At 49.2% G+C, this 119,693-nt stretch overlaps 5 protein-coding genes and 1 long non-coding RNA gene across 16 annotated transcripts; 3 read left to right on the top strand and 3 right to left on the bottom strand.

The window, feature by feature from the left end:
• Nucleotides 1–44,405: 44,405 nt before the first annotated feature.
• Nucleotides 44,406–59,346, bottom strand: LOC122366874 (nuclear matrix constituent protein 1-like). Of its 4 annotated transcripts, XM_043339515.1 has the most exons (13): nucleotides 59,046–59,302; nucleotides 55,509–55,569; nucleotides 54,116–54,286; nucleotides 53,675–53,767; nucleotides 53,041–53,076; nucleotides 48,665–48,893; nucleotides 47,967–48,223; nucleotides 47,580–47,666; nucleotides 47,120–47,315; nucleotides 46,514–46,650; nucleotides 46,117–46,230; nucleotides 45,614–45,814; nucleotides 44,406–45,247 (listed from the first exon to the last, which is right to left on the bottom strand). In XM_043339515.1, exons 3-13 carry the CDS (start codon nucleotides 54,233–54,235, stop codon nucleotides 45,113–45,115), a joined length of 1,605 nt encoding a protein of 534 aa, XP_043195450.1. In that variant the 5' UTR covers nucleotides 54,236–54,286; nucleotides 55,509–55,569; nucleotides 59,046–59,302; the 3' UTR covers nucleotides 44,406–45,112. The 4 variants fall into 4 exon arrangements, with proteins under 4 accessions (XP_043195450.1, XP_043195451.1, XP_043195448.1 ...); XM_043339516.1 differs by lacking the exon at nucleotides 53,041–53,076 and having other exon boundaries at nucleotides 59,046–59,346; XM_043339513.1 differs by lacking the exon at nucleotides 55,509–55,569 and having other exon boundaries at nucleotides 59,046–59,342.
• Nucleotides 59,347–60,458: 1,112 nt separating this feature from the next.
• Nucleotides 60,459–70,760, bottom strand: LOC122366862 (nucleosome assembly protein 1-like 1). 2 transcript variants are annotated; one of them, XM_043339496.1, is made up of 9 exons: nucleotides 70,682–70,760; nucleotides 68,471–68,648; nucleotides 66,937–67,080; nucleotides 65,372–65,518; nucleotides 62,703–62,834; nucleotides 61,799–61,936; nucleotides 61,444–61,591; nucleotides 60,981–61,163; nucleotides 60,459–60,730 (listed from the first exon to the last, which is right to left on the bottom strand). In XM_043339496.1, exons 2-9 carry the CDS (start codon nucleotides 68,627–68,629, stop codon nucleotides 60,621–60,623), a joined length of 1,161 nt encoding a protein of 386 aa, XP_043195431.1. In that variant the 5' UTR covers nucleotides 68,630–68,648; nucleotides 70,682–70,760; the 3' UTR covers nucleotides 60,459–60,620. The 2 variants fall into 2 exon arrangements, with proteins under 2 accessions (XP_043195431.1, XP_043195432.1); XM_043339497.1 differs by having other exon boundaries at nucleotides 70,447–70,733.
• A 368-nt stretch (nucleotides 70,761–71,128) lies between these two features.
• LOC122366859 (rho GTPase-activating protein 26-like) lies at nucleotides 71,129–97,385 on the top strand. The gene is made up of 21 exons (XM_043339489.1): nucleotides 71,129–71,719; nucleotides 72,199–72,356; nucleotides 75,593–75,664; nucleotides 76,283–76,387; nucleotides 86,996–87,103; nucleotides 87,522–87,626; nucleotides 88,516–88,590; nucleotides 89,048–89,117; nucleotides 89,427–89,524; nucleotides 89,903–90,079; nucleotides 90,605–90,757; nucleotides 91,228–91,402; nucleotides 91,677–91,782; nucleotides 92,066–92,225; nucleotides 92,608–92,727; nucleotides 93,220–93,538; nucleotides 94,025–94,159; nucleotides 95,818–95,869; nucleotides 96,183–96,251; nucleotides 96,521–96,600; nucleotides 96,808–97,385. The coding sequence occupies exons 1-21, from the start codon at nucleotides 71,557–71,559 to the stop codon at nucleotides 96,897–96,899; spliced, it is 2,592 nt and encodes an 863-aa protein (XP_043195424.1). The 5' UTR covers nucleotides 71,129–71,556; the 3' UTR covers nucleotides 96,900–97,385.
• Nucleotides 97,386–97,595: 210 nt separating this feature from the next.
• On the bottom strand, nucleotides 97,596–99,650 carry LOC122366864. Its single transcript, XR_006253960.1, has 4 exons — nucleotides 99,526–99,650; nucleotides 98,741–98,814; nucleotides 98,221–98,514; nucleotides 97,596–97,971 (listed from the first exon to the last, which is right to left on the bottom strand). It is a non-coding gene; the product is annotated as an uncharacterized LOC122366864 (long non-coding RNA).
• A 225-nt stretch (nucleotides 99,651–99,875) lies between these two features.
• Nucleotides 99,876–107,515, top strand: LOC122366860 (nuclear pore complex protein Nup50-like). Of its 6 annotated transcripts, XM_043339492.1 has the most exons (7): nucleotides 103,019–103,107; nucleotides 103,417–103,464; nucleotides 104,428–104,610; nucleotides 104,777–105,621; nucleotides 105,853–105,975; nucleotides 106,245–106,394; nucleotides 106,902–107,515. In XM_043339492.1, the coding sequence occupies exons 3-7, from the start codon at nucleotides 104,446–104,448 to the stop codon at nucleotides 107,077–107,079; spliced, it is 1,461 nt and encodes a 486-aa protein (XP_043195427.1). In that variant the 5' UTR covers nucleotides 103,019–103,107; nucleotides 103,417–103,464; nucleotides 104,428–104,445; the 3' UTR covers nucleotides 107,080–107,515. The 6 variants fall into 6 exon arrangements, with proteins under 6 accessions (XP_043195428.1, XP_043195425.1, XP_043195427.1 ...); XM_043339493.1 differs by lacking the exons at nucleotides 103,019–103,107; nucleotides 103,417–103,464 and adding an exon at nucleotides 99,876–99,931; XM_043339490.1 differs by lacking the exons at nucleotides 103,019–103,107; nucleotides 103,417–103,464 and adding an exon at nucleotides 102,536–102,610.
• A 135-nt stretch (nucleotides 107,516–107,650) lies between these two features.
• On the top strand, nucleotides 107,651–112,957 carry LOC122366863 (protein lin-7 homolog C-like). 2 transcript variants are annotated; one of them, XM_043339499.1, is made up of 6 exons: nucleotides 107,651–108,003; nucleotides 109,419–109,489; nucleotides 109,906–109,947; nucleotides 110,248–110,396; nucleotides 110,942–111,315; nucleotides 111,879–112,957. In XM_043339499.1, the coding sequence occupies exons 2-5, from the start codon at nucleotides 109,453–109,455 to the stop codon at nucleotides 111,305–111,307; spliced, it is 594 nt and encodes a 197-aa protein (XP_043195434.1). In that variant the 5' UTR covers nucleotides 107,651–108,003; nucleotides 109,419–109,452; the 3' UTR covers nucleotides 111,308–111,315; nucleotides 111,879–112,957. The 2 variants fall into 2 exon arrangements, with proteins under 2 accessions (XP_043195434.1, XP_043195435.1); XM_043339500.1 differs by lacking the exon at nucleotides 107,651–108,003 and adding an exon at nucleotides 108,216–108,237.
• The last annotated feature ends 6,736 nt before the right edge of the window (nucleotides 112,958–119,693 follow it).

The following is a 119,693-nucleotide window of genomic DNA, read 5'->3' as shown; positions in this document are numbered from 1 at the left end:
CGAGTGGCGCGGCGGCACACACAGGGGCGCTCGCCACCCCCCTCCCTCGTCACTCGCAGGGGGGGGGGTAGGCGCGAACGGCTCGGCCATCTGCGGGCAGTGTGCGACGGTTCGCACGTGTCGCGGCGGTGCGGGGACCGGCACTGGATCGACGAGGAGGGCGTAACGCGCTGCCTTTTTCGGCGGGCTGCGTGCCAGCAATTCTTTCGTTTCACAACCGGGCCGCGGGCCGCGGCGGGTGTGAGCTCCGGATGTGTGGACGCGCCAGAGCGACCCGTCCGACTATCTGTATCTGCCGGCGACCTATACGGTCATCTGACCGGTGCGGGCGTTGGGGCTGTGCAAGCTCTGGAGAGCTTATTGCCCTTGGGGGCAGACCGCGTGGGTGCTACTGTCGGGAGCCTGGGGGAGAATGACGGGGGCTTTCGAGCTCTTGGAAGATCATAGTTGACGGTGCGAGGGCAGGCTGCATGTGCGCTACTGTCCAGAGCTCTTGGGAGCATGACGGGTGGCCGTGCGAGCTCTTGGGAGATCATAGTTGGCGGTGCGAGCTCTTGGGAGCTTATAGCCCTTGGGGGCACACCGTTAGTGACTCTACTGTCGAGAGCTCTGGGGGCATGTCAGGTGGCTGTGCGAGCTTTGGGTGCTCTTGCCCTGGGACATACCGTTTTGGGCGCTGAAGTTGAGAGCTCCTGGGAGCCTGACGAAGGGAGCTGCGCGAGCTATTGGGTACTACTGCCCTTGGTGCAGACCGCCAAGGCCACTGTTGTCGAGAGTTCTTGGGAGCCTGACCGGTGGCCGGGCGAGCTATTTGGAGCTTCTTGCCCTGGGGGCTAGCAGCTACGATAGTTTTCTGTCGCGACCTCCAGGAAGCATGACGGGTTACTGTGCGAGCTCTCGGGAGCTCATTGCCCTTGGGGGCAGACCGCTATGGGTGCTACTGTAGAGAGCTATTGGGAGCCCGAAGGATGGCTGCGCGAGCTCGCGAGAGCTTCTTGCCCTTGGGGGCAGACCGCTATGGGTGCCAATGTCTAGAGCTCGTTGGAGCCGGACGGGTGGCTGCGCAAACTCTTCAGAGCTATTGCTCTTGGGGGCAGACCGCATAGGCGCTACTGTTGGAAGCTTTAGGAGCACAAGCGACTGCTCGAGCCGGCGGGAGCCTATTGTCCTTGGGAGCAGACGGATACGGGTGTTACTGTCGCGAGCTCTTGGGAGCCGACGGATGGCCGTGCGAGCTCTTGGGAGCTTATTGCCCTCGGGGGAAGCCTCTATGGGGTTCGTGTCGAGAGCTCCTGGGAGCTTACAGTTGGCTGTGCGAGCTCTTAGGAGCCTCTTGCCGTTGGGGGCAGACCGCTAAGAGTGTTCACAGCGGGAGCTCTATTGAGCATGACGGGTAACCGTGCGAGCTCTCGGGAGCTTATTGCTCTAAGGTTGCTGACGAGAGCTCTTGGGAGCTTACAGTTGGCTATGCGAGCTCCGAGCTCTTGAGAGCATCTTGCCCTGGGGGCAGACCGCTACGTATGTTTCATGCCACGAGCTCTAGGGAGCGCAAGAGAGCATCACGGATGGCTGCGATTTGCGAGAGCTCTTAGGAGCTTAAAGTTGGCTAAACAAGCTCTCGGGAGCTTTCTGCCTTTAAGGACAGGCCGCGTCGGGTGTTTTCCCCTGCGCGAGCTCTAGGGAACATGACGGGTGGCCGTGGCAGCTCTCGGGAGCTCTCCACTTGACTGCGCGAGCTCTTGGGAGCTTAATGCCCTCGGGGCAGACCGCTACGGGCGTTTCCTGGCGCAGCTCAAGGGAGTATGATAGGTGGCCGTGGGGGCTCAATTGGGAACTTGCAGTTGGCTGGTTAAGCTTTTGGGAGTTCCTTGCCCCGGGGGCAGACTGCTACGGGGGTTTTCCCGTCGCGAGCTCAAGGGAGCATGGCGAGTGGCTGTGCGCTCTTGGGAGCTTACAGTGGGCTGGACCAGCTCTCGGGTTCCTGCCCTTGGGGGCAGACCGCTCCGGATGGTTCCGGTCCCGATCTCTAGGGAACACTACGAGTGGCTGTGGAAGCTCTTAGGAGCTTACAATTAGCTACGTGGCCTATTGCGTGGTCGCTCCGTTTGGCGGGGTTTGGCGGGTCGTTCCAGGAGCAGGAACTGCCACCAGTGGGCGATCGGCCTTTACTCAGCCAACAGAGTGTCTAGATCACGGAGGCGTCAGGCATGAGCCCAATGGCAACTTAGCGGCCCCCCGGCTAAGAGGCGTTGGGCGAGGGCAGACAGATGCCGGAGAGAGCGAGGGAGAGGGAGGGAGGGTGGGAGGGAGAGAGATAAGCGGAGCGGGCGGGCTGGGGCGGGAGGCACGAGGGGAGCGCGGGATATAGGACAGTCAGAGACGAGCCAGCGAAGGGGACGGACCATCGGTCATGGTCTCAACATTTTTTTTTGTTCTTCTTTGTTTTTTTTTTCCCTGTCGTGACCCCACTGTGGCGGGTGGTTCCAGGAGCAGGAACTGCCACCAGTGGGCGATCGGCCTTTACTCAGCCAACAGAGTGTCTAGATCACGGAGGCGTCAGGCATGAGCCCAATATTTAATTGTTATCCAGTGAAGCAGTTGACATATCAATGAATCTTCCCTAAAGGCGACGTAAACGATTCCACTATTCGAAACTTGTGGCTGACAAATGTTCCCTTTTAAACTATTTACGACATCATCCATCTGCAGACTGTCCAAACATCAAGAACTCAAAGACCATCAACATCTTGTAACTTGCCGCGTATTTATAGCGTCACCCTGGCTAGCATGTGCAGAAGGACGGCGACCATGTGGGCTTCATCTTCAACCAGCGTGTTCAGCACGTGCGGCAGCGGTGCAGCCACGCATCACTTCCCGGTGGTCTCGGGCCGACGACGAACTCTCATAGAAATATGCTAGGCAAATAAATGAAACCGGCGCGGAGCCGGTGAGTGATATATGCTGATGACGTACAGGGACCCGCAGTTGCTACTGTACACATATATTACCAATTTAGAATTGCGCTATTATTTGCTAAGTGCTGGCCATTGGAGAAAGGAAATGTAGCGCAAAGTATGGAGGAATAACACATGTTTGCTCCTAGGACGTATGTTTTGTATAATTCCTCTTACCGCAACAGATATTCTTCCAAAACTACAATCGTGCTATTTTTCCGCGCCGGTTGCCTCCCCAGAGCCCGTCCTTGGTATCGCCTATAGCTTCCGTTCCCGCTACGTGAATGAAAGTCACGTGACTACTACAGGTTTGCGCTCAGTACTAACACACCTAGCCCGAGGGCCGGTCCGTAGCGGGGAGGGGTAGAACGCCAGAGCTCCAGCGCAGTGGAGGTGGTGGTGGCCCGTATCATAAAGAGGCAACCGTAAGCAGAACTACAATTGCCGCAGTATAAGATTGTGATCAAGTTTTCTTTAAATGTATTGATTGACAAGAAAGTGCAATGCTTATCCGATATAATAAAACGGTGTCCAAGGCATTGGAAGAACTATAAAACATATTCAGCAACGTATAAATTTCTGATACAGGCCATGACCTTTCACCTTGCCTCCGGGGAGCACCGCTCAGGAAGCCACATACCGAACGAATCGAGGCCTCGCAGCGCGGCGGCAGAGGATGTGGATAAACCATCGCCAGATCTTTCGGTTACTTATGTTTCCAGAAGAAGGGTGGGGGGTGAGGGCTGTTTTCAACCCACTCACCAATCCTTTCCTTATTAACTTAGAGCTTACCGAAAAAATACGACACAATGGTGGCCGTCACGAGATGTAGCGAAGAGTGCCTCAGCCACACCGGTTTTGAGTAAACTTTAAGCATTGGAATTCAGGCCAGTGATCCTGAAGCATTATTTTATTTTTGTCGTGCATAAGCTGGGATGACGTGGTCCAAGTTAATTGCGAAGAAACAGTTTTAGTTTCAGAACATTTATGAGGCTAGTCGCGCCAAATAGTTAGTATACGTTTGTTGCAAAATGTCAAATGGAATGTTGACGTGCTATACAGATGATGGAATTTATTTGACACAAGAAGCCAAAAAGTGGCATCGTTAGTCATCCTGCATACCTATAAATCGATTCGTCATGGTTCGAGCTCAATAATTCTTTTCGCGGATGATCGGTTTCGTTTTTTTTTTTTGGGGGGGGGACAGTTTATGAGCCAGTAACCACCCTCCCCAGTCCCCCAAACAACAATTGTTGACAAATACTGTGATGGCCTAAAAAATTCCCTCAATTGTGTTACGTAGGGAAGAATGAGGTAAGTTGAGCCGCTTTTTGTTTTTCGTAAGCTACAGGCTAACTTACTGATCATTTTTCTGCGTTTACGGGTTGGACGGACAAAGTGGTCATTTGCGCATGTAATGGTGGCCAGAAATGTTTCATGCCGCTTATTTTTGTACTGAAAGGCTACGTCAAAAATCATCTTGCACGTTGCTCATCTTACCCCATGGGCGGGGTAAGTTGAGACACATCGTGGGGAAAGTTGAGCATGGATAGAAAAAGCGAACCTCTTCTTTTCCCGGGCGCGGCGAAGAGTGGGCTCTTTTATTTACTCCATGGCCTACATACTTATGGCAAAGTTTTTTTCCTCCATCAAAAAGTGACTGTTTTAAGCCTTCCAATAACTCAAGTTTTCTATCACGGAAGAAATCATTTTATCCTTCAGATAATCTGCAAATCACTTACAACTTGTGTAATCAACAAAGAAAAACAATTTCCTACCATTTTTATTCAGCAGAAACAAGCGCAGCTCAGTTTGGTTTTCGACAGCGGAGACAACAATGGCTTATCCGGCTCATCCTCCCCCAGGTGAAAATGGCTCATCTTGCCCCACCCGTGGCCATTTTCGATTAATGACACCCGCTAAGGAAAATAACCATGCACCGCAGATAACAACCATCTCATTTTAAAGGCAAAACATGTCTTAGTTATCAGGGGCGATACCACATGTTACCGGGTGCTAAGCGTGAGAACGTTGCCGCCTCACGTGAAAGACTGCAGCATCGTAAGCGAACGGCACGTGGAAGCTCAAGTCAATTAGCGCCAAAGGAGCTGAGAAACATGGGGTGGCTAAACTTGCCCCTTGGCTCATCTTACCTCACTCTCCCCTATTTGGGGCTCTCAACCTTGATTTGTTAGTTATTTGTCTGTTCATTATAAAAGCTGTCAAATTTGCCGTATCATTAAACTTTTATGGAGTTTGTATTTCACACTTATCTAAAATGAGCAATTTTGTCACTGGCTTCTTTTATGAATGGAATGGGATGGTCGCATGAATGAACGAATGAATAGCTCCATTTGAGCATCAGCTGAAATCAATCCTAAAATTTAATCTACCAGTCTGCAACGAAAAGGTTTAAAAACCGGTGCAAGTTAGGTGCAGTTTCTAATCTATGCCGTTTTTTTTATTAAGTGTCTCATAGCTCCTTAATCTTGAGCCGCTTCTCTCACGATTCATTTTATGTGGTGCTTACATTGTTCAAGAAGTTATAGTATTCGAGCTCGTTGGTCTTAAAAACTGCTTTCGAAGTAAATTAAAGTGCTTCGGGCTTCGGCACTTAAAAACCAATCAATATTTAACCCTTGCACCCATTTAGGTATTCCTTTTCAGCGTGTTACATGTAGCGGAGGGGCGTAGAAACCCTCAGCCATTCGGCCCTTGATAGAAAGAGCCAGAGCTTCGCTGAAAAGGTTAATAACCCAAAAGCACGGAAAATTGGGTCCTGCTAGAATTTCTACCAGTGAAGTTTGCTGGGACTTGGCTTGCTTCTGACTCCGAATTTGCACTTGCTTTGATCAAAGATGATGTATCAAAGCATTTGGGGTAGGACGGGTCACGCCAGATCATCCATTAGGCGTTCTGCCGGCTATCCATAGAATGTTAACCAGCACTCACAGCCTTGCAACATATTGCATAGGCACTATAACTGATACCTAAGTATGCCTAGTTTTCAAATGCTAAAATGGGTGCTAAATTTCAAACCAACACTTCCTAAAAACCACAGTAAAAAGGTGTAAATTTAAGGAAGTTAACCGAGATCATTTCAAGTAAATGACCTTAAACTGAGTTTCACGTGACCTTGGCGCCCACAACAATTAATGAGACAAACATTAGATAGTATATTTCACATGTTGTCACGTTGCTAATCACGAAACGACTATGGAAACACACAGAAGATGTGCGCTTGCTTTCAATTGCTCTTCTGGCCTGACATGATCTTGAGAAAAATAATCACAGGTTAAAGGTAATTTGGTTCAGGGATTTAAAATTCTCAGACAATATTCAAAAATTATAAGGGCTATTTAATTTTCCGGGAAGTTGTAAAATTGATTAACTCCAGGGCACCAAAGAATCGTCGCAATCCTTCGCTTTGCCGCGATTTCTTGCGAGACGCATGCACATTCGGAACCCCACGGCGCCCCCGGTGTCCGAGGCCACTAAGGACCTGATGGCGCGGCGGCGTGCGGCGCTCCGTGCCTCCGACCGGGACCGGTACAAGGAGCTGAACCGGCAGGTCAGGTCGGCTGTCCGCAGTGACACGCGCGAGGAGATCGGCCGGCGCATACGGGAGGGCGGGCCGAGCTCTATGTGGCGCAGTGTCAGGCCTGTTATATCGGGCAAACGGCCGACCAGACCGTCACCCGACGCAGACGCAGATACCATCAACCAATACTTCGTCAGTATTGGTGAAACCACCGCTCGACAGGTGAACTCTGCGGGCCCGGAGCTGGCGGTACGCTTGCCGCGTGTGGCCACCGGCCGCTTCCAGGTGACACCTGTCACACCGGAGCATCTACGGCGAGTTGTCGGCCGGATGGCTAACAGTACATCGTGTGGTGCCGACGGATTGTGTGTGCGTTTTATAAAGCAGTGTATAGACTCGATTTGTCCCGTCATCACCCATATTGTCAACACCAGCCTCACCAGTCATACTGTTCCGGACTCCTGGAAACTAGCACTGGTTCACCCCATTCAGAAAACCCCTAAATCCACCGACGTTTCAAACTTCCGACCCATCTCCATCCTTCCGACCATCGCCAAAATCACGGAACGTGTTGTTTACGAGCAGCTTTTTAACTACTTCACAAGTCACCATTTATTTTCAACTAGTCAACATGGATTTAGAGCAAATCACGCAACCGACACTGCACTTGTTACTGTAACCGACAGAGTGTTTGAAGCAATGGATCGCAAAGATATAACTCTACTGTGCCTTTTAGATTTGTCCAAATGTTTTGACGTTGTACCGCACTCCGGGCTGCTCAAGAAACTCGAACTATATAACGTGGACACGCGCTGGTTTGTTAGCTACCTGGCCGGTCACTATCAGCAGGTTGTTACACGGGACACCCGTGGCGCTGACGCCTTGTCTGCGCCGCTACCGAACCCTATCGGTACGTACCAGGGGTCAGCGCTCGGCCCGCTGTTGTACAGCATTTACGCGAATGATATGCCGCTGTACGCTGATGAGGACGCGGCTATAGTACAGTATGCGGACGACACTCAGGTTCTTGTTAGCGGGAGACCCGGAGACATTGACGCCCTGACCGGATCCATGGAACGTAATTTGGCACAGCTGTCAAACTGGTTTGGCAAGAATGGGATGAAAATCAATGCTAAAAAAACACAACTCATAGCTCTCGGCACCCGTCAAAATCTTCGGCAGCTCTCAACAGTTAGCATCAAATTTATGGGCGCCACTGTCTCCGGCTCTCCCGAGGTGCGGAACCTGGGTGTCATATTTGATCCATGCATGACGTTCTCTGCCCACATTGATGATGTTGTCCGTCGATGTACTGGCATTTTAACGGGTCTGAGTCACAGCAAACATAGTTTACCTCATTCGACACTCATCACTCTAGTCCAGGGTCTAGTCATTTCACTCATTCGTTACTGTATTAGTGTTTACGGAACGTGCAATGTCACCCAAACCTCACGGCTACAGAAAGTGTTGAATTTTGCTGCACGTGTTATATCGGGGCGACGGAAGTTTGACCATGTGAGTGACGTGTTGCGTGACTTAGAGTGGCTATCGGCGCACAACATGTATACGTACCATGTGCTGACGCTCTTAACCCTCGCATGTGTGCGGCGTTTGCCAGCTTCTAATGTGTAGGGGGGGGGGTCGGTTGGACCCCCCCCCTTGCCGTTTGGCCCCTGATCGAGCTAGAGCTTCGCGGAAAAAACGAGCGTGTTGCCCGTGACGAGAGGAAGCCGATGATACCCAATTTTAAGGTCCTAGGTCATTGGTTGACCTTCCAGGTCAGGTCAATGACCCAAAGTCGGGAAAATCGGGACCTGAGGCCTCTTGCACCAAAATACCTAGCTAGGTAGAATCGGCAAAATACCTACCTAGTAAAACTACCTACGGCGGTAGCTTCTCTTGCACCATCCTACCTACCTACCTAGGTAAATTTGACAGCTCGCGTTTTTAGGATTTGTTTTGATTGGCTGTTTGGCGACGAATTATTTGTGGGCGCAAACAAATAGTAACTAAAGAAAACAATTAAATGGATATTGTTTTTATTAATATACATTTTGGTATTATGAAATCATTTTTCATTTACGTAAATACCGATAGAAGTTATTTTAATATTAAATTACTTGAACAAATAAGCTTCGTTTCCATGGCAACGAGTGAGTCTTCAACCTGGCTGTTCTGCTACGGAGGTTTATCGCCTTGGTACGGAGAAGCACCTCTGTGAACCCATGGAGCATTTGGTCAATTATATTATTATTCACTCATAAAACATTGATTTATCATTGTCTAAACATTTTGTAATGCCTAATTTACATAAAAGTACCCGTGGAATATCATGTATTGTGCCTATTGTTACTAATTGAATCATTTTACTTAAGCTTTTGCTAGTTATTTTCGAGGCCCGAATTTACCTTCAAAACGTCAAAATTTCCTCCGCGAGTACTACTTTCCGGCTTTCGGTGCAAGAGGAAAACAGCCGGTCGCAGTTTAACAACTGGTAAGTTCCGATGCCGCTCGGTAGAATTTCTAGGTAGATTTTCACGGTAGCGTTTTTTGGTAGGTAGTTTGGTGCAAGAGAATTTAGGTAAAATCGGAATTAACCTGGGTAGGTAGTTTGGTGCAAGAGGCCTCTGTTAGAAAGTCGTAAAGTGTGGCTGCTAAGGGGTTTTTCGGGGTGCTGATCCCGAATATCGTGTTAGTTTTGATCACAGATGATGTCTTGAAGCATCTAGACCAGGTCGGGTCAGGTCAGGTCAGGTCAACCAGTAGGCGTCGTGACTGGTATTCGTAGTACGTGTCAACCGCCTCTGACAGCTTCGTAACATGTTACGAAGTCACCAAAACTACTTCGTAAATGTTCAAATGGTTGCTAAATTCGAATTCAGCTCCAAAAACTAGCCTAGAAACATGTAAAACTCGAAAAAGTGACCCGAGGTCACCCGAGGTCACCAAAGGTCAATGACCTGACCTGACCTTCAGATGACCTTGACACACACGGGAGTAACATCAAATCACATTTTTGAACGTTTGAAACCACGAAAAGCTTGCAAACACGCGACTAGTGCGAGCCGACATACGCGAAATCGCGATTCCGGCCAAACATGGTCTCGGAAAAGAGGTCACAGGTCAAAGGTCATTTGAGTCAGGGTCATGAAATTTTCAGGGTAGGTCTAAAATTGATCAATGCGAGGGTACTGAAAGTTTCGTCGCGATCGGCCGCTTTTTACGCGAGTTATTCGCGAAAAACCATGGGGGGGGGTCCATCCGACCCCCCCCCCTACACATGCGAGGGTTAAAACGCACGCTGGTTACGGCTCAGCCCGAGTTGCTCTCGGAGAATCTTGTGCGAAGACGGCATGTACACCAAAGAGCTACGAGGCAGGACGACATGTTACATGTTCCCATGATAAAGTCTGAGTCCGGGAGGAGACGATTCTTTTTCGCTGCAGCAACGGCTTTTAATCGACTGCCTCCAAGCATGCGTGATCTGGACATGAGAGCTTTTAAAAGAGAACTTCGTCGGCATTTGCTGCAGCAACAAAGGAACGATCGTTAGCGGCGCCTAGTGACGACACTTATGTGATAGTGTGGTTGTGAGATTGGTGGGGGAACGAGGGCGTATGTATGTATGTATGTATGAATGTTATGTATGTGTGTCATCCCAACAACCACTATTTTATTATTTGACTCTGGCACTAGAATAGCCACACAAGTGTGGAGTGAGCCAATGACGTGAAATAAATAAATAATAAATAAATAAATCTTGGTGAAAAACAGGGGGCGCGGTCTACTTACCTCTACTTATATTGTGGTGAGGGCTAATATTCATTTTATCTGTGTTGATGAATGTGCAACAATTTCTACATGAACTGAGACCAGTCCATATGAGTAGGTATGTTTTTCTCACGGACAATGACAATATAAAAACAATGCGAATAAAACCAAACGTTTCGGACAAGATGCCTTCGTCAGTGGAGACAAATAAGTGTATAGGTTAAACATCGATGAGAACTAAATGCGGCACCGTCTCGGTCTGGCCAGCCGGATTGCCGATAAAATACACAGATGTTTATAAGCTTCCATGATGTGCTTAAAAAAACTGCTGAAAATATATCTTTAAAAAATAAAGATAACTACTTCATCGATTTTATCGAAAGAAAACATGTATGCCTAATTACTTATTTCTTGCCACTGACGGAGGCACTTGTTTGTGCGAAACGTCTGGTTTTATTCGTATTGTTATTGTATTGTCATTCCCTCTGAGAAAAAAAGATAACTCTTCAGTTAGTAACCCATAACCATAACAGCGAAATGGTTTAATGTAACACAATTCACTGTGTATACGAAACCTATAAGTCCCTAAAAATAATCCTATTGACAACTTTTAAAAAGATACAGCTTATACAGCTTGGGCATACATTTGTTTCTGCATTAAGATAATATTCATTTATCTCCACAGAATATGGTAAATTAGTGCTGCTGAAGTTCGCTTTCGAAGCGTCTCCTCCAGGCATTCCACAGCTCTCGTGCCATTTTGGATCACGGAACATGGCTGGGCGCGGGACAGGTCGTCTGCGAGCTTGGACGGACCACGTGACCACCTCCTCCCCTCCCCCTCACTCCCGTCCCCTACCCCAGCAGGGCGTCCGATCTAACCGCGCCTCAGGCAGTCGGTTCGGTCCGACCCTCACTGGTCGAGCCACGGCCCGGTGCCGCCTGAGTTTGTGCCGGGTGCAAAACTGGAGCAGTAACTAGCGCCGGAACTAGTAGTCAGCACGACCATCGTCAGATGGCAGAAGTAAATGGAATAAGCGGTTCCAGGTTTCAGAAGGAATGGGGCAGGAAAAAGCGCTGAAAACAATGTTTTGCTGATATAGCCATAAAAAGTTCACTGAATTAGGAGAGCAGCACATCAGTTTAAAGCCCTTCAGATGGCGGTTTTAATAAGCACACAATCATTTCCCAATTCGCCTCCAACGGTGTTACAGGCAAAGAATACGCTGAAATACTAGTGTGTACAGAAGCAACTGCGGGTCCCTGTACAATAGTGAACAGATGACAGGATGGCGCGGTCCTGGCAGGGCCCCGACCGAGACAACATGATGAAAACCAGACGCTCGGCGCTCCACAGACTGACAGGTCTCGCCACCCAGACGTCCAGGTTCGAGGGATGGACTCGCACCCTCAGCGAGGCCAGTTTCAGTATTGTTCAGATAGCGTCACCAGTGTATCGATTAGGGCCATTGCCGATGCAAGTTTGCGGCACCGATGTGTGTAGACAGATAGTGATTATGTTCCGCACCGGGTTAGACCATGTCAGCTGACGCAACTTCTGGTGGGTACTCCCAGGAGCAAACTCTGTAACGTCTTTGTATCCTAACACATCGTTAGCATGTACCCATCATAAATAGAGCCCTATATATCTAGCACGCTGCAGTGTGCAATGTGCATGGATGTCTGACGGCTACAGCTACATACATAATTACCACATCATGGAGCAACAGGACGGCAAAAAAATCAGATAACCCGATGGCTACACAAATACTTATGTGCTATAAGAATATCAGCAATACTTGTGTGTTCAAAGATTTCAGAGGTCACTACGGCATCGATGACTTCAAGCAATTACCAAACTAACTTCAGCCCGTTTGGGGTGTTCGTTACCAAATCATCTACAGCCACAGCTGAACAGATCTTACCGGAGTCAGAGTTAGAGCTAGAGTCGCTAGATAACTTAGAGTCCAACAGCTGCTTACCCTCGTCAAAGACGTAGGTGGTGACGGAATGTGAGCGCGCGAAGCCGGTGCGCGAGCGGGGCCGGTACTTCTCCCTCTGAGGGGCAACGCCGTCACCGCCCTCGCTGTGTCCCGGCGAAGGAGAGCGCCGCTCCTCTCCGTCATCTGTGACAGACAAACAGATGTCAGATGACAGGTGTGGCGACTGGTGACCATGTCATTAATGACTGCCAGTCACCTATAGGTGGTTGGGAGGTGTTGGGTGACAGGTGATGGCAGAATGTGAAATGATAAGTGATGGTAAGTGATCGGCAGTCATTCGATAATTGGAAAATGACACATGACAGTAGCAGACAAAAGGCTGTGATGAAAGCTAACAGAAGTTGCTGGACATCTGACAAAACATTGGATAATAAATCTATAAACATGAATAATTATAGACTAATGTCGGTCACTTATATGGTGTAAGGTAAGTCAGTCAGTAAGTCAGTGAGTCAGGCATACAGATAGACAAACACGATAACTTATTTGAGCCGTCAAACAGACACTTTCCCAGCCTTCAAATGGATGGAGTTAACAGGCTAGCTCGAGCAGCTGTCAGACAATTGTCAACTGTCAGCCAAAAACAGGTCGACTGTCACCATGTAATGCTGTCAAAGCCAGTAGGACTAGGACAGACCGGCGTCAGGGGAGGACACGTTTGACTGTCAACGCCAATTGTTCGCTCGTCATAAGTGAGAGGCATGCACTTTTTTCTATTTTTCTAGACAGTAGCTGGAGTAGTAAAAAAGACAAATTGGATAGAGAAGACGTGACCGACATTTGTAAAAAAAAAACTGAAATGTAGGTCCGACAGCGATCAAGCAGCTTGCCCTTTCGTCCTGAGAGATAATGACCACCATGATTTTGATGTCAGTCCACGCCCACATGTATCTGATGCTGAAATTGGGGCAGACATTTCCATTAGCCAAGCTTGGAATTACCGACTTCAGCCTCTGAGCGTCTCAGAAATCGGTGCGCGATATTGGCAGCAATTGTAACTCCATTCAGCCTGCAGGATTTCTAACTCCACTAAATTGAATCATTTCAAGTGAGCAGTTCAGAAGAAAACGAGCATCTCTCCGACGGGGTTAATAGTCGCTGTCGAATTTCGATGCCGTGGCCGATATCTGGCAAATTATGCCTAGTCATAAACGATGGGGTAAAAGCTGATGATGTGCGCCTGTAACAACACAGTCGACGGCCTGTAAAAACTCCGCTATCTCATGCCTGGTCGCAAAAAGCGCTTCAAAGGAGATACCGACTATACTGTGGGCATCCACAGCAGTGGCTCGCCTCGCCCTAAACATATAAGCCTTGGTGGGCCACACCCTTGTATAAGAGATCAGCCCCTTGAGTAAGCAGGAGAGCTGCATACTGGAAGACAGCCCAGCATTGAGCTTCCCCCGGCTAAAGCCAAGATGGTCCAAAAGATCGTTTATAGGAAGCTTGTGTTTATTAGCAGATATTTTATCTCACGAAATGTTGTAACGCTTGCGATTGTTTATGCCCGATACCTCGAACGTTTGCGAAAGTGACAGACGGTGATCCAGAGAGTCCGCAGTTCCGAAGACCGAACCACCAGCCCCTTCATTGATTACAACTTCGACACAAAATGTGGAGCTTCCTCTCTGGAAGATGTGATGTGCACGTAACTCCACACAGCTTGCAATATGCCGCATCTCCGAGCAGTGAATGTTCATCACCGCTCCGGCAGCAATTAATCACGCCGACAATTACCATTTATCTTCATCCCCCAGGGCGATTAACGGGCCGCGGTGGGGGCTCCAAATTACCCGGCAGGTGCTTACCAGTGCCAGGCATCACACGAAGTCGAGTCACACCGGTCCCGACAAGAGATTCGATCATGTTCAGAATCTGACGACTGGCGAGACATGCGCTGCAGGTTTTGTCCATGTTATTTAGGCATCTGCCATGAACTGTGTCTAACATTCGGGAAGACGGTTAATTCTATGAAAATGATTCGATCCCGTAAACAAGAGTGACACAGTTTCCGATCTTCCTGAACAGGTTCAGATCATGTCAAAGGTTGTAGTTACAAGCCAAACCCATGTGCCGATGGTTGTAACTACGATCTGTGATCATACCAAGAACTCCAGCGGCACCCACTTCCGTCTCAATGGTGAATGGAGCAACTGAAGCCTTCGACCTAGTTGGGTATCATCTCACACTAGTGACGGTCTCAGAGTGTCGGAAGTCCAGGCCGACTACAGCTGATGCCGTCCGGCTGATGACACACGTCCAGTCCCATCGAACCGAGCCCAACCCCACCCTGAAACTTCAGCCGGGTGGGGTTCTATGTATGTAATGCAGGTCGGACACGGTCCCATTCAGAGGGATCGTCTTGACTGCTAGGAGCGGCGGGCTGCCCTGCAGTCACGCCCACTAGCAGTCTGTCGAGACTTATACACAAATCACAGATCAGCGCGACACGCCATCTGATATATGGGTGTGTTTATATGAACAGCTAATTGTGTCACGCTCGTGAGGACTTGGAGCACATCTGGTTAATTTTCGGTTCATTATAATGCAATACATGCGTGTTACGTCCGTTGTAACTGTCATTAACTTACGTTGAATTTTATGCTGTTTGAAACTAGCGCACAAAAGATAAGTATTAGGTACCGAAAAATACATTGAAAATCGTTGTGAGCAGTTTGGTCAATTTCAGAGTCTCCCACCATCCATCGAATTCCCTCATTGGAGAAACTCAGCCACACCCTACCCACAGTCCCATACAGTAAGCCCTGTGTGCAAAATGTTGCAGCACCGGCGTCCGTTAGTTCGGCGATTCGCCGGCGGAGCGATCCCCACTCGCTCATCCCGCCGACGCGGCGTTATTTATGCTGGTGGCTTGGCAGTCGGGCCGGCAGCCGTCAGCAGAATGTCGCACCGTCGAGGCCGACGGGACCTAGCGTCGAGGCCGACGGGGCCCGAGCAGAGGTTGGCATGGCACAGCGGCCGGCGCTGACTTGGGCAAGGTGGAACGGCTAGGGCGCGAGGCAATCGGGACGGATTCAGGGTGAGCGAACACGCGAAATACCGGCGCAGATATGCTGTAATGCACTGAGAACGACAGATGTGACCCCAGTGCCGGAAGTGGAGGACGCAGAAATAGTCGTGAGTTATCGTCGTCACCGACAGGGCCGTGACCGCGTCGGCAGCGACGGAGACGTCGGCAGCGAGCCAGGTATTCCGCTGGAATGACAGGATTACCAGCTCACTTCCGCTTGGCGCGGGAGATCACACAGCAAGAGCGGCTGAGTGGAGGCTGCACGGAGATTACAGGAAGGCAGGGAAAGGGCTTCCAGAAACCGGCGTTGTTTATGCTTACTTTATTTAGACAATTTACCACGGTCGATGAAGCGGTGTATTAGCCCGCGCCCCGTTAGGGGGGGGGCCGAAACGGCCCCCCCTGTCCTTTTCGGTCGATATCTCCTAAACGGCTGGAGATATCGCCACCAAACTTTCAGGACCCCTCCGGGCATCAATTTTACACATTGTGACCAAAAAATTTTCCAGAGGCTGTGATAGGTTGGCCACAAATGACGTCAGAGTGACGTCATGTTCTGTCATTTTCGACCGAAAAAGACCTTCGCGAGAAGACCTGTCAGGCCTACAGCTTTGAAGATACAGAAAAATGATCAAAACATAAAAGGTGTAGAATTGACAGGGCTACAAAACTGCTATCTCAGATTTTTGAAATTTTTGAGTTTTTATCCCCCAAAATCAAAAAAGCATTTTTTTAGATATATTAGCCAAAAAATCCAAAAAGTTTTTTGAGTTTCGAAAAAACCGGAATATATGTGATAGTACCTACCGTCTTCTATCTACAGACCAAATTTCAGATCGATACCTCGTTTTTTGGCCAAGTTATAGCGAAAAAACTGTTCAAAAATGACGACGTCAAATTTTCAAACTCAATTTTTGGCAATTCTAGAACTCGTAGAGCAAAACAAAGACCACCATTAGACTCCCCGTGACGAGCTGCATCGAATGGATACCCATTCTATGCAAAAATATCAATTTTGAAATTTGACCTAATTTGACCTGACCTTGACCTGACCTTCACCAAAACGTGACCTAGGCTGGCCCCAAAGGCTGCCTAACCCACATAATCGCATTTGTCATGTAAAATGGACCATAAAACATGTATCACACGACACATTCATATTGTGACCCCCGGTGACCTGACCTCGCTGTGACCTGACCTGGTATCAGTGACCTCAGATAGCAAAGTATGTGTTTGACGAACAATATACCATCGATGGTTTTCAATAAATTACCAATTTACTCGATTTCACAGCACATTTCTTGAATTGCCTGTGAACGGTGAAAATCTGACCTTTGACCTGACCTGTGACGTCATCGGTTTGACCTAGGTCAATGAAATTTGGTCACAAGGTAGTTCCCGGGTAGGGCTATCAAACGCCGTTTGAATTTTGAAAATCGGCCGGTCACTTTCCGAGATCTTAGGGGGGGCCGAAACGGCCCCCCCCCCCCTACGGGTGGTAGGGTCCGCCGGTAGCCCTACGGGGCGCGTGGGTTAGGCAGAAGATCTAAGCAGGCGTCGCAAGATCTTTATTTGTGGATTTGATTTGCTAGAGTGCCCTATCACGTAAATCTTGTCGCCAGTTATTTGCTAATAGTAGCAGCCATAGTGCGACAAAAATGAAGTGTGAGGTCGCTTCTGAAGCAGTTTGAACCGACTCCGGTTGACACTGATGGCTTCCGCGTGGCTGCCCCCAAACAGACCAGAGTAATTCGCTCGAAATGATAGCCGCTAAATGCCAATAAAAAGGGAAATATGTTCGCAGTGTTTATTTTAATCTGAAAGGAATGCCTCCATTGAAGCATATTGCATGCAGTCAGTCTGCAAAGTAAAGGATTCCAGCTGATAGCTACACCACGGGTCGATCTACTGCTGCCAACTTCGACCGTCAGCTGGCAACCATCCAGCTGGATGGTTTGACAAGCGTCCTACTCAGTCGGTGATTCTGACAGCTCTGCGACCAGTACAGCGCCACTTCATTATTCCACCGCCCTTGACCCGAGACAAATTGGCCGCTACCCGCCACCAGTCCGAGCATCGTGTAAAACACGCCTTTTTACCACAACCCACTGAAACATTACGGATCTACAAACACAAACAGCAACGTGCAGAGCCAACGGCCAGCTGCCCAGCTAACACAAAACACGGTGCAGTCTTTCCGGGGCTCGACCAGCATCTTTTGTAGTGTCTCCAAACGGGCTTCCACCGCCAACGAATTTTACAATCTGCTCGAGGAGCGCGCCTCTCTCTCTCTCTCTCTCTCTCTCTCTCTCTCTCTCTCTCTCTCTCTCTCTCTCTCTCTCTCTCTCTCTCTCTCTCTCTCTCTCTCTCTCTCTCTCTCTCTCTCTCTCTCTCGGCAATGTTCCTCTCCTCTCGCTGCACTTGCGGGCCGTTTTACACCGGTGAAGCGCCGGGAGCTGTGCCCGATAACCGGTCGTCACACCGCTCTCCTCCCGCCCCGGCCGTCTCTGAGGGTTCATCGGCCGCACCTATCTATCTGCCGGCGGCTAGACCCTCAGCTACCAGCTGACCGGGCCGCCGCGCGCCGCGCCGGGCCCGCTCATATGTCTGGAGAAGTCCAGGCGGCGGTCGACCGAGGGCTCAGGGCATCCAGCCAGGCGGCGGCCCGACGCGACGGCCCCGCTCGCTCCCCGCCGCCAGGAAGGGCCGGTTGCTAGGCGACTGGTCACCGGGCGCCCATCAGCTGATTTCGGGCATGTCATCCTCGTCGACCGTGATGTACTGCCCCATCGCCTCGTCCCTCCCTCCTTCCCCTCCCCTGGTCGTCGAGAGTCCCGTGGTTTCCGTCCCAGTTAGTGGAGCGGACAGGACGGCGACTCGCTGAGGGCTTTTCTCATCAGGCACGCACTGAATCAGGGTCCAATCAGGGGCGCGGCCGACGCCACAGGCGAATCTGCATGAAGCTACGTCAGCCGGAACGAGGGCCCGTCTCTCTCGAGGTAACGAGCCCGTTCGACCGGCGCTGAGTCGGAGATGGAGGGGCCCGGGCCGGGTGGTGTTCAGAAATTGGCGACGGAAAAATATCGAACTGGAAGAGGCATGTCGTAAGGGAAGAAAACCGGCTGTCAGCAGCTGAGGACCACTTCAAAAAGAGTCTCGACTCTCGATGTCGGTCAGGTGAACGAAGGGGAGGAGCGGACGCGCTGGTAAGGAGGACTGCTTCCTGTCGTGCATGTTGACCGGTACATCACCGTGCCGGTTTCCATGCAGGCCCACGTGGCATGTCGTGGACACATGTGACGTTCTGGTCAGACAACGAATACCGGTACTAACCAGGTTGCGTGCTGAGGCTGTCCTGGTGTACCGGTGCTAGGTTTCGGTGACATTCTTTCATGTCTGGTGAATATTTCATGTGGTAGGATGGTGCAGTACATACCAAACACTAATTTGAGCCCAAAAGTGTGGCGGTAAGTATATGTGCGGTCCCTGGCAGAAAATCAATTGAGATTATTTCGCAGCAAGCGGTTACCTAATACCCTGTGTTGTAAGTGAACGACAATTCGTGAAACAGCTGCACATCATTTAGTAAGGCCTCTAACTTCACCACCATTTGCTTATTCATTTGTCAGTAAAAAGAGTGTCCAAAATAAGGCTTGGTGGCCCAGGTACGGTTCAATTTTGTGTCCAAAAAGCAAAAATGCGTTTAAAATTCAGCGTTAAACCTTATACTGGTATTTCAACGTATATGTAACCCTTCCCATTTTCAGCGACATAAACAGACTTACGAAACAGTCAGAACTCAGAAGCAGCAGAAGGAACAAACATCCAGAGTGAGCCATGACACAGCAGATTGCTGGCCTGGCGGTGGGTTTTCATGACCACATACGATTATGTCAGGGTTCCTTCATGGTTCTAAGAAGACCTGCGACGCTGGTTCAGATTACTCCCTGCAAATCTTTGGTTTGTCGATTGCGAAACTGTTTCTCTTCCAAGCATACCGATGAGCTGCATATCCATACGCGGCGCAAATTATTGCGCTACGAAAGTTGATGCATAAATACGAACTAAAGACATGAGATCAGCTTATCATCGTAAGACATCATCCAAAACCGTCGCAAATAGAAAATCATACATACCTATGCACACCACCCGCTCTTTAGGAACACATCGCATCGCCTGCCAGCAAAACATCATAAACCGAAAACAAAATAATCCAACGCTGTCAGCTTCCTCTTTTCAGGTGAAGCCATTGCAGTATTTCGCATGTCGCCCTGACCTACGTTGACCTCTGTCGCTCAGGAAATTCAACGGAAGTTTACACCGTTCTGGATTTCAACACCAGTAAATGTGACATGCCAGTGACGTCGTATTATGTCCGTACAAGTTCGCGAAGTGGCATTCGGGAAGCGCCTTGCTGGCATATCGGATCAGTTGCACAAATACCCACTTTGGTAATGAAAACCGCGTCATAATACGCGAGGGCGCATGGATATTATTTATGTACAGTGCTTTCGACCGAACTTCTATACGGTAGCGCGACAGATACGCGTTTGCTACACAGTAGAAGTAAAAAGTGGTCTTTGTGCACCTGAAGGAAAACATATAGGCATTGCACAGTAGCGAAGAAAATTCGTCTAAACTCTCCACGTAGTGAGACTTCACATCGGGCAGGATCGATGCTTACCAGCTATGAAAACAAATCTCATTACGTCAACATGACCAGCGGCCTCTTTGCAATGTTGGGATTTTCCATTTGGCAACGGCTGGGGAAGCACCAGCTTCCTATAGCACCGCCTGCGGCAGCCTATCAGCGCCTCCCTGCGAGAGATAGCGTCACCGGTTCCTGCGACACTGCGCTGTGTATGTACACTGTATGTACAGGCGACCTGCTGACCTACCCCGCCCCCTGCGGCCAGCTGTTCCCCCCACCAGCTGCCTTTCGTTCCTGGAACTGGGGGTGGGGTAGGTATAGGTACTGGGTACAGCTGTAACCCCAGAGGCACCAGGCGCAGGGCGAGCGATAGGAGAGGAACGGGGATGTTTCCGACAAGCTGCAAATAAAGGACGGAAGTGGAACCGTGCATTGTGGAAACATTTAATTCCGGATTATTTTAGGGAATTCATTCACGCAAGACTTTTTAATTTACTTTCGATTGGCTTCCCCTGAGGTTGTCTCTAGCCATTATGAGGCACTAGCCTTGAGAACCGATTTAATATGACGTTGTAAATTCTAGATTATGACGAAATATAAGTTATGGTTTCTGACGACTGCAAACTAAAATAACCAGACAGAAGAAAACTTAGAAGTATATTTAATATTCACTGGATTTTGAATATCCTTTTAAGCGGTAGGAGATAGCAGAGGTACTCGGATGGCTATGCTAATGCAGTTTTAAAAGTGCTTCATTATTAATCGAATGGGTCAATGACAATTGATTGAACCTTGCTCCATCCAAAACCACGGAGAAGGACCCGTCGTTCTTACTGGAATGGGCACATTTGAAATGGTCAACACTGATGTGATGGGCCCAGGGCTAATGCTCGGAGCGCACTGAAATTGGATTTAATTTAAATCGTAAAACGTTTTAAAAGATACATTCCAGAAACAGGGTTCACTGCTTATTTGTATTTAACTCCTGACGCTAGTTTGATATCTAGTGCAAGATAATGGTCTTATGTAATGGCCTTTTATTTGTATTCATTATTCAACCTCGAGAACACACAGCTGTTTCGTTTGTTTCGCCATCATAAATCACTCGGCATGGAGCCAACATGCCTCAAGTTCGCTCCAAACCACTGACTCCAGCAAAACACGGCTGGAACAGCGCCCCCGCGCCAAGTGCGTACTACCGTTCAGTCTACGAGCCCAGCAGTCGGCAAACAGCTGGCACGGTGCAACACCTCCGCGCAGGGCCTGTGGTGTTGTATAACACTCCCATTGTGCAGCGTGTACGCGGAATTCTTGGCAAGGTCAAGGACAGGTCACGTGCTGGTCACGTGAGTGAGTCATGTATGAGTCACGTGAGGTCACGTGTGAGTCACGTGGTGTCAGGTGCGGTGACACAACGGTCACGGTTAGGTCACGTGTGTATATTAGCACCGCTCGTCGGGTTAGGTCGCGTCGATCACGGCGGGGCGACACCAACACCTGGCAGAGACTGTTTCCGGCGATCCGGCCGCCGAATTCCGACGATCACGGGACCTGCGCCGAAAATATCCCGCCCTCTCGGCCCCGGTGACCCCCTCGGACGCGCCGGCTGCGTTCGTTGGCGCCACCGTTGGCGCCGACGGTGGGGGAAGGGGTAACCGCTCGTACACACCCACGGCGATCGACTGAACCTGGCCTCGCTCCGGGATAACGTGGATATCGACCAGCAACGATCACTAGTGCAGAGAGGGGAGGTGGAGAGAGGGAGAGGGGAGGAGGACAGAACACGGGAGGTGGACAGAGCGCGGGAGAGGGAGGAGAGAGGGAGCTGTCTGGCATTAGCACCTGCGGTCTGCATTTGGAACCCAGGCTGCCCCCTCTCTCCCTCATACATATAATCGACCGGTTTGCTTCCAGCTGACCGGAAACATAACCGGGACGCAGGAATTTGGGCCCGGAGCCGTCTGGCCGAACCTCATTAAATCATATAACCGACCTGCAGCCTGCAACAACGGGTGGGCTTTGATGGAGGGGCAGAACGAAAGGGTAAACGGGAGGAGAGAGAGAGAGAGAGAGAGAGAGAGAGAGAGAGAGAGAGAGAGAGAGAGAGAGAGAGAGAGAGAGAGAGAGAGAGAGAGAGAGAGAGAGAGAGAGAGAGAGAGAGAGAGAGAGAGAGAGAGAGAGAGAGAGAGAACACAAATGAGAGGGAAAAATTATTTGATCTATGGAGACCATGATCTATGGAGAACTAGCCCATAGATCATAAAAGTTATCGCGATAATGTAGGATCACAACTCACGTTCTCATCTTAAGCGAAAAACAACTATGAATTTTTACTGATCAGTTTTGATGTATGCTCTCTGAATTGGTTCTCGTATTTGCAGAGCCTATGAGAAAAGCGAATGAAATATCTCAACGAACTGCTGACTTATTTCAGTAACATTTAACATAGGTACCGTCTTGTAGAACTGCAGACTGTCGTTTCAACCCTTCGCCAAGCCGTGTTGATAACCGTCATATACCACCGCGTTGTGACATTTTTCGGACACTGTAATCCCAGAGAATGAGCGAACGCCAGCTGACGTATACGATAACGAACCAATAAGGGCTCTCAAATATTGACCAAGCGATTGAGACCAGACTCGTTTTTCGTGTCACACGGGACGGTAATTCGCGCGCTGCACGGGACGGTAATTCTGCGACTGTGTAGCTGAACATTGGGCTTACATGTATGTAATGATAGGGGACTGCACGGGTAGGATAGGGTGGCATGATATAGGCAGGGATAGGGTGATATGAAATGGGACGGGAGGAGGGGGCGTGAAAGAACATCACTACGGAAAGAGCAGGTTGGGAAAGGGACGGAACAAGGCTGGATGATACGGGAGAGGGCATGACAAAACGGGACAAAGTGGAAGAGGAAAGGAAAGGACGGGACATGACCGGACAGATCAGGTGAGACACCATACTAGACGGACCGGCAAAGCTTATCTCACCAGCAAATACATTCAGACCGGTAAGGTATGTGGCAACGGCATCGCCGTAGTGTGATAGTCCGAGTGCCCGTCTTATCCTTATCTTCTGGTTTGTCCACTAAGTATATCAAGAGGAGTCGAGCCACGCCGAGACGAGAGTCCCCGGACGAGTTCCACGGAGCAAAGTGCATATGTTCGTCCGCCAGCGCAGCGTCCAACGGAGCTATGTGAGTGAGCGCATTACCTAACCGTTACATGCACGATAGCTCGACAAGTGGTTGGATCATTGTGGACATAGACCGGCAGTTGGCTTCAATATTGACTCAGGACATTGCGCAATCAAATGACCATGCAGCTCGCCAGTCGCCAGTCGTGATCTGGCATAACGTTATGGAATCCTGGCAACAGGCTGCAGCTCTGGCAGCCATCAGGGTTCAGCGGGGTCTCTGTCAGATCCCTGCGTCACTGCCAGGAAGGCTCCAGCAGATGACTTACATTCATTATGACTATATGTTATTGGAAGTCTTAGATAGAGCTCTCAACAGAGCGAGTACGGCAAAGAGTTAGCCTCGGTTACCAGCCAAAAAGTCATGAAATCTGACTCTCGTTTTACTGGCTTCTCCGAACAATCATCCGTATTATTTTCAGTTTGGTGACTACAACCGTAATTATTGAAATTTGCATTCGCCAATGAGGGGATATCTTGCCTGACGCAAGAAAGCATAAAACGGCGGTTATCTGCCTCTGGGATATCCCTGAACCCTGCAGCGGGACCGGTTTTCATCTGCGCAGTCCGAGGGGCAATTTACTAAGGCAAGAATTCCCCGTCTTGCTCGTATCACCTTCGCTTATATGACGAAACGCGCAAGTGGCTTTCATTACAATTAGCACCACTATGACAAAGCCCACCGGCCACTGAAGCTTCAAGGTCAGTGTATAAAAAAACGTGGCCCACGATACCTTCTAGCGCCCTGATCACCCAGCGACTGGCATGATCTATCGCCCGGCAACGTCCTTGACTAGTGTGAGATCCTCACAGGAGTCGAGAATAGCCGAGCCACTCACCTCTAACACACCGCGCCGGTGTGGGGCCTCGCGGGACCTTCAGGTGGTTTCACTCGCTATCGTAACGTCTCGGCCATCCCCGGGTGGCGCGTAGCGTCTCCAAAACGGGCCAGTTTGACCCAGTCACCGCGCTACCTGTGTCCGCCCCAGGGCCCGCTCGAGTCCGGCCTTGTCCGTCCGTGTTTCCACGCGGTTCGAATCAGGTCTCTTCCCGTGACCAGCAGTAGCTCCCTCGTGCACAGGCCAAGTCCACCCGTGCCCCTTTGCGTCTACGACGGATCCTAGCTCGTGTCCTCTCGTATGCGCTCGGGAACGTACCAGGTCCCTCTCACACCACTCACCTATTCACCATTCCTACCTGACCGTGCCTGCGGCGGCGCGGCCGGCGCGCGCGGCGGCCTCCCGCAGTATCTGATCAGAGGCACGCACCTCTCCGAGGGGCCGTGACGCGCAGTTTCGCCACAGTCGGCCGCTGTATCTGTGCCGCACACAGCGCCGGTCTGGCACTCAGACTGATGGGCTGGCCCGAGCAGTGCCATGAGCGGGCTCGTATTGGGCCGACGAGAGGCTGTCTGACCAAGAGTGGGCTGTAGGAGGCCGAGATCACGTGCAATACGGCAGGCTCTCGTGAGCTCGGAGGAGCTTGGAAATGTTATTTGGTCGGGGTTGTATCGATTACATATGGAGTGCCGGAGGAAATGGGCAGTGAAATCTCGTTTACGCCACCCATGGCGACGGGGCGTAGCGTAAGTCATGAATCGTGAGATGGAGGATCTTCCCAGGGGAAATTGAATCCAAGTTTGGGCAAAACGACGTAAGATCTATCAGTGCTCATGCCTTTTGGGTGGGCGGTTCAGTGTGTGCTTAGAGCAGTGCGATTGGCTGGCGTTTATAAATGTAACGGCGTTTCGTAAATACAGCGAGATTAGACGACCGGAAGAAGCCAAACGGAGTGAAAATCAGTCTCTTGCATTTTGATGTCCAGTTGCATTCATCAAAATTTAAATAACATATTTGCCCATTCGTTTATCTTAATTACCGAAAAACTCAACCCTTTTACGTCATCATTACGTCACAATATCGTCCACCCGCTGTGTATTTTCCTTCTGATAGCGCACATTCAGGAAGCGTTTCCAGATTTTCGTCGCCGGCCATCGTTCGAGTTCTGGACCTCATCAAAGCTGACAAGACGCCCGGCGCCCTTGCCCGGAATACAAACATGGGGCGTGGGCTTTGGACCTCTGGAGCGCACAGAGGAGCGTCTGCGTGGACGAGATTCAGGAACATCATGGCCAGTCGCCTCCAACTAGAACTGGGCGCCAACTCAACAGAATCTGGCCAGTCCTGTTGGCAGGGACTTGTAAGCGATAAGAAGTGAGATCATTAGTCCTCCGTAGTACGTTAGACAAGGTGAAAGTCCTCAAAACGACCACTATTAGCCTAGAGCTAGGAGCTTATCCGGGATTTTCGGACAATATTCTTGCTGTGGAATATCATCGCACCATAGTAATGGAAATCGGAAAGCCGTAATTATTTACATAGAGCAGGCCTGTTAAGCTATTTGAGCTAGCTAAGAAACTATTGGCGTTTTTACTTCAAATTCACATCAACCTCGTACCGCACCCAAGATAACAAGTTTAGTTACAGCGCAGGTAAACTGACCAAAACAACTGAACTCAACAAAGGCCTTCAGATTAGCAACAAATACGCAGAGCACATTTCTGAGCAGCGGAATCGTCTTTAGAAGACTTTGAAGTGATTCATGTTTACCAAAACGGCCCCAGATCCTGCACAATGAATTATAAAGATAGATCATATTGATAAGAGACAAACTGTTTGCATAGTAAAATCGTACTCAAGTAGCCTTCACTCGCTAATGTTTCAGTTACTTCTGCTTGACCACCATGCATTGCGATACATTAAGCTCCACTTCAGTGCGATTATCTGCATACCGAATGTAAACTGATGAGCGAATAAAGGAATGTCTACGTCACTGATGAAAGAGATCAGGCCTGGAGTTTGTTCGAACTCTTTTCATTCTTCAATGCTCCTTATGCTAGCAATATCGACAAACTCCAACGTTTCCACTCATCAGGTGAAAAGCCGGCTCCATTCAACGCGCTCACACCCGTCGCAAACGTCACGTCAGGCTATTCGAACCTCAGTCAGCGTCATCAGTCGATGGCTGGTACGTCGGTGGCAGTGACAGAGTCGGCGTCGTTTCGGCGATACTATCTACCGCTGGGCGGTTTGGTTTCTGGCCCTGATTTGGGCGCCCTGCCTTGGCACCCGCAGCACGTAGTAAGGGGCTTTGCCGAGCTACGGACCGGTTGAGTGGACCTCTAAACGAGCGGTCGAGAGAGGGAGAGGGTGAGAGAGTAGAGGGGCATTCAGATAATATTGGGAGAGGGTGTGTCCAATGTCCATGACATGAGGCGTGGATGTGCGCTGTGCAATGTGACGAAGAGAGGAGAAAAGAGGAGAGTCACATGTCAGAAGGAAAGAAGAGATGTAGTGATGTTTGCGATGAGGAAAAGAGGTTGCTTCGTGCCGTGGAGTGATGGAAATCAAGGGCGTTGGCGTTTAAGTGGAATCATAAGCAGAGAAGAGTTGACCTTATGACCTAAGAAGAGAGGAAGGTGCTAGTCTCAACACCGTATACGAAAATATAAATTGCATGATGGGCGATGGCTTTGCGGTGCAGGGCGCGTAAAAAATACTAGTTCGCGTTTACCCAGGTGGTCAGCTAGACAGGTCGGGTCCCGTCCGGTCCGGTCAGGTCAGGTCAGGTCAGGTCAGGTCAGGTCAGGTCAGGTCAGGTCAGGTCAGGTCAGTACCAGCCACCGTCTCCTGGACAGCGGACTCCTCCGCCGGGCCGGGCCCGGGATAAGGTCGGCCGCCCACGTCGGACCGCTCCGCAGCCGACTTCTGACATTCAGGCTGGCTGATCAATACGGCCGGGCAGCCGGCTGGGCTGGGCGGCGGGCGGCGGGCGGCGGACCGGGCGGTGGGCGGCGGGCGGTGGGCTGGGCGGTGGGCTGGGCGGCAGGCTGGGCTGGGCGGCGGGCGGGCGGCAGGCCGGGCGGGGTGGGCGGCGCCGCCCGGCGTCAGCAGCCTGCCGCCCACAGGACCAACACGTCTGCCGCCCACCGAACCAACGTTAGCCGCCCACCGAACCATCGTCAGCCGCCCACCAGACTAACCTCGCGGTCTCCCACCGGACCAACACGCCTGCCGCCCACCGGACTAACCTCGCGGTCGCCCACCTGACCAACACGCCTGCCGCCCACCGGACTAACCTCGCGGTCGCCCACCTGACCAACACGCCTGCCGCCCACCGGACTAACCTCGCGGTCGCCCACCTGACCAACACGCCTGCCGCCCACAGGACCAACACGCCTGCCGCCCATCGCCCACAGCCCAATAACCATACGACCTAAGTCAGCCTCCCACGGTCAGCCGCCCACCGAACCAGCATCAGCCGCCCTCTGAACCAATATCATGCCGCCCACCGCCCACCATTCTACGCCGACCACCCAGCGCCCACTGCCCATCAACCCCACCGCTCCAACGCTTACCAACTGCAGTCAGACGCCCACTTACGGAGATGGCCACGACATTAAAAAGAATATAGTGCCGTTAGGGTGACGTTTCAAGTAAGATGAATACACGAAATGTAGCCGAAAATGTTGCAATGTATGTAAATAGGTCATTTTAGGCAAAAAATGCACATGCTGATTTTGCAACTGTAGGATTATGTTGAATAGTTTTCAGCGAGCTACGTCACAATTATCATCTAACTTGATAATTTTGAACTGAATATCAAAAGAGCATAAATCTCAGTCATAGACTTCTCTAAATATATAGAGAAGTCTGTGTCTCAGTCAAAGTGCAGTAAACGCCAAGCAATATACTTTGAATGAGTGGGTAAATAATTAAGCACCAATGACACCACCAAAGGTATCACCAAAAAGCCCCAAACTACATTTATCACTCAATCGAGCGGCGGCCGGCACCTATCCGCACCCCTCGTGGCGTCTGTGCCACGAAAAGGTAACAGTGCTAGGCACCTTGAAGCGCGCGTCACAAGTGTTCCCTATCAGTCTGATAATTGTGTCGCACTGCCCGGCGGACGGACGGGGCACAGTTACACGCAGCTGGCATTTCTCCATGACACTTGGCAGGCCCGAGCGAGAGAGGCCCGGAGCGAGCGATGTGCCGTCAGCGTCCTCGCGAGCTATCGGCGGCGCGGGGCGCGGGCAGCTCAGAGAGCCAACAAAAGTGATGAACGCAGCCCGAGCCCGGCGGCAATAACGTCCATCACGGCGGCACCGCCGTGGGCGCCAAGTGATCATGTGTCTCAGGGGAGTCGGCGGCGTGCAAGGTTGGACACTGAGCAGCTTCAGGACACGTGCTGACCACGTTCAGCCTCCCATATGGTTTATGCAACATCTTCTTCGATAGATTTCGTATAAAGTTTAAGAGTTTTTTTGCATTTGAAGTTCAAGAAGAATACTAAGTTAAAAATTTTGACCATTTTTTTGAAGTGGGAATCCTGAACAATACATTTGAATATATTTTTGACCTTTAAATAATCACATGGTTACTGGTTATGTGGTCGGCCTGTAGCCTTGGTATAACAATTTATTTTGTTATATATCATGGCTTGTGTTGAAGTCACTATCAGTTAATGTTTGCATTATGATTGGTTCCAGAGCCAATAAATTAATTGTTGTCTACCCTACATGAGCAAAACGACAGCCTACTACACGGACTTCACAATTCCCTCAATAACAAACTCCATTGTAGCATGTGTGTCAAATATCGATGAGAGCTCAGGCCAGCCAACCGACACTGAGAATGTTCATGTGACGGATTCCACAAATATTTCACAGTGTTTCCAACTTTAGAAGGCGAAATAATATATTGGCTTTATCTGTCGTGGAGTGAGATTCTACACCGTTATGTGCAACGAGCACTTGGCATGAAGACGGATGTTTCCGACGTGTGTCCACTGTGCATAATAGCAGGATGATTGGTCGTGGTGATCATTATCACAATCCATTTTCTTACATGTGTTGATGAACTCATGTTGCATGTGCATGTTTTGATAAGAAAATTTTCGGTCTCTTGGATATTCTATCATAAAAGCAGGACCGTCACGAAATTCATCCACGACAGGGCCGTTAACAAGCATGCACATTGCACATTACACACTGCTCAGTGCACACGAAACATTTTTTAGATTTGCGCAGCCACATTTTATGCATGTGTGCCAGATAAGAAAATCTTCATGTTGATTTTAGAGAAATCCTATAGTTGAATCAAATTTTTTTCTTGAAATGATCTAGCAGTAGCGGCGGAACACCTTCAATTAAGGGGGGGGGGGACACTGCCGACTTTTGGTCCCATTCTTTCCATGCAACGCCCATAGTCATTTTATGTTCAAATGCCAAAGTCAAAGAGGGGCACGATGCCCCGGTGCCCTCCTCGTTCCGCCGCCTATGTGAACTAGGTATCTTCAACAACTCATTATAAACAAGTGATCATAAAAATTGCTGAAAGACTCGCCTTCAAACCAGTTGCCTGATAACGGGGGAGGGGACCAGACGTTGTCAATTTTGGTCGTCTGTGACCAGAGTCAAGATCATGTTTCAGATATCTGTAGAATAAAGAACATTTTCCACGGGCCGAAAAGTGCAAAAATAACAACATGTTGTCAATGTAGACACTGATAGACTGAAGGCAACATGAGCCATCGCCCCAACTTATTATCAGGCGTCAGTAAGTCGACACCTAGCCCTTGGGGCCCGGGCCAGCCTGTCACCCCTGTCAGCCGACCTCCCTGACCCTGGCATTCAAATAACCACCCTCCCTCCGCTCCCCGGTGGAGCCCTCACGCACCCGCCCCACTCGGCGCCTCAGAGGGGCTCCTCCTGAGGGGTGGGCCGGCCGCCAGGTGTCGCCCTGGCCGCGAGAGGGACGCACGTGACACGAGCAGCGGTCACAGTCAGCTGACTGCTCAGCTGGCGGAGCCCTCGTGGTCGAGCGGCTCCCGGGCCGAGGGGGCAGCCGGGGGGGGAGGGGCTCCCAAATCGATACGGTAATCTCAGGCGAGCTTCAGTCTCAGAAGTTTCCTCCCTTGATGGTAGTGGCCACATCATTTGTGAATCTGGGCTACGAACGACTTCAAAAGCGGTGACGCAGCCCTGTTAAATCGCCCAACGTTTACAAACTCGTTTTTACTCAGAAATATGTCACCGACACATGTGATGGTAGATGAGCATTTACCCTTTTTGCGGTGGAGCTGTCATGCAGCTGTCACTGAGGGCTCGACAGACTTCATTTCGACGAAGGGAAGGCCGCGAAAACACGAGAGAGTAATTCGGCATGGTTCAACGTGAGGGTAAACTTATACGTTTCAATGTGCTTAGCACCTATAACTATTATGTAACCACGGACAAAATTAAAATGCATTGTTTGATGGGATATTTGCACAGAATTAAAATCTAAGTTCATTTTTGTTTGCATGCATTTAGCGAGTGTCGTGTGACCGTAATTGTATGTGAAAATATAAAAATAAACAACGGATCACCTCGTGAGAAGTTGATGAACGGGCAAATGAATGGTTACAAAACTAGTATGTAAAGCTTAACTGCTTCGGTAGGGCTTGCTTTCCACTAGACAAATCGAGCTATTGAAGTTACTTACATGTTGTTACGCAACAAATGTATTGTAAAATATTGCCTAATTATTTAAATGCATTTTGTGCCAAAAGCACATGCATCATTGGTTTTCAAAAACATGGATAATTGAAGCAAAGTAAAACGTAAGTGTCAATTTTCATGGAACGGTGAAAAAAAAATGTAAAGCCACAGCTTCAATAACTGATTTTGCCAAAGTTCGTATTAAAAACTCAGCCAGAGAAGCATCAGTATTACAAAAGTACAGTGGATAAGTTGGCGTTACAAAATCACAACTAAAAAATAATCAATGCTCCGTAGGCCATTGTTCGTCAATTTTTCACGGAACACCTATACTTGTCCTAACTTAAAAATGAATAATGCGTAAATTGTCGCATACAATCGTGCCTAAAAATCACGACTAACGCCACTACGTGACTCACAGAAACGCAGCATGGGAACTTAATGCATGGCTCAGACTCGCTTATCCTCTTTCAGTTAAAACGTAGTTATCAGTAACGAAACAAGGTTGCGCCCGAGGCTTACAGGCAATATTATTTCTCTGTACATTATTTAATGTTAAATGAGGCAGATTACATTAAATACAGTGTCATTCAGCTTCATCAGCACCAAACTTTCTCAGCTCTCGCAGACGATAAAAATGCTTGCGAATCCGCTGACACAATTTATGGGCCCATTTGTAAATTCATCTTTTAAACGCACACAGTAGAAAAAAAACTGTCACAAATGCTACGAAGCACTGATATAAACCATATAACCAATTATATAAACCAAACTATCGCTACGAAATCGATGAAAGTATTGTAGAGAGTTTGAAAATAAATATTTTTTATCACTGAAGACGCATGATATATTTGCTTGCGCACAATGTAGGGTCGATGCAACAAAACTACAATAAATCAATAATTGGTTATGATATCTATAGGACTTAGGTAGTATACGGAACGGATATCATAAGCGTTTTATTGCTGACATCGTATCGCCTCGATGTAGCACTACCCCAATATGGCATTAGGCAGTGATCTACAGGGATCGCGTCATGATTCATGAAAGCCTTTCAGCTTGCCGTAACGAAAACTGTAATGAATTTACTAATAAATGATACATTAAATCTAAGGTATCATTGATGAACTTCATTTTCGATGAGTTAATTGGAGATAGAAATAAATATCGAAATTCCCTTGAAACTTGTTAATTTGTAAGTTATATCTTAATTTTTATTTCTTATTTTATCTTTCAAAGTTATAAAAGTCGTGCATCAATTGATTGGCAGGCTCATGTCCGGTCAGGGATGTCTCAAATCACGTCATCTCTCCACTGTCAGTTCATCAAGTGTCGGATCATAGAGCACGGAACAATTCTCCCCCGGGGACCGGTCAAAGTCAGATACCTCGACTTGAGTCGGTCCGAGTACTCACCCAGCGACAATTTCCTCCAGCGCGGCCGCTTCTTGGTCTTCTTGCCCATGGTGAGTGTCACGCCACCATAGCACACACCACGGGACGGTCCGAGCTCGGGCGGGGGCGGGGGCGGGGCGGGGGCGGTTCGAGGGCGGTGCGGCGGGCGGCTCGGCGTCAGCGGCGCTCCTGTATCCGCACCCCACCACGACCGGCTCACTTCTGACGGCCGCTCGGCCGGCGCGGTGCCGCCCACCCGGCCGGCGCACATGTGACTCGGCGCTGCGCCTAAACTTAGCGCCGCTGCTGCCGCCGCCGCCGCGACCGACCAGCCCGGCCCGGGCGCCGTCGCCAGCCAGCCGATGTCTCATTGATTGACACGGACCGATATGAAAGAATATCACCCATGCATCCACGAGGGTGCGCCAAGAATGGGTGGGGTGTGTTACGTAATACATACAGAGTATCCCACGACAGTACAGCAAGGGTGTTCCCCGTCCTTGCGAAGGTCAGCATAGTAACTCGCTAAGACATTAGATAATTCCTTCCTGACTCACCTCCAAGCAGTTCGGGTACGGTGCGGTTGCATCAGACACGAGCCCAAAGCCGAATGGAGGAGTACCCCTGACGTAACGAGTCATGCAACTATTGCGACACCGCGTTCTGACGCCCGCTTATGCAAGCAGAGCATCAGCTAGCTGTTATGAGAGACAATATAGGCGCGGCGTTTCGCTGGGGCGCGGCCGGTACCTTGCCCTGGGAGCACCACGCCCCTTCGGCGGTCAGTCTGGTCCGTCACTCAGCACCCGCCGTGAGCTACTATGAATGACCCAAGCGCTCACGGCCCGTTTTTGTCAGGGGACAAAACTGTCGGCAGCCCCGAGCCCGCGAGGCACGCTCGGCCGTGCGCTGACGTCATAGGGGGGCCACTCTCGACCGGCGGATGGTAACGACGGTGGGCCACGCTTGAGCGCCGTCAGATCTCGTTCGACGCGTCGCTGCCGACAGAGCCGACAGCTGTGGCCACTGGCCGCAGCTGTATGACGAGCGATCGGTGTCCGATCCTGCGTCAAATGTGCTGCTTTTTGGGCAGGTCAATACTTACGTTAAATGACAGCACCTTTATCTCTGATCGAAGTATTAAAGACGACATATACGTATAGTAATACATATATTCGACGACAAAGATGATATTAGAGAAGTGCCTTTTAACCAGTAATTTTTAATCCGGATCTAAAATGAACGGTTACTGTATGGAATGCCCCTTCCTCGGCAATGGAAAAAATGAAATATCACAATTCTTCGTCGGGAAACCCATTTTTATAACTCCTTTTTTAGCTCAAACATAGCGAAGCCATAAATTAACTTTAACTACAGCGAAGTTATCCTTGAAAGCCTTTAGTTGTATGCCCCTGAACGGCGATCGTGAAAGCCCGGGCCCCAAGAATTGCAAGTATGGTGACCAAAATAATCATAATTTGATAGTAACACTTCTTACTGGATGCAATGATTATCGATGTTTTTATGAACATCCTCGTATTGTTTTGAACTACCAAAAATGATTTTCATTTGGAAGATTTATTTCTTCAGGTCCTTGCTCAGACAAATTCCTTCCTCGGAGTCAGACAGGAGAAAGTATGGCGCAGTTAAATAAGTGATTCTTTCTTACACGCACGGCACCACACCTGGGACACTACGTGGCCGTCTTGCAAGCACGTGACCGAATGGACCCCTCCTGGACTGTTCCCAACGGATCCTCTAACACACCCCGCACCGTTTCAAACGGTCACTTGCCAGACCCGAAAGCCTCCTCCCATGAACACTTTTCCCGTCAGTTGCACGCAATGTTTCAAAATCCCGACTCAAAGTGCTCACGGTATATTCCCTCCTGATCCCGTCTCACCCAGGTAAACCAGCAAACGTGTCTTTCACTGCTCCGTGTTCAAAGCAGGCCGCACTTGACCTTGCACGTGACCCGCTCACGACACTTGACCTTTGACGTGACTCATTGGCTAGCAAGCCCCTAAAGGCTGCACGGTGCCTTCGTGTTTGTCGGTGGAGAAAGAGAGGGCTAAGCCTGGCGTGCAGCGGAATGATCTCCACGAGTAATGCTGAAGGTGGATTTTGATAGCTCGGGATATGTGGGGAATTAGAGCTCGCGGCCAACCATTTAGCGACTCGAGTCACGTCAGATAAGGCGGTATGAGTCGCGTGCACGGCTGCGCAAATGAAGCTGCATCTTAGTTCAAAGACAATCGGCAGCGCTTCGATGGCAGGAAACCCAATGTAGGAATGTTAGATGAAGAAAACCGCAATTGCCAAACAAATTGATGTATTGATGCACTTAATTTTCTTTTGAGGGCGTCGAGTAGAGCGCAACATTACATGATGAAGTGAAAAGAAACAAGGATCTGCCGATTTATAAATTGTGGTAATTTATGTACAAAATAACTATAAAATGGAAGTTGCTTCTTTTCAACTCCATCAAGCAAAAACATTGGTTTTGTATGTCACAGCGCTGACGATATCGCCTGGCCTTTCTATGGGCAATACCTTTTTATTCTTCTCTGGTAAAATTGCGGCGAATTTCTACACCGCAGAATGAAGTTTGGCATGGGCATTCAGAATCTTATCTAGATTTTGTTTAACTTCATAAATATCCATAGAGAGCTTGTATTACCGTTTAGCACCTTTTTTATTCGGTTGTAGTGTGAAAGATATCAGCTGTGACGCATTGAATATAGCATTGAAGACATAACATTGGTGACGTTGAGCTACTCTGACTTAATCAAACGGGCTCCGACTCAACTGTAAGCAGTGATGTAAAATAATTACTATCAATAATGCAATTTTTACAAAGATTATAGCCCGTAGGCTTGATAGCGCATTGTCATTCTTATGCATTCGTTTTACTTATTCATCTCCATCATAATGCCTCGTTGCTGTTTTGTGATTCATGATTGTCTTACTCTTCGAATTTCTTGAATAATAATCGAAATGAATCTTTTGGCTTCCTTTGTCATAAAAACAAACAACAAAACAAAGCCAATAGGTCAGCCAGGGATTCGTAAGTGCGTGAGCTAACGGCGTACTAATCCTGACCCCTGGGTCTGTCTGAGGGCCAGTAAAACGATGGGGTAGATAAGGAGAACTTGTTTGTCCGTGGCGACCCTCAGTTGCGTCAGCCTGTACGTCCACCCCAGGACAATGCCCCGGGTAACAGCCCTATACGTTTACTAACGGGCAGGCCTGAGAAAACCGTCCTCTGTGCTGGTAAGTAAGCATGCCTATCCAAGTTCGTTGACGATTAGCATTTGCCTGCTCTCCGTAACGGAGTGCACTGTTTTTTTTTCTTGTATATCATGCAGTGTAGCGTTGTTAAATCTATAAACTGCATGTGCCTGAGATGCACATGATTTTCACCGCATCGCTATGGAAATAAAGAACTTGACAGTTACATTTCCCTCGTGCACCTCAATGGATAAACACGATCACCCTATCAAATTTCCTTATCTGGGGTATCAAATGCGTTAGAACTGCTAAATTTGTACTCTGTTTGATCAAATTAATTTAAACTAATTCAAGCTTTTTGACTGTCGAAAAAGCTCCAATCAGAAGCGCGTTTTGTGACAGTCATGACAGGCGGCCGTCGGCAGTGCGCACCTAACGATGAACTTCGCCCCCGGGTTAACCGGATGCCGCCCACAGGCACACACGACCGGATCTATACCGTGGCCGTCGCAAGTCGAGGCTGGCCGGACACGGGCGGCCAATTGGCACGCGGTGGCAGGGACACACGGAGGGTCGCGCCGCCGGCCGCACGTCGCCCAAAATACACCGCCACCGCCGACGGGCCGCGCCGACGACCGGCCGAGATGACACTGCCATCTCTGGATGGAGGGTAGGGTCGCGTGCGGGTGGCTTGAATTAGAGACGAGAGACTGATAGAATCAGAGACGAGAACTTACTGATGTCACTGCCAATGTGCAGAGACACTGGACAATGGGCGTTGAATCAAGAGATTCGTTGGACACAGATTCAGTAGTGAAACAGTAGGCTCCTGGCACCGGGTCTGATGAGGGCATCATGTGACGGCGCTGCTCAGGCAGACTCAATGACGTCACGATTACGGCACTGATGGCAGCCGTGGTGACGTCAGAGTGACGGCAGACCGGCTGACGCCAAGAATGCTAACCCTTTGGGCCAGCTGGTCAGCACGTGGTCAAGCAAAGCTGCCTCAGAATGCGAACGTTAAGTATGCTGATTTAGTCACCAAACTAATGAGTTATAGCTAGAGCTAGACCAACCTACTTGTGTGCAAGACTGTTAGTTTTGTGCTATTTGATTTTCTTTGCCTTTTCGGTGAATATCGCTGAATATCAGCCATATCCACAGCTACTCGATTGCTTTCTGAATATCAGTCTGCGACGAGATCAAGTCATTAAGTGGCTTATCATAACTTACAGGCAGAGCACTGCAGAGATCGGTAAGGTTCCACGCCTTCCAGATGGTTAATGAAATATACAGTTCTGGTCAGCCGGAGACACTTGCCAGTCGGGGACTCTTAAATCTTGGAGCGTGCTGAGGGAGCGCCGACTCGCCAGGGCGTCGACTTCCGTGTACCGTACTCCAGGACGGGGGGGGGGGGGGCATGAAGTGGAGACAGAAGGGCATGATCGCAAGTATTCAGAGGTAAGGTGGGTATGTGATAATGTCGCCTAAAAACAGAAACTAATACCGGAATGATGATCACTAAAGACAAAAAGCGACCGCAAAAGAAAGCTGGAACTCGGGAATTTTTTATCTCAGCAACCACTTGACCGATTTACATGCGGTAATTTTTGTAGGGTAGCTTCATTCCTTCTACCAAGTATTGCACTATTCCCGATGCATGTGGGTGACCCTTTATGCACGTGCCACGTGCAAAACCAAGAGGTGTCACTTTTGTAATTGTTGCAATATCTCGGTAACTACTGGGCCGATTGCGCTGAGAGTTGGCATGTAGGTAGGCACCCACTAGGCAATGCATATCCATGTGCCAGAGTTGGGGTGCTGCTGCACGTGCGCACGTGCAGGGGTCGTTTCCAGATCTCGAGAACGGCTGGACCGATTGCGCTCAAATTTGGTACACGGTTACGGAGCAATTAGTAGGGTGCCGTGCACAAGTCAGTTGGGACCCATTTTGCACGTGCGCACGTGCAGGGTGCCGCTTCCAGATCTCGAGAACGGCTGGGCCGATTGTGCTCAAATTTGGCACATCGCTAGAGACCGGTTAGTAAGGTGCCGTGCACAAGTCAGTTGGAGGTACCCCCTCGCAATTTCAATCAATCAATCAATCAATCATGTATTCTTATAACACTCCACGTGGTGGCTCTTCCGGTTACGCGTCACATTTTACAATGGTACTCACATTCATGCACATTCACATTCATAATAAAAGGTAGGTATAAAAATAAAAAGTAGAAATAGGTACAAATAAAATGAGAGACATCAGATATCGGCTGGCTGGTGGTGCGATCATTGCGCCCGCCGAGTACAAGTCCGCGAGCTCGCCGAGTCGCGCGATACCGACTTGCTGCTGTTCCATGCGGAAACAGCACGGAATGCAAAGCAGCGACGAGCAATCTCTGTACGGACCCTGGGCAGCTCCAAGAGTCTGTCGGCTGTGCCTCGAGTGACACGGCTTGACACGGTCTCACGGTAAGTCACACGCTCTCTCAGGCACACAGGCGAACGAGGCGAGTGCAGAATCATGTGCATCGCCGCCAAATCACGCTGATTTAACAGATCGTCAAAAAAAAAAATTCGCACGTGCAAGGCCTCTCGCTCGCTCCGTTAGTCGCCACAAAAGGCGTTATACTGGTGTTATGTTTTGCTTATTAGATCTGATATAGCACCTTTTAATTAATTGGCCTGTGTACCGGTAAAACCATTCCCATCCAGCCCACACCACCGTTTCTGGGTTGACGGTCATCCCCATTAGGCAATCGGCGGCAGATCAAGCCCTTTATTACGGAGCGAGCGAAGCGAGCGGAGTCTTTCCTTAGATTAACGGAAATTTCTGAGTTTGAGCGGCCGGCCGGCCGGCCGGCCGTGGGGACGCTCTTCAAAAGCTAATATCTTAGGAACGGGACATCCGATTGACAAGCGGTCTTCTTTACTGAATGTCACTTGGACGTAAAAGTTCTGTGGTGTGATGGCCACCATGCGTTCTTGCCAATTACCGCACGTGGCGCGTGGTAAAGTTGGACATTTTTTAAGAACCCCCAAAATTGCAACCTCAATAACGGCACAACGGCTGGGCCGATTGAATTGAAACTCGGTACACAGTTAGGTCTCCATCAGATAATTCATCTGCATGTGTTAAGGTTGGGGTGCTGCTGCACGTGCGCACGTGCAGGGGTCGTTTCCAGATCTCGAGAACGGCTGGACCGATGGCGCTCAAATTTGGTACACGGTTAGGGACCAGTAAGTAGGGTGCCGTGCACAAGTCAGTTGGGACCCATTTTGCACGTGCGCACGTGCAGGGTGCCGCTTCCAGATCTCGAGAACGGCTGGGCCGATTGTGCTCAAATTTGGCACATCGCTAGAGACCGGTTAGTAGGGTGCCGTGCACAAGTCAGTTGGAGGTACCCCCTCGAAATTTCGCACGTGCAAGGCCCACCCTCTCGCTCGCTCCGTTAGTCGCCCCATAAGGCGTTATACTGGTTTAATTATATATAAGTAGGTACACGTGCGCCCTCTCCGGGAAATTTGTTTCACACGCACGGTGGGCTGTCCTAACGGGACCCCTTGTTCAGTCTCGTCCGAACCGAATTTATATAACCATGAAATGATGTAAGATCGAATAGGCTTAACCCGTCAAAACAAAGTGAATACATATACATAAGGCCATGATAAGGCGGAAAGGTGGTAAGCTAGAATCACAGACACAGGTACTAGGTAGTCATAAAAAGATTACCGGCGGTAATTTCTATATAAGTATATGTATTCAATTTGTTTTGACGGGTTAAGCCCATTCGATCTTACATCATTTCATGGTTATATGAATTCGGACGAGACTGAACAAGGGGTCCCGTTAGGACAGCCCACCGTGCGTGTGAAACAAATTTCCCGGAGAGGGCGCACGTGTACTTATATATAATTAAATAAAGGGCTTGATCTGCCGCCGATGGCCTAATGCGGATGACCGTCAACCCAGAAACGGTGGTGTGGGCTGGATGGGAATGGTCTAGCATTGGCGATAAAAAGGTTAGATGACATGGTCATTAAAACATTTAAACTTTTCAGCATCCTGAAGGCGAGATGACCGTGTAGATGCATCTCTTCTCCACCAATCCTTATTGCTGGATTCATTTTCCATTGCAAAGGACTTGCAAAGAAGTCTCGTTGTTTGTTTTGTTGGGCTAGGCCCCTCCGGTCTGACAAGATCATTTCAGAGCCGGAAGGATGATAGGAATTAGAGGGAGACATTGGTCTGGGCAGTCGGCAGACATCCTAGAGAGTCGCCGGGGCTGAGCCCGTCCAATTGGACAGGCCGACTAGCCCCCCCAAGCACTCTCTGCACCCGGCTACGGGGTGCGCTCCCTCGGGAGCAGCGGTGCCGCTCCAAGGGAGCAGCCCGCATGAGATAAAGGTGCCTGTCCAGTCCGGAGTGGGGGTTGTGGCGTGGAGGAGAAGGATTTCAGTATCCTGAGGACGGAAACGACGGAACGGAGGAAAGGAGTCTCGATCAGTGGCTCTCAGCTATCCTAATCGTCCACGGCTCCGCTGAACTAATCTGTTCACAGTCGGTGCACTTATCGAACGGCAGGCTAACCAAGGACAAACAATCGGTGTCGGAGTACGAACACTTATCGGCCCGGACGTCCCGCAAAGGACCAACAATCTACATGCATTGCGTTGCGTCGATATCAACAGTGCACACTGCGCAATGCACGGCACTGATGTCGCCTCAAACGACATCTAGCGTCAGTCGGCCTCCACATGTGTGTAGATGTCGCTCCGACGGTCCCAGCGAGCTCGCCGGAGGCCGGGAGCGCCCGGCGTGGGCTGAGAGCGTCGCCACGGGGGGGCAAGCGGGGCAGTTTGCCCCCCCCCCCAACCTCGGACCGGGCACCCCCTGAGATCGATACAGATCCGATGAGATTTTGGAGTCGGGAAAAAATGGGGGTACCTTTCTGAGAATGCCTGTGAGGTCAGACTCGGTTGCAGCAAGCAGTTCAAACCAGAGTCTGACTCGCAGTCGCCAAAGTCTTGAAGACTCCGATTCCAGACTCGGAAATGTCAATGCTGTCATTCATTCCATGTTCCTAGTTAGTTCTTTATTACATTTTACATAAGTTTTTTTCATAAGTTTTGGAGTGCTGATACAATTTTCGTTCAAAGCGTGAAACGAAATCTTCGGGGCCTTTCTCAGCTCTCGTCAAATGTCTGCGACAGGCTCAAGTACAGTACAAGTGTTGCAGGGCTCATGAGCTTGCTTTAACCCTCAAGGGCTCCTAAGGAGCTCCACTGAGCCCTAAAGAAGCCTTCAGAGGGCCCAAACCGGCCTCTTAAAGTCCCACTGGTGTCAATGTTCTTTGAGGGCCCACACAGGGATATTTGAGCCTTCGAACATTTCTGAGAACCTGGCCTCTGATAGTTCAGCCAAACTTTTGAGGCGACAGACTTTGCTAACCCCAAGCCGGCATCTGAGGGGTCACAGCTCACGTGTCCCTCTGAGGTCCGCAACACATGTTAATTATGTCCCTACGTAGGGTCCTTAGGGATTCGACACAGACCCCCAGGGTTCACACTGCTATCCGAGGGCTCCAGGCTCACCCTGGGCCTAGTCTCTTAGCGCCCGCCGCCCACCCTGGCTTCTGAGGGCCCCACCTTGGGCTCGGAAAGCACTAAAGCACCACGTACACGTAAATATCTGAGGTGACCCACGCCGATCTCCGGAATCCTAAGCATGCTTCTGAGAGTCAGCACCGACCCTGAGTGGCCTAAAATGGCCTGGAAGTCCCAACTCCCAAACCTATCTCTAAGGGATCCCTTGCCGCTATGCCGTGCGTAGCTTTTGGTTCCGTTGAACAGTTTTTGTTCGCGTTTGCAGCGCTTCCCTTCACACGAAAAACGAGAAACTTCTGTTCACACTCGAGTGAACAAAACACTTTCTCTCACTGGAGCAAATATGAATTACTTCCGATTCATACTTCCGACATTCACTCTCCACCGAATGCCCAACTTAGCTACGATCGGCGGCTGGGATAAGTCCTATGCATTTCACGTAAAACCTCTGCATGCATGCGTGAATGGAGGTTTTAGCAGGGTGATCCGATTAACTGGAGCGTTTTTCACCTTTTTCTGGGCAATGATCATGAGCGTCGAGCGTCTGCACAGGGGCCCTCTGCAGTGCGTCGGGAATCGCAGCCACTATATACTATAATTCTACCAGTCGTTTTTGTCATGAAATTTCAAAATTTCGAATTTTTCTGTAAAAAAAAATTACATGTCATAGCTAGAAGGAAACCTTTGTCACCATCGGATTCCTCGCACCATTGCGCGTCGAATGATATGTAAAACGAGTGAGTAAAGACTGGGGAAAGGCAAGTTTTAACACAAAAGTTGATTTTGCCCCCCCCCCCCCCCAACCGAAAATCTCTGGCGACGCCTATGGCTGAGGTGCAGCTGAGGTCCCTCTGAGAGTCAAAACTCAAAATAGATGTCGCTCTGAGCGACCACGGCCGCTGTGCTCCGATGTCCACTCTTTCCATTCTAAGGACTTGTCCATCATCATCCGTAATAACCCGACCCTTCTTTCGAGCTAGCGATCACCCACACTTCTCACGCTGCAGCGGGAAGGAGAAGAGAATGTCCCTCATTGAAATTATCCGCGGCCGATGGAGGTTTTCGTACCAACTGCTGACGTTTTTTTACGCATGCTCAGAACGCGTTTGAGATAAAGAGCTAAAACTCTGGAACCCCGTCATTTGATTCAAACCAGATCTTGTGACACCAACTCCACTTTTAGGTCAGGTTTGGTTATTTTTGCTGGTCCCGTAGCTCAGTTGGTTAGAGCGTTGGAGTCCGCGTGGTGAGAGCACGCGTTCCAGGTTATGACAGTCCGGGTTCGAAGCGCGACGGGCGCTCGACATTTATGGGCCTCCTGACAGGCATGGTTGCGGTTGGTGGCAGGCCGTAGCCAGGCGAAGTCAGCGAGGGGACCGGCCGTGCGCGGCTTGGTGCGCACGTTAAACTTTGGACTCTAAATTCTGCCATAGAATCGGAATTGCGCGATCGGAGGGTAGAGGGCAGGGTCATCGCAACAAGCTTCGCTTAGCGGTGGCTCTGTCCTTGAGAATCAAAAGATTCGAACTAAATTTATTTAAAAAAAACTTGTTAATCTCGGATTCGATTATTCATTAGGCTTCCCCGAGGTCAGGTCGGTCACGTGATCTCGCCAATGTAAGTAAAAGCGAAATAAGGAGAAACTGCTACTTTTGCAAAGGAATTAATCTACGTAAATGAATAAATGAATAATATGCAAACTTACCTATATCAAGCACATAAACACATCGCTGGGGTCATCATAATTAAACGTCAGTAGGTTGCTCCCCATCAAATTGAGTTAGCCGAGTCAGAAAAGCTTTAATTTGTATACTCAGGAAGACCTGTCAAATCGAATGATAACCTATATATGACCTCCTTTGGCGAGCTTCGTTACCCGAGCGACTTAGACCTGACCTTGACCTGAGGTCAACACCAGAAGTAGACCTTTCACAAACAAGACAAAAAAAGACATCCTTCAACGCACTTGAATCATATAACGACTACAGTGGTGCAAAATTGCAGTTCTGTGCTGTGTCCATTAAGGCGAAGTTACTCGCCAAAAACCGAGCCTTACTTTGAGATCTTTATTCTTTACCGTGCCTTCAGAGGTAGCCTGAGACCTTATAGGTAATCGGGTTGCACCAGTCGCCGCATCTCGTAACGGCAAACACGATAATTAAAACTTTTCCTGCGAAGCCCTAGCTAAATTATAGGCGAAACAGCGAGGGCTGCATTGCCCCCCCTCCCCTCCCTCGTGTATGTGCAAAACCACTATGCACTGTCCAGCGAGATTATAAGATACGTGTCACCACTACCAGTGCCGACTTCAGTCGATTATCTATCAGATCACGTATAGAAATGCAACGGTACGCAACGAAGAAACGTATTCACGAGGAAATAAACCAATTTTTCCGAAAATGTCATAATCGGAAGAAAAAAAGCTAGCTTTTGATGGCTTCTGATGAACTGACCCTTGATCAAGGGTTGACCTAACCTAACAATTAACCAGTGCATATTTCTCCGTTATTTTTCTTTTAAAGCCTCATGTCGCTACGTGGCCCAGAAATCGACTTAGAGGGGGAGGAGCGTAAAAACATTGCCGAGCCTCTGTGTGTTGTAAAAGGACTGTTCTCGCATGGTTTAAAATCGTTTTGCGAACAACAGTCTGATAATATCTACTCATTCCGTTATCATAAACTACCTATGTAATTCAATGGAAATGCAAAGTTTTGTCCAGTTGCTGTGTCCTTCAACACGTTTGTAACTTGATGGCAGACTAATTCGTCAGAATATAATAATAATAATGAAAGAAAAAACGCTCAAAACTGGCATAGGTGGTACCGGAGGCGGTGGCGACGGCAGTGGTGACAGCACTAGCGGTGTGCGGTGGCGGCGACTGCGGCGGCGACTGTATTTGGTCGAAGGTCATCCTCCGGGGCCGAACATGACGCGTGCGCTGGCGTCCCTCCACCATTCCAACTATCCGGGCCACAATAAAAATACATTGGCGACGCGGCCCGACGGAGGAATTCGTCGCGGACGGCTCCTGACAGCCGACCGGCGGAGAGTCGGCGGCGGCGGAAATTCTCCTCAGAGCTGGCACGTCAGCAAAGTCGGCAGCCAAGTGTCCAAGGCCTACAGCCCCAGTTCGGCTGAGCTCAGCCGATACTGGGGTGTGCGCGCTCCCAAGGTATTGCAGGTTTGATTGTGGCACTTCATTCTCTTAGGTAGTAGAGCGCCACATGATAACTCCGAATAACCATTTTCTGATCAATCGAGATATATCTATACAGGTACCACAACTTCAAACACCACACCACGGTCGTTTTTTTCTACATTTATTGTAAAAGACCAGTGCGGAAGAGCAACCAGCAATACAGTGTACATCGTTGCATTCTAAAAATGAGAGAAAAGGAAAAAGAATTCACTGAAAGTATAAGGATACCAAAAACTCGAAACCTGAAAAGTGCAACATAAAAAGATAGAAAACTAGTGTACGGGGAGAGAAGACAAACAAAAATGGAGAACACGTCAAATTAAAGTGAAAAGAATGATTATTCCTGAGAGAAGTAAGAAGACTTAACAATGCAAAATCAAATAAGTTTTAATAGTTTGTAAACGTGCAAAGAATTGTCTTATCATAATTTCCGTCACAGATCCCTCTAAAGGTAAGATAACGAACAGATTAGGCTTAGCTCATCGCTCTGGAGCACTCAAAGCGTTGAAATTCCCCAACTCGAAGAGACAAACATAACCAGAGGCTATATCGTCTTCCTCGCATAAGGTTCGTCAGCTTTTTCATCTTTTGCATAGTTTCGAAGTAAAGTTCAGTCTCGGAATAAAGCGATTCCTAAGCACACTTATAGCTAGTGCTTATGACTTTCGTTTAAACCCATGAGTACAAATAGGCCTTTTATGCTATTTTGCACTTGGGCAATGGCCATGCCAGCCATTATTGCCTTATTTCTTATAATGGCGTAAGTGACCAATTTTTAGCATTTTTGAATATTCTGATCTGCCGGAAAGACGCATTATTCACCAGATAATAACCCCCTTACCAACCAACCGACCACTCTTTGCCACCTCTCTAATAGCATGTAAGAGCAAGTAACAAGTAGCCAGTGACCGCGAAACCTGGCGCGACGCCAAATTCCGGCGGCGTCTCTGCGCGGCCGTCGGTTTTCTCGGCTCCCTCCCTGCGGCTTCTCACAGCGCCTCGACCAGCTTCTGCTTCTCGGCAAAGTAGGCCTTGAGCTTGTTACAGGTGTCGTCGACTGTCTGCTGGGTGGGCGTTTCGCCCTTCATCTCTGCAGCCGCCACCCAGCCCTGCACCTCCGTCACCTGTGAGGAACGAGAAGTACACGGTCAATTTTAGGTGCAAATTCTCTGCGTCTGCGTGCATTATATATATATACGCGATTGATATGCTTCGCTTGCAGCGATTGTGCAAATGATACCCACACTATCAATATGGGACCCTCTTCCTTTTTAGGCAGCATATGATTTCGAAGGAAGAAGGCAATATGATCAAGCTTTATATCATTTTTTATTAAGATCATTTAGATCATTAGATTTAGAAATTCTTTAGATCAAAACGATGAGAGCACTTTCTCTTGACTGCGATCTATAGTCCGTGACAGTCGATTTAACCGATTAGGACTAATCCGCGGCAGCTTTTTATCGTCTTTTTATAGATACAGTCCATACCGTGGCGTTGAGCTCCTCCCACTGTTTGACCAGCTTCTCAGTCTTGATGACCCACTCGGCGGAGACCTTCTCGGCCTTCTCGCGGCGCTCGCGGCACTCGGCGATCTCGCGGTCAGCCTTCTCGTGCTGGGTCATCTTCGTCACCGTCTCCGTCATGTTGTCCAGGTTACCCAGACGGGTCTTGATGTCCTGGTCGAAGTCCTTCACGAGAACGGCGATGTCAAAGTATTATGAATTAAAATTAGCATGAATCACTACGGCACAGAATATGGGGAGAAAGTGATAAAAGTGAAAATACTAGCAGTTGATTTTGTTGCGGTTGATGTCTTAGATGTTGTGCATTGTGCAATGGTATTAGCTCGGCAAACTATATTCAACAGAGGAGTCAAGGGCATCATTCATATACTAATGCCGATTATTCAGCTTACTACACCCTGTCATAGCCAACGGCCTCGCAAAAAGTTTTTTTTCGTGAATCCGTCATCTTCCAGAGCCGTACTAACCTGGACTGACTTGAGCATCTCCTGGGCCTCGGCCAGGCTGGTGGGCTTCTTCTGACCAGCCTTGATCCTTTCCTCCACCTCGTTCACCCACGGCTGGAACGTCTTGAGCTCCGACTGAGGTCACAAAAATACGATGCGTTACAAGAGGCGCGAATGAGGACGTCAAACCAAAGGTAAACTGTCACACTGTCAGTCACACGGCCTTTATGAAATTTCACTGATTCTTGTCTTCTTCAATCGCTAGGAAAACCAACACATCCATAACAATGTTGGAGAGGGGAGGGTTTGATATAAGCTTGATAAGTCTGTAAATGAAATGTGGTTGATAAAATCGTGATATAATTCCATGAGTCCTGTGCGAGTCTCTAACAAGACACTATAGCGAGCGGTACCTGACCTGGTAGTCGGCCCAGTGGTGCAGGTCCTCGGAGATCTCTCCGGAGACCTCCTTCAGCTTGGCGTTCAGTTCCTCCAGCTTGTTCTTGACCCGCTCCACCTCCAGCAAGTGGTTCTCGGCTACAGAGTGCGTCTTTCCTGACAAAATAGCCAAAACGATCGCATCAGTGGGAAACGTCCTAGTATCGATTGCATTATGTCGAAACACGATAGAGCAAAGTAACGAAAACATGTGGCACAGATAACAGTAGTACTGTTTGACCAGCTTCTCGGTCTTGATGACCCACTCGGCGGAGACCTTTTCGGCCTTACACAGCTAACTGCGGCGATGCACAGATAACAGTAGTACTACTGTTATCTGTGCATGTGGCAATAAATACTAATTCATTGAGAATAACAGATCTTGCCACTTTCACTAGCTAAAATGTTGTCATAGATGTGCACAACTGCACAAGTCCTAATGAAAACTACTGAAAATAGTTCATAAAACAGAATCGTCTGAAGATGAGTGTTGCAAAAAAATACACAAAGAGGAAGTGTATTTTTTCCTCAACAAAGAGGAGGTTAATTCCTTGTGCTTGAGATGTGCTTCAGTTCCACATCTTACCTCCGAGCAGGCGCTCCGACTCTGTGATCAGCTCGGAGAGGATGTTCAGCTGGGTCTCCATGTCCTTCTGCATCTTGACCGTCATGAGCAGCTTCTCGTCGGACTTGTCCTCGCCGGGGAACTTCATCAGCTCGACTAGCTGGTTCTCGCCGGTGACCAGCCACTTGAGGGAGGCTTCCTTCTTGTCCACGAACGTCTGTGGGCGAAAGATGGATGGTGAGACTTCAAGCATAAGGGAACCTTGGGTTGATATGCTTCGAGCTCTCTAGTCAATGATGTAAGTGTTCAATCAAAATATCAACGGAATTGACAGTTTTGATGTTTTCTTGATAAAAATTTATATTGACGTGCAGATGAGAAACAGCGCATCAGGCTGGAAACTCAGGCATTCAAAAATCAGACGGCCGTGCTAATTACTCGCGGTGATCGACACAGAGCGCAAATATGTAACGGCCAGTACCTGCAGGTCGGCGGTGTAGGCCTTCAGCTTGTTGATGCGCTCATCAGTGGTGTTTAGCACCGCCATGCGCTCCTCAAAACCGGTCATCTGTGCACGCCGGGACAGATATCGGTCAGCGAAAGGGTTCGGCGAGGTTTCGGCATGGAGGGAATGCCCGAATAGAAAAAAAAAACATTTTACGTGAATATGATCCGAAAATACTTTGGAAAATTATACACTGCAGGCTACACAATGAAGCGAAAGAACAAAAAAGCGCAGTTTGTGAGCACACCAGAGATAAACTATAAGGAATTCAGTTAAATGCACGTATAGCAAAATGGGTTTAATGTGATCATTTGATATCATCCAGCAATGCAACATCTCTTCGCCTCCCCGCGAGCCACTCACAATTTTGCCGAGCTCCTCCTTCTTGTCCGGCGAGCAGATGCTGCAGATGATCTCGACATTGCCCTTGAGTTTGTTGAAGCAGGCCTCGCAGGCCTCACGGGTGCGCGCGGCCTGGTCAGTGCGCATGGCCAGGTCCTCGGCGCCCTGCTGCGGGTCGAACAGCTTCCTGATGTTACGCAGTTTCTCGTCGGCCTGGTCGAGCAGGTTCACCATGGAGACTTTGTCCTCCTCGTACTCCTGCCACGCCTTCTCGTTGTCTGGCGGAGAGCACGATGTTATACGATAGACAATAGACATCGTAATGCAAGCTGGGGGTTCAGCAATGACTTGAAGAAAGTTCAGATGCAAAAGTGAAGCATTTGCTGAATGGGTTGTCAACAAAAGTAAGTCGATAATTTATTTGCACGATACGCAGCCAGGAACGTAGTCGAAAAGTCAAGCGTAGAACTTCCTAATTCCTATGCGAATTGTAATTAGAATCTTCTTAGTTATAATGGAAACGGGAGCTTACGTGTCTCGGACGATATGATATCACAGGCTAATAAATATCACAGACAAAAATAATATCGTATTCAATTCACGGTTCACCAAACTAACATCAAACTATCTCGTAAAAACATCACTTCGATATTAGCTACGATCTCACTAAAAACACGATCCAACTCTCCAGCCATCCGCATATCATCCCAATTACTCACTCCTAAGCACCTCCAGCTTGAGTTTGGCCTTCTTCTCGGTGTCGACAAACAGCTCACTGAGCCCCTTGACCTGCTCCTTGAGGAAGTCTGGACAGTCGGCCTGGCCTTCGAGCTTCTCTCCGCGCTTCAGCAGCTGTGCGATCTCGCCGCGCTTCTCCTCCACCTTGGCGATGTTGGCCTCCTGGTTCTCGATGAAGGTGGTCACCTGCTCCGTGCTGTCCGGGTGAATCTGCACGCGGGACGTGCGAAAATTGCTTAGTTTTTGGTAGTGGCGCATGCATTTAGGCATTCAATGTTTTTACACAGCCAGATTATGGATATCGAAGTCATCCATTAAATTAAGTGATTCAAAAATGAAAATAAATATTATTAGCACTTAAAATAAAAGTAATTATGAGCAAATGCATAGCCCCGTTGGATACGTCTAACATATAGAACTTCATTGTCAATGACCCACACTAAAATACGCTGAGTAACAATGAAGTAACAATGAATAGTAACAACCAGTATAACGCCTTTTGGGGCGACTAACGGAGCGAGCGAGAGGGTGGGCCTTGCACGTGCGAAATTTCGAGGGGGTACCTCCAACTGACTTGTGCACGGCACTCTACTAACCGGTCTCTAGCGATGTGCCAAATTTGAGCACAATCGGCCTAGCCGTTCTCGAGATCTGAAAGCGGCACCCTGCACGTGCGCACGTGCAAAATGGGTCCCAACTGACTTGTGCACGGCACCCTACTAACTGGTCCCTAACCGTGTACCAAATTTGAGCGCCATCGGTCCAGCCGTTCTCGAGATCTGGAAACGACCCCTGCACGTGCGCACGTGCAGCAGCACCCCAACTCTGGCACATGGATATGCAGTGCCTAGTGGGTGCCTACCTACATGCCAACTTTCAGCGCAATCGGCCAAGTAGTTACTGAGATATTGCAACAATCACAAAAATGACACCTCTTCGTTTTGCACGTGGCACGTGCATAAGGGGTCACCCACATGCATCGGGAATAGTCCAATACTTGGTAGAAGGAATGAAGCTACCCTACAAAAATTACCGCGTGTAAATCGGTCAAGTGGTTGCTGAGATATAAGCCTCGCAAAAGCGTCCGCACGGCCGGCCGGCCGGCCGCTCATACTCAGAAATTTCCGTTAATCTAAGGAAAGACTACGCTCGCTTCGCTCGCTCCGTAATGAAGAAGTACCTACATGGGGAATGGTTTATAAATACTTTATAATACGAAAAAGTGCTACTTACATAAGCCACACATATGTGCCAATACATATGTGTATTGGCATTTTCGTGTAGACTATATATTTACAGCTTGTTACTATCACATAAAACAATTTTAATAGGTGATCACTATTCAAAACAAGCATCATTTATGTAAACGACGACGTCGCACGACGGTGACAGCATACCATGACAATAAGCAATGAATGTGTTGTTACCATGTTTGGACCATTTGAGCTTATCTACACGTAGAATACACGTTTATCTACACCTAGGACACGTGTGAGGAAGAGTAAAAGGACAAACACATGTAAACTGTATCGTATTACCTTGCTTAACCCTCGCCGGACCTATTGGTTTTCTACATACGCGCCGGCCGAGGGGGGGGGGCGGGTACGACCCCCCCCTCGCCGTTTCGCCCCTGGTGGATTCGGCCGCAGAGCCGCGATTTTGGCAGCATCGTGTTCGCCTCGCTCAGGCGCGTCGAATGATATACTTTTTGTTCAGGTCAGGTCAACTTGGGGTATTGACCTCAGGTCAAGGTCAGGTCAGCACCCTAAGGTCACGAAGTTGGTCGAAAGGGGTCATTTCGCATATCATTCGATTCGGGAGGTCTTCCTGAGTCCATTGGTGGCTTTCCCGACTCGCTAGCTCAATTTGATCAAGAGTTATTGACGAAAAACCAATATGACCTTGATGACGTCATAAATGACATCACGCAAGGTCAACATTGCAAAAGTGACGCATCTAACCTTGCAAGGAGTGCATCAAATCACGATTCTGTGTGCTTGAGATAGTTGGAGATCGTTCCCGGCGCCAGAATAGCAGTTTGAATTTTTCCCCATTGACTTATAATGGTGAGGTCACGAAAATGACCTGACCTCATATGACCTTTAGAAAAAATCCGAGATATACAAGTTGTGAGACTCATAATGGATACTAGATCCTGCAAGTTTCATTTCCCTGTGACATCTCCTCTGGCAGTGAGGGCGTTGCGAAGTTGCGACATCTGAAGACCTGCAGAGGTTCACTTATGACGTCATAGGTCAGTGACCTGACCTGACCCAAAAATGCGGTTGGTGTCAAAAGATGCGGCTTGAATCAAAGGTCAGGTATGCCAAGTTTCAGCTGTCTATCGCCAGCGTGTTCGGAGCTATCGCGAAAAAACCCTATGGGGGGGGGGCGGCACCCGCCCCCCCCCCCCATAGGGCTTTTTCGCGATAGCTCCGAACACGCTGGCGATAGAGAGTTGAAACTTGGCATACCTGATTTTTGATTCAAGCCGGATCTTTTGACACCAACCGCATTTTTGGGTCAGGTCAGGTCACTGACCTATGACGTCATAAGTGAACCTCTGCACGGTCTTCAGATGTCGCAACTTCGCAACGCCCTCACTGCCAGAGGAGATGTCACAGGGAAATGAAACTTGCAGGATCTAGTATCCATTATGAGTCCCACAACGTGTATATCTCGGATTTTTCCTAAAGGTCATATGAGGTCAGGTCATTTTCGTGACCTCACCATTATAAGTCAATGGGGAAAAATGAAAACTGCTATTCTGGCGCCGGGAACGATCTCCAACAATCTCAAGCACACAGAATCGTGATTTGATGCACTCCTTGCAAGGTTAGATGCGTCACTTTTGCAGTGTTGACCTTGCGTGACGTCATTTATGACGTCGTCAAGGTCATATTAGTTTTTCGTCAACAACTCTTGATCCAATTGAGCTAGCGAGTCGGGAAAGCCACCAATGGACTCAGGAAGACCTGCCGAATCGAATGATATCGACATGACCTCTTTCGACCAACTTCGTGACCTGGGGTGCTGACCTGACCTTGACCTGAGGTCAACACCCCAAGTTGACCTGACCCGGACAAAAAGTATATCATTCGACGCGCCTGAGCGAGGCGAACACGATGCTGCCAAAATCGCGGCTCTGCGGCCGTTTTTTGCGAAGTTACTCACCAAAAACTGAACCGTACCTTGGGGCACTTGACCTGACCCCAGAGGTCACCGGTTGGCCTAGGACCTTAAAATCGGGTACCAATCTCTGCGTCTCGTAACGGCGCACACGCTCGTTTTTTCCGCGACGCGCTAGCTCCACCAGGGGCGAAACGGCGAGGGGGGGTCGTACCCGCCCCCCCCCCCTCGGCCGGCGCGTATGTAGAAAACCAATAGGTCCGGCGAGGGTTAAATTGGTACCGCTGATTTGTTGCAACGTGTCGGGTCGCGGCCGGCCGGCCGCGGACCATTTTCAGAAGTGGCGGGCAGACCGTGCGTCGAGTACTTGCTTTCTCGCGCGGCGGTACTGGGGTTCACTAGCATTGTTTAAAATATTTTCATTTGCCATGAACTTGAAATTATACACTGTAATTAACGATCATTTGTCAATTATTGCAAGTTCTTCAAAATTCTTCTTTGAAAGCAAATGATTTCATTTCACTCAAGAATTGTCTTGTCCACCACTACAACCGCCACCCAGCCGCCATCCATTGGAAGAGATAGGCTCTGCGGCACAAAGTGTCGTTTTAAACTGGACTGGGAACCAATGTGTGATGACATTTCGAGCTAAATTTATGTTCATTGTGTACCTAGAAGCATTGGGAACAACGCTCTGACTGTACATTTTTAGATTTTTGCCTCTAAATGAAAATATTTACAATCAAGTACATTGCGAGCGCAGTTTAGAAGCTCCCGTAATGTTAAAGTCCTATCTCCTACAAGTATGTAAATACTGCTCTAGGGAACCAACAGTTCGCATCGTACTAGCTTTAAATTATATCCATATTGTTCCCAGTACTTTGCTGAACACTGTGGTGAGTGTACATTTTTCGTTTTTTGCTTTACAAGCGTAAAATTCGTCTGGTTTTACACCACTTCATTCGCCTCCATAGCCCGGTAACGGCGCCGAGCGGCGCGGCCGGCCGGCGCCCGCTGTAGTTTCAAACACTGCCCGATAGATGGCAGGCGCAGAAGTGGTCCCAGCCGTCCCGGTACGAACACTACAAAACAAAACACCATGCAAAAGTATGGTACACAATAAAAACGTCAACGGCGTAAAAATGTTGCATCTATTACGTGCAGAAATACGAGTTTTTCGTGTTACCGAAAGGTAACAATACATGCAGGAAAAGGAGCAATTATTCACCTTGATTCCACCCTGATCGGGTTTCTTGTCGTGCTCCTAAGAGAAAGGACAATCGATCAAGTAAACAAAACAAAAATGCAATATCGTAACACTCAAACAAAATGGGCAGACTGTAAATGAATAAAACGATGAAATTTAACATAGCTAAATATCAACTCCTACTGAAGGTAGGTTCTTCAGGGAAAACGGGAATCAGTCAATGACGTTAAAGGTAAAAATGGGCGAACTTTGAAGAGTACGGGGTATAGGGAAGTAAACATTGGGTCAATCATCGTTGGGTCGATCATGGAGGGGCAATATATAAATGTCAAAGAGTGAGGGACAGCTAGTGGTAATAAGCTGCCCTGAATACAGGTGCAGCATTTTCTAATGACGTGAGTGTTTCAAATGATGTAAGCGTTTCAAAGGACGTGAGTAGCTGACGGTAACCATAAGACCTATAGAGCAGGGTATGTACAAACAAATTATCCGTAAATATTAACTGCAGCACCTCATAATGGTCATATTGCACACATTATCCGACGCACATTGCACAATGCAATGCACATCGTGGTCAATGTTTCACTTGAGTATACCGACCTCTTTCAACAAGTGCGGTGTGTGCTGATCGGCAGAGCACGTATGCCGTACTCACATCCTCTGTCGATTTCCTGCGCAGGTCCTCGAGCAGTTTGAGCAGCGGAGTGATGTCGTCCACGTACTGGTAGCAGCGCGAGTACACATCCACCTGCACGTGAGACGGAGGAGTGTCCAGCAGCCGGGGATACATTTTTAGTGAACGCTGACAACGTTGAATCGCATTTTGTGAGTCCCGAACTCCGATGTTATTCGGAAAAGTGTTCGCGTACTTCGCGAAAAGCAATAACTACATATCTGCGTAAAACAAACGCACATTGCAAGTAGGTATTTAAATGCCTTATGCGATGAGATACCAGCAGCCAGCACAATGGCTGTTCACTGTTGTTTGTTGTCAAATGTTTCTAACCTTTTGACACTTTCGGTTTCGGAACAACAATGTTTCTAACTCGGAATCCCTTCTCGTCACCCCCCCCCCCCTTCTCCAGCTGTCACATACCTTGCGCATGTTCTCCTCGATTCCTGGCAGCACCTCCGTGTGCCTCTGGATGAGCGCCTCCAGTCGCTTCTTCTCCGTCTCCAGGTTCTGGTCCGACTTCTGGTTCAGCAGCTTCAGCATCTCGTGCAGCCATTGCTTCAGCTCCTCACGCCTCAGGTTCTTGCACTGGTACTGAAGACGGTATACAGTACAGAGTTATGGGGCCGGCCATAATAAAGACCACTAGTAAAGGCATGCAAGCGGACTCATATGCGTGCGTGAAATGGATGTAGGACTCTTTGAAACGTTTGTCATTTGAGGTACTTACGTTGAACGTTGAAACGTTTGCTTAGTTAATAAAAGGTGGAAATCTTTGAATTTGACAGTTTTGGATGAATTATGTCTAGTTAAGAATTATTGCAATTTAACTTTCCCATAAAATACACGTTAACCACCTTTTGACACAGAAAAAGGTCTGCGTTATTTCATGTTAAGCTTTCGTTATTTCATGTTTACCTGAAACCGGAACAAGTCGCCGGTAAGCAAGCACCGCACGGGGTACAAAAATATAACTCACGGGGCACAACAATATAACTCAATGAGCGATGGTTCTCTGACTGGCAGGATGTTGGCAATAAGGACGTATTACTAAACGAACGGATGTTTGCACCAGGACGGAGTTGATCGGAGTCGACAGTTTTGCCAGGAATCGGAATCGATGACGATTTTTGGAAGTCGGAGTGGTAGTCGAAGCCGGAGTTACCGAAAATACATTGACTCCGCAGGCCTGGTTTGTACTTACGGTACTAAGTTCGACAGAGTATCTGCCTCAATGCAGGGCAGACATTGCCAAAGCTGCATGATGCCGGGTAGCTTAAAATCACACAACCTAATAGGCAATAGCCAGCCAGCAGTCTGGCATGATTTTGGAACGAACACCACATCCTTTGGCTTCTAAAATCACGCCAAAAGTGAACGGACTTCCGCCCGGTGCCCACGGCCTCACTTTAGGCTGCGCCGCGGTGCAGCTGAGCATTGCGGTACAGCATAACTTCAGGCGTCCACACTAGTGACATCTAGTGACGAGGACATGAATAACGCTTTCGCTCCGGCGCGGAGCGGCGCATTGGGAATGCGAACAATACTTTTACGACGAAGTATGAACGCATAAAAAGTGGATTGGGTTAGTGGAATATAACTCTTCATTGAGAAAACAATTGAGAACCATTGCTCAACATGTCACTCCACACGACAGGGAAGACATTGGAAAGTTACAGAACACCGTTAACAAACACTTATTGAGAAACACAGCCACAAATAAACCGATGTTACGAACGCAACAAAAAGGCGAACATATGTAGTTCTGCTCAAATAAATAACACCACAACATGACACACAGGCATTTCTCACTTACCTAGCCCGCTGCATGCGATCCAACGACGGAGACAAAACGTCTCTACAGGGCGCTCCATCTCCTAGAACAGGGAAAGGTAGCTACAGTCTACGGTCTTATTTCGTCGGCGGCAACACCGTCAGCAGCCAGAAAAGGTGTCGATATGATTAGCTACGGTACTAACTCAACTGCAGTACCTCAGCTAAATCACGGTCAGCCATCAACTACATCGCATCCAACCGCTAACTCTTCACGTTCAACTATCAACTACCTCGCAACCATGCAGCCATCATCTGCTTCGCATCTGCTCGTAACTACCATCTACCTCGCAGCTACCCTACGGTACCAGTCAGTCAAGAGTGTCGGTAGTCGGCACGGACGGACTAAATGACACGCTCACAATGTTTGCGATTATGCAATACCATCTCATCGACAGCGACAGACGACAGCCTTTGGTCTCGAGAGGGAATAAAAATAATTAAACGGCTTGATGAGAGGTCAAATCACAGGCATAAAACAAATGAGCCTGGAGCCCTTTATTCAGCTGCCCTTAGTACGGAGGTGGGTGCGGAATCTTCCAAATTTTAGCGGCATGATTTAGGACTGCATATTATTCAACTTTTTAGGTTGACGAGTCAGTCCAACTCTTCGAAAGTACGATTCCACTTACTGGTATAGGCTGATCGACCGTTAAATAATTTTTCCAGTTTCACCCAACAATAAATCACTGAAAGCTATGTTTGATAACAGGCTTATGGTTATGCAGTCGGATAGATTAAATCCATAGTAAAGGCAAGGCCGTGTATTAGGAGTAAAGGCACAAATGTTTATGGCATGTAGAGCTTACATATTTATGATTTTCTTTCAATCGGCTACGTCATAAAAGTTCGAGTCTTTTTTTGGTATGACTTCAGAGAGCGATTTGACAGCCTCACCACACAATGTCGGTATCACAGAAAAAGTCACTCACATCAAACAATGAGCGTTCAGAAGTGCTCCCTCCCGTCATTCTACGTCGATGAACATTACAGAGTCCGACAAAAGTTTTGTCCTCTGCCTATTACAACACTTTCCGGTCCCTAATCGTTTAATCGTTTCTACATACCCCTAACGGATAACGGTTGTGGCTGCACCCCTGCACTGCACGGTCCCTGGCCGCGGAACATGCGGTCGCGAATGGACCTCGGGTCGCGGATCACCGAGCTACGGCCAGTGTCGCACAGATGGTCCACCCGAACGGCCACGTCAAAAAATAAAGGTTTGAAATTTCCATCTTGGGGAGATGAACCAGAGACTTCGGCCATGGCATGCTTCAGGCCGAAATGACATAGCATGTCATTCCTGATCAGTTGGGACATCTGCCTGGACAGTTCAGCGTTGGTGGGACAAGCATACGGCTGCTGGTAGGCGATAGCCTTGCTGATCCAAAATACAGTTTGGGCGTTCGTCCACCATTTCGACCGTGAAAGAAATCGCATCGAAAAAGACGACCGGGAGAGGGGCCAGTTGGCGACAAAATTGACCAAGCGGCTTACGCGCAAGGGCTATTCTATTTCAGACAGGACCGTGATACGATACTGGAGGAAGAGCTCTCTGAGGCTCATTACATAGGAGAGCCTCCAGCGGCTCACTTCTAAGTCGACACATGGTCGATGGAAGGTCGACATGCACAGCATTTTCATTCAGGACGGTGCGCCGGCTCATCGCTCTGCCAAGGCCCAGCGGTGGTGCGAATAGAACATGCCGGACTTCTGAAGGAAGCAGATGTTAGCCGGCTACCATCCGGACCTAATCCTGATTGAGGAATTTTGCGGGCTATCGTCCAGCACGACCTGGACAAACAGAACCCAGCGCCCAGCCTCAGCGCCTCGCCGTTACAGCTCACATGGACATGGTCGAAAATCAAGCCGTCTGTGCGGCCCTAGCGCGCTAAGCTCTGTGCGGCCTAAGGTTTCTCGTCCCTAAGCGCGCTATCCGTCACGGAGCATGACAAATAACACTATGCAACAAAAAATGAAACATTTTCTGTTCCTGGAAAGCGACCGAATTTTTCTTATTCATTGGGTCCTATTATAACCGAAATGGGCATTAGTTTTGATCTGAAAATGCTTTTCCGGTTTTCAGAGACGATTTTCGATTTTTGGCCCCGAAATTCGGTTTTTGGCCCACCGTGTCCGATGTAATTGAGTAATCGACTCGCGGTAACTTTCATCGCCTTTCCTATGCCACAAGCTTTCGAATGATATCTGGTTTTGCATATTTGCGTGCAAAAATAACGTCATAAATCTATGTTAAAGTAAGAAAATGTTGAAATTTTGTAAAAATTTGACATTTTTTTCGATTTCATTTCAAAATAGAGGAAAAACTAAAGGCCCCATCCAAATTCTGAGTCCAGTTCCTTGAAGAGCATTCAATTTCCGTTCGGAAGGTACCTTTTTAGTGCATTTTATCGGATTCCTATGGCGTCCAGATTGAGTTAACCTAAACACATATCCTAAGTCATATCACATAGCATTAACCTGATAACGTATGTTAACGCCATAGGATCAACGAGGGGTCAACTGAGGTCATTTTGTTGACCCCTTGTGACCTCGGGTCACACGCAGGAACTTACTTTTGAGCAGTCCTGTCGCTCAGAATCTTGATCTGTTGGGGGCCCGTTTTTCAAGAGACTCAATCTGGACGCCACAGTAAACCGATAAAATGCACTAAAATAGTACCTTCCGAACGGAAATTGAATGCTCTTCAAGGAACTGGGCTCAGAATTTGGATAGGGCCTTTAGTTTTTTTCTCTATTTTGAAATGAAATCGAAAAAAATGTCAAATTTTTACAAAATTTCAATATTTTCTTACTTTAACATAGATTTATGACGTTATTTTTACACGCAAATATGCAAAACCGGATATCATTCGAAAGCTTGTGGCATAGGAAGGGCGATGAAAGTTACCGCGAGTCGATTACTCAATTACACCGGACACAGCGGGCCAAAAACCGAATTTCGGGGCCAAAAATCGAAAATCGTCTCTGAAAACCGGAAAAGCATTTTCAGATCAAAACAAATGCCCATTTCGGTTATAATGGGACCCAATGAGTCCACAAAAATCGGTCGTTACTCAGGAACAAAATGACTGTTGCATAGTGTAATAGAACCAAATAGTTGGGACCACAACGACCTGTGAGTCCCAGAGGTCAGACTATTACGAATCCGGCTTCAGCCGGGGAACATTTCGGTGTCACTTCATTTAAAAAAAACTTGTCTGTACTTCGCTTATAGCTTAGCTTATAGCTCTTCAAACAACTTCTTGGACAATAGTTATTTATGAATGTAAGACACAAGCCCCCGACAACGAATTTAGATAAGTACATACTTCTGAATCCTGATTGCATGTAATTTAGAGCACCTGTTCTCCGGGGCAGTTTTAATGGTCCTACCATTACTTCGACTTTGTACCTACGCTAATGACATGCGATTCTAAACGATTTCACAGCGCACTCGTAATACTTAGACCACTTCCTAGCGACCCCTCCCAGTACCCCCTGTCGATCTCGGTACTCACCCTGAACTGATCGCGCATGCGGCGGAACTCCCTGGACGTATAGACCTTGTTGGTGATGAGCTTCTTGCTGCTCTCCTCCAGCGCGTCCATCCACTTGTTCATCTCCTCCACTCGGAAGTCGTACACTTCCTTGATGAAGTGGTAGTTTTCCGACCAGCAGGCCATGGCTGCGGCGTGGTGCGGGCGGCGGACGGGGTACGAGTTCACGCGGGCGGAGCGGGCCACTCCTGACCGACGGTGGACTGGCGGCCGGCGCCGGGCGGGACCGGGCCCGGCCGCCGCTCCGCCCCCGCCCCGACGGCGCCTGCGCGCTGCCGCTGCCGCGCTACCTCTCCAGGTAGGAAGGCGGTCATAGGGGCGCTGGCCGAGCTGCCAACTGACGAAAAGCCGGTACGAACGTCACGGCGGGATCCTCAGGATGATGGTGCTCCAGAATCTGAGAGGAGAAAGGAAATTAGACCGACATGAAGGCGATATATAATACACGACGAACATGTCATCCATGCATCCAGGGATTCGCGAGGAGTACACAACGTGGCTTCTTTTAACGTTGTAAACTGCTATCCAGTTGACTTTATATTTGTAGTCACTGTTCCATCATTTCTCATCCTCAGGACAGGCAAATCCTTTTCCTCCACACCGCAAAGCCCCCGATCCGGACTGGACGGACATGTCTATCCGACGTGGGTAGCTCCGCCGCAGGGTCAGGCCCATGGCCCGTTGAGGTCACCGTTAGCGGGGCTGGGCGACCTGTCCACGCGATAAGCTCAGCCCCGGGCGGCGCACCAAGGTGTTCGCCTAGACCAATGTCCCCCCCCCCCCCCCTTATTCCTAGCATCCCTTCGGCTCCGCAAAGGTCTCGACAGACCGAACTGGCTTACCGCTTAACCCTACAAACCAAATATCTGTGAACACTCATCGTTGACCTTTGTAATGCGTGTTTCAGGCACTTGATCGTGATGCTCACTATTTCGTCCTGAGCACTCTCGACATCCAGTCTGCCCTGCATGTTACTCAAGTGTTTGCGCGCGCCGATAGCAAATATCGCCTACGATAGGTGTTCTGTAGGAGCCGACTTTTGAAATATGGCACAAAGGCAAGGCGATCTTAAAGCCCACGCAAAAATGCACAATCATGAATCAGGTAAATATGTACACGTATTGTGGTCATTGCCAAGCGCAAGTTGCTCTCGTTAATTATACAAGCATCGAGCCAACAAGCCCGTGTGCCCTATCAGCCCGTAGCCCGTGCGGTATACGATACGCACCACACTTTCTGATCTGAGTTCGATGTGCATTACTACGCATGATCCCCGCTGGCTTTGAACGTGTTTCTCTTTCCTGCATTAGCATCGACAATTTCCCTCGCCCAATCCCCTTGAAAGTTCCCCACAACCCACAGAAAACAGTGCACTTAGAACGCATAGAATCCACTTTATTCATCGATGACTTGCACTGTTAGCAGCGGAACATGACACCAGTGCGGACGACAGGAGACACATGAGCGAGAAATGCAGTTCAGGGCTCCACGAAGCAGCCTGAGATTTCCAGAATAGCAGGTCTCGTACCCTTCAAATCACTGTTGCTTGCACTCCTGAGGATCGCCTTTCGCCTTGGCGGCCTTGGACTTGCCCTTGCGTGCCGGCCGACCCGTCTCTTCGTCTTCGTCCTCTTCTTCCGCCTCGCCTGCAACAGTCAGAGCGGGCGCAGGGCGTCTCAGCCGGGTCCTCGGACAGCGCGCCCGGCGGCCGCCTCCCAACAGCAATATAGGCATCTGAACAGCGGCGGCGCCCGCGCCGAGAGCCACTGAAGCTCGGTCTCATCCAGCAAACACGGCGGATCAACGTCACAGAACGCATAACGGCAATCAGTGCGCGCCCGCGGCGGTCAGCCGGCGGGCGGGAGTCCTCCGGGGTCTCTCACTCCTCCAACTCACTGTCCTCCTCCTCCTCTTCCTCTTCCTCCTCGTCGTCGTAATCGTCCTCCTCCAACGCCTCGCCGGTGAAGTAGAGGACGGCCCGCGGCACGATCCGCTCCCGGATGTAGTGGCCGATCTCGAAGTCGGCAGACAGCAGGTTCTGAACGTCCTCGTCGACTTCAGCCTCGGGGTCGTCGGGCACTGCGGGAGACGGAGAAAGGGCGTCAACGCATAGCTTATACACTGCCGCGAAGAACCAGAGGTGCATTGGGTTGTGGGACAATAAGTGCAAAAATTAGCGTAACAACTTATTAGCGGAAATATCAAGCGCATTTTCAGCATGGGCTATGGGATGGTTCATATCTCACATGAAACATAATGCGTCGGATGTGAGACACCAATAAGGGAGAAAGAAGCAAATTTCTCACGCATTAGCTGAGTGGTCTATCCCAATGGCTCCTAGCTCCCCTATTGAACGTACCGGAGGGCGGGTTGAAGAAGTTGAAGAAGGAGTCGTTCTGCACAGTCTTGGTGACGGTCCGCGTGTTGCCGTGCGACTTGTGCTTCTGCTTCTTCTTGATGGTCTTCTCAGTGACGTTCTTGCCCTCCTTCCAACTGATGGAGCAGCCCTGCACAAGGCACACAGAGGAACATCAACAATAGTGCGATAGACAGACTTCAATTTTGCAAGAAACGATTCGGTAGCACAACATTCGTATTTGCAGATGTTAATGTTGATACTTTCTTTTCAGCTGCTGAAATTTGTCTCGGAAAACGGCAAAAGTCATAAACATCAAGTACTAATTAGTGCGATATGCCCTATCAACGTAACTTACCACGGACTTGATGATCTCGGGTCCCTCGAAGGAGAACGGGTCCTTCTCGTCCGGTGTGCACTTCATGGTGTATTCTTTGGTCAGCACAGTGTTTGTGAAAAAGTCATTCGGTGAAAAGTGGAATTCCAGCGTGAAGCCCTGCAAGTACGAGAAAAGCGTGTTAGCACATCAAACAGCAACGTTTTCCAACATATAAACGTAGAAAATTAATTACATTATATACCAAACATGAGACAGCAACTTTACACTCAATATTAACAGCTTTACAGAACAGAACTAGACCAAATAAAATGGCTCTAGGCAGGGTTGTGCTTGACTCATGAGTCGAGTCGGATAAAATGTTGAGCTGTTGAGTTGAGTCAGAGTTGAGTCGGACAAAAATATTAAGGCGTTGAGTTGAGTCAGAGTTGAGTCAGTAAAACAACTTTTGACACAAAGTTGAGTCAAACATTTAGGAACATGAGCCAGCTGACTCAACTTTCTAGAAACAAGCTTTTCATTCCCCCCACCCCGCTTAACAACTTAGCCCTGGCCCTGCTGCCGTTTTTTTCACCCCCCCCCCCCCGCTCAACAACTTTTCTATCTGAGTCAATTTTGAGTCAACTCACTTGTCTCAACAAAAATTTTGAGTCAAGTTTGAGTCGACTCATATTTTCATTCAGTCGCTTGAGTCATGAGTCGAGTCAAGGGAAAAAATCAGCTCCTTGTTTGAGTCAGAGTTGAGTCAGGGCTTTCTGAAGTTGAATGATGAGTCGAGTCAGCAAATTTTTTTTGAGTCGAGCACAACCCTGGCTCCAGGCCCTCGAGTCCAGACTGCCATGCAGCACCAAACTCCCTTTACCATTTTCCCATTCCCTCCTGCCTCCCATCTACCGCAAGGCTCTCCCCTCTCCAGCGCTCTCACCTCGGGCTGCGCCTCGCTGAAGTTGACTCGGATGTCGGTCAGGTGCTTCAGAATGGGCTCGTCGTGCTCCTGGATCATCTCGGCCAGCAGGTCCACGTTTTTACACACCGTCAGCCAGAACTCGGGGATGCCCTGCAAGCAGAGGAAAGACGCAGTGTCAGTTGGATGTAGGCAGCCGGAGTTGGAAAGGAAGCTGCAAAGTGGTGGTGAAGCAGCGGGCTGCCAATTCAGCTGGATGCAGTGGTAATGACGACTGGAGGCTCTGGTAACCAGTGACGACTCTCATCTGTGCATACTGAAAAATGCAAAAACACAAAGCAATACACCCTGAACCATGGAGTACAGGCGAATCCTTTGCCACAGAATCTCTTTCGCCTCATGAATACAAGAATATACAAACGCAAACTCTACCTCATAACACCCTGCGCCACGCACATAGACATTTGCGCCACAAACCAACCCATGCCAGACCACAGATCAATTCTTCTCGCCATGTAGCGGTATAGTCGCTATAGCCGTGTTCAGGTCATGATTCGGTGGCGTTCGACGGTCGCCTTTTGCCAACAGGTCACCGCGGGCGGACGGTTGGTAGGGGGTAGGGAGGACGAGGACGGGGGGGGGGGGGGCGGACGAGGGAAGAGACGGAGCGGCCGTCAGAGGGGCCTAAATTCCGCCGTGTTCCTCGGCCGCCGGCCAGCGGCGGCATTGGCAGCCGAGGCCGGCCACTGTCAAACGCGGCCGACCGGTACCGAGGCGGGCGGCACACCCGCGACATTTATAGTCGCGCGTCGCGGCGGCGGGAGGCACACAGCCAGCTCATATAAACAATACGGCAAAAAAATGAAATTAACGAATTTAGAGTCAAGCTTGATCTTTCTTTCACCAACCTCAACAGTTCAAATAGCGTATCGTGTCGATGATTACAAGCGAATCTCCAACGGCTTTTATAGCTAGCTTGTGGTGAAATATTACAGTTTCCACGATTCAAACATTGCTAGAGTATTTGTTTCCACGATGGGCTTCTTACGCAAAAACAGATTAAACATCCCTATTGGAAATAGAGGTCTACGAGCTCAGCCTTTTTAGGTTAAGGTGTTAACTCACCATTTCAGCAAATGGTCTGGTACTCTAATTATCAAGCTATTAACAGTAGCTGATTAACAAACTCATTATTACGGAGCGAGCGAAGCGAGCGGAGTCTCATACTGAATTAAGGGAAAATCCTGAGTATGAGCGTCCCCACGGCCGGCCGGCCGGCCGGTCGCTCATACTCAGGATTTTCCCTTAATTCAGTATGAGACTCCGCTCGCTTCGCTCGCTCCGTAACCATTTTCGGAATAGCTATCCGCACTGCCCAATGTATGCTCGACTTTCATGGACCAGCGCAAGAGCGCAATGCAGTTATCATACCTGACCGGACAGGTATCGCAAGTGGCACAAGCGAACCCGGGAGGGGGCACATGACACCCCCACTGTGAAGTGGCGCTCCCGAAATGGCCGCCGGTGGGGGCTGGGGGGGGGGGGGGGACCAGGGGGAGGGGGGGGGGCAGTCGACAGTGACCGCCTGACACCAAACTGTCAGCCGCCGGTCGGCCGACTGGCGTCATAGAACAGTCCATCGAGAGAGACACGATCGCACGGACCAGCGGAGGGAGCGCAGCGATAAAAACATACGACTAATGGATTCTAATAAATTGGGAGTCGAAAGACATCAGGATTAATGCCTCCAGAGGTTTGGTGGATGATGGAATAAGGCAGGCTCTACAGGTGATATAACCTCACAATGAGGGATAAACTTTGTGACTTCGTAGTTTGCGCCCTACAGGCAAATCACTTTGTACACCAAGGTCTTAAATCAAATTTATGCTTCAACCGTTAGTCAGCGAAACATACAGCTGCATTCTGGAAAGCTGTATGTCAGAAAAGAAAGGCCACTTTTAGGTCACAGTAGATCAAAGATTTCGCACGATTTTCGTCCCTGAATCCTTACACCAATCGAATGATCCCGTAGGCCACCATAAAGTCATAAATCTTCCCACTCCTCATGTCAGTCACTCCATTTAGGTCCTCAGCCTACACGGAATAAGCTTCCTCCTAACACACTGCGTAGTGAATTACCCACAGAAGGTTGTAAAGCCATAAACGGGAATTACTACACCGCACACACTAAACACACCAGTCATGGGGAAGTCGGAACTTCTAAACGCACACGGACGGCAGCTATGATCACCACGGGGGGCAATTCACGTCAGGGCGGTCTCAACACACTGTCAGCACAGAAAAAAAAACTAAACGCATACTGTCAGGCAAGTTACACAGCGCCAGACATACACCACACTTACACTCGGCTACTATACGAACAAAGCAAACATGGTCCCGGACATGACGGTCGTACGGTGTCATGCGTACAAATGATTTAGTGTTTCATGATTATTGGGGTTCCAAGGGAGCCTGGGCAGCATTGACCACCGGCAGCCGTGTGAAAAGTAACATTTTTTACAAATAAACTTAGCTGGGATGTTTGAATGGACGGGTTGAAAGAGCCGGAGTCCACGCTAAGCAGAGCTTGTTGCGTAGACCCCGACCCCAACCGCCCGATTGCGCAATTCCGAGTAAAAGGAGAATTCAGATGCCAGAGTTTCACGTGCCCTTCAAAGCATCTACCGTACCTTAGTGTTCTCGTCCATGCAGGCGGGCGGTTTGGGCGCGTCGCCGATCTGCGCCTTCTCCTGCATCTCATCACTAAGTTCCTCGTCCAGCGGGAACTCACACTCAGCATCGGTGGGCTCGTACGCGCCGGACAAGATCTGAGTCCGCTGTGGATGGAACAGGGGTGTCAGTGACCTGCGGGATACTGCAGCTGGAACCCGCGCACAGTATCAGTGGGCTCGTAAGCAATGTTGGAATAGTGAATTTTGGTCCTGGTCCCGGAGAATAAGACGTGTCCGGAGAACCGGCCAGCTGTAGAACATTCAACAAGAAAATAATATGTTTGACCTACGAAATGTGACAGTTGATAAAATGTGTTCTCTCTATGCTATAACTGCATGTTTTATGCGTAACAATAGCAGTTTATCATCACAAAGGCTTGAAATTTAAGAGATTTCAGGTGCCGAAGTATGAAATTGTTAAGTAACTAGAACAAAATCGTTTGAACCCGACTGGGACCAGCAAAAGGACTTATTTCCAACATTGCTCGTAAGCGCCCGAGAAGATCTGAGTTCGCTGGACACGGTATTGACCAGCGCGACATTGTAGGGGAGGGGGGGGGGGGGTCATGGGCATTACCTTGCACTCTGCAGTGTGCAATGTGCATAGTCAGCATGTGCGCATATGCATATTATGATAACATGCCTTTTGAGTGCTATCTGAATTGACTGAGCAAACCCCACTTCAAGCCCGTAGCATGATAAATTCAATTCAAACACACATTCCTATAACCAACTACAAGGAGGCACGGGAACGACGCTCCGTGGGATGACTCCAGAGTTGCGTGGTTCCATCTCAGCCGATTTTCCTCAGATGGCGCCCGTCGGTGAGATGTGGCGGCAAGACATAGAGGGCAGCAGCAGCCGAGAGTCTCCCATAAACACGTGACGTAGGCGCCGCGAGCGGAACAGCCCAAATGACCTGTTTACGGTGGAACAAGCTCCACAGCGAGCCGTAATCGCATAAACTCGCCGCACGTGAGGGTCTGAAGGCAGCCGGGGCCATAAAATGAGCACAGGGCCCGGCACCGCGGCGGCCGCCAGGCCCGGGCCGCATGGTTCATTTCGCTGATCACGAGTGGCACATTCCGCGCCTGTGAGTCAGCGCGGCGGGAGGCCGCGGCAGGCCGGCAGGGTCGGCGACCCGATACCCCTCGGAAGCGGGCCTCCGTCACAGCGCTGACCCGGTCCGGCCCGGCGCCATTCAGCGGACACTGGGCACATGTCCGATCTGACGCGCGGCGACCAAACGTCAAATGTGACATTTGTGGACGGCACCGGACGGGCAGCTTAGAACACGAGCCGGGCTGGGAACGTGCCGGCTCCGGCCCGTCGGAGTTAATAGCGGTCTTGTTCAGGATTTTTTTTTCAGGGCAAAATAAATTCAGTTAAAAAATAGCACCCCCTCCCACAACACACATCAAAGACTAAAAGTTACTGAAAGTAGAAAGCATCACTTTGATAAATAATATGATACGCCCCAGGTCAAATCTGACGATTATTTTGACGCGACGCCGTCCACCTACCTGCTCATAGAGAGGTGTGTAGAGCTTGTGGTACTTGCACTCGAGGGCCTGCACTTCCTTGTAGAAGTCAGCCTCAATGTGGGTGGCCTTGAGCTGGATGTTCTTCAGCGCCTTGACCCGCCGTTTCACCACCTTCGGCAGGCTCTGTTTAAAATGCAAAGCGCGCAAATTAGTCACATGGATTTCATATTCATTTTCATTAGAATGCACTTCCCTTTCGAAATTTGATGAATTTTTAATGATGGTTTCCATGTCACCTTGCGTTTCCGTGTTTATAATGGCAACAAAAAAAGTCAGAATTATGTATGGTCACTTTTCGGATTATTCTCTGGGATAATAATATCTAACTCACAAGTCCATATATTTCGGATGATATTGCTCACCCTTGGTCACTGGACAAAAATAAAAACAATTACATGTATGAAAAACCACACACCAAAATTATTCCCTAGACGGGTTACATTTTTAAAAAATATATCACTTGCCAAAAAACTGACACGGTCTTTTAGCTTGCATGTTCCTCTACATAACAAGTAGTGCAACCAATCTTCTAAGTTCTACATATACCTATGGATACCTATTACCTATACTTGTGTCTACAGAGATACATCGGACACAATAGATCAATTTGCACAACCGGGTGTATGTTTACTGTTTAGTTCCTATGGATGGCATCTTATGCTCATGTCGACCTATTTCTAAGGGTGAAATCCCATATTGGACTAAGGCCAAATTTTCCTACATCTCGGTTCATGTATGGATCTTTTTCTTTTATTTCTATTGCTTCGCGCACGATTCTCTTTTTCCAGTTACTCTCACATGCCAAAGTTTTGCCTTCCATGGGGTGCATGTTTCTACCGCACTGCCTAGTGTGCCGAGCGGGTGCCGACTTTTGTACCCGCCCGTGCTCGATGTCTTTAGCATGCTCGTTGAGCCTGACATCTTTTGGGCGCCCTGTTTCTCCAATGTCATCCATAGGAACTAAACATACACCCGGTTGTGCAAATTGATCTATTGTGTCCGATGTATCTCTGTAGACACAAGTATAGGTAATAGGTATCCATAGGTATATGTAGAACTTAGAAGATTGGTTGCACTACTTGTTATGTAGAGGAACATGCAAGCTAAAAGACCGTGTCAGTTTTTTGGCAAGTGATATATTTTTTAAAAATGTAACCCGTCTAGGGAATAATTTTGGTGTGTGGTTTTTCATACATGTAATTGTTTTTATTTTTGTCCAGTGACCAAGGGTGAGCAATATCATCCGAAATATATGGACTTGTGAGTTAGATATTATTATCCCAGAGAATAATCCGAAAAGTGACCATACATAACTAATTTCCTGGGAAAAAATGACTTTAAAACAACAAAGTCAGAATTTCTGAGAAAACATACTTGACAGATCACGTACTGGCTAACCAGCTAACATCATAACATGAACACCACGCCCAACCCGTCATTCCGTCATCGCTCCAGCTTCCCTTCCATCACTAACACATAACCCTCTCGCTGCGGCACCCTCCCACCAACACACCTCGATGTAGCTGGAGGGCGAGCCGAGCCCGTCCAGGCGACCCTGCAGGGCGGCCAGCACGGCCGGGTTGCGCATCAGCTGTGCAGTGGCGTCCCCCTCACCAGTCTCCTCCTCCTCGACATCCTCCATGGGATCATCGGCCTTCGGGTCCTTCGGCATGGTGGGGCGGTTCCGAGCGCTGCAAGCGGCACCGGCGTTCGGTTAATGACGTAAGTGAAACTCCACTGTATTCGGGAGTCCGCCCCATGACTTGCCAATAGTCTGTCCCATAGATCGTTGAAAGAATGTTGAACTCTCGATGACGAGAGTTGAGTCTGGGTTCGAGTTGTTCCGGCGTTCGGTATGCGAGACTACAGACAGCCGCAGCCAATCGTTTGATACGGCTTCGATGGCATGTATAACTTTGACAAATGAATCTTATTGATCACCCAGCTACTCCTGATTGGACAGTATGGATCAGCGACCGCATAACCAGCTTTGCTTGGTGTGGGCTCCATCTGACTGTTTATGTGTCCATTCAAATAGTTAAGCCAAATTCAAAAACATACCTATGGGCATAACAATGGCACTTATTGTGAGAAAGGCAAACATATAAGATAGGTGTTTGTGTCAAAATGTCATTTTAACTGACCAAACTGATTTACAATCAAATCTTAGTCTTCATACAAAGAAATGATTTCAAAGAAGCCCTAACAGCCTGAGGTCATTGCCCACTGCCCAGTGGTAGCTTAAAACAAATTTTGAAGCATGAGTGAAAAGATACAAACATTACAAAAAAATGCAACAGAATGACTTTGACCTTTTAAATGGTTGTTCACCATGCCCTTTCATGTAACAGTAAAAATGTGAAAGAAGTATGATAGCAAAAGAGTTACCTAATCATTGGATGCCTTTGAGTGTGTCAAATGTACACTGGCACAGAAACCTAGGAAAATGCAGTTTCCTAAATGGTAATGCAAAATTTCAAAACAAGTACAAATCACAAATTTCATAAAACAAATGATGACAAAGCAAGTATTTCTAATTTCATTCACCAGGTTGAAGAAACTATCCATATCACAACAATCACCTAGATAGTTGGTCAACTAGATCAACTATATGATAAGAAACTATACACATCACAATGGAAGTGGTCATGGATTTAACAAGATACATGTCTCACATATAAGAACATGAAAAGGAAAGTTACTGCCATAAGGCTAGATTACAAGCATTATTAAGTTAAGTTTCGATAAGGAAAAGCTTAACAAAACATTTCTTAAGCTATGACACTTAATCACAATTCAAATGTTATTATGAATATCAGACATAAGAATTGAGATCATGAGTAATTTCTCAAGAGTCAACATCATGTCTCTAATTTAGGTCAGATGGATAACAACAAAGGTTGCATGCATGTATTATTCAAAGTGCAGGTCACACAAAAGTAATGCTAGGTTCTGCCAATCTCCACACATGGCTCTGACTGATGATTTTTAAATGCGGATTGATGCAGAGGTAGAGAGAAAGGTGAGCTTGCAGCTGCAAGGAGGACTGCACATGTAAGCTACATTTCAAATTGCATGGTAGTCTGACATTTTATTAAGTTCGCCTATGTTTGCACCTTGAATGGGATGTATAATGATGAAAAACTTATGATATCAATCATGAGTCAGCTTCATGGAATGGTGAGCTTCACAAATCAGGTTCTTAAATGTGTATGAATACAACAATACAAAAATACAACAGTTCTAATTGCAATTTAAAATTAATGAAGCTATTATGATATATGTTTCTATTGTTGACTAGCAGAGCATAGCAGATTGCAACACCATATTACTACACAAATTAAACTGAATGAGAACCTAAAAACCACACCCATGCAAAGTTGAACAAAGAATGAACAAAGTTGACAGGATAATAAAACCCAAATCCCCTAAAATATATAACAATACACAAATCAACCTCATTCAAAATAAGTTATTATTACTTCCTACCATTGGTAAACCCGTGAATGCTGATAAAAGTCATCCAGCTGTCTGTAATCCCCGTCGTCGCCATGCGTTGTAACCACGTTGTTGACAATTGCGACGAATGCGCCAAGGTATACATTGGATCTTCACGGATGATAATCGTTGATGTTCACAAAATCACAAGGTAGATAGCTGGATAATATTATTAATTGATTAGGCATGCGTGCAATAGCAAAAACTGCGATAAAACGGCATTTACCTTTCAGGACAAGCGGAGCGCAGCCACCCGACAAAATCGCGGGCTCTCAAAGGAAGTTGCCAAGAAATCGAGGCTACTTTTGTACTATTTCCTAGTAGGTATGAATAAAGTTTTGTAAAATTTGTTGGTGGGGAAGTATGAAAATTCTAATATATTTAAATTTTACGAAAATTGCAAAATATTTTAGCACACTTTGTCCATTTCTTTATGTTAAAGTACGAGTTAATATATTAATGAAAGTGTTTTTAGCCTTTATTTCCTAATATTTTGACTTAATAGCACTTTTGTGTTGTCATCAATTTAAAATTTCTGCTATTTTTTTAATGGTCTTAGTTTCATTCTGCGCAAAAAAAACTGAAAGTTAAAATATAGTCTCTCTTCTAGTTGAAATTTTTGTTTACATCTGGAACAAAAAATAGTCAGATATGGCGCAGCTAAGACAAAAACAGTTCACTCAACTTGCAGTAAACATTCAACATTACATTTTAATTTGCGTTGGTTGGTGGTGTGTGTGTGCGTGAATTCCGTGCAATTCCATGTGTGAATCTCCAAGTTTGAAGTGCCGTGTTAAGGTTTATGAGAAGTTCAGTGGGACCCAAATATTTTAAGTGTCGTGGGCTTATTAGTGGTGAAAATGAAGATGATTGATGTTGACCAAGAATGAGTGCGTAATATACGGAAACAGTTCAAGGTCCTGAGTGAGACGGAGTTGGAAATGTTTTTCAAGCTTTTCTCTGTTTCCGTGGCTGTATTGTAATGGTGTAATCTATTGGGAAAATGTGCATTGAACCCCTTTGATTTCAAGAATGGTCCAGGACCAGGTCATGCAACTCATGCCAGTATCACAAGGATTGTAAATGGCATAAACCTCAACCATGGGGCGTAGTGGGTTGTTGCCGCTTGAACCTACAGAGTGTCTTCTTGATAGTCCATATTTTCGTGAAAAGCTTCATGCTTATGAAAAAGAACTGGAAAATACAAGTACCTTCATAAAAGGTCTCACAAAAAACATCAAGGAGCTTCTGGATGCTGCCAAACGTGAGTACCTCACCTAGGTAGGTACTATTACTGACCTAGGTACTTACCCATATTTAGAAATGTATGGTTGCTTTTCAGGCTCTTTTGTTGGATAATAAATATCCTACTCAATTGCAATAGTCCATTTATGTCAGATGATATTGCTCATCCTTGGCTTCTGGACAAAAAAAGTCCAGATCAGAATCCAAAAAGTAACTATACATGTAATATATAGGACAATTTGTCATGCCTGGTAGTGTGTGTCTCACTTTTTCACTAGACCACAGCTGATACTCTTATTTTGCTTTACTGATCATTTGCTTATATTGATAACTGCCTCATTATGCATGATTGTTCCATTGCAGACTTCTATTCCTCAAATAATTGCTCACAATTTTCTATTAAGAATAGTATTGCATTGTGTTTTGCTGGATGTGGGTTTGACAATATAGTAGGTACTTAATCTTTCATGCTTAACAATTTGCAATTATATATTTCAGATTTGTCTCAATGCCAGCAGACCATTGCCACAAGCCTGGAAAAATTCCACTTTAGCTATATTGGTGGTGCACAAACAGATGATGAAATTGTAATAAGTGGCTCATTGAAAGAATTTGGCAAGCTTATCCATCAAATTGAGGAGGAGCGGCAGCGTGTGGTGAGTGTTTTGTGAATAGATGTGCACTTTATTCATACCATTATTTTGTGCATACAATCAGCTTTAAGCAGCCTTGGTGCCAGTGATCTCTTAGAGTAGATGCCAATGCTGTTAAATTACAATTGAATCCAAGCATCCATTTTGTGGTACGATATTGTTTGTTTTGCTGGTGACTTGTTTTGCTAATTTGACTTGATAGTTGATATGAAAATGATTGAAGAAGTTAATATTGTTGAAGCCTTCTGACGACATTATGTAAAAGTATGCTTTCTAATAGTAAAGTTTGTCATTTCATTAGCGACTTTGATATGCCGCTTACTCTTTCCAGGATTATTTGATGACTGACATTGTCAATAAGGATGAGCTTGGGTATGCCTTGTGTGAGGTGCTACTAACAAAAGTGCAATTTGATGTGTGCAGTGGCATTGCATCCTGTTGCTTCTTTAAATGACAATCATGATGTATAGTTTTTATTCACCCCCTGCCTGGTTGCATGCCCATTGGCCACCACATAATAAAACCCAAAGACACACTTCAGTGTGGCCATATTAGAATATGGAGTTGAATATGAATGATGCAGCCACATTGTGAATCGGTGCCATGGTGTTATAACACTGCCAAAGTGAATTGTAGTCACTGAGCTCTAACAGCTCAGTATTATTTTGTGTTTCACTTCATGTGTCGTGGCGTGGCAGTTCGCGACATTTGGATTTATTCGCGTTTTTCGTCCTGTTGCGTTCATGGTTATTTTAGCAGTGACTATGTTGGTAACCATCATGGCTGCATTTTCACATGACCTAGTCACGTCGTAGGTAACCTGTCAACCATCGTCCCATCGCATAAGTGAAACGTTATCAGTTTACCATGCATCACTTGCCTGAGCGCTAAAGCGCCAACACGGCTGTTTTCCTTTGTCACTATTTGAGAGGCGGGATACTGAGCCGGGTCTTTCAGCAGCAGGCATTGTCGTGATACGGTTGTGCATCTAATCACACTCATCAAACTGTAGGTTTTGCGTGGAACTAACAATAGCTTGTATGGCTGAGTGCATGGGGAGGGCGCTGACCCGTCCAAAGTACCGCTTTTCTCTGTATCACGGGTATCGGGATTCGGGCTGATCGCCAGGGTTGATGCTGGCCCGAGGTGCAGTTTTTGTGTGCCGCTAGAACCACCCGTTCATTCACTCTAGGCCTGCTTATTCATGCACAAACGAGATATACGGACAAGCCCGACTCCTGAGCACCAGTAGTGCCACCAACCTGTCTACCATGCGGGTTGTCGGCTCACAGGACGTGTATTGGCGAGGAGCGGTTTTACGAACCGGTAATGCCGCCCGTCGATTCACCAGCCATGTGACTGACCGGCGACGGCTCGTCCGTCCAGCTGGGCATGACGCCACACCGGACGTTTGTGGTTGATGACGTCACTGCTGAATCCTACTTTTTCTCGTGGCGTGATCACTGCCTTACGTAGATACCGGTTGCAGATAAGATCCTGCTGTCGATGACGTTTCGTAGTTATCGTTCGTATGATTCGATGTTCATCACTTGTAGTGGAGCGTAAAGAGCAACAAGCTATCAGATTGCAAATATTTGTGTGTACATTTAGTTGTTTGGTATTGAACACTTTAAAGACATTTAAATGTTTCGATCTAAAAAGAAGTTCATCGGTAATACTAATTAGGGTCCATCGGCATGAAGGCATAATTTTTATCATTGTACACGCGTTGCTTGTTCATAAGTGAGGGTTAATCTTTACAATTATGCGCATTAGCATTCGATGAATTCACTAAGCCATCGGATTACTGACGTGTCGAGTTAAGTGCTGAGTGACGCTGCACCGTCAAATGTCCGGTTGAGGAAACGGAAACGTCTTGAAAGTGGATGCTCAGCTCGGCCCAAGTTAAAGGGACCCTCCCACCTTAACATTAGTTTTGAGTTGAGATAGCCAAATTGGTGGCCATGGCCTGAAAATACCGGTTTGGGCATTCACAACATCGAAAAATGCTTTAATTCGGAGGTATGGAATTTCAAACTTGCAGTTTTCGGATTCTAAGGGGCTAATGCATTGGTATGCCCCCTTAGAATTTGTGACGTCAGCGGAGATCTAACGATTTTTAAATCTTTTACTAAAACGTTTGGCAGCACGCGGTGGTATATGCTGCTTTGCGCGCAACAAATGCCGCACTTTCAAATAAAGTCGCTAGGAACAGCGGAGATCCCAAAAAGTAAACAAAAGTAAAAGTCTAATATCTTGAAAACCGGTGAATATTTTTCGATGAAATTTGGTAGATATTCATTTTTGCTCTTTCTGAACCGAGCGACATCACTTTCATGCCAATTCATTAACTTTTTTGAAGGTGGGAGGGTCCCTTTAACGACAGTTGCATTTAGTTTTTACTTTAAACATCAAGTCGCTTATTTCCACAAGCGACAACCATACTTGAAACGCATAAGTCTTGGTTGTGTCAAATCTACATGCTAGCTCAGTTTCTCCACGCAAATCCAGTTTTCGGTCGGTTCCACCAGATAGCACCGCCTATTCCGATTTTGGGCTGCACTTCCTGTTCAATGTTCATGGACTCCGCGTCGGGCGGTCGCGCCTCGCGGTGTCCCGTAACGGCCCTGTCCGCCCACCGCGTGCGCACGGCTCGCTCTCAGTGACCTTGACCCCGATCCTGGGCCGCGGCCAGTGCTAATGAGCCGTGCTAGTATTCCGCGCCGGACTGCCGAGAGGCAAGGTCACGTGACTGGACTGGTGGGCCGCGACTGCCCTTCGCGATTTATCACGTGTTCCGAGCGGTGAGACGCGATAACCTAAAGGGAAGACGAGCGTAAGCGGCTGGCAGGCCTATAGGTGATACAATCGTGATAGCTGATGTTTTGATAACACCGTTGACCTCGAATACAGGTCATTTTTCACGTTTGAGCTTGGGAACTGGATAAAAAGGTTAGGCTTAGCGCTCTTATAGGCCATAATAGAACATACTGCTCACTAAATGTCCTATAAGCCGAGAAACCCTTGCTCCTTTCGCAAGGTCATTTTATCGTATCAAAATCGCACTATCTGATGTGTCGAAGAACTCCAGATCTATCTATTCAGTTTCCTTACAGGATCATTCGTGTAGGGGTGCCGCTTTGACTCCCTCGTCCTTACCTCATCAACGCTCATCGTCCGTCAATCGGCTGAGATACGGGATCTTCCTCTTTCTCACGCTCCTCTTCTACCGTCGGCAGCTGGACCATGGCTACTTACAGATCATCGGCGCCCTGGACAACTTCCGACGGCAGCACATCGGCGGCGCCAGGGTCAGTACAGGGGTCATGGGGTCAGTGCCGGGGTCACGGGGTCAGTACAGGGGTCACGGGGTCAATGCCTGGGTCACGGGTCTGGTCACTGGCAGGCAGAGGGCTGGTTAGCCACCTGTCGAAATATAGGGGCTGTGATACTGATTTTATTCATGAACGATGAACTAAATTTACACCATAGATTCATTTACTAAAAAGGTGGTTCAGCCCCCCGATCCGATCAGCCCCTCCATCGGTAAATCGTGCAAGTTCAAGTGTTGTTTCCTCTGATGCTGAAACACTTAACTGATATGCTTACATTCAACGTCTCTCTTGTTCACGGACAGCTAAGATAACGGTCCGAGCTAAGTAACTCCGTCATTCATATTGTTTTCCTTATTTTGTGTGGGTTTCATTCATTCAAGCCGATGGACGTAGCTAACGAATTACTCATATTCGTGCTTCAGGTGATTTGAGTGTGTCGCTCTTTTACATTTAATTACTGTTTCTCGCAAGTCTGTCGTGTCAAATTAGCTCTATGCTACGGTAGTGATTGTTTTGTTCTGAATTTTCTTTTTTCCTAGTAACTTGCATCAAACCCTTTATTTTGTCGTATCATCAGAGTGAATTTGTTTACAGGATGGCCGGAAGAAGTTTGAGAAGCAGACGCAGAAGTTCTGCACGGCCCTGGACCGGTACCTGAACCTGTCTGCCAAAAAGCCGGAGGAGCAGACACTCCGAGAGGTAGGTCTATCAATGAGCAAATGAACGGTACCGGGGGCGTCGGAAGAGTACGGGTGTGCGAGAGAGAGAGGGATTGCCACCTTTTTATATTTGGGTGGGGAAAGGGTTGTTTGAGAGAGGTACCGAAGTCTAACTAGGTTGCCGTATGTGTCAGTCTGATTGACATGATCGGTCGCATCGTAACTGGTCGGATGAATGGACGGTAGGGCATGGGCATGGTTGACGGTAGGGCATGGTTGACTAACTTGTCAGCCATCAGTTCAAGATGACGGGCTGGTTGGATGAACGGCCGGTTGATTGGCTTAGTATTTGACGGTCAGCCTGTCTGGAGACTGAACAGAGCGAATAACTTAATTTCTGGTTAACTAGCTGGACGACCGTCTTCTCACGCATCGTTAAATTTTCCAAATCGATCGAACCTCGGGTCTTCATATCCAAACGTTGTTTAGTCTGCTCTCTGCCGCTGTAGTCGCCCTACCCGTACGCACAGAACTGTTGCGATGATGGTATATTTAGTGACGTGGTGGTGACAGTAGTGGAGACGCACCAGACTTGCGCGACGACAGACGGCGCCATGACGTCATTTAGTCATTCAGTCTCGGCACTGGGTCCGTCCACCCTCTGACCAACCGCCCCACCGCCGACCGCCGTCCAACCATCCGACCGACCGACCGACCGACCGACGGTGGCGGCCGTACATATAATCAATGGTGGGTGGGCGGCCGGGGCACGCAGCCGCCCTGCCATCGATCCGACTGCACGCCGGCGTCCGACGCCGCCGACGCTGCCGACGCCAGATCAGTCACGAGTGCCGCTGGGGACGATACCAGACCGTGACGTGACGCCGTGTGCCGTGACGTGACGTGACGGTGATTTACCGTGACGGAGAGAGGCAGAGAGTGGAGAGAGTGGAGCTGCTTGACGTCGGTCAGCGGGTGGAGGATTGCGCCCCTAGTCGGTTAGTTGGTGTGGTTGGGAACGGGGATGGGGCGGTCTGATTTAGAAGGCGAGCAAGTGCATGCAATTTCTGGTTATTGAGGATGAATAGAAAATTGACACTGAGGTCATACGTTCCCCTGAGGTCTCCAATTTGGGAAGGCTTTTAACTTGTGATTATTTACTCAATGCATATGCTAGTGCGATCTTATACAAGAAGTGCGTTTGACGTTTATTTTCTATAGTATCATGCCACGCATGCCCAACCCGTGAGCTCCTGAAGCCCAGCAGGACAGAAATAATAAACAGTAACGTGGTCTGGCTACGCGTCCATTCCATACGGCTGGCTCACCGGCCGAACTGATTGGAAGCCGACGCTAATGCCTCTTCTGGGAAGTGTTGACGGATAAGGCGAGGCAGGAGGCTGTCCCGTGCTACCGGAATTCCTCGGGATTAGAGTTGAGTAGACTGCAAGGCATTGCTCAAGGTCAGGTGGATGGTCATTGATTCAAAATACCGGCTAAACGTCTCATTCATTATCCAGAAGCAGATATGTATTTATCATCCTGGATCTGTCCGTTTTTTGCTCGTTTCATCTGATGCAACTCTGCTTCATTATTGCATGTGCTGCGTTCCTGAGGTTAGGATGCAAAACACAATGGTACCGCACCTGCCGTATTAATTTACGATGCACTTGTGGCCTGTGGGGCATCAACCTTGTTTTCAGGTCTCTCTAATAATGAACGTCATGACTCAGGGTTTATACTCGCACAGTGATGCACTACAAATGGATAAATTGTGGCGAATCGCCGATCTTGGTGTTCCCCGGACCATTAACCAGTGAGCCGTGGCAATCCACATAGAACGCACTGAGTGCGCTTGTCCTCCTTCGACCCACCCCAGTGACGATTACGGTGCACGGCGTAGGCGCGGCGTGCAGTCCCACCTTTCATCCTTACTCAACTCGCCTCATATCGACTTTGCAATCTTCCCTGATTGAGCGTGGCGCCACCCGGCCCACGCGACACTAAAAGTAGACTGGCACCGTGGGTGCACCGCACCACATGCATAGCAAGCAAGAGTGCCTGCATATGTTTGGAACGTAAGGGAATGAGGTATTGAGACCACCATGTCGCGACCTAGTGAGTCATGCTATGGTCTGTTCTCGGTACCGTTTTCTTGTTTACTACTGTGGAGATTCTACGAGTTATTATTTGTTTATGGGGATATTGCAGCCGGTCCGGATGTCTGAGCTGGAACGACGCGATTGTTGCGGGACCGAAACGGTGCCACGAACAGTAAGACATGATGTATTTTAGAGCACAGGCAAGCAACAGTCGGGACTCCGCTCCCTAAATACGGAACTTTCCCTCCAATGTGTTTCTGTTTTCGTTGCTGGGTTCGCGGAGACTTGTTTGTGCCTTGTTTGGCTTAGAGGACCAGTAGCAAGATTATTTTGGGTTGTGCAAGAGTTAAATGAATTTCAGTAGTAGGGACTAATTGTCTCCAGAGCGGGGGAGGTGTATCGTATCTGAGCGTCTCCGAGCGGGAGACGAGCCGTTCCCGAGTGGTGGCTGTCTCCGTGACGGACCACCCCGCCCTTCGGTAACGGTTATCGGTCTTCTTGAGCAGCTGGGCTACTGTCTCGGAGCGGGCGCTGTCTCAGAACATTTGAACCACTATCGGGATAGCCACTGATTCGGGAAGGCCACCGTCTCGTCTGTGCCGCTGTCTCCAAGCATTTAGCCCACTGTTTTGGGGCAGCCACTGTCTGGGAGCAACTACTGTCACGTTACAGCCGATGTCTCGAATAAGAATTTCAGGGCAGCCGCTGTCTCGCAACAGTGGCTGTCTCGGATCAGCCCTGTCCGGTATAAGCCGCTGGGAGTAGCCACTGTCTCGCTGCAGCCACTATCTTGGATCGACGGTTGTCTCGTAACAGCTACTGTCTGGAAACGGCTACTGTCTCGCAGCAGCGGTGGCTGTCTCCAGGCGGCAACTGTCTCGCAGTAGCTCCTGTCTCGCAGCAGCTCCTGTCTGGAAACGGCCACTGTCTCGCAGCGGCGGCTGTCTCCGGGCGGTGGCGGCGCGTGTGTGGGCGCCGCCGCCCTGCGAGTGCGATCGATGGACGGCCGGGCCCTGTTTGCACTGAGACTCGAGCGGCAGCAGCGGCAGCAGCGGCAGCGGTGACCCGGAGCCGCCGCCTCCGACCCGGACACCGGGATCCGGCCGGTCCCCGGACAGACCAGTATGTCCGGTCCATGGCTGTCTGGTTGGAGATGGACACCGGGATCCGGCCGGTCCCCGGACAGGATCCGGTCAGGATCCCGGACAGGACGGACAGGACCGACCGGGGTCCGGCCGGTCCCCGGACAGACCAGTGTGTCCGCTCCGGTCGCTCCATGGCTATCTCGTTGGAGATGGACACCGGGGTCCGGCCGGTCCCCGGACAGACCAGTGTGTCCGCTCCATGGCTGTCTGGTTGGAGATGGACACCGGGGTCCGGTCGGTCCCCGGACAGACCAGTGTCCGGTCTGTGGCAGTCTGGTTGGAGATGGACACCGGGGTCTGGCCGGTCCCCGGACAGTGTAAGGTCTCCGTCTCTCGGTCTCTCCGGACGGTCCCCGGATAGTGGAACGTGTACGAAACACGACTGTCTGGTTGGAAACGGTTCGCCCGGACAGTCCAGGGCGTGGAGAGAGTCAAACTCACGACCGTACGATTGAAGACAGTATGTCCGGTTGGCCTCTACCACTGAGATTCATCCATAGCTCTGTGCCTAGACAGCCTAGAGTGTCCAGGTCCAAACCACGGCTGTCTGGCTGGGACAAGCCTCCTGGACAGTCCAGGATGTCCGACCATCGATGGTGATTGGTGTGATTAGGACATTCCCCCCGGACAGTCGAGGGTGGAGCGTGTCCAGCCCACGACTGTAAGGTTGGATAAGAGACAGCAAGTGGGCCTGGCTGGCCGGTGGGGCACGGATATAAGTGTGATTGGAGGCGGGCTGGGGACGTGCAGTCTCGGCTGGGGTCGGTGCATTGGTGACCTTATTGGGGGCCTGGAATGGAATTGGATGAGTAAACGTTTCCATTGGATGATGGCACCAGGACAATGATCTCAGCTTGAGTTTGTTCTACCAGACAGGACAGTCTTACCAGACTCCGAGCCTTAGGCACCCATCGAGGAGCCTATGTTCTGGCAGAAGATACACTTAGCCATTGAAGTTGAACTATGGATTTAGATCTTGTCTGAGATTGCTTCGAAGACTCAGACCTGATGGAGCCGCTAATGGGCAGCGATGTTTGGACTGTACGCCGGAAACGCAATGAAGATTGGTGAGAGGTCGAAAGTGAGGTAATATTTGATTTGGTGACTGAGTCGAATGCAAAGTCATTCTACAGTAAGCCGCGTAGTGCGACTTTTCCATGTAAGCTTACGCAGGTAGCTCCCACGTTCAAGCTGATAGATTTATTTGCGTATTGATAGAGGCAATCACAGCTACAATTAAGGCGCGTTTGACGATGAACTCACCGAGTCGGGCTCCAGTGTCGCTCCTAATGGCTTCTACGGACGCTTTGCTTGCATAAAAGCATCCTGCTAGCACAAGTACGGATAATTCTAACAATAAGCCATACCAGGAGTGTCCTGAAATAGACCGTATCCGGTTGTTGAACGATCTTTTTCTCCGGCTGCGTCCGTTTCTTGACGCATTCGTCCCCGCAGTGCGACGGGTGAAATCAGCTGGTCGTCCATGGTTGTTCGATTATGCATGCGCGATCGAAGGCGCTGTAAGACTTCACTGACCGGGGAAGTTATCGGCAAGACCCGGCTCATGGGTAACGTGTATTCATGTTGAACTGGACGGAGACGGGCGTGTATTAGATAAGACGGGGTCACTGGCCCTCGGGTGGAACGATGTTGGTGCTAGGGAAAGCTCGATTCCGACGGCCCTACTCGGTGAAATTAGAGACTGCTTCTGATTTAATTGGTGGGGCGGGGATGAAGGATGTTGAAAATGCTCTTAATATTTGTTCAAGACTCAAGTGGTAGCTTAGACATTCTAATTAGACATTAATGTTATAAACGTAAATAAATTCATTATGAAACAAAAATTGCCGTCGCCTTTTCGTGCGTCCCTTCCTACTATCTCTCGCTCCTCTCCCCTCAATAAGTCTACACCAGTCCACCGGATCTTCCTCGCACCCCTTCCTGTCTATTGCCTCCGCCGCTACTGCAGTGCTCAGCAGCTCGGCAGTCAGCACTACTGGTGCGCCGACTGCAAGCCTCGGTGGTGATTCACCGCCACAACTCACAAGGCAGTGGAGAGGCCCATCACTGGCGGAGCGGCGCAGAGCCGCTGAGACGCGGCACGCCGTGAGGGGGAGCAAGGACGCGGCCCGTCGCGGAAGTGCTCATATGGGCAGGGGACGGCGCGGAGGGACTGAGGATGAAGAGATACTGAACGGATGGACTCCCGGAGTGCTGGGGAGGAAATGAGGCGGGGTGAAATCTTGTTCGAGCCCTGTGGGATGGTATAGATAGGGGTGCAGTAGACAAAGAAGGATGCTGGCTGGTGAACGGGACATTGTGGCACGAACAGTGGAAACCGGAACTGGAAATGCGGGTCGGACGCGTGCGCTATCAGCATCACGCTTTGGAGCATCGCCCGGAGCGTGACGCATCTGTGTCATGCACGCCCGCTCATGTGACGACCAGCAGGCGGGAAAACTATCCCAGTCCGTTCGTTCACCAACCAGCTGAGCTGAGCTCTCAACCATCGAGCGGGTTTTGTTTCGCCGCCGTCAGCCGGTGCTGCTCGTGTCATGACGGGTCTGTCGCTCGCTCTCCCGTCGTCCGCTCTCCCGTCGCTCGCCGCGGTGGGCGCTCGGCCCCTCCCCTCCCCTCCCCGGTGGACCGGTGCCCCTCCCCACCCGCCCACAGCGCCGCTCTGCTCTGGAGCCGCCGGCCTCGCCAGACATTGGGAGGCCGACGATGATGTCATGGCTCGATTGGCGGAAGGGGAGGGGAAGGGGGTGCGTGACCATTGGGCGGGAGGGAGGGAGGGAGGGGTAGCAGGGGAGTGAATCTGTCCGGAGGTTTGAATTGGCTACGTGTGTCGGTTTTGTTTGTGTCTTGTAGATGTGCATTGTGTATCGCTAGGATGGTCGGCTATCAAGTTCACAGTTCTCAAAACGTGGGCTTCCAGAATGCCAAAACGCCTCAGCAGCCGAAGCTAACCTCCTACCAATGCTGAATTTTCTGATAGCGTCCATTCGTCTGTTGGTCCGATTTCTTCGCAACCATTTTGTTTTTTATGATCGATTCGATAGATCGTGGAGTTTTTCCTCCGCGTGGGAAGATATGGTTATCAACTTATCAATCATCGGCTTTTCTAGCCTAATTCTGATGACCGCAAATAATTGTTTGCCCGTTGTTCGACTAGGGAGACGCCCAGCAGTTCTTTGAACAGCCTGCTGCGGTCAGCAACTCCGCCTTAAGCCAGCTCTGTCCCTGTTCCCAGCCGAGCTGCGCTTCCAGGCACGGGTATCTGAGCTTTAAATCACCAAGCTTCGTCTCCTTCTGACCAGCATCCCATTCCGCTGCATTGCGCACCTGTTTGCCTTTGGAACTCCCTCGTTTTCCTCGACTCTGCGTACGTGTAAAAATCCTAGCCCTCTGAGCCACGAGAAGCAAGCAGGGGCGCGGAGAGCAGCCCCGGCGACTGCCCCGTATCTGCTCCTCAGAAGCCGACGGTCAATCAGGCTCGATTGGTGTGGCCTCGTCTCTAGCCAGCTCGCCCATCGTGCGTAATGATAGCGCCCGCTTCCAAAGTGGGGCGATAAGTGAGGCGTTGCAGGAGGCAGGGATGCGTTAGGCTGTGCGCGGCAGTTGAACACGTCACGTGATTAAATGTTTACGGGTGCAGCAGTACTGTGATTGAACCTAGCGATGAATGTAATGAGAGTATTGATGTCTAACATTTATATAGCTCTCTCACTTGAAGGACGCTGAGTGTAGAAAGACGGACAGCTTGATGACCTGACCCAACGACCCAACCAATCGAATCGAAGTGGCAGTGTGGCTGCTGTGGCAGGGCTTTGATGGGTGCTTCGTTATATACGGTCGATCATTTCAGGCCAGTTTTTAGCGAAACATCCATCAAACTGCATATAACTCCGTGTTTTGGACTTTCTCGTTGCGGTTTAGTATCCAAACAACGAATGTTTTACGAAGCTAGCCCTGATTTCCTCCATAAAGTCTGTTTATTTAGGACATACGCCATATCGCTACCGCCCTCTTTTTCATTTCAATCGAGACATCGATACCCGTAGACGGATCCACATCGCACTAGGGAGTTTAAGAATGAAAGCTGCGCGCCGCCGGTGACGTAACGTCCATTGCTACGTGATCGGTTTGGCCTTGGCTGTATTGATTTCCTCGGGAGGCCCGGCCATTTTCCGGCAAAACTCGGCCGGAATGCTTTCCACAGGGTGCCGCGTGCTGAGTGGCCCGCCCCTGCCGACACTGGGAAACCAGACGGGGAGGGAAGACACGTAAAAAATGTGCAGGGACGGGTTCTCACCCGCGCTGCACTGTCGCTGTGATGAAAGAGGCGTGCAGTGGTTTGTAGCGGCTCGTGCACGCCGGAGAGAGGCGACGATGGTGTCATCGTCTGACCGTCTGACCAGGGGTCCGTGCAATAACAATAACCAGGCGAGTGAGATAATAAACGGGTTTTATACGCACATATTGCCTTCCCATGAGTACAGCACGTGTGGTTACGATTCTTAGCCTCTGAAATCACATAAGACGGAGACGAAAGACCGACAACTAACATCCCAAACACGCATGGTTTCCATTGAACAGCAGGCAGATATTTGGTCGACTGCTCCGACCAGTATCCACTATCCACCACCACAGTTCATGCTGATAAATAATATGGTGTTTATGCTAATCCCGACCCACTTCGTAGCCGACCTCGCTGCTGCTGCCTTGCTGCCGGCAAAGATACTTGTTGCATACTCATTGCATGCTGGTCGCTGTCGGTATGAACGCCAAACGAGCGATGCTCAAGGCCTGCCCGCCATGCGCGAGCCATGTCTGGTATGTGATACAGGTGTCAGAATGTGGAATTTACCAATGAAGCAGCATTTGTATTGAGATTTGCTAGCTTGGGGCAGCCTACTTTTTGGACTAATCCGGAAGTTACTTTTTTGGTGATTATCATGAATATTGAATATACCTACATGATAACGGAGGGCGACCTTTTATGTTGTTGATATGGCGACATTTTTATATAAAAAAATGATGCATATACACGTTTGGAAAGCTTAAATATCGAGTCGTTGTAGCACGTTTGGCATTTATCCTAAAAGGGACAGCCCGGTTATGCTGTGACGGTCCGGCGGCTCGCGCCTCTCGTCCCGCCCTGCGTGCCGGTTGTGAGTCATTCGGGGCGGCCCGTGTCACGCGTGGTGTGTGTATCATCAGCCGTGGCCCTCCCCATCCGTATCCGCCTAGGTCGGACAGGGCGGGTGAAATCTGGCGTGCGTGGACACGAGAGCAATGATGTCACAGGTGAATGTCGCAGCTTCAGACATGAGCTTACGATTTGTGTTGTAGACCCTACGTAACTGCTTGAACTACCTAGCCGACTTGTATTCGATTGCGAAACAGGACAAGATTCACTGATTCCCATAACGCTCTATTCCAACCACCAACTCATGCAGTGCTGCCTGCATGAGAACTTGATTCACCAGTCACTCGTGGGAGCTCCGAACTGGGCGATGATCATTTCCCTGTTTCCGTCACTCGAGTTTGCACCGATGTCAGTCGACTCGGCGGGCCTATCGACCACATTTTCCCTGCTGAATCAGCGACAAATGCGCTACGCCGACCGCCGAGCACAGCTTGCAGAGCGGCGTGTACCAACAGTGTTTTGTGTCTGCTGATTGCCCGCCGAGTTTTAACTGGGTCAGCGCCGTTTGCGCTCGCCGTCTCTGTTCAGTTTCCAAGCGCGCACGACTGGTCACGCTAGGCCGACGGTCGGGAGTGGTGTTTGATTGGATACCTAATGACGTGCTCTGCTGCACACGGCACCGATTATTGGACGCAGCGTCTGGGCTCACGGATACTCCTGGAATAGATCCGGGGACGTCTGAGACTGTCTGCTCGGTGCGATCGTCGGGGTAGCAACGCTGCGCACCACGGGGAGGCACGATCGTTGCCCGTGGGCGGCTACTGAGGAGAACGCACAGCTGTGCGCAGTGCGCATGTTTACGTAAAGAAATATTATTAGCGAATTGAATAGCTCGCTGTGTGGTGTATGCTACTGATAAAAGAGCACGGATGGAAGCTAGAAACACCACAATTTGTCCTATCCACAGACCACAATACTGATGCCTACTGGTACACATTCGATCGTTTTTGCACTATCCAGCTCGCCTTGCATTTCAGCATACAGCGCTCCGTCATTTGAGTGTTGTTAAGCCCTTCCGGGCGTACGGTTTAGCAGCACGCGACTGCCCCTTCCGCCGGCGCCGGGTCATTGTGGTCTGGACGGGGCGTGGTCGGATGGTCGGCAGGGCTCGACAGAGCGGGCCGACGCGGGGGCAGCGCGGGCCGACCCTCTGTGCTGTGCCGTGCCGTGCTGTGCCTTTCCGTGCCGTGCCGCGCCGTGCTGCCGGCCGACAGTGTTGCGCCCTTAGCTAGAGGGCGGGGTGAGTTGGACTGGGGTGAACCCCGAGACCCCTGAGTTGTGCAGGGGTGACCGGCATGTTTCCGAGTAAGTCGCTTTCCGGGGGACGTAAGGCTTGCTCTATGAAGACCGCGCGGTCGACGACGACAATCGACCGACGTCTGGCCCGCAATCGACCGTCCGAGCGGCGCGGTCGGGGCGTCGGCCGGCCGCGGACAACCGGTGACGTGTCCACCCGACCCGCCCTCGGCCCCCGGTGTCCACTTGTTGGTAAAAGTCGGCCGCTGACCGGCTGGGTCCGCCCACAGGGAGCTGAGGGGCATTCGCGTGATTTGGAGCCGACCGTCTGCTATCCATGGTCCTTCATAGAAGCGGTCGTCATTCACATAGACCCACGGTGTCCACATAGAATCGCTGCACAGTTCTTTTGATTGTTGAATCGATTCGTACTTACAATTGTGGAACCGACCGCCACCCATCCACATAACTAGTGTGGAGCCGCTCCCCATCCGTCCACTGGCTCACGAGGTCTGCCTTGCTCGGTAGCTCAGTTGCCTGTGCTCTGGCCGGCTCGTGGCAGAACGCTACTACCTCTTGTCCTGAGTCATGAATGGGTCCTGAGCTTCGATGGATGGGTGTTTATCCTGCTTTGTTTGGTTTCTTTTTGTTGCTGAATCGTTTGATTAACTGATTTCTGGCCGATTCTCTTCAGTTTTATCACTCGCATCTCTTGGTTCAGAGTTCAGACATCATTCTCAGTTTTATCCTCGCTTCACTGGCTTCTTTTATGGTAGATTTTCCTTGTTAGTTTGTATCGCCCTGCTTATATTTTCCATAGCTGTCTCTTGTTAGCTCATGTAAGCCCCTTGATCTTGCTTGTCTTTCTTTCACGTATGCTGTTCCCATCTGCCCACCCATGTTTCGTCCCTCCCTATTCGCCCTATCTAAGTCCTGTCTATCTCCTGTTTCAGGACGCCCTTCTGGAGCAGGAGCAGCGGCAGTTCGATCAGGCTAGTCTGGACTACGTGTGTCTCCTTCAGGAAGTGCAACAGCGCAAAAAGTTCGAGTTTGTCGAGACGGTGGGTGTCAAGGCTACCGGTTTCGCTAAACACGTCGCCACCTTTTGCCGTGTCATGTCTATTTGTGGAGACTCGCCGGGGTTTTACTTGTTCCAATTATGTCAGACTGGCAGGTCCAGCTGTGTTTGGTATAACGGTAACATACTGGACACTGGTTGTGAAATGGCTCACAAGTCACGACCCTACCTTTTGCTTGTTCCATAACGACTTTTTATTGTCGCTTGTCTTTACTATTACAGTGATGGTTGTTACTTGTTTTTGCTTTTTTGCCGCAGATCTGTCACTCACGGAATTTAGTTTTTGAGGAATCGAGGCGTGCTCATGATCCTATTCAGGCGATTGTTTGCGTTTTATTCTATAAACAGCACCGTTTACTCTGCGTTGTCAAAAGTTGCTGACTGTCCTCTTCTGTCGGCAGCTGCTGAGTTTTATGTATGGATGGCTGACGTTTTATCACCAAGGACATGAGCTGGCCAAGGACTCTGAGCGCTCTATGACCGATCTGCAGGCGCGACTTCAGAAGGTAGGTGCTCGCTCACTGAAGGGGGTAGCATGTCTTCGCTGTTTGCTTTTGTTATGCATATAAATGGCAGGGGCCGAGCTTAAAATGTAAAAATTGCGTCATCCGTATTGTTTGTGGTACGTTAGAGAAAATTGTTTGTTTGTTTGTTTTGTTGGGTTAGGCCCTTTCGGTCTGACAAGACCATTGCAGAGCCGGAAGGATGATAGGAATTAGGGGGAGACATTGGTCTGGGCAGGCACCCTAGTGAGTCGCCGGGGCTGAGCCCGTCCAGAGGACAGGCCACCCAGCCCCAAGGCACTCACTGCACCCGGCTACGGGGTGCGCTCCCTCAGGAGCAGCGGTGCCGCTCCAAGGGAGCAGCCTGCATGAGATAAAGTTGCCTGTCCAGCCCGGAGGGGGGTTGCGGCGTGGAGGAGAAGGATTTCAGTATCCTGAGGATAGAAGCACGGAACGGTTAGAGAAAATAAACGTTAGCGCCATCTGTTTAACTCCGATTCGGAATATGCCCCTCCCCTCCCCTTCTCCTCGACACACCCAGTGGCCTCTCTCATGCCACCACCTCGTGTGCGCACGACCGATATGATCGTTCCCCGTCGTGTGTGGTCAGACCAGAGACGAGCTCACGCGTCTGGCCAATGTGACCATTCCGGTCAGATGTGTCTGACCAATATCGTTCCTCGTGTCGTGTTTGGCCAAACCAAAGACGAGTTTGTGCTCCTGGCCGATGTGACCGTTCCCTGTCTTATGTGCGTCTGACCAATGACCGTTCCCGTTGTTTGCGTCTGACCAATGACCATCCCCGTCTCGTGTCTGGTCTGACTAGTGTGACTGTTCCCCATCTTGCGTTCGTCTTACCAATGACCATCCCCCGTCCCTCGTGTTTGGCCAGACCAGAGACGAGTTTGTCGCCACGCGTACGGAGGTCGAGTCTCTGAAGAACCGTACTCTGGAGGTGCGACAAACGGTGAGTTGAAAACTCGAGTGAAAAACTCGGAGTGAAAAACTCGTGGGCAGAGAATTATACATAATGCATATTCGTGGGGCAGCTAAGAGGTCCTTATTAGTGATTAGCCTGAAACACTTTCGGTCCTTGGGGCTGTCGAGAGCTTGTGATAAGCCTGAAGTACCCTCGAGCTACCCAGGAAGGATTGGAATCTGAGACATGTTTCTAATTATTGTTTGGGTTATGTCGCTACTACGTTGATTGCATTCTCTGTTGGTAGTGCAGACAATGTGCTGAGTTTCGTGTTCTGTAGCCATGTTTTCCAAACAGGCCGGACTGACCTACCTTGTTTTTCGTCTCGATTTGCAAAGTCTATCGATGTGGGGTTGACCTACCAAATTGTGGGACTGACCTACCAATGTGGGACTGGCCTGCCAGTGTGAGACTGACCTACCTTGTTCAACGTGTCGATTTGCAGAAGTCTCTCGATGTGGGCAGTATGGACAAGATGTACACCAGACAGGGCTACCTGCACCTCTTGGAGAAAAGTCAGTACATGATGTCGGCGCCGTACCGTTTGGTCATTTTTCTTTCCAAAGCTAAACAACGCTTTCATTGTGTGTTTTAGTTATTCCCGACGATGCGAAGCTATGTGGTGTCATCTACTAACTACGAGTAGCGCCAAATGTTTGATAATAGGCCAGCAGGGCGCTGTTGCGTTGGCTTGTAGCGTAAAGTTGGGCGGATATTGATTCATGTATCGGTTTACCTCGATCCATTTATTTTTAGGACATTCCAGTCAAGTTTGACTATGCCACTCCCACATTTGACGACATATTGCATCTTATTTCCTACAGAGGCGTTCGGTACAACGTGGACGAAGCACTACTGCATGTACGATAAGAAGTCGAGGAACTTTACTCTGATCCCGTACAATCAGATCACGGGCAAACTGGTGAGCCATGGCGCGCGGCTGATAGCGTCACGGGTCTCTGTCTGATTGTAATTATCATTCTTACCGATTCAGTTAGATATAATCGATATCATATATCTGCTACCTGCAGATAGACTTGCCTATTTGAAATGCTTGTGTATCTTACTGTTATCTTAGCAGCGTTCACAATGCACGTGTTCGTGTCATGTGTGTATACCATCATTCATATTTTGTCTTTCGGCGTAGCTGAATATCTGGTAAGCATTCCCATGTAACACCTGTTAAACATTTGTTACACGTGTATCGTAATGCTTGCAATGCTTGTAACATTACACCTTAGCACATGAACATAACTCCTGAGCACACTTCTCCAACCATCCCTCCCCTCCGCCCGTGCAGACGTCGACGGACCAGATGAAGCTGAAGTCGTGTGTGCGGAGGATGTCCGACACGATCGACCGGCGGTTCTGCTTTGACGTCACTGCCGAGGAGCGGGACGGACAGGTGTACACGCTGCAGGCGCTGTCAGAGGACGACCGGAGACTCTGGATGGACGCCATGGACGGAAAGGAGCCGGTGAGAGACACGGTGACCGTGTGTAGCTAGACACGGCGACTGTATGTAGCTAGACACGGCGACCGTGTGTAGCTAGACACGACGACCGTGTGTAGCTGTTGGGCGGTTCCGTGTGTTAGATCTCTCAGCTCGCTAAAATTCCTTTGTTCAGGCTCAATACTGATCCCAAGGCATGTATTACTGTTAACTCTCGATTGCTATCTCTTGACTCCTGGCTTTATACAATTCAGTTCAACTGATATGATATTGTATGCGATGGTTCAGTACTTATTGCATCTGCACTTAAGGGCACTCAAATACTATGACCATAATTGCTGATAGTACCACTTGTTTTAACCATTGTTTGTACGGTGCACGTACTCCAGGACTTAATCAACGTAATATCATATTCATCCAATCATTTATAAATTTGTAATTACTCGGTGTTTTCGCCTCTAAGAACGATGCTACACCACACAAAATTATCCCTAGGACTTCCCCATTCCCAAATTTACGGCTGACTCTCCTTTCTCCGCCGTTTCCCAGACATACGCTCGGTTCGAGCACCTGGAGCGGCGGACAGACCACACCAGTCTGGACAGCAGCGGTCTGTTCTTCGTGAGCAGGTGTCTGGCGCAGCTGGAGGACAGGGGACTGCAGGATCAGGGCCTCTACCGTGTCGTCGGCGTCAGCTCCAAGGTAAGTTCGAAACTCGAAGGGTTTGAAGGGAGAGATGGTGTTGGCTCTGCTAGGTGTCGCAAGATGGCAGAACGAAATTTTGTTCGTAATAGTCAGTTGTTTTGTGTTGCATGTTTCGCAGTTTGGTTATATCGATGTCATTATCCATTAACTGTGCCCCTAATGATTCCACCAGCAATAGTCATTTATCTTACCAAAGATATACTGGCTCCTGGGTCTATATTCGTTATCTATATCAGGTTCGGTCAGTTAGCATCATAGCTGCATGCATCTTAGTTGAAAGCATGTAACCTAGAGTTATTAAGATTGGCTGTAACATACGCGCAGACGTAACTTTAGTGGTGGTATTTGTTATGGTGTCCGAGACACATGTGATCATTGCTCGTGTAGGCGGATCTCTCAGCAAATGATAGCCACCCGATGGCAGCAAGTCTGCTTTGTTCCATGACAACCTTTTTTTGTTCCCCCAGGTCAACCGGTTGGTGCAGCTGGGTCTGAGTCGGACCAAGTTTGAACAGGTCGACCTGGCGAGTCCCCAGGAATGGGAGAACAAGACGCTCACCAGCGCCGTCAAAACGTACCTGCGAAACCTGCCCGAGCCTCTGATGACGTTCCGGCTACACTCAGAGTTCATGAACGCAGCTAGTGAGTCACGGGGATGGGATTTGCAGTTCATGGGGTGACAGTCGACAATAATTTGCAATCGATGAGGATATTATGTGTGCAGCACAAGGGTGTCCTGTGAAGCGATTTATCTAGCGATATGAGATTGATATCTAAACTTTCGTTCTGCTGGTATTGTGCATGAACTAATAAGGAAAAAAGAGAATTTAAGGTTACATAACAGGCTGTTTGGTGTATGTTGTGGACTGCGGCATCTTCCTTTTTCCAATTTATAGCGACCCTTTTTTTGTTGCAGAGACGGACAAGAAGGAAGTAAGGGTAGCTAAGGTACTCAGTCTAGTCAGTAAATTACCGAAACTCAACTACCAGCTACTGAAACTTCTGATACACCATCTGCAAAAGTAAGTGCTGGCTTCTTCTGGCTACTGACTGCAGTTATTTGTGTTTTGCTGCCAGCTCGCTGGCGCATCCAAGCTTCTGCCCGTGGTCTCGAATAGTTTTAAACATGTCGCACATAAGACTGAGTCGCACATAAGATCGACAGTTATGACAATTAAATATTCCATAGGGACAGCTTTACTGCACCATGAGTGAACGGTTCGTATTACACAAAGCAGAAGCAGAACAAACAATTATAGTTATCCAGATTCACACAACCTTCCTCATACCTACAACCGTTCACAGAGTGAGCAACAAGAGTGAGCGGAACCTGATGTCGATCAGCAACCTGGCGGTGTGTTTCGGTCCGACGCTGCTGCGGCCGGAGGAGGACACCATGGCCGCCATCATCGACATCAAGTTCTGCAACACCGTTGTGGAGACGCTCATCAGAAACTATGATGCGGTAAGAGCTATTGCCAGAGCGCTGGGGCTTGGCTTGTTTTATGTCCGTTGGGTGGGTTGATGCTGCGTATTGCCTTAGCTTGGGATGCAATATTTACAGTTTGAAATTCGAATATTATTCGGGAATGCAGCGACGTATGCTATTGGGGCTGTGTTGTCTAGTAGTCCTCGCTCTTTTCAGGTATTCAGCGTTGCAGTCTTGCATTCGTTGATTGTCGAGGGATTGACAGTTGTCCAGTGTCCATTATTGTTTATGTCCAACCACGCAGCTGTCTAGGTGACATGTTTTTCCAGTCAGCTATGAAGCACCAAACTCCGCTTGTATCCCTTCACTTCCCTCCATCCCTTCCAACCGCTCTTGTGACGTCCGGGTGTCCCGCTAGATATTCTGCGGCGGCGCGGTGGAGGGCGAACAGGAGCCCAACGGCCGCTCGGTGTCCAACGGACCGGCGCCGGCGGCCAGGGAACCGCCCGCCAAGCCGGTCCTCTCAGCCTCCGCTCGGGTCAGTGTGACGTCATGGGTTAGTGTGACGTCACGGGTCAGGGTGCTGTCACGGGCGGGCCTAACATCGTAGGCTGAGCTGAGACTGCCCAGGGTGGGCGTGACGCGGTTAAAGTTTGTGTGGGCTTCTAAGAACGGATGGTGTCTGATTAGCTTTGACATTTTGCTGAGCTTTGCGAAGTGTTGGCGTTAGCTTTTCTAAGATGTGATTGAACTGCATGCTTGTCGAAGTGATTTTTGTTGCTAGTGTTACTCACGGAGTTCCGGTAAATGCACCATAAACAGTTTTATGTTATACATAAACAGCTTCAATTCAAATAGGGTGCTTGATTCATGAAATCGCTTTGATCTTTTCCGTCTGACAAGCCCCCTGTCATTGATAAAAAACACCACAATATATGTATGCCAACAACCATGACTGAGTATCATCCATATCATAGATAAAATGAATCATGCTCTCTATGTCCATTCTAACCGCCCCTCCCTCCATCAGCTGGAGCCGCGCTCAGTGCCGCCGGCGCTGGAGCACGCGGCCCGACCGTCCACCCCGGAGCTGGGCAGGGCCGGCCTGGAGCGTGCTCTGGCCCGCTCGGCGGCCTCCCACCAGCCGCCGGCGGGCGCGCGGCGCGTGGCGAGGTCCTCCTCTCCTGAGGGAGTCCGGCCGGCGCGACTGGCCTCCTCGCCCCCGGACCTGGGCCGGGCGGCGCGCACGGTCCGGCTCGAGGGCCCGGCCGGGGCGAGTCGGCGACACCAGTCCGGGTCGGATGGCTCCGGCGGCCGACCGCGGTCACATCATGTCACCAGCACGCTCGGTTAGTGCGGGGGAGAGGGGATTCTAAGAGACGGCTGACTCAGCGTCGATGAGATTTTGTGGCGCATCTTAAGTATATTTTTACTTACTCCCCCGCACAACTCGGTTAGTGCGGGGGAGAGCGGCGAGAGGAGAGGTTGGACTCACCGTCGTGAGTGGGCTGGGCTGGTTTGGTCTGTGGCTGGTTTCTGGAGGTTTCACATCATGTGATCGTAGCTAATCATGAAGTGAGCTCAGATGAGTAAAGTAAGTCATCATGCATCTCTCTCAGACTGGCCAGGCGAAGACCAGACTCGTAGTCTGAATAAGGGGCCTGAGTCGGGCTTGAGCCTGTTTTCTATCGCATTTCACCGTCTGCTCTCAGCTCAGCCATATCATTCCCTTCACAAGTTCACACAATGATGAATGTGTACATCCTGCCCCCGGAATTTGTAACACACCTCTCAGTTTACTGACGCTTTGTCTCACCCTCGGTCCTTCTCCGCAGTGACCAGCGACCTGGAGCCGCCTGAGCGGGCCAGTCCCAGTAACCACAGTCTGAGCAGCAGCAACGAGTCACTCTCGTCACGATCGTCACGAGATCTCCAGTCGGCAGGACCGTCCACGTCGTCACCTTATGCACGTGAGTTGGCGCCGGCTCGTATGATGTCTTGTCTAGGCCAGTTCCAAGCGGAGTCCCCCAAGCAGGGCTGCGGAGTCGATGGATTTACGGCGACTCCGACTCCGACTCCGGCTTTCAAAAACCAACTCCGACTCCGACTCCGTGCAGAAATGTCGACTCCGATCGACTCCAACTCCCGACTCCGACTCCGCACACCTGGCAAGGCTGCGGAGTCGACAGATTTTCGGTGACTCCGACTCCGACTCCGGCCGGGGTTTCCAATATCGACTCCGACTCCGACTCCGACTCCGGTCAAAACTGTCGACTCCGACCGACTCCGACTCCGACTCCGACACCGACTCCGCAGCCCTGCCCCCAAGGGACAGTCCTGGGGCCGCTGCTCTTTGTTATATATATTAACGACATGCCTGATGTGACTGAGTGCCCAATGAAAATTTTTGCTGATGATACTAAAATCTACCAGGCGTCAGTTGAGAGGAGCAAACTACAAGAGGATATTAACAGCATTCTGGCATGGTCCGAGAAGTGGCAGCTGCCGTTTAACGAGTCGAAATGCAAGGTACTCCACATAGGATCTGGAAATCCTCTCCAAACATACAAAATGCGGGACAGGATTCTTGATGCAACTCCTCTGGAGAAGGATCTGGGTGTCCTGATGGACCAAGAACTCAAGTTTAGGAAACAGGCAGCTGCAGCTACTGCCAGGGCCAGCAAGATCATGGGTGTCATTAAGAGATCTTTTCAGAAACTGGATCATGAAACTCTACCAATTCTCTTCAAAACCTTGGTGCGACCACATCTTGAATATGGTAATGCAGTATGGGGACTTTTTAATCGTGCGGACCAAATCCTCGTCGAGCGTGTACAGAGGCGCGCTACAAAGCTTGTCCGAAACATCAGACACAGACCATACACAGAGAGACTTCAGCTCCTGAACCTGCCATCATTGTATTATCGTCGTAGAAGAGGCGATATGATCCTGGCGTACCAGATCTTCCATGCTGGCATCGACATTCACCCAGAAATCTTCTTTGACCAAGCAACCGGAAGTATCACCAGAGGGCACCAATGGAAGTTGAAGAAGCTGCGTGCCGAATCCAGGATCAGGAGAAACGCATTTGCTTCAAGGATTGTAAATGACTGGAATTCCCTTCCAACCTATGTGGTCAACTCACCCTCACTCAACACATTTAAATCCAACCTAGACTGTCATTGGGCGGACCTTGCCTTCGCCATCCCCGAACAGGACCGATAGCCTGGCATCCTTACCATGAGCTTGGTCAGAACGAGACCCACAGGCCTAGTTGGCCTGACAAAATCTCGAGAAGCTGTAAGTAAGTAAGTAAGTAAGTAGTTAGAGTGGGCAATCTGTTTAGTGTTGTTTGAGCTGTAAAGGCCAGGATGGTCTTTTTAGAGGATGCGAATCTGTTGGCTGTTGCGCATCATCCTAAGGTATCAGCACTCTGCTACATGTCGGTTTACTGGTTTACCACACTTCGTAGAGTATCGATGAAACGTGTTATCGATAGTCTTATGCCCGTACAAGTATCGCGTATATCTTTCGCATAGTACATATGGCATCGATATTAAACTTGCTCAGCATTTATTTACCGGTGTTGTATGACGTTATTCTACACTGGTGTCTGCCTTCCTCACAGGAGGGAAGCTGCGAGTACGGTGTCCGCCCAGTTACCGGTCCCAGCCAGATCTGTGAGTATATCGAAGGCACTCCTACACTTCTTCAGTAGATTGCGCCTGTAGAGTAACCATTTCTGCAGCTAGCTGCAGACTAGCTGCAGACTACGCTACAGCTGCAGCTGTAGCGTAGTCATTCTTGTAATTGCATGTATCGTGAAGAAACCTTTTCTACAAAGCCACTTTTCGAGAAGCCACCTTGTAACACGAATGCATTTGTTTCGGTTTAATTTGCAAGTATCCTTACTACATAGTTACTACAGCATAAAATATTCGATTCATTGGATGATAGTTAGTCATGACACATCGTTTGTTTGCGTGTGTCCAGGTCGGTGTCTGTACCAGTGAGCTCGTGCGGTCCGTCCGGCTCGGTCGCCCCCAGTCATCACAAAGTCGGGTGAGTTGCACGGGTTGTGCGATTAATCGAACACGTCGGGAAGTCGATCGGGAGAGGAAGCGGGCGTACCGAGTGGCTTTCGGCAGTAGCTTCGGGGAAAAAACGAGGAAACATTGCCTTTCGCTCTTATTCACGAGGATTCGAACAAACACTGTCCGCATAAATCGTACCAATTCTGCCATGTTGTCATTATGCCATTGAACGGTGCATTGAACAAAACATCCAACGGTCTATTCCCTTGACTAATATTGTCTCTCTGTCTGTTTCAGACGGGTTCGAACGCTGTATGCCTGTGTGGGAGAGAATGAGTCAGAACTATCGTTTGAGCCGAACCAAATCATCACCAATGGTAAGACATGTGAAAACTAGTTAGTTTCCGAACTTGCAAGTGATTTTAACAGCTACCCAACATTTCTGTCATTCCATCATTGGCGACTTTTTAGTTTTTTCTTATTACCAGCAATGATGTGCACTTATCGTGTAAGTTCCGGCGATTATGACGGAGCGCCACCCGTCTCAGTTCGCCTCCTCACCCTTCCCCTTGTTCTCGCCGCAGTCCGTCCCTCCCGGGAGCCCGGCTGGCTAGAAGGCACGCTGAATGGCCAGTTGGGGCTGCTGCCAGACAACTACGTCGAGTTTCTACCGTGAGCGACCGGTGGGCACCTGGCCTGGGCACTGTACTCGCGGGGTGCCCCGCACAGGGCATTGTGGGACGCCGGGAGCACTCAGTGAGGTCCACCCGTGGGATCCGCCGGTCGGGACACTCAGAGATCCGCTGGACCGGACACTCAGAGGTCCGCTAGTCGGGAACTCGGCGGGATCTCGACCTGACGGACCGAGCAGACATTCCGAATAGTACGGCAGCGAACGGGGCAGCGCCGCCCCGCCGCCGCCACACATGCGATATTCCATGATAGCGCCGGTGATATACAGACACTGGCCCTGTCAAACCCACCGGTGATTGTGCAGCATTTATATGGGTGCAATGTGTGTAGTTTACACGCTGAGACTGATTGTATGTAAAGCGAAGCAGACACTATATTTACGGTAGCTCGTGTTGTGTACAAATGAACTGTGTGTGCTGCGAATGAGCTCCGTGCCTTTGCGAGATGTCCAATACATGGGGCCTCCACTGCGCGCCGTCCAGACTGGTGAGTTTGATAATACAGGCTGCTCCGAAGGTCGCGCAATCGCGCTGCTATACAGAGAGAAATACTTTGATACGGTACGTCTCAGTCAGATTCTTCTGTTACGCTAAGACGCAGTCAACGTCAAGTATCGAGGATTGGCCCGCTCAGTGTCAAATATGATGTTGGAAGTATTTAATATGGCTTAATAACAGTCTTCTACCAATAATATATTTATTTCTTATGTAGATCATGCATTCATAATGGTACATCACGTGTTCAACAACTTGAGCACAGCGTGTGAGGGTACACGCGACCAGATGCCCCGGTGAAATGCAGTTTCTGTGCTGCGCCAGGACGCCAGAATGCCGCATCCGAGAAAATACAGCAGGCGCTTCCAGTCATGCCTATTCATACGTACTCAAAAACACAGTTCGCACCTCGTATCCTGGCAAGAACAATCATTTGCGCTATTCTATATAAAGCATTCACATGGAAACAACCCTCGACAACATGGGTACAAAACGTCCCTTTGTAATTAAAACTTAACGAGTATTATTACCAACTATACCACTTGCTTTGGGATAACAATGCTGCTGGACATTGCATTGTGTTATTTACTGCCGGTACACTCGGGGGCAGAATGATGTTCCACCATTCCCTACCTTTAGGGCTCCCATGGCTCAGCACTGGCTGCTGCCAGTGTTGCCTGCCCTCAGCACTACTCAGCACTGCCTGGCAGTGCCAGTGTTGGCAGTGCTGCCACTGGCAGCAGCCAGTGCTGAGCCATGGGAGCCCGAAAGGTAGGGAGTGGTGGAACATCAATCTGCCCCCGAGTGTACCATATACGCTGAAACGTTCAGCGTTACGTTGAGAACTGCTTGAAAAAGAAGCGCAAATACGTGAGATTAGGTCGAACTCTTGGGCGGTGCGTCTTCGTAGTACCGTTTCTTGAGAGTGCGATACTTCCGCAGCATGTAGAGCGCCTCCAGCTCCTTGGAGACAAACTCGGCTTTGCAGAGCAGCTGTTCGATCTGAGCAGGATCAGTGACATCCTTGTTTTTCATGAACGCGGACTTCAGGCGTTGCCGGAAGAAATCATAACCCTTTGGATAATTCTTGCCCAAATGGAGCAGCTGAGAAAAGGTAAATCAGGTGAGCCCATTGGGATCATGGACTGTATTTGCTACAATATTCGCATGTGGCCAGAGGATCAATATTAATTAGGGACATATATTTCAGTTCAAAAGGATACCATCAATCAAGGCAATGCAGTTGTCAGTTGCGGTCACAGTTTGTCACTAAATCATATCTAAAAATAAAGCAAAATCAAACTGAATACATCACAGCCCAATGACTTACATTTTTGTAGGCTTGAATAACTTTACTTCTTGAGGCCAGAGACATCACTCAATCTGTCAACTCCGAGCTGTTAGCTGAAAGGACAAAACTGCAAATAAATTATGTGTTCAGTGTTTAATATGAAGAGTAGATTGTGATAAATCAGTGGCCAAGGCCCTAAAATTAGATTATTAGGCAGGCAGAGTGTGGCAGTTAGGTAGCTTGGAACAAAACCTGGGTGGTAGATTTCAGGGTGGACATTCAGGGGAGGTAAAGAGAGGGCATGTAATTTCTGAATGTGACACAAATTGTGGCACTTTTTAATGACATTTCAAACTCTTGTATGTAGGTTGTAAATTATTAGACTATGTAAGCTGTATGTTTTAAAACTTGTATCGCTTTTTTGGTAATTCAAGGATGCTCACTGCTGCATGCCCCATGGCCACCTCCCCGAACAGCCTCCAATTTCAGGCCTGCCCAAGTGGGTGCACCCACTTGCCCAGCATTTTCAAGGCATCAATGCCAGTCCAGCATTCTTATCTCCTTTATCTTTTAGAGAATGTTGTTATTCTGGGATGCCATTAAGGTCCCCATCCCAATTCAGATATTATTGTAAAAATAAAATAAATGATGTAGGCAGAGAGCAAAAATGTCTTTTTAAGGCAGGTAGGTACCCAGGAGAATAAGTTTGAAAATGAAGACAGTCAGTACAATTTTTGAGCACATAAGGTTTTAAAAAATGTTTAATTGGGTTAAAAACTGATGTTTTCGCTATGAAAACATATAAAAACAGGTTAATGCAGCACCTGCTCCTCTCCAGCTGCACAACAAAGGTAAGTGGTAAGTGCTAAAATTATTATAGGAGATAAGTTTGATTCAAGAAGGTCCAAAGTATGTGTTTGATAAGGCTAAGAGAGATTTGATTGTGCAATTTCATCCAGGGGGGTTCGCTCCCGTGCCTTCAGCATTACGAAAAATGGAAACAACCCGTGAGCAGCATCAGCTGCTCACGTATATGTTCAAGGAAAACAACATGTAATGGACTGCTGACGACGGCCCTCTCCACCAATCAGCGCTCGGCATCTCGAGCGCTGATTGGCTGGTAGCAAACGCGTCATATGTGGGTCTCATTTTTTTGCGATCAGTGAACGCGTTATTTAATACACAGTGGCCTATGGCTTGGCCTATGGAGAATGGCACGCGGAACTGAAGGTCAGTGTTATATTGGTTCGTACATGCGAATGGGGGTATTTGAGTGGCATTTGACACCATTTTCGAAATCTACAGTGAATTTCTGATCGACTCATGTATATATTTTTATGAATTTGATAGTATTAGTGCTACATAGTCGGTGTTTTATGTTGGTGTTGTTTCTCTCGGCCTTTGTCTTGGACTTTTATCATATCTTTTCTCGAAAATTCTTGCCATAACCAAGTCTAAACTGTACCTGTATAAGAGATAATTTGTGTTGAATATGAGGAGAAAGTAGTTATGACCATTCTGCCCATCAAACTGCCAGAAGGTGTTCTTGTAAGGTGATTGAAACTTCAGTACGGGTTGCAGATGTGAGTTTGACATTAGCATTGTTGTTGTAACCCCACTTGCTCTAATAAAATGGAAACATGGGGTTATGTACCCACTATTGCACAGCCTGGTATCAAGCTGGTTGATATGTGGAGGATAATGAAAGCATAAAAACTTTTCTTAAGTGAATAGGAGCGTTGCGTCTTGTGACTTTGTCAAGTCATTTTAAATCAAATGATTGTGATTGTAACTTTTACTTCAATTAATTATTGTTGCTAGTTTTGACCTTTTTAATCATCAAGTTTTATGTGTACCAATTTCATATGCTTGTGTAATGTCTGTGCGGCTTTGTGCAGTGTGCGTGTCTTGAAACAAACCAATTTATTTTGTACCTTTTTGTACTTCAACAAATGTATATCAAAAGACAAAAATGTCATGTCTATTATCATTGACACTACTGCAGCTAACTTTGCCTATATTCCTATCTTTCAGAGGCATTCAATTCAATCTGCTTTCCAGTGCAGTACCTAGGAGGCTGCAACTGAAACTCGCACAAGGCAATCAAGTGTCACTTCATCAGCCTACAGTAACAGCCCATCTGTAATCAAGATATGGATGAAGTGGCATAGAAGAACAACCAATTCAAACAAAAAAAGATTGTATTTTGTTTTGGACTATTTTTAAGCATAACAGAACACTACACTTGCTGCTTTTTATGTTAGCCCTGTGTGCAGTTTTGAATAATTTAACTATGAAATGCTTTCGCCCACTATTCTCTTTAGATAACCTTCCTTTGTAATGCATTTTGAGCTTACATGCATGATGGAGGCATATTTCCCTTGGCTTCATAAAACTATTGCAAGCTTTTGTTATGGACATTGGTGCTAATATGATGCTTCAAATGTGTCCAGTAGTTGGTGAAGGGAGAAGAGAAGTAGGACAGCTGATAGCTATTACCAAAAATATGTGCTTGTCTGCACTTCGGGCTGTTCCATCATATGCAACCTCTTTTTACCTCCTTGAGTTAAAAACACCTCATCTTTTGTTTCTTTCCTGTGTGCCAATTGTTTCCGTGGTGCTATAAATGTCAAGTTTGAAGTTGGTATCTAAGTGAGCAGAATGTGCATTATTTCAGTCCGTCTTGAATCATTCGTCTCGAATTATATGACTGACATCCTGTTATTTGTCCTGCAATGTATGTGCCTGTGTCCGCCCTTACCTCCGGCTTTAGCCTCAAACCAGCCCTGCTGAGCTCTGTCGCCGGCGCGGTGTGTCGCAACGTGCTGTTTCTCCACTTCAGCCGACAGCTGCTAGGGATCGTCCTGTGCCATGCGCCATGCGACACAGCAATTGTAAGCTTCATGTCACATTCGGACTGATTGGCTCCGCGTATGTGCATCCAGCCGGGTGCTAGTCGATATCAGGGACGTGGCTCGGACTGTTGTGGCGGCGTGCACTGTGGTGGTTGAAGTTGTTGTATTTCTGTCAGTGAAAAGCATTAATACATAACCGTGGCTGCAGCCCAATGTTATTGTGAATTTCAGAGGGAGTGGCCAGTCAGGAGGGCCCCATGTGGGTATGGATCCAGTGTCCAGTGGGATTGGCTAAGATTTCCGGCGATTGATAAACGCTTCTATGAAAGTAAACCTATTGAGTTATGAGGGGAGGTCACGTGACGGACCTGACCTTACTAAACTCTTGTGAAAACACGACACATACGAACGATAAGAAACCGACAGCTCTTCTTTCTGCCAAGTGTCATCTTTGTGTGAAGGATTTCTTGGCACTGAGTGTTCAGAAATTGCATTGTTTTTTGACTGTGCAGAGGCTCACGAGCGACAACATAGGTCAACAACCTGACGTACCTTAAATATGCGACGAAGATCCAGCTTGATCAAAAGATTGGACGAGTCAAATTTCAGCTCTTTAGCTTAAAAGAATTTTGAGCTATCTTAAAAACCGTCAGTGTGGCACCACATCGCCTCCCCGCGCGGTCGGAAGGTAAAAGTTCGCCGGCTCTAACTAAACAAATACGCGTCGCATCGCAAATTCATTGACGGCGTTCGAAGCGTCGTTCAATTTGCTTTCGAAACATATCCTAACAATAACATTTAACTGCCTGGCGCAATCTCCAACAAGCAAAAGTTCCGTGCACTCATCCTCATACAGTGTTAGCGGCCACCGGCCGCCGGCCGCTGACCCACATTCGCGTCATCAGGGAACGCTGCAACTAATTTATTGTTTCCAACTTTTTTCCCGGAGCGTTCTACCTGGTTTATATAGCCTTGATTTCATCCAAAAACTTCGAAAATTGAGCTGGCATGTCAAATACGACGCCACTGTGACATTTGCAGCGCAACGAAACAGGTTCTGTATTTACTAATTTAACAAGTTTCTACGCAAAATTTGCACTTAGAATTATCTCCAGTATTGTTTCAGTACAAATAATTTGATTCATAACATCTAGCTTCTGTAATTTTTACAAGAAAACGTATTAACTTAGCTCAGCCCCAGCGGGGGAAAACAAGAGCGTAAACAATAAACAAATCTTCGAAGTAAAAAGAGATGTATCAATTACGTCATCAGCTTTTGAACGATACCCCAAGAATGCTGTCTGCGTTTTCAAAATGGGATGTTTCTGATGTAAGAAACTTCAATCCCATTCATACAATTGATTTGAGACAAAATGATAGGTGCAGTAGAATTCCATAAGTCCAGATGTAGTCTGGTAAATATCGTTTTGACTAGCAGCAAGTAAATTCTAGTGACGTCATTACACACACGGTTTTTGTTGACTTTCGAAAGCCTCAAAGCTGGCTTATCTTTTGAAGCGCGTGAAGCGCGTGTGTGCGCAAGACGTGAAGGTGGAGAGCAGACTAATCCAAATCATTTTGTTTTAACTTGTATATCCTTCATTTTTCCGAGCTTTGTAGAGATTTCAACCTTTCGCCATATGCTACTTTCGTTAAAATTGCTTGCTTTCACCGCTGCCTCTTTTTATCACTGAAATTTGTAGGTAATGCCAGGGTCAGGGTATATTGAATTTGAATTAGGGTAATGCAACTTTCACAATTGAAATTTGTGTTCCTTGTTATGGCAAACAGTGCGTGCATTCGGCATCCAGATAATTGGGGATAATTTTCTGGGATTACCTGTATCATTTGGTGTTTTAGGTAGACACCTTGCGGCTTGCGGCTTGCACAGCGGTCATATGCCATCAAGTAAGAGAGCCATTACCTACCTAACAAAGCGAAAACAATCTAAAAATGTGTTCAATTGCATCAATGGTCCCTGCAATACCAAATAATTATCAGGATCCTAGATAATTATCCCTCATTTTGTGAATGCCGAACGCAGGGAATATTTATTTACAGCAGCTAAATATCAGTTACATCACTGAGACATATAAGGCCTGGCTACACTTAGCATTTTCTGTGTGCGTTTTTTGCGAGTTTGCGTGCTTTGAGTAATATCGAATATCGTTCTAGACAAAGTTAAAATGAGCATAGCTTTTATATTAGTTGTATATTACCTAAGGTTAATATAACTTACATTAACTAAAAGTTTATATAAAAACATCCCAAAGCCGTAATATCATTTTTTCCTAGAATGATATGCAAAACATGCAAACTGGCAGAAAACGTGCAGTGTAGCATGCCTTTAGTTGATACTTTTAACAGTGGATAGAGAAAGCGTTTAATCATAGCTAACCCTACTAGTAAGACTTGTAACAACCAATACTGCAAGCTGCAAGGTGCGGCTAGCAGGATGCAGGTTGATGAGGTGCACCAGTCCAAGTTCGAAATCGGCGCTAACCCTTCAAACAGAGCTGGAAAATCCACAACAATGGAGGTTGAGTCTGAAAATCTGTACTGAACCCAAAAATGACCAGTCTAAATTTGCACTGACCTCAAAGTAATTAGCCTGTCTTCCAGTGGTTATTGTCTTAGCCTCTGCTTTGGTCACAGCAAAGGATAAGCTACATGATTCATAGGGCCAACAGCGTGACTCGTAGCATACCTTACATCACCATGGGTCTGTTCCCGTGGCTCCTTTAGCCTCCTCCAAGCTCCTCTAACCTCTTCTTGTTTCAAAAATCGTTCCTGTCGCTCCTCCAAGCTCCTCTAAAGTCATGTAGTCCAGTTTTACGGGTCGACGATTCTAATCTGTCAACTCTCACCCAGGTCGCCCGCTGAAGTGCGATGTCCAAGCGCGGCGCAGACAAGCAGCTGACACACGATAACTGGGACGCCGAGGACAGCGGCGGAGAGGACGCCGGACAGTTCCAGGCGGCCTCTGAAGAGGTGCTCCGCGGGCGTGTCATCAAGAAGGCCCGCCGCAGGGTGAACCGCTCCGACGACAGCTCGGTAGGCCGCGCTGCTGGGTGCTGAGGCACCCCGTGATTCCGTTATTCCTGGCTACATTGCATTGTTTGTGTCAGTTTTTATTTGTGTTTATCCAAAATATCACCAGCTAACCCAGTGGTTTAGTAACCCGGTTATAGTTTAATGTCGTAATCTGTTTTTCCCGCAGGGCGCCGCTCCCAGCCCGTTCGCTGCCTTCTCTGGGTTCAAAGCACCGACTGCCAAGCCGGCCGGTGGCGCGGACAACCCGTTCGGCTTCCTGGCAGCCGCAGCCAAGTCGTCTCCCACCGCCGCTAAGTCGTCTCCGGCGGCCGAGAAGACCGGCTCCGAGGCATCTAAGGCGTTCTCTCCGGCCGCATTGCCCTCCACACCGGCTGCCAAAGTATCCAGCAGCGATCTGTCCACCCCGGCCACCATGTCCTCCCCGGTGCTGACTCGTCCACCGCTGCGCTCCGGAACATCCGGCGGCTCCGGGTCTTCTGAGTACCACCGTCAGTTGCAGGCGCTCAACCGTAGCATGCTCAGCTGGCTTCAGACACACGTCGACAAGAACCCGCTCTGCATCCTGACGCCCGTGTTCAAAGACTACGAAACTCACCTGGCGAGTATCGAGCGACGCTTCGGTCCGGCGGCGACCCCGACTACCGGTGGAGCGGCCGCCAGCAGCGCGGTGACCGAAAAGACCACACCTGTCTCTGCGTCAACCGGAGGAAGTTTCAGTTTCGGCTCGGGGACAACAAAGCCGGCTGACGCTGCTTCGCCGCCCAAGTTGACTGGGTTCAGTTTCGGCACCGGCGCTGGGAAGGCAGCGGATACGGGCGGGACGGGCGGATCGTCGGCCGGTGGGTTCAGCTTTGGCCTGCCGCAGGGCAAGGCTGGGCTGACGGGAGCGGGTGGAGCGCCGGCCGCTTCTGCTGGGTTCAGCTTCGGCCTCTCGTCGTCAGGGAAGAAGGCAGACGCCTCTCCGGCTGCGGCGGCACCCGCCAGCACAGCAGGCTTCTCATTTGGCTTCCAGTAAGTCATTTGTCGTGCTCAAACTCAAGATTTGACGTTAAAATAGTTGAAAGTTACGATTCATTCACGTCTTCTTGTAATCGGTTTGTGAGCTTATTCTGGCATACATTTTGCAACTTTTGTTTGAGCTTTATTTTTGTAGAATTGTTTATGCACCACTGCATGCATATATACATATTTCTTGCCAACTGTTATTACATTATTTGAGTGGTGTTTGATGTGCTGTGCCAGGTCGGGGAGCCAGGGCGGAGGTGCGGCGCCGGCCACGTCCACAGAGGAGGCCGAAGAGTCAGAGGAACCGCCGGTGCCTGTCGTCAACACAGTCAAGGAGGATGACGCCGTATACTCAAAAAAGTACGTTACCAGGTCCTGGGCTCGGTTGAGCCATATGGATAAGGAACTGGGTCTTACTAGCTTATTTGAACCAGCTTTGAAGCACAATGCGTCTCTGTTCGTAAAGTGTGCGTGAAAAAAAAACTCGTGTCTCTCAGCTTATAATGCTGCACAATGTTGAGTTCTACAATGTTTCGCTAATTTATGTTTCAGCGTTCAGTGACCGTTCTTATTAAAGTTTTCGTACTTTTATTGCAACTCACTTTCATCTCGCATTTTTGCTCTTTTAGGTGCAAGCTGTTTTACAAGAAGGACGGGTCGTTTGTGGAAAAGGGTGTGGGAATGCTGTACCTGAAGCCGTGCTCGGACGACAAGTACCAGTGTCTGATCCGTGCCGACACCAACCTCGGGAACATCCTGCTCAATATCAAGCTCAGCAAGTAAGTGCGATCAACGGCGCTTGTTTGGTATTCTTTTTAGCGTTTACTCGTCGCTTCTCATGGCTACAACTGAGGACCGATACTTGTGATGACTATTGAAACTTTCAATAGTTGAAAGCACATTGTGACTTGAGCCTTATTATCCAACGATCGTTTGTTTTTGAATGCATTAATTTTACCTCGCGTTCGATGTCTCTCGGACGACGAAGATTCTACGTCGTCAGGCCAATCCCGTCCAAGGTCAGCGGGGCTCGGCTGCAGTTCTGGAACGTGATTGGCCGGACGGCGTAGAATCTTCGCCGTCCGAGAGACATCGAACGCGGGGTTAGTATTCTGGGCGGGCCAATGGTTTTGGGTACAGCACTTGAGATGGCGGCGTTACCGATGTTGAATGTACTTAGCCCACAGGCTAAGGTAACCACAAATGTCGACACCCCGGCTTCTGTCGCTGTGTAGCTTTGGATTATTGTACCGAACGACCAGCTGACTGTACTCTCTTCGCCCTAGGTCGATCCCCACCCAGCGGATGGGCAAGAACAACGTGATGATGGCGTGCGTGCCGAACCCACCGCTGGACCCCAAGAAGAAGGAGGCCGAGTCGTCGCCCGTGCCACTCCTCATTCGAGTCAAAACCGGCGACGACGCCGACGAGCTACTTCGTCAAATTGACGAACACAAGCGCTAGAAGGACGCTAGACGCATTGGCTACTGGCGGAGGCTGATACGCCTGGTTTTAGGCAGGCGGTTCAGCATCAGTGATTAAATGCCAGGATGCTGAGCGGGTGGGGTGGGATGGTTCAAAACTACTGAATTCGCAGACGCCATGAACATAAGAAACGATGTGATTGTCGAACGCCGCGGGAACGAAATGCCGAAATGCGAACGACATGAGTCTCAGTGACCGTGCTCCGGCAGTTGATGTGATCATTTGGACCGACGCCCGAGTTGATTGGCGCATTGCTGTGAGGTTAACTGTGGTAACGGGATGAGGAAATGCTGAAAACGGTTGAAAAGTTTTGTCTGCTGGACATTCCCAAATACTGTTCGCCTCGAGGCATGCACGTCGCAACGTATTTTAGAACATCACGATTTTAGCAAATATATTTTGAAATGTTTCGCTATCAGAGGCTTTCAACTAACGAGCAGCAGGCGATATACTTCCACTTTTCTTGATTCATCAATCATCATCGTATCGTGTACCTACTATGTCGGCCAGTGCAACGTCAAAGGAATGACAAGTAACCAAGCCGAACACTCACCGCTGCGTCTGCCTTTTACCTAGTGTCGGAAAAATTATTTAATTTACTAAGTACGTGCGAATTGGGGACCATTCACAGAACTGGGTTTTGCTAGGATTCATATATGTAGCCGGATAGTGGGCAGGCGAGCCGCGAGGGCCTCATTTGCAAAAAGGTTTTCCCTGCCCTGCAGATAAAAACTGCGACGAATGTATTGCAATGAATTTGGCAGCTTGATTTGGAAGCGATGTTTCTATTCAATTGTGGCGCTTTTCTACGTTTACGAATTGCATTGTTTGTGTGGGCGTGTTGTGTGTGTGAATTTAAGTGTTGTGAGAAATATTGCATATTTTTTGCAAGGCCGATTTTTTGTAAGTTATTTTTTGGGGGCTCATAAGGTGTTGAATTTTTGCTGCGTCTGTCTAGGTCATATACCACCATTTATCTGTTGCTATCGACAAATGCTTCCTGTTTCTTGAATCTTGAACGCCTTGAACCAGTTGCTTAATTAACATCTTTGCGTGTTTTATGATTATGAGTTTAAAATCTTTCAGATAAGCTTGTCAGCTATACAGCTGTAGCTCTTCTCTAGTTTTAAAGCAAAGGTCATTAATGTCACTGAGCTGAGCGCGTATTTGTTTAAACTGTTAAAGTTTCAAAATCTGGAAAATTCTGGTTCATGATTCCGGCGTGGTCAAAATCTGGTCATTTGATGGCCCGTAGTGACCAGAAATTAGTATGAACTTTTCAATTAATGAGTTTTACTCCTTTGAATGACAGTTGCGTACCTACCCTGTGTTGTCCGTTGATGTTGTTAGTTGTTACATCATACATGGCCCAGGAGCACAGTGAATTTCAGGGGTTTAAATTGTCCACAGTGCCTGGATGTGTTATTTTCAGACCACTTTGGCATGGTTTAGGTAGATAAAGCATTTAGTTTTTTCTTATTAAATCATTCCACACTTTTTCACAAAATATTAATAATATAGGTATTGTGGGACTTGACATAACTCAAAATGAAGATCTTTTAAACCAATGAGACACAGTGATCATTCACAAATTACACCTAAGATTATTCAGTTATCTATTCAGTTATGGGTGGCGGTGTAGAATAAAAAAGTTATAAATTGCCGGTCCCGTAGCTCAGTTGGTAGAGCGTTGGACTCCGCGTGGTGAGAGCACGCGTTCCCGGTTATAACAGTCCGGGTTCGAAGCGCGACGGGCGCTTACATTTATGGGCCTCCTGACAGGTATGGTTGCGGTTGGTGGCAGGCCGTAGCCATGCGAAGTCAGTGAGGGGACCGGCCGTGCGCGGCTATGTGCGCACGTTAAACTTTGGACTCTAAATTCTGCCATAGAACCGGAATTGCGTGATCGGAGGGTAGAGGGCTGGGTCACCGCAACAAGCTTCGCTTAGCGGCGGCTCTGTCCTTGTGAATCCTTCCTATCAAAAGGTTCGGACTAAAAAAAAAAGATATATAACTATGCTCTAACCCAAGACTGAGACATATGGATCATAAGCTGATGCCTGTAAGATATGTTCCAGCCTCACTCTTCCCCTTTGCTCATCTTTTATTTTCTATTTTTGTGTGGATATTCTCTGGCATTATTCTATGCTCACTGGACACTGAGCACTGAGCAGTGATATCAGGACCAATATTTCAGCTCTGTAAAGCTTGTTCAGAACTGAAAATATGTGCTAACTTGATAAATATGTGCAGTGTGCATGCACCATATTTTGTGAATAGCCATGCTGTGCTCCATAAATTTGTTGCCTACCTTTCAGTCCTCATCTGTGCTTCTGAAATTCAACTGAAAAGATGGCAGCAGTAACAGAGCCCCTGACTCTCCAAAGAGGTGAGTGTCAGTGTAGTTTTGCTCTTCAAAACTTCTTGTACATAGGCAAAGATAGCATGGATAATGGGAGGATAACATGAATAAAAGTAGTAAATTTGGGCTGTTTTTATAGGAATAAAACTAGTTGCTGTTTATCATGGTTCTTTCTGTTTCATTTTGAATTTTTTTGATTAGATGTCATTTGTTGTTACTGATAAGACCATGCAAAAGGGTGAACTCTTGGTTATTGCTGAATCAGGTTGGGTAACATATCATGGGCTCATACTTCATTGAGACTTATCCATTAACAAACAGATGTCATGTGGGAAATTCTATCACCATAGCTGGCATGGCTGAGTTTGAAATGATACTATTACAGGATGAGGAAAGTGACTGTCTTTTTTGTCAACATTTACCAATTTTCTATTTTATTTCAGATGTGAAGAGGGCTATAGAGCTTCTTGACAAACTTCAGAAAAGTAAGTAAATCAAATAGGTTTATCTGAAATGCCTATCATCAAATAAAACTATTTTAGGTCATTCTAACAATTCATTAGCTGTCCTGTTAACATTGAAACTTGACTGCTTTATTTCAACGTCCTACTCTGAAATCTGAAAGACAACTTATATTTCATTAGTTCAAAATAATAGAGCCATCTTATTGATTATTCTCGAATGTGTGCTTTTAGTGATAAACACATCCCTGTACTCTGTAGAGTGCCCTACTGATCCAATAGTGTAAATCAGTATCTAACCCTGATGATTCATCTGCCCTTCAGCGGGCGAGGTGCCGACGGCCAAGCTGGCCGCCCTGCAGAAGGTTCTGCAGTCGGACTTCTTCAATGCCGTCCGCGACGTGTACGAACACGTGTACGAGACGGTCGACCTGTCCGGCTCGCCCGACGTGCGGGCTTCTGCCACGGCCAAGGTCAGGTTCTTCTGTGGGATGTACTGTGATTTGTGCAATGATGAGCGGAATGACGCCTCATACTCACTGTTTTACAGCTCATCTCGTGTTTAGTTTCGGTGTAGTGTCATTAATAGAGGTTGGTGGTGCAATTGTATCGGTTTTGTGTGCATTCAATGTATGTGGCCGCTGCTGGCTGAGCGGCCTCGGGGATTTGTTTTTTTCTTCTAATTATGGGTTTCCTTCTGTTCATATCTCTTAGTGCGAGATCGGTTCCGGTAAACGGTTCTGGTAACCACCATGCCGTGTCGGGTCGTGGTTTCTGTAAGCGGTGTGCACACGATTAGTCATTTTTGAGTGGTAACTCCATCGGGTAATTCCACCGTAGTGGTTTCAAGACCAATAGCAGAATCACGATGCCTGTTTTAAGACATTCGTGTCTTGTATATAATGAATCGTTTTGTATCTCACTGTTGGGTTAACGGTCATTGTGCATTTGACTGTCACTTCCTCCACAGCTGAAAATATTGATATTTGTCGTTTGACGTCCCCCGTCACCCCTGCAGGCGACAGTGGCCGCGTTCGCCGCTTCGGAGGGCCACGCGCACCCTCGTGTCATCCAGCTACCCAAGACCGACGAGGGTCTCGGCTTCAACGTCATGGGCGGCAAGGAGCAGAACTCTCCCATCTACATCAGTCGGATCATCCCGGGCGGCGTGGCCGACCGGCACGGCGGGCTGAAGCGCGGCGACCAGCTGCTCTCGGTGAATGGCGTCTCGGTGGAGGGCGAACACCACGAGAAGGCTGTGGAGCTGCTCAAAGCCGCCCAGCACACGGTGAAACTGGTGGTTCGCTACACGCCGCGCGTTCTCGAGGAGATGGAGATGCGTTTTGACAAGCAGCGCTCGGCTCGCAGGCGGCAGCAGTACTGAATGCAGAGGTGAGCTGGGGTGGAGCGGAGCAGGGTAAAGGATGGGGGCGCGGGCAGGCGGCCGCAGTACTGAGCTCAGAGGTGAGACTGGAGATGCTAGAAGGGGCAGGGTGTGGGTGGGGGCGGGGGGGGCAGGCGGTAGCAGTGTTGAGCGCAGAGGTGAGGGCGGCGCTGAGACTGGGAGCGGGATAGACTGGGGTGTGGACCAGGTGAGGACAGGGGCGGGGCAGCAGTACTGAACGGAACGAAGAGAGGAGGCACAGTTGGGTGAGAAGGGGCGGAGAGTGGTGGGACAGAGACTGGAGACAAGCGTAGAACATACCAGGGGTTATGTTACTAGAACGGTGGTTTTTTTTTTTTTTGAATGCATACCTAGAAGTAATCCTCTTTTATTTGTTACTTTTTCTGTTCTTTTACAAGGCAACATTGGCAGCTATTTATTATGCAGCTATATTTTAACGTTTGAAAAAGGAATATTATAAACACTGTGTCATACGATTGAATAGGATGCTTAGTTATAAAAGGCGCGAACTTTCTTTCCTTTTCTCATCGCTTCTCCCCTTTTGTTGCAGTCTGCAAACACCGCCACCACATTCTGGCGTCGGTTGCTAACGAGATGCATCATGTCCTCACTCTCTGGAGCACGTTCCCGTTTATTGAGAGCCTTCTGGCAACTGCCGATAGGATATGTGGGTCACAATTTTCCCCGAGTGGCCACGCGGCTGTCATCACTCCGAGACAGTTTGCGTGGTGGTCGCTAGTTTGAGTGGAGCTCCAGTAGGAAGAAGCTAGCTTACTCCGCGTGAGTGTACGCTCAGTTCTTGTGTTGTGCGGCTGTAGTAAGTGTGGTTTGAATTTTGAACCCGAGAGCGAGGTGGATCGTTGTCGCCTGGTCAAGGTGGTTTTGCGTTGTGACCCTAGTCGAGAAAAAGCTGCCGAATTTCATCTTGATGTGCAGTGTGCTTGGTTGATGAACCGTCTGGTTTCCCTAATGTCTATCTCGGTAGCGAGTTAAAGACATGATCTGAGGTAGATAATCTGCTAGAGCCGAAATTTACCGCATGAAAGAAAGGCCTACTCGTTTCACCTTACCCTTACGAGGGAACGTTTGGTGCAATGTACCCTGTAGGTAGGCACTAGATAGGGCGTCCTTAAGGTGTATGTATACCGATGCTTGTTACAGAAGTAATCGTGGCAGCTAGAAGCATTTCTCCGGTGTGGTAACACGAGACTAGCCTAGGTTGTGAATTCGCTCGGTCCTTATGTGAGTGTTTTGGTTTGTTGTGCCCCAATGGGTCGTTGATGGCACCTTTTAGTGTATCGAAGTTCGAACCGAGGGAGAACGTTAGGAGCGGAAAAGTGCGACTTGGAGGGTCGATTATGTTGTGCGATGCCACACCAACGCTTTATTCGATTTGCTCATAACCGTGTATGTTTAATTGTACTACGTGGTAGCAGATGAGTGCGAGGTTCTCGTGGATAGAGTGACAGCACAGGCTGTCCTTTTTCTTCTTTCCAGTAACCAAACCAATGACTTATCGAACACAGAACGGTGTCTGTTGGTCACCTAAACCGTTTTTATTGCGTTAGTTGTTAAGTGCTTTTTTCCACTTTCGTCCGCCGGTGATCAAAATATACAACTGGTCTCGAACGAGCGCTGTTGGATTGGGTACAACGAATGGATGGAATCACTAACACTTTTAGATGGCTAATGATAAACTTGCGTGGAAATGCAGCGCCTGAACGTTATTGGTTCAACGAAATAATGATAGCGCATTGCTACAGCTAGACGTGATAGATCGTCTATCGTTCGCAAAATGCATGTCACGGGAACCAGGCGCAAAGTTAGCCCGGGGAATTAGCGCCCTAAGACTACTAAACATAAAAGTATGTTTTACAGTATCATTTAAAGATTTTTGACGCGTATGTGCCGTTCGGTGCTCAGCAATACTTCCATCACCCTAGAGCATCGGTTGCGTGAAAGTTCCCCTTTTGCGGCTAATGGTGGGTTGCTCGCCAGACACTTTTTAAGTTTCCTCACTGCGCATGAAAAGTCCGTGTTGGCTGTTCTAAAACTTTCGAATTTGGCGTAAGTGAGCAAATTGCATTATATGGCAATCGTGGTTGATGGGAGGTTCAGATTCTCTCAGCATAACAAAAAAAAATCCCATGTTGAATGTTCGCATTCATTTATTGTTGGACACAAATTCCGCAGAATTGACTAACGATTTCATAAATAACGAATAATGTATAACAGCAGCAAATATGCTTTAGTGACGATACATTAAACAGACGACCGATTGGTCTGTTGTCAAGGTTTGTTCCCTGTCTCTCAAACATCTAGCGCCTGTCGGTGCCGCTGGATTCGCCGGTCGCTGCACCCTGCGGGTCGTCGCTCGCGCCATCGGCGGCCACCTCTCTGATCTGGCTGAGGGCGCTGATGGTCCGCAGCCGGCGAGGGGCGGCACAGACTCGCGGGGTGACGGTGTCCACCACCGCCGCCTTGCGCATCCGCTCTCTGAACCCGCCGCACCTCTCGAACCAGTAGAACAGGATCAGAGAGCAGAGCAGGATCCCGAGCGGCAGCAGAAGTAGTGGTAGCTCGTAGTGCAGCATGCCGCTACCCCAGACCGGGCCCAGCATCAGACCTATGCACATGGACAGTCGCAGTCCGGCCGCACCGACCCCCTGAGCGCCGCGAGACAGCATCTTGGACATGAACGACGTCACCACAGAGTTGACCAGTGGGTAGCCGAAGAACTGCACGCCGCTGCCGACTAGCACGACCCAGAACCAGCGCTGGTCCCTGGGTGGCAGCGGTGAGGGCGAGGCGGCGCCCCAGCCCCACGAGGGGGGTTGCCAGCCGGCCGGTCCGCCGGTGTCCTCCGCAGAGTCACGCAACATGCAGATGGTCACCAGTATCTGAACGTGGGCCAGAATCATCACCAGAAGACCGCCAGAGATGAGTCGCTGGTCGTGCATGCACGGCAGGAACGGGGTCAGGAAGATACACAACAGCACTGCGCACTGCACCAGACCACCGGCGATGAAAATCTTCCCGGTAGCGTCAATCTCCATGTGAAGATCTCGCTCCACCAGCGCCGGCAGCAGTGCTTCCAGCGACGTCTGCGTCATGTAGGCGGCGAAGTTGCAGAGCAGGAGGGCAGCGATCGGCCAGCAGAGCAGCTCGCGCCACTCGCGGACCACGGAGACAGACGGGGACGGGGAGACGGCCGGGCCGGAGACGGGAGACGGGCGACAGGGGCCGAACGGTACTGGGCACTTGTCTCCGTGCGGGCAGTGGCTGGAAGGCGGCTGGTGGTCGGGCGTGTGCGGCCACACCACATTCGTATGGTGCGCATTCTTCGGCGCCAGGGAGTCTGAAAGTTTGCCCGAGGCGGCTGTCGTAGCCTCGGCGCTGTCCTTATCATCCTCGGTGTTCGCCGCGAGAGGTCGGTAGGGAGGCCAGGAACTGCACTGGTTCGGACTCGGCTGGGGCAGGGACAGAACCAGTGGCCGCTGCGGTGTGTGCGATGTCCCCTCCTCGGTCGCCGCGGCTCCCGGTTTTCCTCGGGACACTGGGGTGTTCTGTGGAGTCGGGCCAGTCTGCGGAGCCGAGCTCGGTCTCTTGTTCGGGGTAGACTCTGCCGTCCTGGGAATTTCTCTGGTAAGCCGACGCTGACGGGTCTTCTCCTGCACTCCTAACTGACCTGAGCATTGGGAGCAGACTCGGCCCTCGGGCGTCGTTCCCGTCTCCGCCGAGGCCGCTCCGGCCGCGTTCTCCGCTACCGGAGTCAGCGCCGGCCGTCTCAGCTGCACACCACTGCCGCTCTCATCCTTATCCACGGTGAGGTTGGAGTAGAACAGTGTCAGCAGCACCATGTAGCCCAGGTAGCAGAGCATCAGCAGCAGGCCGGGAGCGTTCAGCAGGGTCACGCGGTGTCTGAAGAGGTCCGGCATGCTGGTTAGGTAGGCGCCCACCGCCGGACCGCACACGATGCCCAGCTGGCGCGAAAACGTGATGACCCCGATGACACTGGTGCGGTGTGTTAGCGAGGTGGTGCGCGTCAGCTCCGCCAGCATGGCCGTATTGGCACCCGAACCCAGCCCAGACAGTGCGCGAGAGCCGATGATCGTCACCGGAGAGCCGGCGAAGAAGTACAGCGCGTTGCCGATGATTTGCGGCAGGGCGGCTAGAACCAGCAGCGGACGAGTTTCGACGAACATGTCGGCCCACAGACCGCCCACGTATCCGCCGATGATGTTCGCGGCGGCGTAGCTGACGATCAGCAGACCAAACAGGGTCGTCTCGCGGCCGTCCTCGGCGCCCAGCGAGCCCAGGTAGTCCATGGCCGTGGGGAAGATGACGCCGTACTCGAAGCCACCCAGGAAGAAGTTACAGATGATGACGACGTAGGAAAGGCGGCGTCTGAGCAGCCGGCGCCGCTGCTCCGTACAAGACGTCGCTACCAGTTGCAGTAGTCGCCGACACATGACGACAGATCGAGTGACTCACGGTGACACAGATGGACGAGGTCACGTGAATCACGGTGACACAAGCTGGCAAAATCACGTGACCCTTTGACACGGAACCCGCGGCGGCACTCAGTCGCGGCGCTGCCGCGCGACCCGCCCCGGCCGCCGAACGGAGACTGACCGGGCCGGCCAAACGATCGGCCGGAGCCCGCGGCACTGCCGGGTCACGTGCCGAGGTCGCATAGAGATGCAAAATCGAGACGGAATGAGGCCGAAATGGGAGAGGGTAGAAATAATTGTTCCCAAAGAGCTCGTTTCGGGTACAATTTATCGTTAGGATCAAAGAGTTAACGACGACGAAATCAAAGAGTAAAGAGTGGACGGCGACCTTTACACGCATAACTCCAACATTCACGCGTAATTATTTCGTCATTCACTGAATATAATGTAAGCGGATTTCCGCTTACATGTTATGCGAGCGGATACTGGGCCTACCAGAAGTGAAAGTGGCAACTCTAAATTCGTCCTGTGCTGCAATAATGTCCTTGGTTTGTTGTCGCATGTTTAGTGCTATTTAGTTATGATACTGATTTGTAATGACTATTTTATTATTTGATATTGATCGGTACCAATGTTTCTTTAGTTATGTGTCATATTTCTTATCCGAAGAGTTTTAGACTTCCTGTAATGATTTCGTCCAATGATGTAGCTGCGCGCCACGCGAGAGCCAATCAGGTAACCGCTTATTCTGACCAATGAGAGAGCAGCCGAATTTCCGTTGAACCCCCGTCGCGTCCAGAGCGGGAATTCGGTGCGCCGCGACATGGCGAGGATCGGGATGTGCTTGGATTGCGCCTGCTTGAACGGTGGGTTTCAACTTTCGTGATAATTACTGTTTATTTTATTTCACATTCTCTAATAACGGGTTTTGATATTTCGTGCCGGCTTTGTATGTGTCGGGATTGTGACAGTTGTTTGTCTTTTCTTTCTAGGGCGTTTCAATTTGTTTGTTGTCTGCTTGTGCTGAATACACGCTTGGTTGGCTCCGAGTTCGGCGTGTGCCTCTGACGCCAGCGGCCGGGGCTAGACGCTTACATCTGGTGGCAGCGGTGGGATGCTCTGAGCTCGACGGCCTAAGCTTGACGGCCTGCATCTGGCGTCAGTAGGATTCTCCGAGCGCGACGGCCTACATCTGGCGTCAGTATAAGATTCTCCGAGCGCGACAGCTGACTGCTCAACGTCTACACGCCGGTGAGACCTATCCAGTTCGGACTTATCCGATAGCGGGATGTGCCTGAATCCGATAGCGGGATGTGCCTGAACGTTTGTGTCACCCGATCTAAGCGATCGCCCTTTGACCATTGTTGGAGCGGGTAATCCTGCCTCGCGGTCCGAGGACTACCGGCCACTCCCGATGGAGACTGGAACGAGTGCACTCCCCCCTGTTGCGGACACGAGCACCTTCTGACCCCCCGGAGACTCAGGTGCTTCCCCCCCCTGCCGAGGACGCCGTGCGTGGTATTCTCCGGTGACAATGCGCGCACTACCCCCCCCCCCCCCCTTATGAAGACGCACGTGGACATTTGAAGCTGAGGTGTGCCAAACTGGGCTGACGTGGACATAAACATTTGGTGGTTGGGGATATGAGTGGTGACAAGGGTGTTTCATTGATACTGTGTGTCATGTATGTGCTTGGTTTGGGAAGGTGTGATGTTGGTTGCTGGTAAAGTGTTGCGGTCTCACTGTAACGAGGTAATGCTGGCTCTACGATTTCTTTTTCCATTGTAAAACGTCCTTTCCATCGCCTTTCTCGCAGTAATTTGAGCATTTAATTTTAGCGTAACTTGTTGAATTACTCTCCGTATTAACGACTCTGCGGTTCCCCTTACATCACCGATTTTTTTTTCCGTTGGAAGTGTGCCAAATTTGACATTCAGCATGGCGACGCAGTCACTATCGGTCGGTCTGCCGTCTTTCGCCGGTAAGGGCAGTGTCTCTCGTTTCATCGCGGACTTTGACACGTTTGCAGTCCTACAAGGATGGGATGACGATAAAAAAGTAGCTCTGCTGCCTCTGTGCTTGTCCGGAATTGCGAGGGACGCCTATGATGCCTTCCCGACCGAGTGCAAGAAGAAGGTAGGCGACGCGTGCAAGAGATTGGAACTGGCTTTCCCCTCCGGCGACAAAGTCGAGGCACAGGTCCAGCTCCGGTCTTTGAGACTCACAACAGATGACAGCCTTGATGCTTTTGTGGTGAAGCTTCGAGGGCTAGTCAGTCGCGCATTTCCCGACACCCGACATACCGATCATGACCCCTTGCTGTACAATTACTTCCTCCAATCACTGCCACCGACATATCAACAAGCGCTAATAGGCGAGGGCATCCAGACGTTCGACAGTGCGGTGGCAAAGGTGAGAAACCTCTCATGCGCCGCGAAGGTGGCAGCGAGCCAGACGGTTCGGCAGGTAGCGGCTACAGACGAGACAGACCTACTTCGTCGGAAAGTTCAGGAGCTGGAGTTGAAACTCTCGCGACTGGAGCGTCCGCAGGTAAGCGCTCGTTCTCCCCCAGTGTCCAGCAGCGGCCGTACTTGCTTCTGTTGTGGGAGGCCCGGTCACAACCAGGCGCGGTGTCGGCAAAGGCACCTGCCGTGTCATGTGTGTGGGACCAAAGGACACTTGGCCCGGATGTGCACGCAGCAGGTAAACCCCCAGCGGGCTGGGCCCGGCCCCGACCCCAGACCCGAGCAGCAGCGGACCCCAGTCTCAGGGTTCCAGCGGGGACCAGGTCCACATCAGTGGGATGCCAGACCACAGGACCAGCGGCCGCAGCCGTTGCAGCCGCCCCGGATGGCCCAGTCGTTGCAGCCCGAGCAGATGAGAGGACAGTCCACTTGAATGCTGACATGACATTTGACGCTGATGTGGGAGGTGTGACGTGTTCAGTGACGCTGGACACCGGCAGCAGCATTAATATCATTCACAAATCCGTTTTTGATGTGCTCCCCAAGGCCCCTCCCCTTTTCACTACGGCCACAGTGGCACACACGGTTAGCAGGGACCCCCTACCACTGATCGGTCGTACACAGATTGCCGTTAACGTTGCTGGAGAAGTAGTGGTGGTTCCATTCTATGTTTCGGATCAGATTGACTGCACTGTTTTGTTGGGATTGGAGTTCTTTGGCGTGTGCCCGTGTGTTCTGGATCTCACCAAGAGTCAGCTGATCCTCAGCTCTGCGAAAATGGTCAGAACCATCTCCGCTTCAGTCTTCTCGGTGGGTAAGGTGATTTGTCAGAGAGACATCGCGGTTCCGGCCGGACACGAGGTTTTCTTTCCAGGTTTTGTTCCAAACGTCGACTTCAGAGGGCCAGCACTGTGCGAGCCATTGCTTGAAGTCCCGGGACTCGAGTTGGTCCCTTCCATGGTGCAGGTAAACGGTCAGAGTGTTCCGTGCCTTGTGAGAAACATTACAACTGAGCCGGTCACGATCCCCAAGCGTGCGGAGATCGGTAGACTGGAAGTGGGCGTGGCTGAGTTTCCAGTCCCTTCAGGTGACGCAGATCCCAATTGGCGTGAAAAGATAGACCTGTCAGACACAGACCTCAGTAAGGAGCAGAAGGAGAAGGTGACCGAGCTGCTGACCAAATATGGTGACATGTTTGATGGTCGGTTGGGCTTCACATCCGCGGTGGAGCATCACATCGACACAGGTGACAGTCCGCCGATACGTTCAGCACCCCATCGCGTCCCACCATTCCTGGAGGATAAGGTAAGGGCCGAGATACAACGCTTGGTGGATCTAGGGGTTCTGGAAGAGTCGAATGGATATTGGAGTAGTCCTGCATGCTTTGTCGCAAAGAAAGATGGACGAGTCCGGATCTGTGCTGACCTCCGAAAGGTTAACGCTGTG

The sequence above is a fragment of the Amphibalanus amphitrite genome, unplaced genomic scaffold (genome assembly GCF_019059575.1).
Source record: "Amphibalanus amphitrite isolate SeventyFive unplaced genomic scaffold, NRLGWU_Aamphi_draft 000835F_arrow, whole genome shotgun sequence".
NCBI lineage: Eukaryota > Metazoa > Arthropoda > Thecostraca > Balanomorpha > Balanidae > Amphibalanus > Amphibalanus amphitrite.
The sequence above is the reverse complement of the archived record's forward strand: the minus strand, read 5'-3'. Positions and strand labels throughout refer to the sequence as shown.

Excerpts from the sequence above, each read along its gene's own strand:
- LOC122366874 (XM_043339513.1), bottom strand. The coding sequence starts at position 59,210 with ATGGCCTGCTGGTCGGAAAACTACCACTTCATCAAGGAAGTGTACGAC. Across the intron at positions 47,667-47,966 it reads AGGAGGAGCTCGGCAAAATT|ATGACCGGTTTTGAGGAGCG; the intron begins GTGAGTGGCTCG and ends CGGCGTGCACAG. Across the intron at positions 45,248-45,613 it reads GGGAGGAGCTCAACGCCACG|GTGACGGAGGTGCAGGGCTG; the intron begins GTATGGACTGTA and ends CGTTCCTCACAG.
- LOC122366862 (XM_043339496.1), bottom strand. The coding sequence starts at position 68,629 with ATGCCGAAGGACCCGAAGGCCGATGATCCCATGGAGGATGTCGAGGAG. Across the intron at positions 61,592-61,798 it reads CCGAGATCATCAAGTCCGTG|GGCTGCTCCATCAGTTGGAA; the intron begins GTAAGTTACGTT and ends TGCCTTGTGCAG. Across the intron at positions 60,731-60,980 it reads GGAAGAGGAGGAGGAGGACA|GCGAGGCGGAAGAAGAGGAC; the intron begins GTGAGTTGGAGG and ends TGACTGTTGCAG.
- LOC122366859 (XM_043339489.1), top strand. The coding sequence starts at position 71,557 with ATGGGGCGTAGTGGGTTGTTGCCGCTTGAACCTACAGAGTGTCTTCTT. Across the intron at positions 88,591-89,047 it reads CTCTGGAGGTGCGACAAACG|AAGTCTCTCGATGTGGGCAG; the intron begins GTGAGTTGAAAA and ends GTCGATTTGCAG. Across the intron at positions 91,783-92,065 it reads CTGATACACCATCTGCAAAA|AGTGAGCAACAAGAGTGAGC; the intron begins GTAAGTGCTGGC and ends AACCGTTCACAG.
- LOC122366860 (XM_043339493.1), top strand. The coding sequence starts at position 104,446 with ATGTCCAAGCGCGGCGCAGACAAGCAGCTGACACACGATAACTGGGAC. Across the intron at positions 105,622-105,852 it reads GGCTTCTCATTTGGCTTCCA|GTCGGGGAGCCAGGGCGGAG; the intron begins GTAAGTCATTTG and ends GTGCTGTGCCAG. Across the intron at positions 106,395-106,901 it reads CTCAATATCAAGCTCAGCAA|GTCGATCCCCACCCAGCGGA; the intron begins GTAAGTGCGATC and ends TCTTCGCCCTAG.
- LOC122366863 (XM_043339499.1), top strand. The coding sequence starts at position 109,453 with ATGGCAGCAGTAACAGAGCCCCTGACTCTCCAAAGAG. Across the intron at positions 109,490-109,905 it reads GCCCCTGACTCTCCAAAGAG|ATGTGAAGAGGGCTATAGAG; the intron begins GTGAGTGTCAGT and ends ATTTTATTTCAG. Across the intron at positions 110,397-110,941 it reads GGGCTTCTGCCACGGCCAAG|GCGACAGTGGCCGCGTTCGC; the intron begins GTCAGGTTCTTC and ends TCACCCCTGCAG.